The 144,179-nt window shown below is 42.2% G+C and overlaps 1 protein-coding gene across 1 annotated transcript; it reads left to right on the top strand.

The window, feature by feature from the left end:
- The first annotated feature begins 29,581 nt into the window (after nucleotides 1-29,581).
- On the top strand, nucleotides 29,582-86,177 carry MAN2A1 (mannosidase alpha class 2A member 1). The gene is made up of 22 exons (XM_053407623.1): nucleotides 29,582-29,719; nucleotides 39,819-40,079; nucleotides 43,010-43,154; nucleotides 44,673-44,844; nucleotides 48,715-48,842; nucleotides 50,164-50,337; nucleotides 53,580-53,766; nucleotides 57,341-57,518; nucleotides 58,198-58,400; nucleotides 59,462-59,647; nucleotides 59,879-59,993; nucleotides 61,603-61,670; nucleotides 73,288-73,453; nucleotides 74,806-75,039; nucleotides 75,150-75,272; nucleotides 76,534-76,648; nucleotides 77,846-77,979; nucleotides 79,095-79,236; nucleotides 79,616-79,749; nucleotides 81,367-81,561; nucleotides 83,378-83,488; nucleotides 84,067-86,177. Exons 1-22 carry the CDS (start codon nucleotides 29,585-29,587, stop codon nucleotides 84,217-84,219), a joined length of 3,459 nt encoding a protein of 1,152 aa, XP_053263598.1. The 5' UTR covers nucleotides 29,582-29,584; the 3' UTR covers nucleotides 84,220-86,177.
- The last annotated feature ends 58,002 nt before the right edge of the window (nucleotides 86,178-144,179 follow it).

The raw sequence follows: 144,179 nt of genomic DNA on the forward strand, positions 1-144,179 counted from the left end.
GTTTTGTTCCATAAAAAGGAATTTCATGGGAAACAGTCGCTCCAAAAGAAGATATTGGAGCACTCCAAATCATTTGCCCAGGTATGGGTACAGAAAATAGTAGATTGAGCTGAAAGGCAACACATGCATTGATCATTGCAATGCATTGTTATTGTATAATTATAGGATCATTGTATACTTGTAGAAAGTTATGGATGTGACTATCATGAAGGGACCCTGCACTTCTGAATTTGCCACCACACTATTTCTGTTAGAAGTTGGTTCATCTGCCCAGGTTACAGGGTGGGGTTGCAAAGCTCTTAAAGGATCAGGTTTGCCGTTTGGGGGTATTGATTGATCCCGTTTCATCAACAGAGGCTCAAATGGGCTCAGAGCACCTTTTATCAGATCCCAATGATACACCCTCTCTGCAATATCACCTGGATGCACAGTGCCTTATTTCAGTCACCCACGCTCCTGGATTGCTGCAATGTATTGTGTGTGGGAGCTGCTTTTGAAAATGGTGCAGGAGCTTCAGAAAGGGGCTACAAGTGTCTAAACAGGGACTGGTTAATTTGACCATATTATGCCAGTGTTCTGTCATCTGCTCTGGCTCCTAGCCTGTGTCCAGGCACAACTAAAAATGCTGGCTTTGACCCTTGAAGCCCCTAACAACTTGGTACCAGGTTACCTGAATGATTGTTTCCTCACAGATGCAGCCACCTGGACCCCAAGCCTTCTCCATAGCTGTCAACCGTCCCTTATTTGGCGGGAAACTCCCTTATCCCAGCGCCGTGTCCCGTTGCTGTCCCTTATTGATGATGTCCCTTAAATTTCCTGGGTTTCATGCTTGCCCGGCTCGGGAGGGAAGCAGCGGCTCGGGGTCCTCCGCCGTGAGAGAGAGCGCACGCTGGTGCCGTCGTCCTGGCGCGAGGAGTTCCATCGGCCCTTCCCCGCCCGAGGGGGGGGAGGGAGAGAGACTCTCGCCCACACCACCCGTGAGCCCGGAGGCGGCAGTGGTGGTGGCAGCTGAGGAGGCGGCCTGAGGGAGGAGGAAGAGGAGGGGATGGGGAGGGATGCAGAAGGGCGACACTTCAGTGGTTGCCACTGCGCCGCAACTACCTCATGCCGGATTGACAGCATCTGTCAATCCTACCAATGTATGTAACTCTTTACAATAGCAAAATCCCTTATTTTGGCTGCCGATCCCTTATTTTCGAGGCTGCTGATCCCTTATTTTCAAATCTGTAAGTTGACAGCTATGCTTCTCTAGATGCTCCTGCCACATGAGGTGGAACAGGTGGATATTGGGGAAAGGGTATTTTTAGTGATGGCACCTCAGTTAGAGGTTTGCCTAATGCCATCCATATTTTCTTTTTTCAACACTCCTTATTGTCCCAGGATTTTTGTATCTGTGCACTTTTAACCCACTGAAGTTTTGGTGATCTGCTTTTAGTGACGCTGTGTATCTTAGCATTCTATTTTACTTGCTGCCTTTAATGCTTTTTTATAGCTTGACCTTTGGAGGAGGGCAAAATCCTAACTCTGACAGTGGATTCTTGGCTGCTCCTTTTCCCCTCCTCCCTGCCCCTCCCCACCTCCAAAATGCCTGGTGTCTCTGCTGGCAGAGTCTGGCACAGCCAGGCAGGTCTGGGCAGAGGGACACCTCCACCTCATCCACACTGGATATCCGTGTTAATTATTATTTTTAATGTTTTATTGTAAGCACCCAGGGGACACTGTTATTAGGTAGCATAAAATTATAATAAATGCACACGCAATAGGCATGCACTTTGATGCTAAAGTACCACATAGCACGGTCCGCCATTTCACATGCCGCAGCTGCTGAAATCCATTTTGAAGGATTGATATACCATATTGGAAGACAACCATGTTTTTTCTAATCCCTTTAACTGGAGAAAAAGCATTGTCTGCTTTTAAATAAACGTAAGGCAAGCTGTGGCTGAGTAAAGTAGGTGAAGCAGAGTCTTCAGTAATGTATAGCAGGCAGGATGGAAGATCTCAAGCATGCAAACAGGAACCAGGAACACTACATGCATGTTTCTCTTTTCATCTGTCCAGAGGGAAGGTACATATAACTATATTTCTATATGGCAATAAACATTAGATCTACGTGAATTACACTGCACACACTGGAACATTTGCGGTGTGAAAAGTTATAGGATTGCAGCAGGAACTTACAGGATGTGCACCAGTTGAAAAGGAAACCGTATGCCTGCCCCAAAACCTTTGTAGGATCATAACTTATGGAATATGCAGAAATGGCGAAACTTACCAGAAGAATAAGAAATCAAGATAACAAACTCTTTATAAAAGAATGGAAATTGTTTATTGAATATTTACAGTATACCTGAAGGAGCGTCTCCACCCCCATCATTCAACCCGGACACTGAGGTACAGCTCCGAGGGCCTTCTGGCAGTTCCCTCACTGTGAGAAGTGAAGCTACAGGGAACCAGGCAGAGGGCCTTCTCGGTAGTGTCACCTGCCCCGTGGAACGCCCTCCCATCAGATGTCAAAGAAACAAACAACTATCTGATGTTTAGAAGACATCTGAAGGCAACACTGTTTAGGGAAGTTTTTAATGACTGATGTTTTAATGTAGTTTTAATCTTTTGTTGGAAGCCACCCAGAGTGGCAGGGGAAATTTAATATATTATTATTATTATTATTACAGATAAATTGTAAACAGATTAAAACATTAGCAGGGTTATTGTAATAACCTGCAGTTTTATAAGAATATATATTTACAGTAGATAATTAAAAGAGTACATTATATGAATTTGGCTATGCAGTAGATATGAAAAAATAAATTTAAGGAACCGGAGAAAAAGGGGGAAGGAAGCCAAATATTGAAATGTTAAATGGAATGTAAAATTAAGGAAAAGTATAAAACTGAAAAGTATAAATAGGGACAAAACAATAAAAAAAAACTTTTGTAGGATCATGTAGGATTGATTTGATTTGTTGTATATGCTGGCCACATGACCCGGAAGCTGTACGCCGGCTCCCTCGGCCAATAAAGCGAGATGAACGCTGCAACCCCAGAGTCGGTCACGACTGGACCTAATGGTCAGGGGTCCCTTTACCTTATGCTGCGGATTGAGCAGAGGAGACCAATAGTGGGCCTAATGGTTAAGAAGGTGGTTTCTGCACATGCTGTTGAGAGAAGTGAGGGGCAGATGGGGCTCATCAACCTGGGAAGGTAGCCCATCTAGCCGAAAGAAAACTCTTATCCTAAACCTCCACTGCCTTGGGAGATATCTTTGGGAGAAGAAAAGGCTAAGGAGTAAAACCACTGCACAAATCCAGAGTGAAGTCTCTAAATCCTGCAAGGATGGAGCCTTGTACGCCTCCTTCTGGCAACTCCTGCAGCCAAGCTGTTGCCAGACATATTGCTTTCCTTTGGACCGAGAAAGGGGTCTTGTTGTCTGGTCAGCTCAGAACTTCGAAACACGCTGCTTATGCTCACACCTTGGGGGTGGGGGTCACTTCAGTGCTGCTGCTGAAGCCCCCAGAGGCGCATTCCATTGTCTCTCAAGACAGATGCCAACAACAACAACGACGCTCCTTTTCATTCAAATGAATCTCCAAGTGGCTTACAAGCAATGAATTGCAATAACATAATAGAACATCACAAATGCAGCATAAACTATATAATCAACAAATCATCAACAAAACCGTTACAACCTATATAATAGTATTAATGAAACAGCAACTGAAAAAAAACAGCTTACAATTACAAGAAAAGTCAGATTATCTGATTAACAAATCAATATGGCATTTATAATCTATGAAACGATATTAACAACATTAACAAAATTATAACAAACAGGGTGACAGACAGTTCACTGCCTTGATAGCATCATAAACACAAAGCATCATGAATACACAATAAAAAGCGTGTCTGGAGGGGCCCATAGTTTGGTTTCTGAGTATAGAGAATCACTCAGCCAGAGACAACCGCTAAGTATTCCTGTGAAAAAATTGCATGTGGTCTGAAACATGGCATGGCTACCCCTGCTTCTTAGTATCTTCTGCAGTAATGTCAAGGATAACAATCACAGATCCTAAAATGAAGATCATGCAAGCTTTAAATGTCTGGATTTGGATATACAGTAGTTTTAAGTCACACAGGCCATAGTTGGGATCGGTCTATGAAAGCACAGAACCACATTACAAGCAACTCTGCTTGCTTTTTTCCATTATGGTGCAAAGAGTTCAGAAAGGGCTGGCCTTCTTCCCATACATTGTTGTAGCTGTCCAACCAGTTACTCCACAGCTACTGTATGTAATCTCTCTGTTCCTGCATTTTGGCGCTCCTTGTGATTCCTTCCTTGCGATTTTGCAACATCCCTGGTTTCTGTGTCTAGTCCTGTATATAAACTTGCTCAATCCCCTGACTAACATTCAAAACCTGATTTAGCCTCAGGCTTGATCTTCTGAGCTGGGCATTAAGCCAAATGATCATTTAGTACTCACTCCAGGTGTGATTTTCTTTAGGAGTCCAATATGATCTGACACCAGAAGCTACCTTATACTGAGACTGCTGGTGCATGCAGCTTAATATTGTCTACCTGGAAATACCAGAGATTGAACCCAAGGCCTTTGGTGCACAAAACATGTGTTTTACCACTGAGCTATGATCCTTTCCCACTGATCTTGCTAAGTGTGCTCAGGTTCTGTGCTATTAAGGGCAAAGAGAAGCAAGCTGAATTTAGAGGCAGGTGCAATTTGTTCTAAACACAGGTGGTCTATTGCCTAAGAATGCCAGATGGTAGTTATAAATTAAGCAATTGATATGTTAAATGGCTTTTTGAGTCTCTGCTGGAATATACCATAAAATGTTACTTCTCTATGTTGAGAGAGAGAACAGTTTTTTTTAAAAAAAAACCACACACAAGTAAAATAAATATTGCTGCTCAAGTTCATCATTTGGAAAGGCAGCATGGATGGTCAGGAATAAATTCATCAAATCCTAGTTCTCAAACACCTCCGCAGGAACATTGCCAGTTGAAACAAGTGGGATTTAATGGCTGTGGACGAAGGCTATGTTTTGAGGCTAGAGTTGTACATTAATTCTGTTCAATTGCAAACATCTGGAGGGTACATTTTGCCAGAATTATGAAAAGGTTTTAGCATTTTAAAGTAGTTGTCTGAAAATTATTGAACTTTAAAACAGTGGGGTTTTTTATGTATCTGTTGCATTTGTATCCTACAGCAAGGTTTTCTTTCTCTCTCCTGAATCGGGGATCATTCACTGAAGCTTCCTGTAGCAGAGTTTGAGGTTCCTTGATTTAAAGTGAAATCCTAACCTCCTAACCTGGTTTAGGCTTCAGCAGAAGTGCTCCTTCTGTGCACCCTCCACCAGTCTATTCTGGCAAGTGAGCATACTCCACCACGGAGGACTCAAGGAACCCACCATAAGCATCAGCAGGGACGAAGCTACAGCCAGAGATGTTCCTATAAATGGTAGCCAGCAGAGGTCTCCAAATGAGGAAGTAATGGTATGTCAGTGACCCAGTGGATCTTGAGATGGACTGTTTCCCAGAGAGGGGCCTGGGAAGGGGCCTTTTATTGGGACAGCTTGGATCTGTCCACATCCCTAGCCAGCAGGAGGATTGCTCTGCCTGTCAGATGTAGTTTCATCATCAAGTAGCTAAAGCCTGAATTCATTATCGTGTCATCTAATACATCTAATACAGCCACAGCTGCCCTGGCTAGGGGTGATGGGAGTTGTAGTCCATAACATCTGGAGAGCAGCAGCCTGGGGAAGGCTATAATGGAACAGCATCTTCCAGTTTGATTTCCCGCCACAACCGCCTCTCCGTTAAAATAAAAAGAGCGCTGGCACAAACAAATCAGTCTTCTCAATTACCAAAGTGTTACTGGCATGCTAAAAAGTTTATGGATTAATATTCTGAGATAGAAAACAATCTAAAAGGAGGAGCATGTGGCTTTTCCTATGCAGCAACGGGACTGAGCTCACACCCCAGGTCCAGCCCTTACTCCATGGCAGGTTCTTCACCCCTGTTGGACACCCATGAGTCATGTCCTTGTTTTCTATGACGTCATCTCAAGCCCTGCCTTTATATGGACAGGATTTAGAAAATGCAAACTAAGATATAGGACATTGCACATTAAAACGGCAGTATGGTTCCCAAATTATCCACAGTGTACACATTGACGTCACAATCTTCGTTTGAATGAAACATCAAAGAGTCTTGTGGCACCTGAAAGGTTAATGACTTATTTGCTTGTTTGGGTGTTAGATGGATGAAGTGGGTCCTCAAGAGTTTCGTGGTGCCACACAATGATTTCTTACGTGTTTCCTGCTTCCAACTGGTTTTTGCAGCATCTTTACAACGTTGTCCTCAGCAAAATGCTAGTCCATATTTTTCCCCATTTAGCCTTTCATGGGAAATTTTGACCTTAAAAACAAAACACCTGTCGTCAATGACCTGCTTGTGATGTTTCAACAATCCACTTACCAGAATCATAGATATCCTAAGTGCAACATGTGTGGTACCCCTGCTGCAAAAAGCTAACTATACATCATGGACTTGATTCTTATACAGTGATACCTCGGGTTAAGTACTTAATTTGTTCCGGAGGTCTGTTCTTAACCTGAAACTGTTCTTAACCTGAAGCACCACTTTAGTTAATGGGGCCTCCTGCTGCTGCCGCGCCACCAGAGCACAATTTCTGTTTTCATCCTGAAGCAAAGTTCTTAACCTGAAGCACTATTTATGGGTTAGTGGAGTCTGTAACCTGAAGCGTATGTAACCTGAAGTGTATGTAACCTGAGGTACCACTGTAAAGCCAAAATTAGTAAATGCTAAGAAAACCAACAATCCTATCTTAAGCTTTCCTGGTAATACGAAAACATTGTTTTGCTGTGTGGATTCTTTTGAGATATAGCAATGCCCATTGTCAGGAAAATATGTGGCATGCTGTTCTTTAAGCAGCAGATGAGTATTGTGACAGCAGCTGCCCAAAACTAAGAAAGACAGGTAAATGCTGGTTCTTATTTAAGAATAGTGTTAGACAGCAACAGATAATATGACTGGTCTATGCAATCAACAGTCTCAAGAGTTTCTCTATTTAAAATAATGAATAGATCCTGGTTTGATTTTATTTGAACTCTTTGCTGAATTTAAAGCTTTATACTTTTTGCAGTTTAATGAATGTCTGATCTTTAAATGTATTGTAATAGCTTGCTGGGGAATTATTTGGATCTTTATTTTTAAAAAATCCCTTAAATATTACAAAAGTTTCTAAATTTCAATATTTTTCAGTATTCGACACCTTTGGATTTTTGAGGGAGTGCTATGAACAACTCTTGCAAAATGGCTGCCACAAGGTGAGGCCTATGACAAAATGGTGGCCATGGGGAAAGTGGTGTAACACAAGGTGCAAGATACAGCTATACAGTGGCAACTATAATGTCCGAACTAAAAGTGCAACTGACACATATGTTTAAAGTATATTTTGTGTATGCAGGCAAAAGAATAACACAAAGAGAAAGAAAGCATTATTCTGAATAAAAATTAATTCGGTGACAAGGTCTTCGTAGATTGTAGCAATACAGGCTCAAAAACCCTCTAAACTAAATTTCAAAAGACCTAGTAAGTCATCGTAATCTTACAAACAAATTCGATAACTTAGGATATTGCCTCCAAAGCACAGACAGCACCAAATGGGTTTCTATTTATAAAGGTACTTAGTTACAGGGTCCTTCTGATCAAAGGATAAAGACAAAACAGTTGGCTAAGATAAATATAAGTTATTAGGCAAGGGAGAGAAAGCACACACAAAAGGACCACAGGTCAATGCACTATGATAATACATTATTTATTGTGCAATAAAGAAGGATATCTAGGTTACATCCAAAAATCGACTTACAAGATAGCTCTGTTCTCGTTGACCTTTTGCAGAACAGCAAGCGAGTAGGTATATAAATGTTTTGCAACATGCAGTTTGGTATAAAACCTTTCAAAATGCACATGGCTAAGTGTCAATATTTCCCAACTGTATTTTTATGTACATTGGTGTCTGAGTGAGGAAAATAGGTGCATACTTATTAGAATATCCCAATACGCATAACAGGAACGTTTTGTCCAATCTACAGCTCAAACACATCTCAACAGCAGCACCGTGTGATGTTTGTGCTGGGGTTGAATATTTGGACCAGCATTTTTGCCACAGGGAGCTATGGAGTTTGGGGAGTGAGAACTCTCTCTGACGATTACATTGAATATAAATCTGGGTTTTGTTTCTGCAAGTTTGGGTGGCAAGGGTTTGTTTCATCCCTTCTCCTTTTAAAAACTATTCATTTATTTACATACCACTTATAAGCAGTTTACAGGTGCAAAAGCCATTAAAACCCATCATTAAAATATACAATAAAACAATCCCATTAAACACTTAAATATTAACACCCACACTTGAAAATATGCAATAAAACAATCCTGTTGAAATAACGCCACAATTTAAACTGGAGACTCAGGCAGAGAGATCGAGGGAAGGCCGGTATAAACAGAAGCATCATCTTTGAAAGCTGGTAAAATACCACCACACATTGCGCCCTTATATTTCAGCAGGGGATGCATTCTATGATACTGGTGCCATCAAAGGAAAAACCCACCACCACATCAATAACCATTAAGCCACGGCAAGACGAAGCAGATTCCATTGGTTCAACTTAATGCGTTGACCAGGCAATGGAGAGTTCCAAGTAGAAAAGCTAAGCTGTCAGTCCCATGAGCATCCAGATTCCATTTTGAGTGTTTGGAGCAGGGACTTAGTTATTATTTTCTCTTTTAAGTTTATTTTTTAAATAAATAAATAAATAAATAAATAATAAACCAGCCTCATTGTTCTGCTGTCACTAGGTTTTTCATTTACCAGGGTGTTTGCCAGTGGCATAAGTAAAAAAAAATGTGTCCTGGGCTTGTCTGAGTAAACAAGCATTCATGTTAGACAGGGGTGGTTCTACTATGAAACTAATTAAGCCTAAACCTCAGGGCCCCTAATTCTAGAGGGGCCCCAGAAGTAACTTTAGTGCACATTGCTTAAAATTTTGGATCTAGTAGATCTAATTCAAGTCACACAGCTCAATTTGATGATGATGATTAGTATATATAGTAACAATCCCAAAGTTTGAGAGTCAGTAGCACAGAAGTTGGAAAGGTGTGGTGATCTGTCGTGGAACAACTCCACTGAAGAAAATTGTTAAGTTGTGGGTGAACATATCAGACGACACAGCGATTCTTCAAGCAGCTCTTGTTTATTCACAGGCCAGAAGAGAACTGAACTGAAGGGTTCAGCCAGCCTGCTTATATAGAGCTCCACTAGAACGCAACAGTAACCATTTTCTGTAACTATCCAATCACTGAACGTCACTTTCGATCCCTTATTTGCATATGTGGACCTGAACTATCTACAGTATCCCCCTGCTGGCCCAGGGTGAGAACTTCAGTACATAACAAAAATAACAGTGGTTACCCAGATCTTATTGCTGGTTGCGAAGGGGCCCCCATAACAGTTCAAGCTTCAGGGCCCCCAAAATGAAGGTCTGCCATTGATATTCAAGGCCAAACTCACCCATGTTGCAGATGACCCACCCTCAGTTTCAGTTAAGGATCCCAGCTCCAAACTCATAAATTGAGCCTGTTCAGGGCTTGGTGTAATGCTGGGACTTTCATGTCATCCTCTGATGAAGAATCTCCTGGCTGAGATATTACACTCAACGCCTTCATGGAATTGCAACAACTCTTCCCCACTCCAAAGCCCTGTGACTCTGGCCCAACTGACAACAGTCACAAATATTCACCTCCCTCAGTGCACACGACGTACCGTATTTTTCGCTCTATAAGACGCACCAGACCACAAGACACACCTAGTTTTTGGAGGAGGAAAACAAGAAAAAAAAATATTCTGAATCTCAGAAGCCAGAACAGCAAGAGGGATCACTGTGCAGTGAAAGCAGCAATCCCTCTTGCTGTTCTGGCTTCTGGGATAGCTGCGCAGCCTGCATTCGCTCCATAAGATGCACACACATTTCCCCTTACGTTTTAGGAGGGAAAAGGTGAGTCTTATAGAGCAAAAAATACGGTACATAAGGGAAGAACAGACCCATGAAAATTGGGGAGTGGGAGTGGTATCTTTGCTTTGGTAAATAGCAGAGGTTATGCCTCCCATTAACATCAGTCTCGTTAAAGTTTTGTCATTTTGAATTCCAGTTTTGCAGGCGAAAGGCACACCAAGTAATCTTTCCGTATGGTGGCTTTAGGCATGCAAAACTGGTTTGGTTTGCTTTTCCTGGAGAATAATAGCATCAAGGTCATTCAAGCCCATAAGCAGCTCAGATCTGCTGGATAGCACAGAATACTGGCGCCTTCAAATTACATCAGCATTGTAAAAAAGAACATCATGTATTGGTTATTCAAATGTTCCAAAAGACGGCCAAATATGAAGCCCTGGTTGATTGTCCTTTCTGTACAGAGTATGTGTGTGGATTTTCTCTTTCCAGTTACTTGGACGTACTCTACTAACTGATAAAAACATTCATGGTGGGAAAGACCATAGTTTAGATTCTGTCTACAAGGTTTTAGGGGTGCTGGTAAAATTTACTGGGTGCTGCTAAAGCCGATTGTAATTTTTAAAATCTCTGATCAAGAGGGAGCAATGACGAGAAGAAAAGAGGAAGGGTTTAAAGACTGGTGGAAGTAAAACTTTCCCCATCTTTCCAGAAAATTGATAATAGGTTGTTACCTCATAACATATTTGCTTGCAATTCAAGCCCATGTTCCTGAATGTTTGAACACTTTGGATGGTTTTTTCCAGATTTTCAAACACAATGTACTGTGAAACACTGCAATGAAAGAATGACAATTTTTGGCTTCCCCCAATACTTAATGCTTAACACCTCCATTAATGAATGGCCAAGTAAGCTAATTGATTAATTCTGCACTATGAAATAAACCCAAAGCCTGAAAGCAATATTTTTATTTCATGTATTAAATATTTATTTCAGCCTGACCTTTGTCAAACGATCTCAGAGTGGAGTTAAGTGTAACTGAAAAAGCAGCAGATACTTGTGAGAACACAGCTAGGGTGTGACTTTTCTTGCATGTTAGTGAAGGGCCCATTAGAAGAATGGGATGCTTTCAAAAGGCAGGCTCTGTCTGAGGCCATCTCCGCATCTCGGGACTGTTTGGCAAGCCCTTTATTATTAGCAAAAGGCATGGAGCAAGCATTGGTGGAGACAACTGCGTTTGTCACTGCAAGAGGTTTCCACTATCTGTTTGGGGACTCAGCTACATTAGTCAAAAAAACGTTTGGAATGCGTTATAAGCATGCAACACCAGATGCATCTCTACAGATGGCACTGTAGAGCAGAAAAAATTTCCTATGTGATTTTACATAGTGGTTTCCCCCCTTTTTGTTATAACAATTTAACTTCTGACTTTTTGATAGTGTGTCCGTCCCATCCCCCTGTGATGGCCTGGGAATCCGATTCAGAGGCTGAACCGGAGGAATCCCAGCCTGCACAGGCGTCCCTGCCTCCAGGGCCAGCTGAGCTGGGGCAGGGCCTTGATTCTGAAGCGCCTGCACCTGTGCTGGATCCTCAGGAGCAGGCACCAGGTGAATCCACTCTGGCTCCGGAGGCGATTGAGGACACATTGCCTACAGGTGCGCCTCTCCCAGCCCTGTCAGGGGAAAGTGAGTCTCCCCCTGGGTCCAGTAACCCACCGGCCTCTCCTGAGCTGCAGAGGCTCAGGGCAGAGAGGCGGAGGGAACTGGTTTCTCCCAGGAGGAGTGCTCGCCTTAAGGCCAGGAGAGGCGGGTCACCTGGGGGCCGGGACCGCCCCTGGCCTCAGAGAAGATAAAGGCCAGTCAGCCCAGTCCCAGGTTGCGGGAGCAACGTCATTGAAGAGCTGTTTCGGCCAGCACCCAGTTCTGTTCCCCCAGAGTTCCTGTCCTTGCCCGGCTCCTCGCTGTGGACCCCGCTTTGCCCGTGGAGGACTGTCTGCCGACCCTCGACTCAGGTCCTGGACCTCGCCCCACGGTAACCTCCCCCCGGGACCAGCACACCCCCGGTGTGTAGATCCACCCTGGTTCTTCTTACAGTACAGGGTGACCAGGAGGCTCTGCTGGATAAGTGGTCAGGAGGAAGCAAAGGTAATTGCTTCTACCAGGCATTTGTTTATGTAGCTCTGCTTATCTAGGTTTCCTCCATACACAAAAAGACATGAAGAATGGCCCCATTTCACTTCCAATCTGATGGGCGCTAAACCACCTTAGAAGAAACATTGCATAATGGCGTGCGGAGGGCTGGGCATGCAGGATAATCCCTGCATGTGCTGGCTCCACTTTAAAACCAGATGGCTTTAAAAGAAGATTAGACACCTTTGTGGAGGGCAAGGCTATCAATGACTACTAGCCATGATGACTATGCTCTGCCTCCACCATCTGCGTGTCAGTTGCTGGAAACTGCAGGAGGACAGAGTGCCGCTCCACTCAAGGTCCACCTTGTCTGCTTCCCACAGGCGTCTGGTCGGCCACTGTGAAAACAGGGTGCTGGAAGAGATGGGCCATTGGGCAAATCCAGCAGGCTCTTCTTGCAGGTGAATTTTAGCTTCCCTTCCCGGAGGGCAATAGTAACGAGGTAAGAATAAGGGAGGGACACGGGTGGCGCTGTGGGTTGAACAACAGAGCCTAGGGCTTGCCAATCAGAAGGTCGGTGGTTCGAATCCCCGCGATGGGGTGAGCTCTCGTTGCTCGGTCCCTGCACCTGCCAACCTAGCAGTTCGAAAGCACATCAAAGTGCAAGTAGATAAATAGGTACCACTCCGGCGGGAAGGTAAACGGTGTTTCCGTGCGCTGCTCTGGCTTGCCAGAAGCGTTTTAGTCATGCTGGCCACATGACCCGGAAGCTGTACGCCAGCTCCCTCGGCCAATAAAGCAAGATGCGCGCCCAAACCCCAGAGTCGGCCACGACTGGACCTAATGGTCAGGGGCCCCTTTACCTTTACCTATGAATAAGGAAAGATTTATTGCACGTGAAACCCCAATGAAGAAGTCATTACAAAGGATTCAAATGCCTTGCAAGCATAGGTACATCAACATCAAACCCACCCTGTCGTTGCCTTAGTTCAACACAATCTTAAAGCATCATTTCAGCGACAGGAACCAATAAGCAGTTTACACCTTTTGACGTGGCACTGTTCGTTCCCTTTGTTGCTACCCTATTTTACACCGTCAGCTATGCATAACTGCTCAATCTGCAATTCTCTTTGAAGCTCCTACAGCGTGATTTGTTGCGTTCTCCATCTCCTGACGTCTCCAAATGTTTTGATACCTGTAACATAGCTTGCTTACTCCCCTTTCGATCCAGTCAAATATCACCTTGTTTTCATTCCACCTAGCAGTTTCTCTTTGTGACAAATTAACTGTTTCAGTCCCTGCATCCCTTGCTCCTGATATTCTGTTGGGTATCACCTTATGATGCTAATCTCACTCCTAACTTTTTTACCCCTCTTTTCTCTTCTACCCATCCATCCATCCCCCCCTTCCCATCTATCTTAACCATATGCAGTGCCGGATTTACATATAAGCTAAACAAGCTATAGCTTAGGGCCCCAAATCAATATCCTTACCCATTCCCCTGCTGTTATCTGGAATATATGGTAAGTTTTGTAAGTTTTATGGTAAGTGCTGCAATTGGATTTCTTATGGACAGTGCCAATCCTGAATGTATTGGATTTGTGACCATTTGTGCTCCTTTGCCTTCAGCCGCAGTAAAAGCTCTGCTGGATGAAGTACAATTGTCTCTGGTCTATTTAAGTTTTTTCCTGCTCCCTATTCATGGGTGTCAATTGGTGCCTCTGCTCTGCAGGTACCCTTCCAAATTTGTTCTGGGGATTCCCCCAGCCCTTGCATGCAAGTGATGAAACCACATGGGTGAGGTTGATGCTTTCTGTGGAAATGGGCACCATTACAATCACAAATAAAGTTCCATTACTTGAATTCAAATTTTCTACATTGCTAAAAGTAATCTTATCAGATTCTCTTACTATTTCTTCATGTTCAGAACAGAACTCCTTACGGCAATCCCAGCACTGCTGCCCTAACACCTGGAATGTTATTTCAGACATTCAGCTCCTTCATGTAAAATTCCCAATATTACAGGAATTCACTGAAAGGCAGGAGAAGAAAGAGAAAAGTTTCCGAAACATGTTGGAGGCAAAGTATCACATTCAACCACAAAAGCAACTCTTTGAGCCCTGAGGATTTGCTTGCATTTAATTTGCAACTCATCTTCGTTTTATTTTTATTTCTTAAGATGCAGATAGCTTTCAAATCTCCACGGCACACGATGATCCAACATGAAAACAGATAGGATACCAGAAAGGTCACAGAGACAGAAAATTCAATAGAATATTATTTTTGGGAGGGAGGGATCCATATTTTTCAACTGATGGGAGAAAACTCTTTCCCAGGGGAAGGAAAGACACCTTCCAAGCCTTGGCAGCATCCCAGGCCCAGAAGAGTTACCTAGGATGATTATTCTAAAGCTCCTGTGCTTTCTTAGATAAGCAGAGTTGTTTGCGGCATGCCAGGAGAACAGTTAGGATCACCTGGAAGAATTTTTCTGCTTTCATGTCCCCAACCACAACAGCAAAGAGACAGTGTTTTAAAGAATTGCTGCCTATAGAGATAAGGGAATGATTATAACATTTCAAAGTAATGGACGAGCCTTACCCATTAAGCAGAGTGAGATGTCTGTGTCAAGCAACAGAGGCTGGTGGGATTGGGGTGGGGGGGTACAATGACAAAGTATTGGAGAACAAAGCAGTTTATGTCATGCCATCTGCCCTGCTGTCCTCAGATGCAGCAGGTGACAAACCAATGTTGCTCAATTGCCGGTCGTATGGGAATATTGTATACAGAACTGGGAGTTTGGAGGGCATCTCAGCAAAGGCCCATGGGCTGGACATGACTGGCTTTTTTCATTATGTCAATAAGAATTATTTGCAGTGAAAATACGAACTTTATATGCTTCGTTGACAAAAGTTTATTCCCTCCACCACCCCCTTTTTCTGTTGAAATGCTTGTTTGCCCTTTATTTTGGCCTTTTAGAAGTTTGAGAAGCTGCTTATAATTAGGAACGGGGAGAATTTGGGTTCAGTTCTCATTTCTATGTGAACCTATGCAATTTGCACTTTCTGAAATAATACAGAAACTGAAATGCAGCTAACCTTTTGAAATTCACACTTCTCTGAATTCTGCTTTGCTGTACCTATACCTGGTTTGGTACAACTACAGGTGGCCCTAAAACTGTTTTAAGTCAAGTGCTGACGGGCTTTTCTGTACCCTATCTATAATATCCATGGTGGATTTACAAAATATTTTATTTCTTCAGAGCCTCGGGACATTTGGATGGCAGGCCTTTGAAAGGAGCTTTTTAAGACAGAGACCTGCCAAGCTCTCAGCCTAAGTGTACGTTGGAATTGCATGAATGTTTCCTTGCAGTAAAGTTAAGGGATCAGCTGGGAACCTGAAACACCCTCCAGAACCAGAGAAGGCCTCACGGGAGTTCGGGTACACAGGAATTCCAAAGAAAGCTGCTCAAACCAGCAGAGTGATCAGGTCTAACGATTTATTAAAGAAGGGTACAGACTTACAACAAAAGTCCAACATTTCCCTCCTTGCCCCGGCTCACAGCATTCTGTGGGACAGATTCCAAAGCAAGGGGATGCCTCATCCACACCCAAATGAAGATACACACAATCTTTATAGGCTCAGGTAGGCAACGTCACATAGGAACACAAGGGGCTGTTATTAACCATTTCCTACCCGTCTAACAACGCCTGGGGCCTGTGGATACATCAGAGTGTGTGAAACACGTATAAGCTCACTGCTACAGCTGCTACCAATTAGGTAGGAGGTCATCTGGATCATCAATATGCTACAAGCAGGGCTTCCAGACAAGCTTGCATTTTCAGGTCAACTCAGGACCAGATTTCTTTGGCTGCTTCTGTTCTCCTATCCAATGGCGTACAAATTATGTCCATTGCTGGGACTGGGAGGGCCAAGCTACGATGTGGGAGGGTGCCGCAGATAAGAATTGTAAATATTATGCAAGTGAAACCTCTACATGTGTCTGCCACTCCTTCTGCTTCGAAAAGAAAGAGACAGGAATGTATGATTGTTCAAAGTAACAGCAATCATACTTTGAGCTGTAATAGAAAATGTAACCATGAATGGAAAGGAAGACTATTGGCCCAGTGAAAACTGCGAAGGGAAGGTTTTGAAATGCGGTTTACCCACTTATGGAAGAAGTTGCTTTTATGCGTGAACAGAAGGCGTACCTTTGGTTGCTCAAGAATGGGAATTGAAGGTGTTACTAATGCCTGCATTTTGTATACGTCCCCATCTTGGAGAAAGAGTATGAAATAAGAGAGAAATGGCCTTGTCTAAGCACAAAATAAGCCTCCCTTTTAGTAATGATGTGTCAGGTACGTTTTGGTTCAGCCTTCCTTTGGTATGAGGCAGCAAGGGCAATGAGAATGGCTGAATGCCCTCAGTCAGGCATTAAAAACATTAATGTTTCAATTAATGCTTGGGGAGGGAATCAATGGTGAACAGTATAACATATGCTTAGTTTCCTTGCAAGATAGAATGGCGCTGGATTACATTTCGCCAAAGGAGTGTGCGCCCTGGCGAGGAACGAAAACAGGCTTCCTCAACCTCGGCCCTCCAGATGTTTTGAGACTACAGTTCCCACCATCCCTGACCAGTGGTCCTGCTAGATAGGGATCATGGGAGTTGTAGGCCAAAAACATCTGGAGGGCCGAGGTTGAGGAAGCCTGGTCTAAAACTTGATACTACAGCATGCAGAAACAGAACACTAGAACAAAGGAGACAGAAAAGAGAAAGCAAGTGAGACCTCCTGGTCTTACTATTATAGTCAGCACAACCTTGGCAGAAAGATAACAGAACCAGTTTAAACCAGCTGTAGTCAGCTTCCCAGAGAAATAACCCAAACAGAAACCTTCTTTCACACAGAGAACCTTCTTGAACCTTATTTTATTAAACAGAATAGGAAGGATCTCTACACATCAGATCCATACTTTCTGTACTAAGAAATGACAACCTACAACTTCTCGAAAACATTGCAGGGGCCCAAGACAATGTCCTGACATCATGTATGTGATGTCGCACAGAGCCAGGGGGTGGAGCCAAGCGTGATGGCAGCATGGCTACAGCAACAGGTGGCCCCCATCCTCCCCACCCCCCTGCAGCACCAGGGAAAGGGGGGGAGCTGCCCCCACTGTGCCTCCAGATTCTACTCCAGAGAGCCAGTGTGGTGTAGTGGTTAAGAGCGTTGGACTCGTAATCTGGTGAACCGGGTTTGCTTCCCCGCTCCTCCACATGCAGCTGCTGGGTGACCTTGGGCTAGTCACACTTCTTTGAAGTCTCTCAGCCTCACTCACCTCACAGAGTGTTTGTTGTGGGGGAGGAAGGGAAAGGAGAACGCTAGCCGCTTTGAGGCACCTTAAGGTAGTGATAATGCGGGATATCAAATCCAAACTCTTTTCTTCTTCTTCTTCTTCTTCTTCTTCTTCTTCTTCTTCTTCTTCTTCTTCTTCTGGCTGGTTCAAGTCCCCCTGTCTGGTGACGTTCTGCGCTCCACAGGAGGGGCAAGGGAGAGATCTGCCATATCTGGTTCCTCCTCTCTGACTTTTAGTTACAAAGAGATGCCCTCCCTGCTTCACCCCTGGGTGCCCACCTTCCAGTCCCTCATCTGCTCCTCCTGTTGCATTTCAGGCTGCCAAATCATGCCAGATCCTGACAAAGCTGAGGGGGCCATGGTAGAACAGGAGATATGGGTCCCAGCACAAAGGACCTGGGCCTCTGGCCTCCTGTGCCTTCCCCTAAATATACCTATAAAATCAACTACCTGAAAGCTTTTCTCCTTTAAGTTTATGCTTTAATTATGGGGCAAATGTCCAAGGCTGTGTTATGAAAAGACTCATGGCATAATCACATTTACTGAGACATAAATCCCACTGAATTTAATGGGATTTACTCCCAAGTAAGTAAGTACAGTGGTACCTTGGGTTAAGAACATGATTCGTTCTGGAGGCCCATTCTTAACCTGAAACTGTTCTTAACCTGAGGTACCACTTTACCTAATGGAGCCTCCCACTGCTGCCATGCGATTTCTGTTCTCATCCTGAAGCAAAGTTCTTAACCCGAGGTACTATTTCTTGGTTAGCGGAGTCTGTAACCTGAAGTGTCTGGAACCCAGTGGCGTAGCATGGGGGGTGCAGGGGGGGCCGGCCGCACCGGGCGCAACATCTGGGGGGGTGCGCTCGCACTCGCAGCTCTCTGCCCCCTGCTAAAATCCATGGGTTAGGGGGCGCAAATTACTTGCCTTGCCCCGGGTGCTGACAACCCACGCTACGCCACTGCTGGAACCTGAAGAGTCTGTAACCCGAGGTACCACTGTATAAGATTACAGCCATAGCTTGCTTATCTTTGTCTCTAAAAACACTCCTGCTGCTATCTTTTCCTTTTCTGGTTACATTCTCAGGAGAAGCCAACATGTTGCCCTCCGAATGTTGTTGAATCACAACTCCGATCATCTCTAACCATTGGCCATGCCATCTGGAGATGGCAAGATCTGGGAGTTAACAATATCTGGGAGATATTTCCCCCCCCTTCCTCTTTCAGCATGTTGCTGGAAAAGGACAGGAGCGGCAGTTGAACAATTTTGGAGCCCAGCCCGCAGTGTAACATAACCGCTGTGGTATATATAATAAACAAGATTCAAATAGCACTTTTTGCTTAGTGTGAAATTAATAAGGCCTCCTCTTGGGAATTGCGGCATGTATAGCGTGGCTATTTCTTTTATTACTGCTATAGTACGGGGAAAAAATGCTATGCCAGAGTTTCCTCGGTATATTTATAACAGTGCTGTGCCGAATGCTGTTCTCCTATTTCCGAAAATATTCATTCCTTTGAGAAAGAGGCTTCCATTTGGCTTTGTCATTCTCATAGCTGTCAACTTACAGATTTGAAAATAAGGGACCAGCAGCCTTGAAAATAAGGGACCAGCAGCCAAAATAAGGGACCTGCAGCCTCACCTGTTCCAGGCACTCCAGTCTTCCTGTCCTCCTGCAGTCTGGTCAAACTCATGCTGGGTAGCTTCGAGAACACTGTCCAACCAACTTTGTAACCAGAGGTTCAACTGAATAGAATCTGAATCACATGTACCACAAGGCCTATGCAACCTCAACTTAAGATGCCTCCCCGGTCTGGCTTTGCACTGCAAAGTTTGCAGCAGCACGTGCAACAAAATGGCATCCAGCATTCAAAAAACCCCTCAGCTTGCATTAACTAGCCACACACAAGGCATGCAAGCTCCACCCCCCAGTCGTTCTTAGACTTCTTATTGGGTGAGCAACACAGTTGGAGCCTTCCTCCTCCCTGGCTAGCAGGGAGGGAGGGAGAGGAGCTGCTTCCTTTGAAATTTAAGGGACATCATTTAAGGGACATTTAAGGGACATCCATCAATAAGGGACAGCAGCGGGACATGGCGCTGGAATAAGGGACTGTCCCCTCAAATAAGGGACACTTGACAGCTATGCATTCTCGGCGAGCTTTTAAACTTCTTTCAACATTGCAAGGTGGTTTGAACTCTGCAGCCTCCCCAGCTGCCTGCACTTCCTGATCTGAATGAGACCTATGGGAAGAGTCCTCTCAGAAGGTCTTCTCTGAGCTTTAAGTGACACACACAAAGGTGGGAGCCCTGGCTACCGAGGGCCTGAGATGGGCATATGTGCTGGTTTTATTTTATTTTTTAGGGAAGGTCTTCCCATTAAAAAAGCTTTGTGCACAATTCTTTAAAATAAATTAATTCAGGCATAAGCAGACTTGGCCCTCCAGATGTTTTGGGACTACAACTCCCATCATCCCTGACCACTGGCCCTGTTAGCTAGGGATGATGGGAGTTGTAGTCCCAAAACATCTGCAGGGCTGAGTTTGCCTATGCCTGAATTAATTAATCAAAAGACTTTGCTTAAAAGAAGAACAAGGACATCATGAGGTTCTTAGGGAATATGGGTACCCAGGAAAGCTGCAGAATGCGGACCACTAGAGATTTGATGTGTAGCATGAAGGAAAGAAGCACCCCTAGGCCATTTTAAAAGTGCAGCAAAAACCGTGTGCCCCACCCTTGAGAATTTATCTGAAATTTTCTCTGCCCTTTGATAATTTTTGAATGCTAGTTAGTTCTTTTCTCATTAACTGATGGAGAACAGTTAAAAAATGGGGGGGGGGTGTGAGACAGAAATCCAGCACAGCACTAATTTATACTAACTTAAAATGGAACTCTTAGGCAAACTGTCACCAAATGGTGATGAAAACATAACTCAGAGGCAGGTGACTCCTTGGTCCCCAGGGCTAACTTTCATTTTTTCCTCTTTTCACATATTTCATGGGGTTCTCCACAAGCCTCCCATTTTCTGCTTGTGCTCATTTTCATTAACCAACTTTTCCTTGTGCCTCACAACATCTGCCCTGAGTATTTAATCCATCTATTGTTCACTATCATTAGCCCAGATCTCACACCTGGCATGTGCCTTACCTAATAATTTCCCTGCAAAATTTCCAGGTATATGTAATTGGGTTATCTTTTTAGTGCCGTCGTAAATTCCTTCTCTGAATATCCGTGATGTAAGGCACATGGTTCTTCAAGTGCTACAGAACTGGGCAAAGGCCACAGTATATATGAATAGATTAGTCTGAGGTGAGAGCGCCCATCCAGTTGCTAGGCAACCTTATGAATTAGCGGCACGGAAAGTGCAATAGTTTCTCGTCAGTGTTGGTGGGTGGGGGGTTGCAATTATGCAAATAGGTGTGAGAAGAGGGAGAACGTACATCTCAATGGCACAGAAGCCTACAAACGTGAGCAACCTTGCTATGGTTAATTTTCTGTAGCTTTTATGGAGGATTTTTTTTTTTGGGGGGGGAGGAGGATTTCTTAGAGATTAAAAGTCAAAAGTGGATTAAACATAGCCTGTTAACCCCTTCTTCTTCTGAGCATCCAAGTTACAATGCTGCCTCAGCCAGTGAAGCAGTCTGTAGGAAGGGAGAGGACAAGCAAAGTCATATGATTAGGGCTAAAGCACATGCGATGAAGCTGGTCCGTGATCAGATTTTCGGATGCCTCCTACCCCCCCTGCGCCTCCCATCTACTGCCAAGCAGCCACAGGAAGCTAGTTATTTGAATGGGGGAGTAGAGTTGTGGGTTCAAACCACAACACTGTAGAACACGGGTGTCAAACACAAGGCCCGCGGGCCGAATCCGGCCCGCCAGAGCTTGTCATGTGGCCCGGCCGCCAGCCTTCACCTTTTATTCTCGCTTTTTTTTTTTGACACAAGAAAGCCGCCTCTTCAGCGCATGCGCGGCAGCCTACAAGCCAGAGAACGTCTGCCCTCTAGCGGCGCAGGCCGTTCTACACAGGAAACCTCCACTTTACATGCATTCAGGAAACTTCCACTTGTTTTTATATTGAGCGCATGCCATCCTGTGATGTGACAGATCCAACGGCTGCCTGAACAACCGGCCCTTTGAGGGTGACCAAACTGCTGATGCGGCCCCCCGATGAATTTGAGTTTGACACCCCTGCTGTAGAAGGAGCACGAGAGAGGCGGGGCCTGAATTTTTTTGCTTCTCCACTGAAATTTGAGAACCCAAAGTCTGCCACGGCCCAGACCAAGCTCCTTCTGCAAGCTACACCCCTAACCTGACCCTCCGTGAGTGCTTTTGCTAAGCTAGAATGTGTCCTTGTTCATCATAATGGCCTTTTCTTACTCGGATGAAGAGGGGTGTCTATGGTGATGTGCCCTCTGACTTTTGAATGGCTGGAATGTATCCTGCTGCACAAAGCTTAGACATCATACTGCTTGCCTGGCCCATCTATGCCCCCCCCCTTTGCTTCTGACCTTGCCTGCCTCTCACATGTGGCCCCCAGAAAGTTGCCTGTAAGGGATTGTGGCCCTCAGGCTGAAAAGCTTTCTCCATCTTTGGTGTTTAAAGCCCACAGTGCAGAATGATTTCATGAGCTAATGTAGTGTTGCAGCTGAGAAGCTGACCTACAATTTAAGACGTCTCCAGTTGGAATCTTCTTCCTTTTGCTGTGGGAGCTTTCTTAGGTAAGCTACTCTCTGCCTCAGTGTACAATATGGGATGATGATAATAATTATACCGAACTACCTGGCAGGGTTATCAAGAAGAATGTAATAAAATGCAAATGCAAATCATTAGCTTTGATCTTTGGATTTTCTTCCTGGTTGTGCTATTTGTGTCTGTATTTAGGAATAACTGCACTGATTTGGCATGCGCTTTCATAGAATCATAGCGCTGGAAGATACGCTGAGAATTATCTCGCCCAACTGCCTGCAGTGCAAGAATATGCAGCTGCCCCATATGGGGATCAAACCTGTGACTTTGGCGTTATTAGCACCATGCTCTAACCAGCTGGGGACGCGGGTGGCTACAGCAGAGCCTAGGACTTGCTGATCAGGAGGTTGGCGGTTCAAATCCCCGTGACGGGGTGAGCTCCCATTGCTCCTGCCAACCTAGCAGTTCGAAAGCACGTCCAAGTGCAAATAGATAAATAGGTACCGCTCCGGCGGGAAGGTAAACGGTGTTTCCATGCACTGCTCTGGTTCACCAGAAGCGGCTTAGTCATATTAATGAATGATAGAATGATGTTGGATAGCAATTAAGGGGTTTCCAGCTGTAATGCTCTAAGAGAATATGAAAAAAGGGTTATAAATGGGTTAAAATTTAATGGTAAGGATTTGCTGAACCAATAAATTGAAGCGGAATACAAAAAAGGGAGGTATGAAGAGGTCCGGGAAATAAGTTAAAGGAAAATAAGTAACAGAAAATATGTGTGTTTTTAACTGTTTTTATTTTGTATTTTTCTATTTTCTTTTTCATTTTTACTGTATTATTCTTAAAAAGCTTAATAAACATTTCATTAAAAAAAAAGAAGAAGCGGCTTAGTCATGCTGGCCACATGACCTGGAAGCTGTCTGCGGACAAACGCCGGCTCCCTCGGCCCATAGAGCGAGATGAGCGCCGCAACCCTAGAGTCGGTCACGACTAGACCTAATGGTCAGGGGTACCTTTACCTAACCAGCTGAGCTATCCAGTGTTCCAGTTGTCAGCTAACATTCCACAACACCTTTTGATTTACTTTCCAAGTCTACAGTAAGTTACTGGAGTTCCTCCTCTGGAACGGAGCAGAGCGGCCTATACAGTGCCTTACATATGGCCCCGAAGCCCCATACCCATTGTTTACCTTTTTCACTTTCTCCTCTCTGCACTTATATAAGTCAATAATAATAAAGCAGTTTTATTTTAAATGTAAGTAGGGAGAAGGATGACTCAGCAAACAAAGCTCTTTCCACCCCTTGCGCTACATTCAAGGAATAAATGTTTCCAGAAAGCCTGCTTTAAACTCTTAATATCCTCCCTATAGTGTGTACAATTCAACTTCCCCGAAATCTGACAGAAGTAATAAAGTAATTTTTAAAAACCCACTTTGTATTTCAGTAAGTGCTAAGTAACAATCAGCACAAATTATGCAAATTGTGTTCCATATTGTCAAAATTATTCCAGGGACTGCAAATTCTGAGACATATGTGATGATTTAATTAGTTTGTGTACCATACGTTAAAACATCTGACACACACTCAGGAATGTTTGCATTCTGAAGTTATTATAGTGACTACTTTTTCTCTTTTTTTTTTAAGAGAAGGATTCAAACAAACCACCAAAAGAGGAATAAATAGTTAGGTACAGTTGATGTTATTTGCAACCATGGAAGCATATTCACAGAGGGGGAAAGAAAGCTCTTGAGTCATTCCAAACAACAATTTTGTTCCAAACTGTGATGATTATACAGTACAGATGTCTCTTTACCATTTGGCTTAGTGCTTACGTTGCATGGCCACAAAATACCTAGCCGTCAACATCCCGGAAGGCTTTGGGTTCAAGTGTTGCTTGTCTTTACATGAGCGACTGCCATGCAGAAGTTGGGAAATGATCCTTGGGATAAAGGGCTAGTAAGAACATTCCAGCTCCTCTAACACAAATAAGCCCATCTAACAAAAATATGGACGTGGGTGGCGCTGTGGGTAAAAGCCTCAGCGCCTAGGACTTGTCGATCGCATGGTCGGCGACTCGAATCCCCGCGGCGGGGTGCGCTCCCGTCGTTTGGTCCCAGCGCCTGCCAACCTAGCAGTTCGAAAGCACCCTCGGGTGCAAGTAGATAAATAGGGACCGCTTACCAGCGGGAAGGTAAACGGCGTTCCGTGTGCTGCGCTGGCTCGCCAGATGCAGCTTGTCACGCTGGCCACGCGACCCGGAAGTGTCCACGGACAGCGCTGGCCCCCGGCCTCTTAAGTGAGATGGGCGCATAACCCCAGAGTCTGTCAAGACTGGCCCGTATGGGCAGGGGTACCTTTACCTTTTAACAAAAATATGTCCTGCTAAGGATGCTGAGAATCAACTTTGCATCATTGGCTGTAGTCCTAAGCAAACCTGAACAGGTAAATAAACCTGCTTCTATTTAGGAATGCAAGGTTCCATTTTCACTAGGAAGTGTCCTCAAAGAGGAATTTCCTGTCTCAGGACTAGCAATTAAGCGTTCCCATGTGACGGGGTAGGGCGAAAAAACAGCAGCCAACACTAATTACAAGTATCCAGAGATTTCGGAGAGAACAATGCAAAGGCTGGGACAAAAGCGAGCTTCCATGAATCAGCCTTTCAGTTCTCTTCTACTTTTCTCAGACTGGTGTCCTAAGAGAATCCTGTTGGGCAGTGTTTAATTGTACACTATGCAACTTTATCACAAATGCAACATGTACTCAAGGCAAGGCAGAGTCTAATTTATACTCTCGCGGTTTTCAGAGCCAGTTGTATTTGTGGCAACAGAGAGAAGGAACATTTTCGAGATAAGCAAACTTTATTATTTCATAAGCTTTAATGAACTACAGTCCAGTCCAGTTTATCAGATGTGTTAGCTGGCAGGAGTGTGTGTGTGTACAGGTCTATCTACACACACACACACACACACACACACACAGGGAGGGATATATATGTTTGTGTAGGAATGTTAATGGATGAGTTCAGAAGGAAATAATGTTGCTTCCTGATACCAAATATTTGAGGTCGAGTCTGGACAGTACTGAACGATTCCTCCAGCTGCTTCAGGTCAATTCTTTAGTATTGCTTTGGCAATAAACTGTAGGCAGAACCTAAAGGTCTTTCCTCAGCTTTAGCAAAAGGTATCAGATGAACTCTGACCAATACAGATTCATTTATTTGCTTTTCCAAGTTCCTATCTCTGCTTGGAATGTGGCTATACCCGACTGGCCTCTGTGCACACTTTCTGGTGCCACTTTCTGGTTTGAGTTTTAACCATGCAATCCTAAACATGTTTACGCAGAACTCCCCCCACCCCCGCTTACTCTGTAGTGTGCCTTGGATTTCAGCCTAAAATGCCTTTTGCTTCTTTAACACAACTTCACCATTTTTCTATTCCAGGATCCAAACCAGGGATGTAGGCTGCAAAGCAGATTTCCCTGGGGCCAGCAATGCGTGTGCTCAAATCTGTGGACAATCGTTTAATTAAGGGTATTTTACTAATGAAGCATCATGCAGTCCTTGAAGCCTGACCAGTCAAATCTGCCTTGCCACATTTCTCCTCCAGGCTTTTAAAATTCTCTTGCCCCCATATGTCACACTGGTTCAATTATGGGAGGTACTGAATATGGCCCCACTTAAGCTCTGGGACACCATTCTAACGTGTTTATACTTCTTTTCATTGTGGTGAGGTTTGATGATAAAAGATTTCACAGGACTTCAGTGAGGCCTATTTTTTTTTAAAAAAATTTAAAGATGCATATTTAAGCAGAAGTCTTTTTGAGTCTTGAACCAAAGTAGTAACCTCTTCACATTGTGGTTATGGATGGCTTCCACTCACATATTTTGAGTGCAGTTTACAAAGATGTCCTCACATTGAGCAATAGGGGGGATTAGCACCTACTCTTCCATGAGCAATAAAATTTGTACAGTGGTACCTCTGGTTACGTACTTAATTCATTCCAGAGGTCCATTCTTAATCTGAAGCACCACTTTAACTAATGGGGCCTCCTGCTGCTGCCATGCCGCCAGAGCACAAATTCTGTTCTCATCCTGAAGCAAAGTTCTTAACCCGAGGTACTATTTCTGGGTTAGGGGAGTCTGTAACCTGAAGCGTCTGTAACCTGAAGCGTATGTAACCAGAGGTACCACTGTACTATGATTACTTTTTACCCCTTTGGTAAGGATGTGAACTGGTTGTGGGGGAAAATTAAAAATATTTGCTCATATTTCACGAAGTAACGCAGAACTTTCTTTTTTTAGAATAAGATTTTATGATGTTGCAAACATGCATTTTTTAAAAAAACTATTGGTAACAGCAGTTTTATATAAACAACTTTGATAACTTGGTTTGCAGTTTTATGAAAATTATTATTAATAGTATAAAGTGGACTGGTATGCAGTATAATTTATCCAGGTATGAACAGACTGACCAATGCTGAAATTTACTCAGTGACTTGTAACTGTTCTCTATTTAAGTAACAAGTGAATGAAGTGGAAGCATCATGCTGAACAGATGAAAATGCATGATGGCTGAAGATGGTGGCAGAAGGCTGCTCTAAATTTATTTTTCCTCCATTCTGACCAGTGAACTTTCTGGGCAGCTGAAAGCAAACTTTCTAGCAAATGCCACCACGCCTGTGCTGAAAAGGGCACATAAGATGATACAAGTACAATTTAACAAAATAGCTGTAGTACAGTCCTACTCACAAGTAAGCCTTATGAATTTGACTGAATTATTCAAAGATAGCCTTAGACATGAGCACACAAATATTTTGCTGCCTCCCATCTACAACAAGGGTTATAGGAGGAATTCCCACAATATATGAATTCTGCATTGCCAATATTATATGTGCCTGCTTGCAAGTTAGTCCAACTGAGCTCAGCGAGACTTACTCCTATCCAAGTATGTATGTAAAGGCCTGCAGCTTTAAGTAACATTAGTCTAGGGGAAACATGAACCTAAATACCCAGGCTGTCAATGGGGTTACTCTGAGGAAAGTGTGAAGGACATCCTTTTTGCACAATTTTTTGGGAATAAACTCTTCCACTGAACTCCAGAAGCTTGGAATGGTACGTATGCAAGATACCATGCAGAAGTTACTACAGAAGACTAGGCCGTTTGTTCAATATACCACAAGGTTGAAATCGTACACACATTCACCTGGGCATTAGTCTCCTTGAATTAAATGGCATTTGCTTATGTGTAGTCAAAGGATTAAAGGCACAAACCCAGAAGTAAGTCCTGGTCATAAAGGTTAGGATTGCAGCCATAGTTATTTATACTTTCGCCATAAGGTCCCAAGGCTTTCTATAACACAATACTACAATATTAAAATAAGTTTAAACAATTTACAACAGAATATTAAATATTACTAAGTTTTAATATTTAACATAAAAAAGAAGAGTAGGTCCTAAAATATATATTCCAGTTGTCATAGAGCAGGCAAGGAAAGCCATACATTGGGGAGGAAATTCTACAAGTTTTGGGGCTGACACACAAACCGCCCTCTGGCGGACCACATAATAATTATAGTATTAATTTATTATTTATACCCCACCCATCTGGCTGGGTTTCCCCAGCCACTCTGGGCAGCTCCCAACAGAATATTAAAGCACAATAAAACATCAAACATTGAAAGCTTCCCTAAACAGGGGAATTATATTATTATTATTATGTATTATTATTATGTACTATTATTAATAATACCCCATTTATTTGGCTGGGTTGTCCCAGCCATTCTGGGTGGCTTGCAACACATATAAAAACATATTAAAACGTCATTTTTTGGGGGGGGGCGCCAACTCCCAAGTGTGGGGGAATTCCCTAGAGGCTCGCCCTGAGATCTCCAGCCCCACGCGGGAAGGATGCGGTTTTTCAGCTATTTCCGATCCCATCTCCCCTCGCTTCTTAGCGTGACTAAAGACTTCCGAGCAAGCACGCGATGCCAAGGGGCTGCAAGCTTAAGCAGGCGCGCGCTCTTCCGGCCTCCATTGCCGAGCCCTGCAATTACCCCCCGACGTACGTGGGAGCGACCCGCACCTTCCGCTCCGCCCCCGACAAGAGCGGGACAACTTTCTAACTCGTGCCGGGGAGGGAGGCCGCCCCACCCAGGCGGGCATCGAGGGCCCTCGCCCCGTCTCTCTCGCGGAAGAGGAGCGCCAGGCAAGTGCCTGTGTCCCGCCTCGCACCTGCCTGCCGTCTCTAAGGCAGCAACAGCTGGAAGCCTCCGAAGGCTCCAGGGAAACGGGCGCAGCAGCTGCTGCTCCGCTCCCCGCGCCGCAAAACACAAAAGGCGCATTCTCCCGCCGGCCGGGCATGCCAAGCTCGCTTCCTCCCATTGACGCGCAGCTGCGATCCTATGCAAGCCCTCTTAGAGCAGCCTCGGCTTGAAGGGGTGGGAATCCCTTCCTAGGGCTCTGGGTTTGTGCAAGCGTCTTTTTTTGGGGGGGGAGGGGAACTGATCTCTGCGCCGAGATCCCCCAAGTGCCGCCTTTCTGCGGGAAGCGCGATCGCTACGGCGCAAGCGGAACTACCGGGGCGCGCAGAACAGCCGCGAGCCGCCTCGCAAACGTAATAACGGCGGCAGAACGAGGCGCGATCGCCGAACGCCTCGCCGCCCGCCCGCCCGCCTCCCAGCGTGGTCGTGGCGCTGTGTGGCTGGTGGTGGGCCAGGCTCCGCCTCGCCTCGCCTCTCCTCCCCGGTGCGTGTCTGGGGGCGGAGCGCGTCGCTCTCCGGCGGCGGCAGCAGGCGCTGTTGCTGCTGGACTGGCGGGCCAGGCGGCCGCGGCTCCTCCCCGCTTCCTTATCAGCCGCGCCGAGCGTGGGAGCGCCGAGCCCTCCTCGCCCGCCGCCGCCGGTTCCAAGTCCCGCTTCTGGCAGAGGCGATCAGGAAGCAGCGCATCCGGAGCTCCGGCTGCGTCGAGGCTCCCGGGCGGCTGGCTGCCCTTCGCTGGCCCCGCGCGGCTTCCTCGTTCCCCTTCGCGCCGGAGGAGCTCGAGCGGGGGAGCCTTCTCGCCTTTCCCCGAAACTCCCGGGCGTATCTTGGTGGATTTGTCGAGGGGCCCCGACGGGAGGGGAGAACTTGCCCCGAGGGACTCGGAGAAGCGGCTGGAGGCTTGGCTTCGCCCCGGCCCCGCTGGCTGGCGTCCGCTCGGGCCCGGGAGGGAACTTTTGTCCTTCCTGCCGAGCTCTCCGGCCCTGCGGCGGGGCCGGGATTGTTGGAGATCGCGCTCAGAAGTTTAGTTGGAGCCGGAGCCGCTACTGGGCGGGGTAGGGCGCGGGGCGCATTTGGGTAGCTGCGCTCGGGGCTCTTTTTTGTGCTTCTCCGCCTTTGCTCGGCGCGGCGATGAAGCTGAGCCGGCAGTTCACGGTGTTTGGCAGCGCGATCTTCTGCGTGGTGATCTTCTCGCTCTACTTGATGCTGGATCGGGGCCACCTGGACCACCCCAAGAACCACCGCCGCGAAGGCTCCTTCCCCCAGGTGAGTTGGTGCGGGGTTAAGGGGCAGATGGATCGCGGGTGCGCGTGTTTGTTGTGTGTATTTGTGTGTCATACAGGCTTGTATCGCAACTGTGAGCAGTTACCAGGAGAGAAGGAAATGCAGAAAGCTCGTTTGAGCGACCATAAACCGATTCCGGATCAGTGCCCTTGCCCGTAGATAGGATCTGAGTCAAGTAGGGTTTGGGGTTGGGGTGTCTCCGGAAAGGAAAGGGGAAGTTGCTCATACTTCCCCCTTGTTCGATGGAGAGTGGGGAGCACTAGGAGACTCCTATCTGCCCCCTTTCTGCGCCCACTTATCAGTCTGATTCGATAGGACGAATTCCCGGGTGGAAACTGCACGTGGGATTGTAGCCTTCCCCTGGGGAAAAGTCGCATCCTGACCGACTTCGAATGGGAGCTCAGCGCCTTAGTGCCCTACTTTCTATGTTGGGTAGGCTTAATTCGAGCCGCAGGCCAGTCCCGGAGCCAGATTTGAATGTCACGCTCGGCACAGCCTTGGAGTACGTACTGTAGTAATAAAAAGTGCCTGCTTCTTTCTGTCCTTTACTTACTCCAGAGGAGTCATAGCCAGAGAGTAGGGTGCAAGGCTTCAGACAGGTGGCGTGGCTCTCAGAAAAGGACTACAATACTCTGCTGCCCTAAAGTAGACCTGGGAAACGAAGGGGATGGTGGCTGTTAACGGCTTGATAGGAGCTGCGTGAATGTGGGAGGGAAACTCATTTGGAGAAAAGCAAGTTTTTCCTGTGTGCCTGTTAAATGGGTGCTGTACTAGTCCCAAGGCACAACTGTTTTTTATTTGCAAAGTCTTATTTTTCTCACTCTCTATATTCCTCCTTATTCCCCAAAGAATGCAAGGCAAAATACATGGGAGCTGCCCTGTGTTTTTTTCCTTAAAAAAAATTATTTGGCATACTTTAGGCCCTGTGTGCGAGGCTGGACTGAGGCTGCCAAGTTAGCATTGAGCTAGGTTTCCATGTTTGAAATCCATTGTAGTTACATTACATTATCAAGTTACTTGCTTGTTGCTAGAAAGTTAATACAGTGTGAAGGCATAGGGCTTATTTTCTACACATAAAGACACCTTGTTTTATGATTTGTACTTTTCCTGATCTTATATGACAAGTACAAATCAAGTAATCTGATGTTCCTGGCTAGGATCAAGTCACCCAAAAGAGTTATGTCAGGCTGAATAATTTTCCTGGGATATATAAGAGGGTGTGTTTGCTTCTGAGACAGGTAACTTTGGCACAGAAAGGTGTGCATTTGAATTGGGTAAATGAGGCTTTTCAACTGCTTAACAGGTTAGAATGCACCGCTGGAAAAGAATTGAAATTAGTATCTTATATCAGTAGGAAAGAGCTTATTTTATTTAAACCAGCTTTTCCTGCAGATCTTGGCCTAATGCTCAGAACTGTAAAACTTAATGTGGGTTGTGTAACAAAGTAAGTGTATTTCAACATTTAGTACAGGGCTTGGGGGGGGGAATCTTGCTCTTTTCCACCTCTGTGGTTCTAAAACTTCCAAATTCCTATGCTATTAAGTAAAGTATAGTTACCAAAGACTGCTAATAAATCTATCATCTCTTGCGTAACCCGTGCTTTAATATACACATTCTAGAAAGTGGTATCCTTGCCTTTATGGAGCACAGATATTATGGAAATGATAGGTTTCTAAAGTGTTTAGTGCTTTGATTTTTTTTTTTAAAAAAGCTGCTTAGAAAGTTTTCCTGTGCAACAGTACGTCAGCATGCTAGGTTGCATAGGAAGAAGGCCTTTGGAAGCTGTTGGAAAGAGTTGTGACATTCCTGGTTTTGTGTTTGAGAGAGCCTTAGCTCAGGAGCGGCTTGAAAATAGAGGGTTTTCTAGTTACTCCTAGTAACTTTTGTGGTGTGATTATCTCACCACAAAACACACTCAAATCAATAGTTGCTGCCACTTACTGAGGGAGCAGTATGGATTCTTACTACTTCAGTTAAAAGATCCGGTTAGGGTACTGAGTTGCAAGTATTCCACCTTTGGACCCTCTCAGCAGCCATCTTCCCTCCCTAAAGGGATAATGATCAGTCTTTGCTGAACAGATAAAGCACTCATGTGAGGTGACAAGAGCCTAGTTTAGAAATCTGTTCAGATCAAGTTTCCTTAACCAAGAAGATCACTTTATTGTTTAAAACAAAACATTAAAAATGCACTTTCAGAAATAAAGGTAAAATGCAATTTCTAGTTTAAAATGTGCCTCTCGATAAATATGTTAGACAGATGTTTATGCTTGCCTGGTTACAGATCCAGAGGAAAAGGCAGTAATTCTTACTCAAATTCAGGAACTTTCTACTTGGCAGAAGGGTACAATGTAGTATTCATTAGTTCACCATTAAGCCTCCTACAATATTCCTGGTTGTACACTTGGCTGTGAACTAGCCCCAGGGCACGATCTGATCTTGAATGGCAGACCAGGGCAAGTTCCAGCTTGTCTTCACAGACAGTGTGGCATCTGGGGTGTTCTGATACTGTCTAGAGTGTCAGCTTAAGAAACACACACACAGTTCGCCCTTTGGAAAATAGGCAGGCTAGCCTCAGCAGATGCAGACTCAAAGCGATCATATTTATCTCAGATGGCGTCATATATTCCTAACACTACAGATAACTTAATTGCCTTGAGCACTTGTTTCTTCAGTATCCCAAAGTTTTTTTGTGAAGGGAGGAAATGTGTGATAAGGCATGTGAAGTAGTTCCTTCTTACCATTTGCATGCGTAGTGTCAAACAAAAGGACATTGTTTAGTGCATTTATATCTAGCCTTGCTTCCGTCATGAAACTCAACATCTGTACAAGGTGGTGTACTTTGGGTTCCCAGGTGGTCTCCCACCCAGGCACTGTCCAGACCAAAATAGACTAGATAACAAGTATAGCTTTGGTTCTAGTCTATGTAGATTCTGGACATTTTAATTGGAAGTTAAATTCAGTGTGTTGACATGTGGTTCTCCAATACATGTTGGTTGAAATCTAAATAATAGGATTTACGCAGTGCTGTTTTTCTAGAAAAAGAGGTGCCAGAACTCAACATGAACTTCTCCCTCATTCTCTTAGAATGGCCATGGTGCCCACCTGAGAGATGCTGGAACGGAGTTCCGGAGAGTTCCGGAAGAAAAAAAAAGCGCCCTGGATTTATGGCCTGTTAGTATGCAGAGTCAGGCATATTTTAAAATATTCAGTGAGACCAGTGGATTTAAGTAAACCTAATTCTTCATAGGATTGGGCTGTTAATATGCAAGTGCTGAAAGGAACACAGTCCTGGTAGCTGTGCAGTTTTCTGACTGGAATGAGTTTGTCTCTTGCTACATCAGTTTGTCACTTCTTTCAGACTAGGGATTAAAGCCTTCCCAACCCAAAGGGACTTAGACACATCATTTCCATTCACAGCCTATTGTGTGTGATCTTGTGCCCACAATACACAAATATCCAGAGACTGAGGGTCATGAGTCAGACGGCACATATGTCATAGACATAGGAGACTTCCTGGTATACCCATGGAAGACTCTAGTGGTGCTTTGCTGTGGCACTTTCCCCTAAAGAAAGGAAACTAATGTTTAAGAAACTAATTCTAAAGGTCCTGAAGTTTTTAAGTGTGGACAAAATGAAATAAGAACCCAAAATAGCAGAAGTCCTGCTACAGGTTTACAACATAATACTGTACACAATTCAGAAGGGGAGAGGGTGAGGACATTGGGGGAGGGGATAAGCAAGTTCAGGCACCAGTCATTACACAATACTTGATTTTTTTAAAGTGGGAAACTTGACTTAAAGTCACTTCAGTTTAAAAATCAATATGTACTTTGGCTTTGGGGGTAGAGTTCAGTGAAGTGCTCCTCAGCAAACTGAATCTGTGGAGATGGCAAGGCAGCGCCACACATTACAGAGTAAGATTGGTCCTTGTTTCTCACTGCCATGGGTAAACACCAACATTTTGGCATGATTGAAGGACACTTGAACACACAATCCATACGAGGCAAGGCAGATCAAATGCACTTTTCCTGTAACATCTGAAGAGAATTTAGCATAGGGGCCTGGTTTGCACATTTACAGTAAACCATAGTTAGTGGGTTTAATTTGAACACATATTTGTGGTCTGTCTTGCTCCCTCCCTGCTAGCACTGGCTCTGCGTTGCATCTGTAGTGTCGCTGTCAACGAAACAAACAAAACTGACAAAATTGGTCTGGTGTTCAGTGATGCAGAGCTCTTTATTGTAGCTCAGGTTCTTAAAATAAAACAGCAGCACCTAGTTCCTCAAAGCTAAGTACCTCAAAATCAGCCTGCAGCACAACATTGTTTTTTATTCTCTTGGTATCTGTGTCGAACATTTGTTTTGAGCCTTCCAAAGTTGGACGTAACAGTAATCCAGGGGTCAAGGTTTGCTTCATCTGCACATAAGCAGGAAGAAGCAAAAAAGCCCTTTTAAACTTTCCTCCCTGTGTTATCAGTGTTCTACTACCTGTCTCAAATGTGCAAATGTTTTGCAAACTTTACAGAACAGACACAATTGACCCAGTGTGGTAATGCACAGACTTGTTCTGTCACATGCAGAGCAGATCTCTCTCTCTCTCTCTTTATATAGTTGAAATATCAAAGAATAAGACTATCTGGGTGTTCAGTGGTTTCCTAGTTGAGCAAAGTTATTCCAAAGGGTAAGACTCCTTTGCCGTACATTTTTTAATTAACCCATCCAAGCATGCAGCTGAAAGTTGTTAGAAGAACAATGAAAAGTACGACTTGTGTTTGCAAAAGGAGTCAGCTCTGACTTTCTATACCAAAACAAGAGATTACCGATTCATTTACGGGCTGCAAGCTGAATCTTGCTAGATCTGTTAGTGGGAAAACAGATCAATGTTTCTATAACACAGGACTCGCTAACAGCTCAAAAGATAACCTCAAGGCATTTTGGCCTTAAAGTGTACATGGCACAAAATGCCCAGCTCTGTTTGAATATGATCCTCCCTGGAAAGTTTTGTGCCCTTTTTAGATTTATTGAACTATGTGACACTTGGCATGAATGCCATGAAATAATCAGTTAAGTGTGCCTTTCCTTAAATCTAAACTTCTTCATTTAAACAAAGTGACTCTTTGGTTTTCTAAAGCAGCATCTGAGTGAAGCTGAAGTTTAAAAAATATAAACAGGCTTGTCATTACTGTCCGAATGGAAACTTTCAAGTCAGGCTTCCTCAACCTTGGCTCTCCAGATGTTTTGAGACTACAATTCCCATCATCCCTGACCACTGATCCTGCTAGCTAGGGATCATGGGAGTTGTAGGCCAATACATTTCCCATCATTCCTGACCACTGATCCTGCTAGCTAGGGTTCATGGGAGTTGTAGGCCAAAAACATCTGGAGGGACGAGGTTGAGGAAGCCTGTTCCAAGTAGTCCAAAATTCAACTGCTAATTACTGGCTGGGGTTCCCTTCAGAATGCATATAATGCCTGTTTTAAAACAGCTGCATTGATTACCAGTCTGGGCCCAATTCAAGGTGCTCACATTAGTGTTTGAAACCCTAAATGACTTGGGCGCCAAATATCTGAAAAACCACTTCCTTCTCTACAGACCCTATTTAGTATTAAGACCAGCAGTGGGAGCCCTCTTGGTAGTTCCACCTTCCTCAGATGTTGGGCGGAAAAAGGTATTATGTGTGGCAGATGTGTCTGGCGTCTTCATTATGCAGCTTTTATCATATGATAAAGACACACCTCTTTGCCCTGACCTTTGATACTTGAGATAATGTGTTTTCAGGACCTACCCTATTCCTATGGCTGTCCTTTGTTCAAACAGCTTTTAATGTTGATTTTTAGATTGTTGTGACCCATCTTGTGACTTCCTGGTGAAGTTCAGGCTGTAAATATTAATAACAATGTAGTAACAACACAATCTGTTGTAGTGTTCCTATGATCCTAGAATTGTAGAGTTAGATGGGACCATAAGGATCATCTAGTCCAACTCTTTTGAATCTTTTGCCCAACGTGGCAAAATCTCCCAAAGGACAGTGTAACCATCTCCTAACCTTAGTTGGAGCTTAGGAGCGTGTTGTGAGGTCTCACTCCTCCTTTTGTCTGATCTGTCATTTCCCTTGCAAACTTCCCCTTCCCTAGAGGGGAAGACTTGGAAGATCTGAATTTATATGTCTGCCAGTGTTAGATACTCACATATATGAGCTAATTGCCAAACGGCACCTAAAACCTAGGTTACAGCCCCCACAATGGAATGTCTAGACCAGGCACCCCCAACCTGCGGCCCTCCAGATGTTTTGGCCTACAACTCCCATGATCCATAGCTAACAGGACCAGTGGTCAGGGATGATGGGAATTGTAGTCCAAAACATCTGGAGGGCCAAAGGTTGGGGATGCCTGATCTAGACACCTTTTTTAAAAAAACAATGAAATTTATGGTGATGATGATTCATTTCATTTCTATACCTTTCTATATTTTAAAGAAAAAATATAGCTGTTTACAACACGTTAAATAAAAGAATTCGGTATAAAACAAATATAAGCTTCAATAAAAATATTTCAGATCCTTCCCTAAGTGACATTTTGCTTTCCCCATATTTACCTACTTAATTTATATAGCTGCCCCAAAGCAGAAGTACTCTAGGAAGCCAGTATAGTGTAGTGGTTAGTGTTGGCCTGGGAGATCAGAGTTCAAATCCCTACTCAGTCATGAAGAGGGGTTACTTTGGGCCAGCTGCTGTAGGGATTAACTGAGGAGGGGAGTACTCCTTGGAGTAAAAGATGGGATATAAATGCAACAAATAAGCTCTTCTGCTTAACATCTTAAGAAAGCTGGAGGGGCCAGCCAGATGGAGATGTCAGTCGCCAGCTTGGCATCCAGTGATCTCCGCGTGTTTGCAGTTGGACCTGCGCAAGTCGCATAATACGCCTAGTGCCTGGGGAATTTTTAACATTGAATTGTCTGCTCAGCCATTAAGCTCGCTTGGTAAGGTAAAGGTAAAGGTACCCCTGTCCGTACGGGCCAGTCTTGCCAGACTCTGGGGTTGTGCACCCATCTCACTTAAGAGGCCGGGGGCCAGCGCTGTCCAGAGACACTTCTGGGTCACGTGGCCAGTGTGACGAAGCTGCTCTGGCGAGCCAGCACCAGCACAGCACACGGAAACGCCGTTTACCTTCCCGTTATAAAGCAGTACCTATTTATCTACTTGCACTTAGGGGTGCTTTTGAACTGCTAGGTGGGCAGGAGCTGGGACCGAAAGATGGGAGCTCACCCCACTGCGGGGATTCGAACCGCCGACCATGCGATCGGCAAGTCCTGGGCACTGAGGTTTTACCCACAGCGCCACCCGCGTCCCTAAGCTCGCTTGGTAGTATTGTGCAAATCACTTTTATCAGCTAAATTGACTCTGATGACTGAGTTTTGGATACCCAGAACTCTGCATTGCTTCAGTGCTCCACAAGGCTAGGAGGGGGCAGGAAGCCCATGAGTAAAGTATAATTATGAACGAAGCAGTTCCTCATCTAAAGCTAATTTTTATCTGTTGCAGCAAAAACAACACTTTTGCATCACAAAGCCAAAGCTTTTTATTATGGCATAAGATTTCAAGGAAGTGGACTGTAGTCCATGAAAGGTTACATTCGCCAAAATAAGTGTATTATCATTAGGTGCTGTAAGAGTCTTTCATTTTTCTTCTAAAGCTGTTATATTCTTAAAGTATTTTTGATATTCCAGAATGCTACTAAAGAATGAAAGCCTTCAGTCCTGTGAGAATCCATAATTGCGAATACAAAGAATTCAAGTTTTGTATTGTTCGAGATGCAACGGTGAATTAATTGAGGTTGTGAGGTTTCAAAAAATACTAAGTAAATTTTAAACCTGATGCTCCTGCTTGAAGAAAAGCAGGAACCAACTCGCATGTGGTTGCAAAACATTACTTCTGTAGCCAAATATCATATCTGTGTTCCCTGGAATCATTAGTTCAGGTGTTCCAAAATTATGGTAATAAGGTAATAGATTTGAAATGCACACCGCTCGCTCATTGTCTTAACTGGAAGTGATTTTGTTGTTGTATAATTCGCAAGGACTGCTAAGATTAGAATGTTTCAGATAATTTTGGCCTTAGACATTTGGTTAATGTACCACCAGGGGGCATGAAGTAACACTTCAGTGCTTTAGCTCTTTTTTTAAAAAAACTTTCTCAGTGCTGCCATAATATTTATAAATTGCTTTCAGATGCTCAGCTTTGCAGATGCCAGAAAGAATACTGCGAACCTTTGTATCCCCCCCCCAAAAAATCTGTCACATCAAAGGAATGATCTAATCAGCAACTAGTGTGGCTTGTAAACCTGATAAAAACTGTAACATTTGAATGGAAAGGTATTAATGAGCATTCCTTTTAGAAAGCAGCTCATTCAGACAGAAGCTTAAAAAAATGCAACTGTGTATTAAGACAGAAAATAAAGGAGCTAGCTGCAAAGGATCTAGACTGGGGGAAAGACAACCCCCAGGATTCCTGCAGAAATACTAATAAGAAACAGAAATGCCCCGAAGGAGAATTTACATGCTGTTGAATGGATTAGCGTTACTGTACCTGGTGTAAAACAGGATGTATTGCCTTTCAGTAGATAGAATTTCAGTTTTAGCTGGTTCAACGTGTGTTCCTGTGCATTTTCTCTTGTGGACTTTGGGCAGATCACTGTCTTTAAACTTTATTTTTTAAAAAAATAATTTTTGTTGGTTTTTACACATGTTTTCCAAACAAAACACAACATCCCATCTCATACAGTATAACAAACCTTTGGCTACCACAGTGTAGGACTTCCGTCAACCTTGACTAATGGTTTTCTAGCTTTCTTTCTGATTTTGCATTTTATTTTAATAGTTATTGCTCTAAAATCCAGATCCTAAATAAACTCCTCCTTAGTCCTTTTTTGCAATAATTCATATAGTTCTCCTTACAAAACTTCTCGCAACCCTACAAGCGATGTCAGTTGATTACAGTTGTCTTTCAAATATATCATAAATTTCTTCCAATCTTTCAGGAAAGTCTGGTCTTGCTGCTTCCGAATTTTCCCAGTTAATTTCGCCAACTCGGCATAGTCCATCAGTTTGATCTGCCACTCTTCTTTTGTTGGCACTGTCTTTAAACTTTCGGTCATCAGTGGATTAAAAGTTGCTGTTTTAGATTGTTGTGGCAATGTTAAAACTGGCATATAAACGATTGTTTTACATTTACATAAAATAGGTAGCTAGCACCTGTCATGGCTCTGCATTTTTCCTCAAGTGCATTTGGTAGTTGGTTAAATGATCCTAGTCTAGACCAGTTTGTAACCAATATGTTGGTGGCAATACACTTGACAGCAGCTGTTGGACATTGAACAACAGTTGCCATTAGCAAGGAATGCACTGGAGAAGTTACACTTCTCTGCACAGATTAGTGCCTTTTTGTGCCTAGGAAAGGCAGCTTACATGACACAAGCAATAGCACAAGGGAAGATGTGTGGAAAAACTCCCAATAAACCAGGGAGGAAATAACACCTGCTTCCCAGAACATTGATGGTGTGGACAAGCTTCAGCTTTTCCTCTCCTGAAACTTTTTCTAGTTCCTCTTGAAAACCGGTTATTAAAATCATATGTCATAAAGGAAATGTCTGCATATTAATGAAAATATTAGACCATCTTTTATTACCTTTTGCAGCAGGTTACAAAACCTTTCAGTCAGGTCTTGCCTTAATAGGAAGACAAGTTCTCAGATGTGCTTTTAGTTGAAAACATGGCTGGAAAGAATTGAAAAGTTAAAATTTGAAAATGTCTGTCTCTTCACTTGCTTTGTAATGGATTTGTGCAATGTGCTTTCATACTGTTATTTTTTTATTAAGACTTTTGATTACTGAAGAAAACAGTCTTCATTATTTTAATCTTTTTCTGAGAAAGTTTTCTTTGGTCATCAGGGGCTTTTCTTTTCCATTTCTTTTCCTTTGGACTCTGAAGGCCTGTTTAGTAGAGTTGTGAGTTTCGTTCAGTACAAGTGGGATGTGAAATACAGTAGCTTGCACATTTGAAGGACTAATGTTGTGCCTCTCCACAGGGTCAGCTTTCAATACTGCAAGAGAAAATAGACCACCTGGAGCGCTTATTGGCAGAAAATAATGAAATAATTTCAAACATAAGAGATTCTGTGATCAATTTGAGTGAATCTGTCAAAGATGGACAACGTACTCCAGAGGCTATAAACTTCAGTCAAGGAAACTTCTCTGAGCTGTCACCTCTTGCCACTATGTACCTCTCAGTTGACCCTGAAGATTGTCAGTTTGCATCAAAAAGTGGAAGCCAAGCCTCAGATGTACAGGTAAGAATATAGTGAATTTATTGCGAGGGATGAGCTGTGTATTTAATTCCATTCCTTTCAGTCTCACTGGGTGCTCAGTCGTAGCTTAATCCTGTTTGTGCAGGTTTTTCTTTTTCTTCTTTAAGAATGCACAGAAAGTCCACATTTAAACTACAATTCTTGTATATACGTTTTACATAAAATACACCCATCCATAAAATATGCATTTTGTGCAGATCTTTTGCATACCAAAACGAAGTGTGCAATGCAGGGGTCAGCAAACTTTTTCAGCAGGGGGCCGGTTCACTGTCCCTCAGACCTTGTGGGCTGGACTGTATTTTGAAGAAAAAAATAATGAATGAATTCCTATGCCCCACAAATAACCCAGAGATGCATTTTAAATAAAAGGACACATTCTACTCATGTAAAACACGCTGATTCCCAGACTGTCCGCGGGCTGGATTTAGAAGACGATTGGGCCAGATCCGGCCCCCAGGCCTTAGTTTGCCTACCCATGGTATAATGCAACTGGAAACCTTTTTTTCCAATCCTCAGCCAAAGTCAGGAAAACAGACTAGACTACTTCCTCTCCTAACCACTACTAAGCTTTTTAAAGTGGGTCCTTAAGTGAGTTTCCCAAACAACTTAGTTGACTTGCAGGTTAATCAAACAAAACTTGACTGTAAGTTATACTTAAGTCAGTGGGACTTACAAGAAAAGGTGGTTGAGTTGCAGCCTGAGGGATGTTTTTTGTTCAGTTCTTTGGTTTTAAGGAATTGCCGCATTCTTTCCAGGTGGAATTTGAGTGGATAACTGGTGGGTACTCTTGGCTCATCTAAGAAATGAGAGGTCCTGCATGGTGTCGCATTATATAGTTGCAGCATTCTCGTTGTGCTTTGGAATGATTGTGCCCACAGAGAGTGTTTTTCTATTGGCATGTTAAAAGATACATGTTTATGATGCAAGTTACCTTTAAAAACTAAACTTAAATCTGAAAAGCTATAACATGGATGTTAAAATGTTTCAAGATATGAAGATACTGAATAATGGGAGCTCTGCAAGCTCAAAAGATTGAGCCAGGTTGCTGGTAGGGAATTAGCCTTGTTTTGTGTTATAAGGCTTTTGCTTGAGTCCAACAGCCAGAGATTTGACTGTTTTCCCCAGGTCATTATGTAAATGTCGGCTTTTGTTGGCATTTTAGCTCTTGGTCATGTGAATGCGCCTGCTATTCTTTCTCAGCTTTTCTTTCTCTGACCTCTTTTTTTCCCTTTTCTGGACAGTTTTCTTTCCCATCCATCATATTCAACACTCCTTCCCCCCTTTTTACTGTAGTCCATTAACTGCCCAGGTATCTGCTGCTGCTTTTCCTGGGCCACAGCATCTTATTAGGTTTCCTTGTTTAGACCCTTTCTGTCTCCAGCCAGTGACAGCCAAGTGACTTTTCTAACCCCTTCCAACATTAAGAAAGTTAACGGAGGCATCTGTGTCATAAATACAAAAATATTACTGCATTACTGTGTAGATGACAGCCACTGTGGTAAGATCATCGTCATACAAATCCCCCAAAGGAGACGATAATTCTAGTTGCATTGAATGGAATTCATTGATACCTTGTCAGCATCTCAGCAGTTGCAGTTAATATCAGTTATGCAAACCCTGTTTTTGATCCGAAAGACTTTATTCTGCAACAGAATACTGACACGCAACTTCGTGCTTTGCAAGGTTTAGATAGGATTTTAGTTTGTCGGACTGAAGATTGATGCCCATGTTGCAGCATCTTTATTAAAAAGAGTGTAGAATGCATCGTGCCCCTTTGTTCACTTACTGTAAGGTGTAATAGTTGCTTGGTTACCTTTGAGCAGGTTTTGTGGGAAAGGTAAGCCGTAATTGCAGAATCAAATGTGTCATGGAGAGTAGTCACGCTCAAGCTTCCCTGTTTATGTCTTGTACTTTGAACAAATCAAGAAAAAAGCACACACATATCAGCTCACTGTGTTAATACTTGATTTAATGCTGATTCCATCAGCCTTGTGCTTGTAATTATAGTGGGTTATTAAGACTCATGTGATGGCACACTTGAAAAACAAATCCCAGCATAAAGACAGCAGGCTACTATTGCTAGAATACTTTCTTTCATGGGACAAAGGGAGCTCAAGGAAACGACAGCAACTAAACATGTCTTTAAGACAGAAAATATTTATACTCCTTGTTAGAGATGGGGGGTGGGTGGGACTTCCATGCTGCAACTCACCCTGAAAGTGTTTTCAAGAAGTCTTCGATAAATATTAGACATATAAAAGATTTTTTTGAGCGTAATTGGGAACTGCTGGTGTGCGCTGGTGTCTGTTGTATTGTTGGCTTTTCTCATACATTTGTACCTTGGAAGTCGAACGGAATCCGTTCCGGAAGTCCGTTCGACTTCCAAAATGTTTGGAAACCAAAGCGCAGCTTCCGACTGGCTGCAGGAAGCTCCTGCAGCCAATCAGAAGCTGCGGAAGCCCCATTGGACATTCAGGTTCCAAAAGAACATTTGCAAACCGGAACACTCACTTTTGGGTTTCTGGCGTTCAGGAGCCAAAACGTCTGAGTTCCAGGGCGTTTGGGAGCCAAGGTACGACTGTAGTCGTATTTGATGCCTTGTTCTTGTTCAGAAAGGAGTTAACACTCTAGGCATGCAGAAAGTGGGGTTGTGGTGATTATTGATCACATTCAGTAGGTGCAAAGTTTCATTTAAATAACTTAATCAGATACTTTGCTCAAAGTATTCCATGTAAATTCTCATTTGAATAAAGAACATAGACAAATTTTCAGTGTGAGTTTTTCCCCTTACTATTTTTTTTAAAATAATAATAATTTGCAACTGACTACAGCCTTGCCTTTGTAAGTGCAGAACTGTGTACTTCAGCCACTTAATGTGTTCTCATGTAACCTTTTTTCTTCATCCATTTTAGATGCTAGATGTCTATGACATTCTTCCTTTTGATAATCCAGATGGTGGAGTTTGGAAACAAGGATTTGATATCACCTATGATGAACACGAGTGGGACAGTGAGCCTCTTCAAGTTTTTGTTGTGCCTCATTCGCATAATGATCCAGGTAATACAAAATTCTAAAAGGATTTGGAGATTTATTTTTGCATAGCAGTTGCCATCTCTATCTGCTGGGCCTCAAATGTGGCTGAAATGTGGTCCTTGACATTCTTTCTGTGTAGGGCAGGTTTTATCCCTTGTAGGGCAGTAGTACAAGGCAAGTAAGAGTCTTAATACTCTAAAATCCGGAGCCATTTGATTCTTTGGATAAGACCAGTAAGCTTATTTAAGGAACAGACAGATTGAGAAATGCTGAGAGCCCAAAGCTTGCATGGGAAACATGCCATTATTATTTTTTTTTACATAAAACAGAAAAGGGCTAAAGCTAATAACATATTCCAATGGATAACTGTAAAGTTCTGCATTTGCCTTGGAACAGAAGATGCAGAAATACAGGATAGGTGATGCTTGGTTTGGCAGCAGCATATATGAAAAGGAGGTAGAAGTATTAATGGCACATAGGCTAAATAGGTCTGCAGCTTGATGCGAGATTGAAAAAGGCTGATGCAGTTCTAGGCTGCATCAATAGAAATATATGGCCATTTCACAAGAAGTAATCATACTGCTCTATTCTGCTTTGGTCAGATATCACCTGGAGTACTGTGGTGAGTTCTGGCCATTGCAGTTTAAGACAGATATTGACAACCTGGAATTTGTTCAGAGAGGAGGGATACAAAGATGGTGAGTGGCCTGGAGAACAAGTCCTTTGAGGAGAGATTGAAGGACTTGGATATACTTAGCTTGGAGAAGAGATGATTAAAAAGGCAATACGATAGACGTATTCAAATATTTGAAGGGCTGCCACATAGGTGATAGACAAAATGTATTTTTTGTTACTCCAGAGGGTAGGACCTGAACAAATGGGTTCAAGTTATAGGACAAAGGATTCAGAGGACATGTTAGGGAGAACTTCCTAACCCAATGTGTTTGCTGCTCATGGTATTTCTTTACAAAGGGATGACCATGCAGCTGAGCTGACTTCTGTTGGTTCACTTTTTATTATTTCGAAACATGTGCCGTTCCCCATGAGTAGCTAATTTGGTGACCTCCAGAGGCTGCTCCCATCAGCCTCTGCCTTCATAGTCAATGGTGGGAGTTGTAGATGGTTACACCATTGTTTAGCACAGGCAAACTCGGCTCTCCAAATGTTTTGGGACTACAACACCCACCATCCCTAGCTAGCAGGACCAGAGGTCAGGGATGATGGGAATTGTAGTCTCAGAAACATCTGGAGGGCCGAGTTTGCCTGTGCCTGGTTTAGCATCATGTTGTTTACCCCTGTCTTACAGCATTAGATGCTCAGATCATTCACCAAGATGCAGTATTACCACCATAACTTTTGTTTTTGAAGTGCTAAAAAGCAACAAGATATAGATGAACTTAATTTTTATGTGTGTGTGTCACTGCCAGTCTGCAAACTGCTTCCAGTGTAACCTTAGTCAGGTAAATGACTCCTGACTATTGTTTCTGGTAAATCCTTTATTCTACTTATTTAGTCACTGTGTGATCTTTTTATGTTTAAAAGGCTGGCTGAAGACATTTGATGACTACTTTAGAGATCAGACGCAGCATATTCTCAATAACATGGTTCTAAAGCTGCAAGAAGACAAAGGGAGGAAATTTATATGGTCTGAAATCTCTTATTTTTCCAAGTGGTGGGATGGAATAGATAGTCAGAAGAAGGATGCTGTGAAAAGGTCTGTATATTTTATTTATTTATTGTATATATATGTATATGCCTCCCATTCTGTCAGAGGCCCTAAAGGCAGTTTAGTATTAAACTACATCAATATTAACTATAGTTGTTTTCGTTATTCACAGGTTCATAAATTGTAGTCTTCTAACGTGTTGCTGTATCTGGGATTCCCCCCCCCCCCCCCCAATATACAATTTAGTGGAATTCCTTAACAGTTAAATTACCAAGCGCTATAAGATGAACACTTCGGAGCAGAAATCTTAAGTGGTGGCGCAAGCAATTCTTTAGTGAAAACAGTGTCATGGGTTACCACTTAAACAACCCCCCCCAAAACCTGCAATAAGGTGGTTATTTGGCTAGCGTTTAAGGTACAGAAATGCCAGTATTCAGCTACTCTAGAAAGTTGTTGAATTAGGCATTTTTCTCCCAACGGTTTTACCATTTCTTTGCTGTTCTCCTTCATGTGGTTGTCACTCATTTGTTGTAGCTTCTGTTGAATTTTCTGTTTCTGAAACCGGAAGCATTAACAATGCTGTAGCGAATGTGGCAAGTTGTTGGCATGAGCCTTCCCAATAAGTATTCAAGTGCTTGCCACGGACCAAAGGGCAGGGCAGCGTAGCTTTATTAGCACTGCGTACAAGTCAAGTGGGGACAGTTCTCGAGGCTGATTGACGAGTGTGACTAAATCACAGGACTGGAAAGTGAAAATAGAATGACAAGTGAAAATGAAATTACTGCATCAGATCTGGTGCTCTTAACTCCACAGAGAGATGCAAATTAACTTTGTGTTGCTGACACAAAGCATACGGATCAACATTCATTTTTCTTGAAACCCATTGAAAGAGATTTTGCTTGCAGCATTCATTGCTATGGTATTGTCCCAAATAGTGTTGTCATGATGCATAATTTTTCAATAGTGAGCATTATGGCTTAGTATATTTTGCATGCAAAACAAGCATATTGGTATTCTGAGTATTCATTACACCCTGCTTGATAACACCTCTAGGTTGATATCCAGAAGCAATGTAGTTCAAGTCACTGAGAGCCTTTCCAATTAGTGCTTTAAAAAGTTGATGCTGGAGAGAGAGTGTATTATTTTTTTAAATGCTCAGCATTTTTTTCCATACGAACTGCCTGTCTAGTCCAGCGTTCTGTTTCAGATAGTTGCCCGTCACAGGCAGGGTGATGGCGGTGATCATTATCCTTTGTTGTTTGGCTCCCCAACACTTGGTGGTACAGTGGTACCTCAGGTTAAGTACTTAATTCGTTCTGGAGGTCCGTTCTTAACCTGAAACTGTTCTTAACCTGAAGCACCACTTTAGCTAATGGGGCCTCCTGCTGCTGCCGTGCCGCCAGAGCACAATTTCTGTTCTCATCCTGAAGCAAAGTTCTTAACCCGAGGTACTATTTCTGGGTTAGCGGAGTCTGTAACCTGAAGCGTATGTAACCTGAAGCATATGTAACCCGAGGTACCACTGTACTCAGATGCTGAATTTGTGATACAGCAACAGGCAGGGAGATTCATTTAGCTATCACGGCAAATTGTGGTGTGCCTTGTTCTTGCCGCAAACTTGACTCCTCTTCTCTGTGTTTGCCATTTTGTGTCAAGGAATCATAGAATTAAAGAGTTGCAAGGGAGCATGAGAGCCATCTAGTCCAACCCCTTGCAACGCAGGGATCCTTTTCCCAACGTGGGACTTGAACACACAACCCTGAGATTAAGAGTCTCATGCTCTACCAACTTGAGCTAGGAGCACAGTACCTTCCACCAAAATCCAGCAGAAACAGTAAAGAAGGGAAATGCTCACAGGGACAAGCTAAGATGCTTGATCTGTGCTGAGGAAGAGACGCCTTAGATTGGAAGAAGGACCTGGGTACTGTATATGGCAATGTAAATTCTATTACTGGGGTGTCTCTGGATCTCCTTAATGTCCGGGACACTCAGCCTGCCTGCTCCAAAAGTATTGTGCAGCAATGAAAGAACCTCTTGGTCTGCTGAGCTAGAACATAATTTGGGGGATCCTCACATTCTGTTAAAAATCCTGTTGCTCTCAATTTAAAAAGAAGAAGAGGTACTAATCAACAAATTATTTATTGATTGTAAGAAAGTCCTCTTTGATACTGCTGCTAATTTATAATGACTTGGTAATTGGCAATTAGACACTTTTGACTTGCATTAAGACACAGAAGCTAGATCAAAGTGAATTTTCGTGCGTGGATTTCACGCTTTAGAACTAACAGTGTAAATATATATACTTTCAATTTTCGCTGCCACACAAATTGGAATGTTCAACATTTGTTTCAGATTTGTCTGCGTATACGTTATTAGGGCAGAAGTTGATAAAATCTGCAGTGTGTTCCCCTTGGAGCCCAATTTTGGATACACCTTTCCATTGGCTTTTCGTCTACAAATTCTGCTGTCCACACTATGCGAGCTACTTTTAGTGGTCATCCTCTTTGAGGAACGAGTATTGAAGGGAATGATGAGGAGGCTTGAGCAAAGAGTTAGCAAGAGCCATCTCATGAATAAAAACCAGAACTGCCTATGGGTTTGAGGGAGAAGGAAGTGGAAAAGGGCCCAAAGGAAATTATTTTCTTCTCAATCCTCTTGTTTTTCTTAATTTAGTCAAAGGGATATGGCTTTTAAAATCTGGACATGGGCAGAGGCATGGGTATTCCAGGTGAATTGCCTGTGTTATATAAATAGCTGCTTTCTAGAGATAGATTACCTGTCAACCTTTTCTAAACAAACGAGGGTAAACTATTGCTAACTCAGGTTAGTACAGCAACTTGAGAGTGAAACATCTTTTTATATGGGGTGGGGTGGGGAGGACAGACAACCCACCTATGTTTAAAATATAGGCACAGTCTGTCAACAGTTGCACTTTATTGAACCCACTGATTTAAGTTACACTGTCTTAATCCCACTGAACATGCCAGCTACACGACGGAAATACGTTAGGAGTCAAAAAGTGCTTAAGTTTGATTTAAGATACTGCCTGTGGCCATTCTTATTTCGAGACAGTGCTGTTCAGAGCAGTCAGAGCTGAAGCTTTTAGAGCATTTTGGTTTCTGTAGAATTGAGTAAAGCAGGTTTTTGACAAGGGGTGAAGAATGTTTCACAGGCCAGTCACCCCAAACCACAGCCACCTGTCCACACCCAGCTGATGTCACTGGGTGATGTCAGTTGATGGGCTGAGGGGGCCTGGTTCAATGCTGCTGAGTTTCGGACCAGTCACCTTGAAAATGATTTTATTGTTAGAAGATGTTCCATACCAAGAAAGATGGTTAATTGTGTATATAATTCCTAATAGAATGTGCTTCTTAACTTTTTACAGAGGCCTAAGAGTGGTCTTGTTGAATGGTGAAAGTATTGTTGTTTGTATATAATTTTTATTAAATTTTTTCTTATTTAAAATACTCTTTTTTACATCCTTAAGATATAAATGACTTCTCTTTCCACGGTTCATGTTATATATCATAAACCCCTGCATATTTTACAAAAACTATACCATTCAGTATTCCATTATTGCATCCATCAAAGCTTATTAACACTGTTGAGTTTATCTTAATGCTGTCAGCGTTTTCAGCTGTACACAATTATTTCTCATATATTCAATCAATGTTTTCCAATCTTCTCTAAACGTATGTTCTCATTGTTCTCTTATTCTATATGGTAAGTCTGCAAGCTGCGCATATTCTGTCAACTTAAGTTGCCATTCTTCTTTCACCACAGCGTCTATGGCATGGTGAAAGTATTGTTAATATTTAAGTATCATTGCTGCCAACATTGTATGTTGCTACTCCAGATAACATATTGATTGGAAATAGTTACATGCATGAATAAAAGTTCAGTAAATATGTTTTTCAGGTTAATTGAAGATGGACAGTTTGAAATTGTAACAGGGGGATGGGTCATGCCTGACGAAGCATCTGCTCATTATTTTGCTATAATTGACCAGCTGATAGAAGGGCATCAATGGCTCGAGAAGGCCCTAGGTGGGTTCATGTAACTTTTGCCTTGTGATTTCATTGTGACAAGGTATTTTATTTCATTAACAGTATTTTAGAAAAACTGTTTCCCGTTAATTAAATGATTGCGTTTTCAACATTGACAACCACAGTACAGTGGTACCTTGGTATACAAACTTAATCCATTCCGGAAGTCCGTTTTTAAACCAAGGCATGCTTTCCCATAGCAGCGGGGGACTCAGTGGGACTCAGTTTACAAATGGAACACATTCAACAGGAAGCGAAACATGTTCTTATTCCAAGGCAAAGTTCACACACCAAAACACCTACTTCTGGGTTTGCAGCGTTCTTAATCCAAGTTGTTCATAAACTAAGCTGTTCTGAAACCGAGGTACCAATGTACATTAGTTGCAGGAAAGTTATAAATAACAGTTGTTAGTTTATGTAATAGTGTACCTTTGAGTTTTATATGGCGAAACTCACTTTACCCAGAGTTATAGAGGAAGCAGATGTCATTGTGAAAACATGTAAGAGAACTCAGTTAAGCCTAAAACTGTTAATGTGGCAGATTTCTTACCACCTACAGATCAGAATAAACAATTCAGTTACTTACTGCTATTGATTATTTTTATCCATAGACTGCAGTGGTTTGCCATAGTAATCATTTTTAAATGCTTTCCTGGTCATAATCTATTGTGGTGTAATCCTAATCACGGCTAGCTTCAAAGTGCCCTGCTTTGAAGAAAAAAAACATGATTGAGCTACTAATGGTTAAAATTGGTGCCCCCATAATTCTGCACAGTGGTTAGTTTCTTTTAAAAAAGGAGGGTGACTTTACATGTGGGAGGATGAGCATGCTAGTTTCTTAATAATTATTAAGAGATTGCAGTCTTGACATTCCCAATGTGTAATTTGAAACTTAAGCCATTAAAAATTGCGTAGAAAGAATCCTTAAAATAAATGCCACTTGAAAAACAACAACTTCAATTAGTAAAGTATAATTGCAGTCCTGTAGACAAGTGGAATGTCATTTTTAGCCATACTGTTTTGTTTTCATTCTTGCATAATTGGTTAGGGGTGCGAGCCAGACATTTTTGATATGAGAAAAAAAATATTTATTTTCCGTGAATCCGCAGGTGCATAAACAAACACTAGCCGAATTATAAAAGCTCTTCCCTGATAAGTAAATTAAATTTCTGGGTCGTCCCCCCCTTCTCTTAACGTAGTTAAGTGGTAAGGATTTGAGTTTCTATAGGATGAGATCTTAACTGTGCAAGACTAGGTGCACTTTCATTTTTATTCCACTATGGCGTGCATTTTCAACGTGTATTCTTTTTTTTTTTATTAGGAGTGAAACCAAAATCTGGTTGGGCAGTTGATCCCTTTGGACATTCACCAACCATGGCTTATCTTTTGAAACGCACTGGATTTTCCAATATGCTTATACAGAGAGTTCATTATTCAATTAAAAAGTATCATGCAGCCCAGAAGACTCTAGAATTTTTTTGGAGACAGAATTGGGGTATGTATTCCTTTTTTGCATGACCTTATGCCAAGAACTGTCATAGCAACAAATACTTTGAAACTGAAAGGTCTTGCTTTGACCCGGAACATTTAATAGATAATACAGTTTTCTATGTTGCTATCTTCAGAACTAATTTGTAACTTCAAAATGATTTATAGAACTACATGCAATACACTATTCATCCGATGCACTAGACTTTAGTCTAACGAAAGCTCATACTATAATAAATTTCAGTTTGTAAGGTGCTGCAGGAGTCGGTTTTGCTCGGTTTTGCTGAAACACAAAAATATAGCTATTCAGAAATGAGAAGATAATGGGCTGGTTTGCACATAATGCTAAACCATGGTTTAGGGCTATGTGATGGAGCCTAAGTAAATCATTGGCTCACGTTCTTTTTCTTCTCTTGCAGTCAGGAGGAGACCTTCTGTCATGTTTGCTTTCAGTTTCAAATAACCTTGACTTAGTTTTATGGATAAGTCAGGAATTCTGACTTACAACAGTGGTTGGTTAATGTTTAGCACGGGGTAGATGGAAATGTGTGAACCTGCTTCTCTAAGGCATGCTGAGGTGCCGCCATTTAGAATTAAACCATGGTTTAGTACAGCGTTCATACTTGCCCAGCGTTAATCTTGCACTGGAATTGTCAAAACAGGTCTTCACAACAGATTTTTTTTCTTGAAAACTGTGGTGGGTAGTAGGTTAAAATATGCAATAATTGTAATCAGGTTGGTCAGTGTTCACTGAAGCCATGTCATGGGGAAGGGATCAGCAGTGGAAAATAGGATTATTTTTGGCATTTCTTTATACTTTATACTCCTTTTAGCTATTTCCAGATTGCAGGTCACAAGGATGTTAAGGTGTTAAATGAGTGTTACTTTTACAGAACTCTGAAAATGCTCAGTGACCTTCAAGAAATTGCATGTGGAGCTCACCTATGTCATATCACATAAAGTACTGAAAGCAGCACCTTAAAGTTTGGAAAGCCGGGAGTGACTATGTAATATAGCTATTTAAAGCTCATGCTGGCAAACAAAGAGATTCTTTCTTTGTCCTTAGTGATTGAGGAATAATTGGAGTTTGCTTTGGAAAACTGAAGATAGAAAGTGTTTCAGGCAATTCTTTCTATTTGAGACAGAGGCAAAGGTTATACTTAGAGAGGGAAACAAATATTGGGAAGTGCCTGGGCTAAAGTTGACATATTTCAAAAAGTAAAAAATCAGGGCACCCTGAAAGTTGACTTGTCTAAGATCCAGGACAAAGCGCTGTTTTCGAAAATTCCCCGTGGACATCACTTCCACCTTTGAAAATCCCTGTAATATCCAGGAAAATCCGGACGTATGGCAGACCTAGCCTGGAAACTATTTGGCACCAGAAAACTTCCTTATTAAACTTAATCCTCCATTGCTGTAGGAAGTTGTCTCAACTATATTTGGCATGTTAAGTTTATGCAAGGAAATGTAGTGTCCCGAATTCTTTGTACAGCACACTTGCCAATTTCAAAGTTTGGCATACACAACAAGAACTAATAAGCAAAGCACACAACATATTGTTAAGCAATACTACAAAGAACTCCAAGGCCAATGTACAATATATAATTAAGGGATTTAAAATTATGCAACAAGTCAGATTATGATTGTATCTGTAGCTCAAAAAAGTGTGGTTATGGCTCTAAACAGATTTATTTGCCAGTATTCTTGTTTTGTTCAGCAGGCAGATTTTTTGACATTGCTTTGAAAAAAATCCATTGAGTAAAACTGGGTGGTGGAATTGATCAAAATTTCGTTTACCCTATTTTGGGGGCTGCTTGGTTTCTCTTCCTTCTTTGCCTCTGCAGAGTAGACAGTGCTAACAAAGATAATAAAGGAACTTTATAAAATAAAAATTGAGGAAAGCTTGGAGTAGATGGGTTGGGTCTAAGGATTGGAACCATTTTCCCTCCTGACTTCAGTGGGTTAGCTTAAATGCACTGATGAAGATGATCAACTTTCAAAGTCTCCTTTTTAGAAACACAATGTTTGTAAGTCTCTAATGATAGATTGCTTTATTAAGATGGCGTTTCTATGTTTTTGAGCAGGGGCTTAGACCTGTTGCTTCTGAAGCTGTTTCAATCTCTTCCGTATTGAATTTGGCATTTCAGGGTAGCCTGGCATTGTATTTCATTGGGTTTCTCTGCACTATTCTTTACTTAACACTGTTATATTTATCTTTAAGACACTGAGTTATTGAAGTATTTGTGAGCAATCAATCTGGTTTACCTCATGTTAACTCGAATAACAGAAGCTTACTGGATTGAATATACAGTGAATTATTTTTACTGTGTGGCGAATTATTGGCAGTTTGGGTATCATTGCCAGGTTTGCAAAGCTTACCAGGCCCACAGGTATGGGAAGTAGCTTATGTCATAAGACCATTTATAGCTGCAAAACTTGTTACTGTTGGCTGTGATCCAACAGACTTCCAAAGGCCTTCCAACTGCAATTTCAGATTATAGAATGGGAAATTATTAAAGTACTAATTCTGTCAGCTGATAAGATGGAATGACAGTTTCTTGGCTCATGATGGGTCCTTCTAAATGGGCGCACTAAATAACAGACTTAGGGCGACACGGCCTAAAGTGACATAGATACCACACATGGACTTCCGTATTACATTAGTAGACTTGTCAAAAAAAGTACAGGCCAGAGGGCATACCTGGAGCTAATTACTGGTGGAAATGGGACGCAGGTGGTGCTGTGGTCTAAACCACTGAACCTCTTGAGCTTGCCGATCAGAAGGTCGGTGGTTCGAATCCCTGCGGCAGGGTGAGCTCCCGTTGCTCTGTCCTAGCTCCTGCCAATCTAGCAGTTTGAAAGCATGCCAGTGCAAGTAGATAAATAGGTACCGCTGTGGTGGGAAGGTATACGGCATTTCTGTGCACTCTGGTTTGCATCACGGTGTTCTGTTGCACCAGAAGCGGTTTAGTCATGCTGGCCACATGACCCGGAAAGCTGTCTGTGGACAAACACTGGCTCCCTCGGCCTGAAAGGGAGATAAGCGCCGCAACCCCATAGTCGCCTTTGACTGGACTTAACCATCCAGGGGTCCTTTACCTTTACCATGTTTTACTGGTGTAAATAAAAATTCTCTGAAATTTTGTTCTCGTTAGAGAAAAGGCATGTCATGTAATGGGCATGAATGAGATATGAATGAGAAAGGACAGAGTATTCCTTTTATCTTTATCTTGCCTATTTTAATTCTAGATTTGGGATCTAATACGGATATTCTCTGCCACATGATGCCTTTTTATAGCTATGATATTCCTCACACTTGCGGACCAGATCCTAAAATTTGCTGCCAATTTGATTTTAAGCGCCTTCCTGGAGGAAGAGTCAGTTGTCCCTGGAGAGTTCCTCCTGAAGCCATTCATTCTGGAAACGTTCAGCACAGGTAAGTACACAGTGCTGCCTATTAATTTCACGGCCAGTCATATCTTGGAACAAATTCAACCATCTAAATTCAAAGTATGTAGGATGTGGAAATTAAATAATTTTAATATGAATAAAAGTTGGCTTTGTCAAGAGGTATGGGTGATCTTACTGACCCTGCAGGTGGCTTGTCTCATATTTTCAGACGGCGACAATGGCCCTGAATCCCTTGGGATGAAGTCTCACTTTGTGCAGGGAGCTGCACCTTGTCTTTGAACAATCATTAATTTGGAATAGGCTTTACAATACAGTCGTACCTTGCAAGTCGAACGGATTACGTTCCAGAAGACTATTCGACTTCCAAAAGATTCAGAAACCAAAGCACAGCTTCTGATTGGCTGCAGGAAGCAGCAGAAGCCCCGTTGGATGTTTGGGTTCCAAAGAACGTTTGCAAACCGCAACACTCACTTCTGGGTTTGGGAGCCAAAACGTTTGACTCGCAAGGCGTTCAGGATCCAAGGTACAACTGTACAGTGGTACCTCAGTCTACGAACAGCGCTATTTAAGAACTATTCAGTTTATGAACTCCACAAAACCGGAAGTAGTGTCCTGGTTTGCTAACTTTACCTCGGTCTAAGAACGGAAGAGTGGAAGGGCACCGGCAGTGGGAGGCCTCATTAGGGAAAGCGTGCCTTGGTTTAATAACGCTTTGGTTTAAGAATGGACCTCCAGAAGTTTGTAAACCTCGATTGCTTTTGATGTCTCTTGATCCTTATTGTTTTCTACTGAAGTGTTTTGTATCTTGTGGCAGTTCTGAAGAATTTGGACGTATATACAAAACTAGGAAATGATAATAAACTGAGTTGAGAATTCTTTACTAGCTAAATATTTATAAGGACCATTAATGCCCCACATGAGCCTGGATGTATACCGTATTTTTCGCTCTATAACACGCTCCTGACCATAACACGCACGTAGTTTTTAGAGGAGGAAAACAAGAAAAAATATTCTAAAAGAAACAGTGGATGTATGATTTTTGTGGTTCATGCTGTGGCCACAGACGTGATCTGACAGTGAGTTTGGGGTAGCCCAATGCAAAAATCCTGAGGATCCATGTGGATCCATGCTTTGTAACCATGTTTTTGCACCATTGCAGCCCCATGAAACAGTGGGTGCGTGTGTGTTTTTTGGTGCAGGCTGTAGCCATGGATATGCTATGTGATCTGATGGTGAACTTGGGGTGACCCAGTGCAAAAATCCTGAGGATCCATCTGGATCCGTGCTTTGTAACCACGTTTTAAGTGGGGAGGGAAGGAAAAGCATTCAAGGGATGAGCACACGTGGGGTGTGTGGAGAAGGATGCTGCTAATAATGCAGGAGAGGGGTTTAAGGGGAGAAGGAACACGCGTGGGGTGGGTGGAGAAGGATGCTGCTAATAATGCAGGAGAGGGGTTTAAGGGGAGAAGGAACACGCGTGGGGTGGGTGGAGAAGGATGCTGCTAATGATGCAGGAGAGGGGTTTAAGGGGAGAAGGTGCTCGCGTGGGGTGTGTGGAAAAGGAGCTTTTCGGCTAGCTGAGCGGGGAGGGGGGAGGGAAAGAGCACTGTTGCTTTAAAGGCGCCAACTGGACAGCAGCCACTTACAGCAGTGTAAGCAGCTCCTTTCCTCTCCCGCTTTGCTCCTTCTCTCCCTCTTTGCTGCTTTACGCAGCTAATGGCGAATCCCCTGCAACCCAAGTCCTGCTCAGCGGATCAGCTGAGACGCTGGGAGAATCGTAATTTCCCCCTCTCCCTCATCCCGTGCCCTCCTGTCCCCAGCAGCCTTTCAAAAAACTTTTTTACTGGTTTTCACTGCGCTCGTGGCTCAGAGCCCTCCTGTGCCCTGCCGTCCCTCTGCAGCCTCATTGCTCCATTTAGAGAGCACACGGACCTTTGCTAGCTGAGGCTGCAGCAGCTGTTGCTGGCTACGGGGCGCTTTTTCCGGCTCGCTATGGCTCCCGTCTGTCCCTCCTCGCGTGTAAGCGGCTGCTGCCCGCTTTGCTGCCATGGCTCTCCTTCCCTCCCTCCTCCTCGGCTCCTCCCCCTCCTCCTGGCTGTAAAGCAAGCAAAGCTAGAGCCGCGCAAAGCGGGACAGAAGCCCTGCAAGCGGCTCCCACTTTGCTTGACTGACGGCAGCCATGGCTCCGGTCGAGTGCATTCGCTCCGTAACACGCACAGGCATTTTCCCTTACTTTCTAGGAGCAAAAAAGTGCGTGTTTTGGAGCGAAAATTACGGTACTAATGTCATCAGAGGTCTCTTCCCTCCTCCTATTCTGAAGGGAGGCAAGTGATAACAGGAGAGAATGTCCTGCATTGACAACCCCACCCCATCGGTCTTATCTGGCACTCAATTTAATTTCTTTTCCAAGCTGGGTAAATTATCTTTTTGCTTATACAGATCTCCCTGTGGGCAAACTAAGCTTGTTTTAACTTTACAGTTTTTACCCTATGTTTTTGACTAAGTTTGTTTTATGATTGTTGCAACTGTCCTGGGATTTTCTTAAACTAAAACTCTTGGAAGAATTCCTTGAGCAGAATATCCTTTCTGTTGTATGACAGAAGCTCTCAATATCTTGAAAGGGTGTTCTCGGTGGATTGGGATGTAGACAGTTTTTATAGTACAGACAGACACCTAAGTCTGCTGTCATCCATCATTGTTTTAAAAAACGAATCCTTTAAAAAAAGAATCTGTTGATTTTAGTGGATGTGGGGGGAAATATATTACAGTGGTACTTCGGGTTAAGAACTTAATTCGTTCCGGAGGTTCATTCTTAACCTGAAACTGTTCTTAACCTGAGGTACCACTAATGGGGCCTCCCGCTGCTGCTGCGCGATTTCTGTTCTCATCCTGAAGCAAAGTTCTTAACCCGAGGTACTATTTCTGGGTTAGTGGAGTCCGTAACCTGAAGCGTCTGTAACCTGAGGTACCTCTGTACTTATGGACCATGAACTGCAAAGATTAGATGTACTTGAGAACAGAGGAAATTACATGGAATTAAATTCCATGTGATTTGCATGGAATTTAAACTAAAAAACCTAAATAGGTTGAAAAACAATATTAAATGTTGAAATTTCATTGATATGTGTTTTGTAGATGCATTGATTCTTTTATAATTAAGTTACTCTTAGAAGCATTGTAGTATTTGTGCTCCTTGTACTGACTGAACACAAATCATCTAAGGCTACAGCCTTATATATACTTTGGAATATTGTCACATTGAACTTGGTGGGACTTCGTTTTCTATAAGCATGCATAGGACTGGGTTGCACCAGTTTATTTATTTATTTTGAAGAGTTGTGCCCCAACTTGCAATCATTATAAAAAAAAAAAATAGTCCAGCTGCTCTTCCTCCTCACTTCTGCTGTCAGAACTGTAGGTCAGAACTATTGGAATTAAATCAATTTGGCTGCCATAACTCTTTTAGAAAACTTTAATTCACCCCAGTCAGGTGAAATTTTGCAGACTTAGTAAGAATGAGTATTGTTGCAAAATATCTGTTCATGTTGGTTTATCCACTTATTCTATCTTTCCCCCTCAAATTTTATTTTTTTCCCAAGGGCATGGATGATTTTAGATCAGTACAGAAAGAAATCGAAGCTTTTCCGCACCAAAGTTTTGTTGGCTCCACTGGGAGATGATTTCCGCTACACTGAGAGTTCAGAATGGGATCAGCAGTATCAAAATTATCAGAAGCTTTTTGATTACATGAATTCTCACCCAGAGTTCCATGTTAAGGTAAGGTACAGTCCTACTAAGTCAGTTGTTAAATGGATTTTGTTGCCTTCACGGTTCATTTAAACTTCAGTTTTGCTTTTTTGCTGGTTGGTTATGCATTCTCAGTGATAGAAAGAACTCCAGAATGAATCCAGGTGCAGTAAGCCACCTTGAACACAGATGAATATACTTCATAGTAAACATATTCCTACACATGTTTTAAGAAAATGTGGGTGATATACAACTAAGTCGTATTCAGGTGACTTTACATGCTTGGCGTTTAAAACGGGGGGGGGGGGGCAGGTGTGTGTGTTGAGGGGAGAGTATTTGGCAGTCCCACCCGCCATGGCACTCAGCATGTTTTGACTATATACAGTTTTCACTTCCGGCGTGAACCCTGGGATGTAACTCCCATGTAACTTGCTGGCTTACTGTATGCATGAACACTGAATGTAATTCTTAGACTCTCTCTATAAATTCTCAAACTTGAAGATTCATGATTTATATCTACAGAGAAGGTGGGGTGGGGTGGAGAAAGGATGAGGGTAGGTTCCATTCCAGAGCTAATGGAAGCAACGTGAGCTTCAGTACTGAAACGGAACAGCAGATGCCTGCCAAAAACGTCGGTCTCCAAGAACAAAATGTGCTTCGACTGAACGCAGTGTAAAGAACTTATATACCATATTTTAATTTGCTTCAGGCTCAGTTTGGGACTTTGTCAGATTATTTTGAGGCTCTCCGTAAAGCTAGTAATTTGGATGAAAAGAACAGTAATTCAGTGTTTCCTGTTCTGAGTGGCGATTTCTTCACATATGCAGACAGAGATAATCATTACTGGAGTGGATATTTTACTTCACGCCCCTTCTACAAACGCCTAGATAGGATTCTAGAGTCATATTTAAGGTAAGTAGGGTCACCTGCTTTTTTTGGGCAGGGGATCCCCCTGTGGGGTTTTTCCTTAAGGTTGAGTTAGTTTGCACCACTTCAAATGTGGGGTTACTTCCAGTCGTACTGATCTTGTGCCTGTTTCCCTGAATAATATAGTGTGGGACTAGGAGTGCTGGGTTGTCCTCTAGCTAAAGGGCCAGATTGACTGGCATGATTGGTCTTGCAACCCTTCTTTTGAAAGGAAGTGCTAGGGTGGTTGGAAAGAAGGGTTGGTGCTTCCATTTGCCTGTGTTTTGTGTTGGGGGAGTTACACATCTCCTGTTCTTTTCCTCCCATATTTCAGCAAATGTGTTTGATATGTTTTTAGTTTGGAGTTTTCTAGCATTTCCTGTATTTTGAGTTCTTACTGGGAAAGGAAATGTAGGTGGAGTGGGAAAATGACACACCACACCAAAGTGGGTTCTTTCAAATAGTTAAAAGCAACTTGTATGAATACTTAGCTCTGTAGTCAACGGTGCACCCTGTTGTGCAAAGATAAATTGATGTCAGAAGCTAGTTAGGTTGCTAAAACATTGTCTTGCTTTACCCCCAAGAGCTAGCTAGGGATTTGTTAGTTTGCATGACATACTGCTGGTGAAGACGGTATTGAACGGTCAGGTGTGTGTCTTTGTACATACCGTTGGGTCCAGTTTAATTCCTTTCCCAAAACGGTCTGCTCTAATGGCTTTGCGTATAGCAGAAAGTAGCTTAAGAGAAAGTTAGTGAAGACTTGATCACTTGACAACATATCAAATGTGCTTGAGGAAAACAGGAACCAGAACTTGCAATAGATGCTAGGTGTATTTTAAGTAGTTCTAAACATGAACAAGTTTTAATACTAAAGCTTTGTTAGCCTTGTGTTTCAGACCCTTGAAAGAAAGTAGCTTCTCATTGACCCAATGCTGAAGTGAATAATAGGATGTTGTAAGTCTTCTTCAGTTGTATTATGGAAACCTCTTGGGGAACCTTTATGTTGAAAGGTTGGTATACAAATATTGTAAACATTTTTTTTTAAAAAAAATCTTTTTTTGTTTCAGGGCTGCTGAAATTCTTTACTCCTTGGCTCTGGTACAGTCTAAAAAAACCAATAAAATGAAAGTATTTCCTTCGGTGGACCACTACAAATTACTAACAGAGGCTAGAAGAAACTTGGGACTTTTTCAACATCATGATGCTATCACAGGAACAGCTAAAGACTGGGTTGTTGTGGATTATGGCACTAGGTAAGTGTCATGCATTTCATTCTGCCTCTGGTGTGTTTCTAGGCTTGAGGGGAGATCTGATTATTTGGTCTCCTATTTTAGACAAACTTCTCTTGATTTTTATATTTAAGTAAACTTATTAATAGCTTTGTGTTAGTCAACACTTAGTAATTGCTGCTTTTTTGTAGCCCTTTAACATAAAGAATGCTTGAATCCAACCTCCCACAGCTGCAATATTTATTTTGTTCACAGGCTATTCCATTCGTTAATAAACGTGAAGAAAATTATCACTGATTCTGCTCACGTTCTTATTCTAAAGGACCAAGAAACGTATCATTACAACCCATCAACCCCATTTCTTACAATGGTGAGTTTGTGGTAATAATCCTTATAATCATGAAGAAATTCTTTCCAGGAGGCCACAATTGTGTTGGTGAATAGGCCAGTCTTGTTTTAGGTTCTTAGCATGAGATGGTTGGATGCGTTATGCACCTCACCTGGCACCTAATGCAGCCTGGACAACATTTTTTTGTAATCATACCATAAAAAAAACGGTTTGGGAGAAGGAATGTGCTAAATTTTGCTGGTGAACTTATTAGCCATTTACTTCATGTGGTGTTCAACTGTGTCCTCTTGATGAAAAGAATGTCAATGGCATGAGGGGAAGGGAGATAATTTTCAGTCTTCCTTTCAAACCCCCTGTGCAGATTTAGGGGAGTTGCAGGGGGAGGGAAAATTGCTGAAAATGGCATCCCTCCCCATCCTGTTTCATTGACAAATTCATTCTTTGAGTGAACGGACACTGTTAGATGCCTACATTGTTTACAAGGTACTGTATAATACAATTATACTGGGTGACCAAGTTAAGTTGTAGCACAGTGAATGTTACACCTAAACTAACTGCTTGCAACAGGGTAGGTACTGTGACTAGTTATAACCATTTCCAGTTGGCTTCTCAAATAGTTAAATAGTGAACAAAAATGAAAAACTCCCCCCCCCGTAATGTTATTTCATTGTTTATTTCTTATTTGAGTTTAAAATAGCTTGACTGTATGAAACCGTAGCATGAAAGCATGACAAATCACATCTTGTATAATTTGCATGATTAAAGAGTTCCAAATTCCCAGACTGGGGAGCTGAGTTGCCTAGAGCAGTCATTTACTTCAACTTGAACTATTTGTGCACTGATACCTACTTCAGGTCCCTTCTTCCAGGTGTCTTCGTCATCTGAGGTTGAGGCAGATAGTGATGGGGAGAGGCGCTCTCAGTGGTGTGTGGCTTGCTACCTGTTAATTCTTGCTGAGATCACTTCAGTGCTTCCTTTTATCTGCTTTATCTTGTGGTGGTGGCTTAAACATTTTTCCCGCACCCTTAGAATTTGAGGGCAGTGGACCATCAGTCATGGTAATACAAAAACGAAAGCATAAAGTGCAGTGCATACAATTAATTTGCAATGGATTTGAAACATCTGGGTCAGTCAACAACGATTTTACATGGCACCAGAAGATTTGCAATATTGGGGAGGATGTTCCAAAGGCCCAGGACGTTGCCACTGAAGTAGCCTTCCCTCTTGACTGATGACTTCTGAAATAAGGAGGTCCCTGAAGGTCTCAAAGCATAGGAAAATTAGTATGGAGAGAGGCACTCATTCATAAATTTGGATCCCAAGCCATTTTATTGGTGGATTTGATTTTATTACTAAATTTTATATGCCACCCTCAAAACATTTAAAATTAAAGAGGGATCAGTATACTTCCTTAAAAATAAAGTGAATGGGATTCGAATGACCTCATGCGTTCTGTGGCATGGTAGGCTCAACTCTGTTCAGCAGCACAGTCCTATCCACTGAGTTCAGTGAGACTTGCTGCCAGATAAGTGGGTACAGGATTGCAGCATTGGTGAATTTTCAAACAGACTTTTCTTCTTATGCTCTGTGTTGTATCTGCAAGTAACCTCAACATTTTTCCCATTGGAAGGATGATGCGCAGTCTTCACAAGACTCTTTGCCACACAAGACTGTCATAGAACTGAGTAAACAGCCAAGGTAAATGCTTTCTTTCTTAATACATGAGAATACACAGAATGTTAAAAGTTCTACTTTTGTTTTGATTTTTTAAAAAAATAAACTATTCCGTTTCAAGGAGATATTACGGGACTTGCTAAAATTACAAAATCAAGGTGGTATAGTTGCAGTATATTAATTTTTAGTTAATGTTTTATCCTTTTTTGTAAATAGAGATGAGATTTCCTTATTTACAGTGTATACATTTTATGAAATAAAAATAAAGCAAATTTAACTCATAAAAATAGATAGTTCATGAATTATGAAGAAATTAGAATAGGAAGCTTGGGTGGGAGGAAGAAAAGTTATAGATAACCCCCAAAGCAGTGACATTTCATTTATGTTTGCATTTTTTTATATGCCAAGTCTAAAGCCATAGTTTGTTTTTTTTAAAAGAAATACATTTGAGGATTTAGTAGTGGGGTGACATTGAGAAAACAAAGTACCATCTATATCTCATCTCAAAGCTTATGCTTTGCTTGAAAAACTGCTCTAATAACCAGACACTTAAATACATATTTATTTATAGGATTACTTACGTAGCCCTCACCATAACGTCTCATGGCGAGTTACAACAATATAGTCATACAATTTAATATCAGACAAAATCATTAAAATAATGAACCAACACAGTTTAAATAAATAAATAAAGGATGTCAAAGACCAAAGTAAAGAGGTGTGTCTTCAGCATCTGCTGAAAGCTCTACAATGAAGGTGATAGATACACCTCTAGCTAAGAAAGGTAACCATGACAATGCCTTTTTAATCTGCTGTGAAATAGTCACAGAAGCACTGAGCAGTAGGGTTAAGTAAAACATAATTTATTCGCTCTTTTTTAAAAAAAAAAACTAACGCTGCTTATGGTTGAAAATGTCTTAGTATTGCATGGTATCTGTTTACTATACTGTACTGTGTACTATACTATTGCATAGTATATGTGTAGCATAATGTCTTGATATACTTCAGTATTTCTCAATCTTGAACAACAATATTGGTAGCAAATAAACTAGGTGAAAGAATTGATTACTGTAGTGTTTCAGAATTTGCAGTTTGGTGCTTTTTTGGGCTTGAACTGTAGCTCATTTCAAGAATAAACACTAGGAATACCTCTTTATTAATATTATAGGTATCTTATCTAGTTCAGAAATGTGGTGTTTGAAATTAGTATGTTGTGTGCAAGTTTGTACAGAAGTGAATAACACTGAAACTTTGTAATTGCCTAGTTGTCTGTGGTAATAGTTACAGCAGATATCTCCATTGCTGTCACAAGGGCCACTAATACTGGGATTGCAGCCATAGCGGTAGCCCTCATAGTACTGCCCTGCGTTCAGTCATGAACCCTTTCTCTTTTCTAACCTGAGGAATTGGAAGGAAATGGAATTGGAAGTGGTGTTTGTGCAGCTTCTAATAATAATGCCAATAGTTTGCAAACAGTGCCATGGAGACTCTGAATTCCTCTTTTCTAGACCATGGAAGTTCTTCACATGCTTTGTTTTGCCATGAGATCAGCACTTTTGATAGTCTCATTCGGCATGGCAACCGTAACCAATAATATTTGAGTTGGGGAGAAGAGGCAATGAGTGGTCTAGCCCAAGTACTGCTTAAGTATTTATTGCTCAGCAGTAAATACTTTGAGGCTCAGCAAAGATTGTACAGCCGCCTTATTTTCTGCTTACGAACTTGTGAAGTAATTTTTGATAGGTCTCAAGAGGGTTGCATGCCAACTTGATGCACTCCAGATGTTTGAAGCACAATCCCTATTGATCCTAAATAGGATGGCTGGAGCCGAAGGGAGTTGTATCCAAACCATCAAGAGGGCACCAGGCTGAGGCTGATGTACAGTATTTCAGAGGGTTATGGATTGTCACCATAGAATGTCTGGTTAGTTTGCAAATGTTGCAATTTAGGTGTTGCCTGTGTTACAGATTTGTTTGTATAAACATCAGAACTGTCTTCTTGGATACAATGTTGATGAGGAGGCTATGGGTGGTGTTATAAATGCATGTACAGTGGTACCTCTGGATATGAACAGGATCTGTTCTGGAGCCCCGTTCGCATCCTGAAGTAAACGCAACCCGTGTGTGCGCGGGTTGTGATTCGCCACTTTCGCGCATGCGCGTGACATCATTTGAACCACCTGCGTATGCGCGAGCGGTGAAACCAGGAAGTAACGTGTTCCATTACGTCTGGCTTGCCGCGGAGAGCAACCCGAAAGCACTCAACCTGAAGAAACTTTAACCTGAGGTATGACTGTAAACCTAATTTTGGAACAGACAATGTGGTTACAGTGGTACCTCGGGTTAAGTACTTAATTCGTTCCGGAGGTCCGTTCTTAACCTGAAACTGTTCTTAACTTGAAGCACCACTTTAGCTAATGGGGCGTCCTGCTGTCGCCGCGCCGCCAGAGCACGATTTCTGTTCTCATCCTGAAGCAAAGTTCTTAACCTGAAGCACTATTTCTGGGTTAGCGGAGTCTGTAACCTGAAGCGTATGTAACCTTAAGCGTATGTAACCCGAGGTACCACTGTATATCTCTCTTTGCATATCTGTGCTAGATAAAAACCCATGGTCTGATTACCTGGTGTAGGTACTAGGTGATTATCCAGTGCCGCAAGTGAATGCAGCAGGGTTTTCTTTCCCTGCAGCCATGGGTCTTTCAACTCAACCTTCGGAACTGTCATGTGCCACAGCCAGGACAAGGGTAGGCATGGCATGATCTGTCAGAGGACGAGAGCCTCAATTGGGGGTGGGCAAGTTTCCAGTAATGATGGTGAAGAGGGTCTTGTGGCACTGCTGCTGACTTCTGTAAGGGAGCAGGAGTCTGCTGGGTCAGTTCCTATACAGTCTCCTGAGCACAAAGTTCCCAGGGTAGCTAAAGAGGCAGGTAGCCATTTGGCCAAGCCAGCTGAGTTAGAGGTAGGGGCTTGGATTCTGTACCCATCACAAAAGACATGCCACCATCTGAACAGACCCAGCAGCTCCCCTTGTAGGAGTACTCCCTTGCAAGGTTTTTGCTGCGGATGAGAACCACATAACCGAGTGGTCCTGTGATGGTGCTTGCTTATGCCTAGCCATGATCCTAGAACTCTCATGAACAATGTATTCTGTACTTAGAGCTGATACTGAGACTGTGTGCTGATTTATCAATAAATCCTTTGGGACTTCCTGAGCTGAGAGTCCTCTGAGTCTCTTGTCTGAGAGTGGGAGCCAGGGCAAGACCAAATTTTGGGGCTGCAGGGGAAAGAAGTCCCATTAGGTGAGTGGATATTAATTTGAATGTCACCTATTGATTCTTTTACCACAATTGTAATATTTGCAGAAATCATTGATACATTTGAAGAAAAGTGCTTAGGACATTTTTTAAAAATGTTGGAAAATATTATATTAGGTTTTGGGATTCTGTAAAAGTTTGTAAAGGTATGGCTTAAAATTTGGTACATGTTTCTGACTTCTTAAGAGGGTAAAATATACTGCAGTGTACTATATAAATATAAAAGTTAACTTTTACTCAGAGTACGCCCATTGAAATTAATGACCATGACTAATTTAGGTCCATTAATTTCAGTGGGTGTACACTGGATTGCATTCAACTAACTTTTATTCAGTGTGCTGAAGGTACTTCCAATATCATTTTTCACCATTTCTTACAATGGTCTTTTAAGCTTGCACAACTTTATTATTCCGTACTAAAAACTTGAGCTTGAAATCAAGAACCTTCATTTCATAATTTATGCTCTTGGCCACTGTACTACAATAAATAAATGCAGCAAAGGTCCAAAAGTCTAGGAATTGTCATAACTCGTCAGGAGAGAGCAGGCAGAGGTCTGTGCTATCTTTAATTTTAATCAGATTTCTTCTAGTGCCTCTCTTTGCTTTACCCCTTCCAGACTTGTGTGTAGTCAGATATTGTTTGTAGGCTTTTTGTTGTGATTTTTCAGGAAATATTTTTACTGTTGAATTCAGCTGATAAATAAATCTTTTTCAGGCTCATGCTTGTTTATTTAGCTGATATTTATACATGGTGGTTGTGGTAGATGACATACAGCTTGTGACATACTCAGTTTCTTACAGGTTACCTATAGATCTTGCCATTTTGGGGTGTGTGTTCTGCCTCTTCAGGTTGCAAGAGAGTCCTTATATAACTTTGAAAATCAACCGGACTTTAATGTATTGCCATTTGCTGCCATTAGTAGTTTTTTTTCCATAGGTTATCACCCAAGCTGTGATATGTTATCTAACCTACGTACTTTGTGTAGTCACATAGAAATCGGTATAGTTAAGTGAACTGATTTCATTGGGTTTGCTCGGAGTCCTCACCTTGTGTTTTATGGCATTAGGTCAGCAGCAAGACAATATACTAGTTTAACAGAACCACCTGTGCTATGAAAAATACTATGCTTTATTTTATACTGCCTAATAAGGAAAATAGGTGAAAGAATAGGGACAGCAGCATATGTTCACCAACCATGAGTGTTTGTGCAGTATTAGAAGTAGAGATATGAAAGCTAGGAGCTAAATGGCTCCTTAAATCTAGGTTATGGGTGCAACAACAGAATGTCCAGGTGCACTTTTTTTTAATAACAAGAATACAAAGCTGAAAATGAATGAATTGCTGCTAAAATATTACAATCATTTTTCACATGGTCTAGTCCTTCCCCTGCCCACACCTCTAATATTCTTAAGAGGGTCTCTTCCCCAGTCTTCAGAGAGCAGCTGGAAGTGGGGAGGCAGAAAAAGGCCCTCCTTTCCTTCCACACTACAATTTTAATCTGAAATCTTAGTCGCAGTACTGCACCCAGAACTCGAAAACTGCTCACCCTAATGAAGTTCCCTGTTGCAAAATGCGCCTAGAACAATGGGAGTTTTGAACACGTACGTGTGTGTGTGTGTGTGTGTGTACCTGAGAGAAGTGAGTGATGTAGTCAATTCAGGAACATGTTGAGAGTCTGGGGGTTAGCACTCAAGTTCTGTAATCATTTTGTGGCTGCGTAGAGGAAAACAAAAATCTAGTGACTTCAGAATTTAGGGATCTGATCAGAACAGAGTTGCTCTTAAGATTGTTAGCAGGGAGGGGAGGATGTTTGAGAGAGATGAGAGGAACAAAGGAAAAGGTGAATTTAACAGGATTGGGGTCTAGAGCACTGGCGCCACGGACTCATAATTGCTTGTTCTGGCTCTGTCTCAGAGACTCAGTTGGTAGTTGAAAGATTAAATTGAGCTGAAAGTATTTATTGCTTGTGAGTGTAGTGGTAAGCTTGGACACCAGATCTTATTTAGAGTAGCTATGAACAGTAAATACAAACAGATGTAAAAAAAATAAAGGTAACCTTTGCCTAATTAAAATTTGTTTGAAGAAACAAACTTAAATAAAACTATTGAAGTGTACCTATGCTGTGCAATATTGTCACCTTTAAATGGATGCTTTCATTTAAATAATTATTGTGATTGCTTCATATAACGGAGCGGCATTTTTAGTGCTGCTTCATTTTCCCTTGTAAAATCCACCAGAGCATGTAGCATTGTGGTAGAGATTTTCTGTGGAGTTAAAAAAATTGGCAGATTTGCATGCACTTTTGTCATCAATGGATCATGGATCTTGAAGTATTTGTGGAACTGGCAGAGATGCAGGATGGCTTTTGGAGTAAATTATGAAGTAGATGAGAATTTAGAGTTTTGAGTGCAAAGTGCTTCTGCTTCTACTGGGATTATAGAAAATGGTTAGCCATAAAGGATTAAATGGAGAATGTTTTTTTAAATATAAAAGTATATACTGCTATCTCATAAAACATGAAGATGGTATGCACAGGAATATAACGTGATTGATGAGATATATGAGATATTTGAATCGTTTGTTTTGGCAATTTAGCCCACTGTTTATTAAAATAATCCCAAAGTAGGGCACAATGTATAAAAACAAATGCAAAATATCGAAAATTAATAACATAAACCAGGCATAGGCAAACTCGGCCCTCCAGATGTTTTGAAACTACAATTCCCATCATTCCTGCCCACTGGTCCTGTTAGCTAGGGGTGATGGGAGTTGTAGTCCCAAAACATCTGGAGGGCCGAGTTTGTCTATGCCTGACATAAACCCATAATCACATATCACATACCAGTGATTCCAGCAGGGACAAGCTGCCTACCCCCACAACCAGTTCTGCCTGAGTAGATAAAAATGGTTTTTAACTGGCACCAAAAACCCATCAGGGTTGATGCCTGTCAGATCTGTGAGGAGAGAACATTCCCCAAAAAGGTGCTGAGAACACACACTCACACTTAGTTCATAATGCAAATTTAGCACCATTAAGAGGGCATGACCACCTGATTGTCATGTTCAGGAAATCTTATGTGGGAGCAGGCAAAGGTAAAGGAATCCCTGACCGTTAGGTCCAGTCGCAGACGACTCTGGGGTTGCGGCGCTCATTTCGCTTTACTGGCCGAGGGAGCCGACATTTGTCTGCAGACAGTTTTTCCAGATCATGTGGCCAGCATGACTAAAGCCGCTTCTGGCGAACCAGAGCAGCGCACGGAAACACTGTTTACCTTCCTGCCGGAGCGGTACCTATTTATCTACTTGCACTTTGACGTGCTTTTGAACTGCTAGGCTGGCAGGAGCAGGGACCAAGCAACAGGAGCTCACCCCATCGCAGGGATTTGAACCACCGACCTTCTGATCAGCAAGCCCTAGGCTCTGTGGTTTAACCCACAGCGCCACCCGCGTCCCTTATATGGGAGCAGACAACCCATCAAATATTTAGATCCTAAGCCATTTAGGACTTAAATTCATATATTACATGAATGTAAGTAGTATATGAATATTGGTTATAATATTGCTGTCAATGCTCAAAAGCCCAATCTCATCCCCTGAATTGTGTATCATATTTGTAGTGTGATTGGGCAAAATAGTGTGGGGTGTGCATATGAAAGCCTTTAGGCTCAGCTCAGTTCCATGAAGGAGTGTTGTCATGGCGGTTCTTTTTTTGGCCATTAGTCTCTTGTTTTGCATACATGTTGATGTAAGGAAATACATGTAGTAGAACAGATTTTGTAATGCTTCTTCGTTTTCCCTTGTACAATTTGCTTGAGAAACCTGCTCAAGTTTGGACTTTATTATTATTTCTTTCTCTGTAGACATCGTTTTCGAGTTTAAATACATTAGCTCTTATTCAGGTTCCCCCCCCTACTTTTGGCAGAGATATTAAAAACATTCATATTGATGGCTTTTTACTTATATGCTAAGGCTTTGAGAGATGAGATTTTGGGTGTGAGGTTGCATATTACCTTACATTAATATTCATAGTCACCTAACAGTAAAGCATCTTCGCTTTCTCAGAAGCAGACATTTGCCTTTTTATCAAACTTGCACTTTATTTCTATATCTTGTGACCACTGAAGAAATAATAATAATAATAATAATAATAATAATAATAATAATTACTACTATTATAATCATCATCACAATAAACTATTTGGCTGTTGCATAATCATAATCTTGAGAGTCCCATGGACTGCAAGAAGATCAAACGCATCCATTCTTAAGGAAATCAGCCCTGAGTGCTCACTGGAAGGACAGATCCTGAAGCTGAGGCTCCAATACTTTGGCCACCTCATGAGAAGAGAAGACTCCCTGGAAAAGACCCTGATGTTGGGAAAGATTGAGGGCACAAGGAGAAGGGGACGACAGAGGACGAGATGGTTGGACAGTGTTCTCAAAGCTACGAACATGAGTTTGACTAAACTGCGGGAGGCAGTGGAAGACAGGAGTGCCTGGCGTGCTCTGGTCCATGGGGTCAAGAAGAGTCGGACACGACTAAACAACAACAACAACAACAACAAAATAATCAAAACGCTGGAAGATATAGTACTATATCATTGAAGGAGTTTCATTAAATTTTCCTGCTTCAGAGCAGATTTGATGAAATTTAATCCTAGTTGCAATTTATATGATGCCATGTCCGGCATATGTTTATGTATGAATTCTGCTTGAAAGTATCTCTGGCACTATAGAGGTAAGTGTTTTTCTTGAAAAAGGTTAAGAGCAGCAGGTGGTGGCGTCTGTCTCTGGAAAATGTTCTTTGGTAATCTTATTGAGAACGTCTGTTCTGTTACTATTGTGTGTGGGCAACCAGATCTTTATGACCTCATTTGCTTGTACTGCTAATGCCCCTAAGACTTCATAAGGGGCACTTTTTTGTTCGTGAAAACTCTTAATGGTGGCCACCACCAGTTTTAGTGCATGAGCCCAAAGCTCAGGTACCTTCCAGAATAGAGTTATTTTCGTGGAATGTGGCAGTTAAGAGTCAGAGAAAACTTAGTGGTGTGAGGAGTCATTGGCATTTTGGAGAGCACTTTAATGATGGACTAGGCCGAGCCTCACTACTGAATCTGGGGTAAAATGTTCTGACTGGAAATTTTTTTCTTCAGGGTCTTTCTGGCTGATGGAAACAGGAGAGCAATTTTAAATTTTTGAAGGAAGAAATCAATTCCAGCAATAGACCCTGAGGCAGTGCCACAAAGAAGTGCTCTGAATGGTGAGAGCAGCACAGCTGCCTATTGCCTCTGAAACAGAGGTAGATGTTCAATTTCTCCGAGTTCTTGTCTTAAGTCCAGTTTTAACAGGACCTTTTTAGATGGTACGAAAAGCCTCCTTCAGTAAACCTGCCTCCATGCTTGGTTGGTTTTTTTTTGTGGGTGGGTTACATCTAGCATTTGTCTTTCCACATGGGTGGATGTTGTGCTGTGCCGCATAGTATGAGTGAAGTAGAGTCTTTTGTGAGTGTGGTGTCTTGATTTTTATTGTAGATCTCTATCTTGTTACAGGTGACATGATGTTTTAAGTGATGGGACTGATGCAAAGCTTTAAAAATAGTATCGCAGAGCTGTATTAGTCATAAATGTAAAACACACAATTGTGTACCTGAAATTGACAAGGACGTGCCCTGTTGTTTGCATGGTGTTTACATTTCCCAAATTGCGGGCTTAATTCTTGGCTAAAATCACAATATAAGTTTCCTCTTCTTATTGGACTCCTAATTTCCTATTTCACCTTCCCTTCTGTTTGTTCCCCAGTTACATTTTAATACATGGTTGAGTTTGGTTGACCTCAACTTTTGGGGGTTCTAGGTACATTTATCATTAAATTATTCTCTGACCTTCCCCCACCAGAGAGTGGCTTTGGATAATATTTCTGCATTGCAGCTTCCTGTTCATGTGCATCTTTGTTTTTAATCTGACATAGGACTTCCACATCTGTACTGCTTGGAGATTCAAGGACAATTTCAGGCAGCAGTTATTTTTAAATTGCTGTTCAGATGATGTGGAAACAAGAACAACTTGTCACTTGGTTTTCCTTTTGTATCAATATCTCTTAAAGGCACTATGCTGAAGGAGAGAGAGAGAGAGAGAGAGAGAGAGAGAGAGAGAGAGAGAGAATTAAGTTCTTATATGGCCTGAATTTCTGTTGTGAAATTCTTCTCGGTAGTGGCACCTTCCCTTCAGATGTCAAGGAAATAAACAACTATCTGACTTTTAGAAGACATCTGAAGGCAGCCCTGTATAGGGAGGTTTTTAAGGATTGATGTTTTTATTATGTTTTAGATATGTTGTAAGATGCCTAGAAACCAGCCAGAAGGGTGAGGTAAAAATAAAATTATTATTATTATTATTATTATTATTATTATTCACAGACGTTAAAATTCAGAGAGATTAGAGGCAACTTTGAGGTGGGGATCTGTTCTCCCATTCCGTGGAAAGTACCATGTACATAGATGACACCACATAATTAATAATAATATATCTCAGAATCAAGCATCTACATAGTCTATGCAAGCCTAGGCTGGCTATGTCTATGAAGGACATTGAATTTACACTACATAAAAATAATATGCAAAAAACCCCAACACATTTCCTGCCATTTTTTTCCCATAGAAAAATTTATGTCATCATTTTTAATATTTGTGTCTTAGATTGAACTGTTGAAGTGCAAGCGGTGTGTCTCATAATTTGTTGCAGCTCATGTAAAGTTAGAGACAACTGTAGTTCTACATTTGAATGAATAGGATATGTTCTCTTGTACAGAGAACAGAATAAAACTTGAGAAGGTCAAGACTTAAGGCATGCTGGTACTTCCTAGTGGTGAGATGAAAAACTGGGTGGTGCATATATACAACCACGTCGCCGTGATAAGTTTCACTAGTACAGGCATCTCCCCACTTATGTAGGGGTTACATTGCAGGCCCGTGTGTGCATAAGTGAAGTTGTGTGAAGTTTAAATGTCATCTCTGCCACTCTCTCCTCAATCCATACCAAAAAAAAAAAAAATGCTTTCTTCAAAAATATCCACAACTAGAATTGAAGCTGTGGAGCTGGCAGGAGGCTGGAGGGATGTGTGGGAAAGTGGTGGCAGTGGCGGCTGCACTACCCCACACATCAGCTGTTAGCTGGGGAGGCTGAGCAGCATAAACAAAGCCGAGTCTCTTCAGGGCTTTCTCCACCTTCACTGATACCCTCTTCCGGCTCTGGGGTTGGTCTTTTCGTGAGCCACAAGAACTCCTTCCTGGTTTGAATGAAATTATTTATTTCCCGTCACTGCATGTATGCGCGGTCACACGTGAGTTGATCATGTGCAAGTGGGTGACGCTTGCACGTCTCTTAGATGCCAGTGAACATGGGGAGTAACTCAAACAAGGGGTATCTGAATGTTTAGCAATATAAATACTCTTCTTTGCCATTGTTCTCAGGTTAATTTTGGATGAATTTTATTGGGAAAGGGTCATTCAGTTGCTTTTAACTCTTTGGATTCTTTAAATATCAACCTTTTAAATAGAGGTCATGTCATTATATTCACATTGACCAGTGCAGCTTACAAATATGCTCCCGCAAGAAATCACCTAGGAAGTTAAGTAACTGAGACAAAGTAGTGTGATAGAAAGTGTAAGAACAGAAATTGATAAAATGTATACCAGTGTTTTCATTATATTCCAACAGTTTTTCTCTCTCTTTAATTTATGTGAATGCATATTTTAAGATATAGCTGCATCATTTCTTTCTATACTAATTGCTTGTGGTTTGGGCTAAGAAATAGCAACTGTCCAGATGTTCTTTGATTCAGCTACAATACTTGGCTTCGTTTGTTGGGTGATATTCAGTGTTTTGCAGATAGATCTCAAAAGCACCTTTCTGAAGGAGGAAAATGTTTCCTCCAACAGAGGAAGCTCATTTGAACCCAACCCAATGATATAAAGTAATTTCAATAAGTTATATATGCTTTTAAGAGAATATACACACCATATTAAACTGTGTTTTGAGGCTCCAGACATGAAACACTTCAGGTGACTGGTAAATGAATAGATTTATCTGAAAAAGATTTGCCAAGAACTTTTCAAATTTTTTTTCCCTTCAAAAGTGTTCTTAAAAGAAAAACTCTTAATAACTAGCTAGCATATTAGATGCATTGTGCAACTAGATGCTTTGTGCCCATGTATTCTTTTTGTTTTAATGTTTTCTTGGTATAACTTCCTATCTTGGTAATTCAGGTGAAAAAAGAAGTCTTTGATCAAATAACTTTGTTTTTGTAAAGATCTGGCAACATTTCTTGCAGGTACCTTTTGATTTATAATCCTACAGAACAAGAACGCTCATCAGTGGTTTCAGTCTACGTGAATACACCTCGAGTTAAAGTATTGTCTCCTTCTGGAAAACCAGTTGTGGTCCAGCTTACTGCAGTATGGGATGGAGCTGCTAAAATAACATACGATGCATACCAGGCAAGCTATTTGTAATACATCTATGAACGTGTATTGAACAAGCATGTGAATATTTTGTATGTGGGAAGCAGTAGTACAAATGACAAACAAAAAAGGAATTCAGTCATCTACAACTGTTGCTAGATAATGTATTTGGGAAATTTTTAAAAGCATACAAGTAATAATTTTAATTTTGGGATTTGATTATTGTCTCCCCCTTTATAAATAGTAATGAGATGCCTATGCATTTGAGACTTGGAAGGTGCATAAAATTACTACAACATGTGTGTTTACTTGGAAGTAAGCTCACTTTAATTTCTTGGAGGTTGCTCCTAAGAAATTGGGTATAGGATTGTAGTCCTACTAAAGCTTTCTTTTAATCCAGGTTATAGTTCCAAAGTGACAAAGAAAATATAATTTTTCATTTCAAATATTTAGTTTAATTATGTTTTTCCTGGTGGTGAGAAGTCAGAGCAGAATGTGTAAGTTTGAAGTTAACAATTCTCTGGACATAAAGTAAGTTATTTTGTTTGTCTCTCTGGAAAAGGAGAATCCAGGTTACGTTTCCTTTCAAATTCTCTTGGCTCCCCAATTTCATAAAACTCTGTGGAATTTCCATCAACATTTTTTTCTGCTATAAGCCTTATGCTTTTTGTAACAGTTTTCCTAAAAGTTCAAAATGAAAACATTTCCCCCCCTGCAACTGCTGAAGTACAAGCAACCTGCTGAGGGAATGCAGCTGTAGTGTTTGAGCATGCAGAAAATGACGGTTCTTGATTTCCCTTTCTGTCTCTTGCTTGAAATATAAGTAAGCGTCTTTACTTGTGTGAAACAGCTTTAAAGAAAAGCATTGCAGTGCTTTTAATATTCTTTATATATTCAAGTAGGAGTACATGCAACGATTAAAACAAGGATGGTTTGTTGCTCCAAAATATTTTTTTGTTGATTCATTGCTCCTCAAGTTTCTCAAACGTAGAAGAATTTGATTGCATCATTACCTTTGAATTTCTTAGAATAGAAGAAAATGAGGATAAATTGATGTAGTGGAATCTTTGACTGAACGCAGTTTATTTGAAAGGCAGCTATTGTAGCTAATATTGTGTCCTAGGTTCTGCTTTATTGTGGGGAAAGCATGGATTTAATAAACTGAAAAGAATCCTGCTAAATGAGATCTAGCTCTCTTGAGTACCATTATTTTCACATGTCTGTTCATAACAAGGATGTTGGCTTTGATTAGAAAATAGTTCCTAGCACAGTTGTGAGTTTAAGATCTTGGTATAAGTCATCCTTTGGGGACCAAATAATTTTGTTTACACTTGGATGTCTGCTCTTGATATTGGAAAAAATAACCTTTCTTTGCCTTCACTTAACAGATTTCTTTCTTGGTTCGTATACCACCCTTGGGTTTTGGAGTTTACCAGCTGCTGGAGGGTCTGAGTTCTGAAGCTGCATTGGCGGACTATAATCTCTATCATAACGACAAAGCTAAGCTAGTCAAGCCCTATAGAGTTTTCAACGTTAAAGAGATACAGAATGCTCTGGATGAGATCATGCTAGAGAACTCTTACATGAAAGTCTGGTTCTCTGGGAATTCTGGGCTTCTTGAGGTATGTATATTTAACTATTTGAAAATATTTTGAGATTGAAATAATGTGGAATAACATTATTATTATTATTATTATTATTATTATTATTATTATTATTATTATTCCTTTAGAAAGTAAATACGAAAGAAAACAATAAAAATCACCGTGTCAAGATGGAATTTGTTTGGTATGGGACTACAAGTAACCGAGATAAGAGTGGGGCTTATCTCTTCTTACCGGATGGAGACGCCAAGGTAATAATAATAGGCTTGTGTTTGGACTATATTGAGGAAAGCAGGGAAGAGTGTATATACTGACTTTGATCCAGAGGTACCCTTCTGCTAGTGGAAAACTTCCCCCACTTTTGAAATAGATGTTGTGACCTCCCAGAAGAGCACTGGATTGAGAAAAGTGAGCCATGACTGACTGGGAAGAAAGAAGGATGATTCTTTTGAGAGTCAGTGCTCATTTAGCTATCCATTAGTGGTAAACTGGGATCTGATCAAGAACATTTTTATCACTTGTCGTGTTATATAGGTATCACTAAAAAAAAATATGGACTTAATCCAGATATGCTCTTATTGGAAGAAACAGAGGTAGGGCGATTTTTGCTGATTATGCCTTCCTGCTGCGGCCCCTTTGTGTTTCTTGAAAACATACTCTTAAAGATTGGGAGAACTAGGTTGTAAGAGATGAGGTGAGGAAATCAGGGGGAATTGTCTTGTACTCCACAGCTTCTTCCATCAATGGAAGGAAGCTTTCCGTTTGTGGAAGGGCAACTGCACAGCCAACCTAAAATATTGAAGTAGATAGTGAAATGGGCCTTCATTTTTAACTGAAGATAAACTGCAGATACAAAACATTTTGGAAACGGGGATCTACAACAGGATTGAGGAGCATCCAACCCACAGACCCAATTAGGTCTGGGAGGGGTCACTGCTTGACTCATGAAGCTGTAACCCACCCACCCCCAAAACCACAATCACCTGTCCCAGGCCTCCATCAGATGAGGGGCAGGTGGAGATGTGGCAGCCAATGAATGATCAGGACCTTTGAAATGTTCTCCTGGTTGTGCATTTATAAGGGGAGGGGGCTTGCTGTCACTGTCCATGACTCAGAAGGCCATCTCCCAGTTTTCTTGGGATTTCCATAAATAAATATTCCAATTTTATGAAAAGCTGTGCCAGAAAGGGGGAAGCTATTTAATTAGCGATCAGATGTTGTTGAATAACAATTGTCCTTTGTATATAGCTCTTGGTTGAAGCTTGAGGGATCTTTGACAAGATAAATGTGGCCCAAAATCCATCTCTCTCATACAAAGTATGATTTTAACTTGGAGCTCTTTCAAGGTGTTCCACAGATGTGGTGAAAGAGGATGTTTGAGGGACATGCTTCTTCCTACTTTTTGGAGTTCCTCTGAAGGGTCGCAACAACAGTGCCCCCTGCCCTTAAGCAAGACAATGAAATGTGAAAATTCAAAGTACTAACATAATTTTGCTTTTGTCTTTTTTGCAGCCCTATGTTTTCTCTGATCCACCTATCATACGAGTTACACATGGGAGGATCTTTTCTGAAGTTACTACTTTTTTCCATCATTTGACACACACAATACGACTTTACAAAGTTCATGGTAATGTATTGTTAGCAAATCTAGCTGTGCAATTACGTTCCAGTTCTTTTAGGGTTTAATATTGTCTTGTTTCGGTGCATGTGAATACAGTTGACTTTCCTACAGTTTCCCATTTTAGAAACTTGTTAACAGCAGTGAGAGTTGTTCAGAAATGAACTCTTTGATCTCATACATTTATTGAGCCTACTTTAGATTAATGTAATCCATTATTTGTGGTGGTGCCTTTGAAAAGTGTTTGGGAACGTCAACTGGTTTCAACTAACAGTCTTATATATCTATAGATATAGACAACAACCTCTGCCAGGGACCCTCACTCAAGTATAAGCCATGGGGGGCTTTTTCAGCATAAAAAAATTGCTGAAAAAGTCGGCTTATACTCAAGTATATACGGTAAACATTATACAACCTTTAAAATATCCAGTGGCTTCCCTTCTTCTCCTTCCATAGTTCATATTACAAATCATACTTTCCTGCATATTTTACTATAACCATTCAAGTCAATTTTCCACTTTTACATCAATCAAATATTGTTTACTCTGTTGAATTTATCTTAATGCTGCCAGTGTTTTCAGCTGTGTACAATTATTCTCCATATATTCAATAAATATTTTCCATTCTTCTTTAAATATACGTTCTTCTTGCTCTCTTATTCTGTGGGTTAAACCTGCAAGTTTTTCTTCATATTCTAACATCTAAAGTTGCCAGTGCTCTTTACAAGGGACCTTTGCTCACTTTCCATTTGGGGGCTAACATGTTGCATACATAAACAAAACTTTTCTGGCACCTGGGAATTTCTGTCTGGGTTATTCCCAACAAAAAGGGCTCTGGTTTTTTGGTGGAAGGTAGATCTAAACATCCCCCCCCAACTCATCATAAATAATTTCCCAACTCATTCTTTAATTCACACTACTTTTGAAAATCAAAGGAGAGCAACAAAGGTGAAATCAGTTGAATTAATAAATATATCATGTGCAAAAGGTGGCGTCTTCTGACATCTTTCCTTTGGTTCCAGTCCTCTTCTAAAGCAGGATATGCAGCTCTAGAGATTTAACCGATAGAAGCATCTACGAAACCCCTCTTTACGTGGCTCCAATTGAGCTGCAAATATATGTTGCACTTGACTGGTTCCTTACTGCTTAGGATCATGGGTTTGACAGACTAGTATTTGGAAATTACTGAATCTCATTTTATATTTAGGGCTTGAAGGTCAGTCCCTTGAGGTATCCAATATTGTGGACATTAGAGGAGAATACAATCGTGAGATTGCAATGCGGATTTCATCTGACATAGAAAGCCATAACAGATTTTACACTGACCTCAATGGATACCAGGTAACCGCCATATGTTAATTTAAACACGGGGGTTATGTTCTACGTTTTAGATTAGCCTTTTTGTTAACATTTACTCTCATCTTTTATTGGAGTGGTGTTTTTTAAAAAATTAGTAACAATTAAAAAAAAATTCTATAAACTGGATGAAAATCTTACAATACTTATGTTATCTTCCCATCCTCCTCATCCCCCCCTTTTTTTAATTCCACTCAATTTTATCAGACATTAATGAAGAAATGCCACCTTTTATCTCCCACTAATGATACCATGTCTGTCCCCATGTTTTGTCTCTCTCACTTACCTGGATTCCCAAGTCAGGACAGCAGAGAGGTGCTTCCATTCCCTTTAAAAGGGAGTTATCAACTAGCATAACCTGAGGTTGGTGCAATCAGTATGTTTGCTGATGAACCCACAGCCATGGTGGAATGCAGCAGACCTCACACAGGCAAGCTCCCTGTATTTTCAGCAACATGTATGCAGGCTCTTGCACATGGTAAATTAGAAGATAAGGAGGCACACAGAAAGCAAGTGAATCTCAAAAAGGATGATGAGAAATAAAAACCCAGTTGTTAACCTTCTCTTATACCAGTTCACCCTTTCACTGAGATTATAATCTGTGACTTTCCTCTGGGAGCTCCCACAGATTTAGCTGTGTTGCATACAGATGTTTGTTTGTTAAAATATTAGTTAGAAAGATAACTTGTTTATAGGCTGTCATCAATAACTTGGTTTTAGGGAGAGAAACAGAAATTGGGCAAGCCTGAAAGTATAGTAGAGTCATTCCTTGGCTCCCTAACACCTTGGGAGTTGAACATTTCAGCTCCCAGACGATCGAAAACCGGAAGTGAGTGTTCCGGTTTTCAAATGTTCTTTCGGAAGCTGAATGTCCGATGGGGCTTCTGCAGCTTCCAGTTGGCTGCAGGATGCTCCTGCAGCCAATCATAAGCCACGCATTGGAAGTCAAATGTTTTGGAAGTCGAACGGACTTCCGGAACAGATTCTATTCAACTTCCAAGGTACGACTGTATTCAATTACCATTTAGCAAAAGGTTTTTTTCTATTTGTCTTATGTAAATTATCAATGAAATTTACTGAAGTCACATTTGATAATTTAGATTCAGCCTAGACAGACAATGAGCAAATTGCCTCTTCAAGCAAATATTTACCCAATGGCAACAATGGCTTATGTCCAGGATAGCAAGATACGCTTGTCTCTTCTTTCTGCTCAGTCTCTTGGCGTTGCAAGTTTAAAAAGTGGTAAGTAACACTAGAAGGTTTTAAAGACTGACTATGCTGGAAAGTAAACAATGTTGTGGTCATAACATAGCTCAAAGGCCCTGCAAGTTCCATGGAATTCTCCAAGGCTAATCTATGAATAGTTGATAAGATATGTAGGTGCTTGCTAAAACATTAGAGGAAAAACTAATATAAATAGAGCAATGTTTATGAATATTTTGGACAAAAGATCTTGGATTAGGAGAGTTTTAAGACACCCAATTTTGTATACCTGTTAATAATTCTATCCTTCTATATGTAGAATAATGGGTAGTCTGTCTTTTCGTAGCAGTATGATTTTTAGATACTTTAACAGAGTGCTGAGTGGTGGATCCAAAATAAGACGAATGTTTGTTTTTAGGCCAATTAGAGGTCATCATGGATCGCCGACTTATGCAGGACGACAATCGAGGTTTAGGACAAGGCGTACAAGATAACAAAATCACAGCTAATCTATTCCGAATTCTGTTGGAGAAAAGAAATGGAGTAGATATGGTAGGAGAAGTGTTACAAATAACTTGATTTCGGTTTCTTAAATATATGTACATGTATATGTATCATAAGAACATTTTACCCAGGGATTCTCTATATCTCTAATTAGTACATTAATCTTTCAGTTTTCCAAATATGGATTCACTTATGTTATTGAACCTGACCATGGTGTGTCATAAAGTTTTTCTGTTCTTCCCTGTTTTAGGGAGTTCATATGAAAGAATATGTTGCTATAATGCCACTCGCCAAGTCCAAATAAATTCTGGTGGAAGGGGGTTGGCTGAAAGGTGATTCTTCCATCTGTAGAACTGTAGACATCAGGCATCACTGTAAGACTCCTGTGATTTGCAGGGGAGCACATGGGGCCGTCTACATGCAGAAGGAGGGAAAAGGGATAGGAAAAGAAACCGTGATTGTGGTGGTAAAAGCAATGGGGACCAACAGTAGGCTCATTCTTGGGAGAGGGAAAGCAGTGACAATAGTTGAATATTTGGTCCTCTACACTATTAAGATGAAATATTTCAGCATCATGCTTTGCGTCATATGACTTTATCTACTATAGAGTGAAGTCATACAGATGCACAACTTAGCAAATTTTCACAGGGGTGCATAAAGAACACCCTGAGAGCACAAGTCAACCTGCTTTAAATTAAATGTATTTATTTATCACAGTCTTAAGTGGTACAGATTTGACAAAGATCAACACCGTTCCAGTCTATGGTGTAGTCACAGATCATTATACTGGGGCCCCAGGGAAGTCTGAGGTTGTAGCAGTTAAATTTAAAATCTTTATTAATGCTGCCTGAAAAACCATAAATAGTGCTACAAATGTTGGATACAGGCAGAGTATAGCAGGTTACCTAGTTAAATGAGACACACAGAGAAACAGCCCAGTAAACCAAGAAAAGGCTACCTCTGTTTCCTTCAGGACTAAAATAACACACTGTTCAGTCATTGGTCAGGAACCAGCATGACAGAAGGATGCAAAAGACCCCCGCAGAGAGTATGAATGATGAAGAACCAGTTCCTTTGGGATATGCATATAAACCCCCAATAGATCAGCTAAGCACTCCCAAATGCTGCGTAATCACTTCTATATGAGAGAAATAGAAACTACACAATTCACATACAGTGGTACCTCGGATTAAGTACTTAATTCGTTCCGGAGGTCCTTTCTTAACCTGAAACTGTTCTTAACCTGAAGCACCACTTTCGCTAATGGGGCCGCCGCGCCACCGGAGCACGATTTCTGTTCTCATCCTGAAGCAAAGTTCTTAACCTGAGGTACTATTTCTGGGTTAGCGGAGTGTGTAACCTGAAATGTATGTAACCTGAAGCGTATGTAACCTGAAGCGTATGTAGCCCGAGGTACCACTGTACTGTGCCATAGGTTAAAGTATGTGCCCTAACTCTGCTGTGGCTTCTTTCGGCCTCTAGAGTGTATGTCTGTTTATGGTAATCTTTTGGGGGCACTGTTGACTTTAAAACACTGTTGGCTACCTGTGTCCCAAATGCCATTTAGTTTTATTCATGGGTTCATTTATCAGCTTAAATGAATGCATATATGTTCAATGTACCACAACTGAAAATAGCTTACTACTATCTTCTTCTTTTTAATAGAAAGAAGAAAAATCGACAGTCAGCTTTCCTTCTCTCCTTAGTCATATAACATCATCTTTCATAAATCATCCTTTGATTCCAATGATTACCTATGCAGACATCGGCATCCCATCGCTGTTGAATAGCTTTTCTCCATTAATGTCATCCATGCCCTGTGATATGAATATAGTTAACTTAAGAACCATACAATCAAAGGTAAGCTTGAAATAAGTTTGAAATAGTTGTTTCAGTATACTCAAAACTATAGCTTTCTAGAAAGCCCCTTTACAAGACTTCTGAAATGGGTCTCCGAAGAAATTAGTACAGTCTTAGCATCTTTTACTCCTAAACACTATAAAATGTGCCTGACATTATTGACACTGTTAATGATACTCTCTGGTGTCAAAGAGCAGTGCAGAAGAAATAAGTTTGAGAAGTGAGCAAGGGCTTGAGTCTGATTACTAGGATGATTTACTTGAGATGCACAGCTCCTTACTTACTTATAACAATGCTTTGCAACCTAGCTTGTGTCATGTACTTCCATGAATGTAGATTTACAGATGCAGTCACTTCTTTTCTACACCACAAACAGAATTAATTTCTATGGGCAATAACTCTGTGTATGCTACGTATGGGCTTTCATTATGTGAGTCTACTGAAGTAGAGAGTGATAAATGTCTGCTTCCTTAAGACCACAAACCATCATTTTTGTACAAGGAACAATAAAATTGTAGATTTCTCTGCCTAATGATGCATATTATTGGAATGCTAAACGTCAACATATTTAAGACAATGTGAAATTACGTAATGTTGCAATCTTTCATTAGTAGCATTAAAATACTCAGATTTAAACCAGACAGCGAATAAGATGAATTTTGGTAATCAAGAAGAACCAAAAGACTTTTCCAGATAACGTTTGCCTCCGTTCTCTCTCTCTTGGCAGTAGCATCCCCCCACCCCCCCCTGCAAAAATAGGGAAGGTGTGATGAAGCCTTGTCATAAAATAGCCATGCTCCTGTTCACATTGTTAAATAAATAAAGGGAGAAGTGTTCTTACACACTGGGTACATAGTGGGCAGCCTTTAGAATACAAATATTTTCAAGCAAAAGCCTAACAAAAAAGCAGACAATCTTGCTTAATGGGTAACAGGTAGGCATGCTGAAATTCGCTGCCGTATTTTGTTTTGCTATCATTAAAGGGATAGATGATATGCCTGAAATGTACTTCAGTGCAGGGCACAACATACTATTGCCATAAGATATGGCGGTGGCCACTAGTTTTAATTGGCTTTAATTAGACAGCTTCACGGAGGATACGTCTGTCAATGGCTACTAGTAATGGATGGCTCTTTGTGTAAATTTCTCTAATGGTGTTTTCAGTGTCATTTAGTAGCTGATAGCATGAGTTTTGAGAGTTCCGCTTCAAAAAAATGTACATATTTTGCACACCTATCATGTATTCCCATCTTCTGCCTTTTAGAAGAGCTATTGTATGTGCCTGCTAACATTGTAGGCTCCTGAATCCTTAAAAAAACCAAAAACTAAAAAAGCTTAGACACTTCCTTTTTGTACAATTGTATGCACTGTTTTAGTTATGTGGGAGGTTATTTTGCCTGAATTTCTGGCTTAGTTTTTAGTGCCACTGCCAAGTGAATCTAATGGTATATAAAGTAACAGATGCTTTGTTCATCTTACTGAGCTGTTTATTAGCCCATAACCTGCTTCAGATAACATCTGTATTCCTGCACACATGCATTTGGGGATATAACTGCTATGTATGCCAAAATCTTCTAAGTTTTAATATAGCAATTAAAATTATGTATGTGACTTGAACCTGTTATGGCCATATAACTGAGGTCTAAAATCATAGCAATAATCAGTGAAGTTAGGCAATGTTGGGCTCCAGAGTAACTTGTCAATTTCCTAGCAGTTTCAGTCACGATTCAAAAGTTTGTGCCTCTGCCCAGACGCTACAGTTCTTTCCTCCTTTCCCCACCCCCTTTTGCCCACAATTTCTCCTTTTGTTTTGCAGGCAGATTCTGGGCCATCTGAGGAAGCAGCCCTGATTGTTCACAGGAAGGGATTCGATTGTAGGTTCACAAGCACAGACCTGGGCCTCCTCTGCTCTACAACTCAGGGAAAGGTATTCTACAATATTTTAGATTTATTCATACGGTAGTAGAGAAACAAATGGGCAGAGATTGAGTCAGCTGCTTTTGATAATGGTTTGGACCTGCATAATTGGATTTTCTACCTTCTTTCCTTGGAATAGCAGGCTCTTATACTATGTCACAAACCAGTCCTGAAAGTTTAAGAGACGTCTCCCATGTTGCATGACGAGGGACTGCTGCTTGAGAAACACAATCAAACACTTAAGTGAGCAGAATTGTAGTGCCCTGTTCACCTCTGCATAGTTCCATGCTTATTTCAGACATCATGGTATATTGTGATGTTTTGCTGGTGATATATCACGATTTTGAAAGCCAGATATTGCCCAGCCCTCACACACATTGTGATTTGTGATATATTGCCAGGTTATAAATATTACAAAAAGGTTTTCCCGATGTGAACTTAGCCGGTTTTGGACGATATATCCATATTTTGCCCAGCCCTAGTTAGAATCTACTTACGAGGAACTTAGTTGGAAAATCATTAAAGAGTGAAGTTAAAATTCATGTCCAATTCTGTGTTGTAAATAATGATCTTTTTTTACTTCTCCAGCTAAAGGTGCACAGACTCTTTAACAAGTTCCATGTGGGAAGTCTTATACCTACATCCTTATCTTTGATGCATTCACCTCCAGATGCCAGAAACATTAGTGAAATCAGTATGAGTCCTATGGAGATAAACACATACAGAATTCAGCTGAGATGAAACTTGACCTTTTAGAACTCAAATGCTAAAGAAGAATCTGCAACTTTTCTCAAAGATTGGTGTGCAATAAGAAGCACATTTCTATTCCAGCTTCTTGGATACTGTGACAGTACATTCACTCTAGAATTTATTTGATCTCCAGCACAGTAAAAAGCCATGATGCAAGCAAGCAACTTTACCATTAACAAAATGCCAACATCAGTATAAGAAGTGGAAGAAAAACAAAGGATATTTTCATCGACATAGTGAATCTCAGGTTAAATGTTAGTTTATGGCTTCTAAGTTTATGATTTTGTGTTTGAAAGGTTGGGACTGTTGATTTTTAAATGGTTTTCTGATCTGTAATTGGGTCTTAAATAATTACATATTGTTGAAATACCAGATACTACAGTCTGGAATTAAAACCCTGAATATGCTCTGGCAAAGCTATTGTCCAAATACTTGTAAAGACTTCTATAAGCGACAGTTACAATTTTGTTCCACATGGAGTCTGCATTTATCCCACTCTAGCCGTAGAGTGAAATCCAAGAGCCTTTGAGAAGTGTGGAAAATTATAATCACTTGTCCTACCATTTTGAAGTGGCAGAAGTTAAAATTCCGGAATTTTAGATTCATCTTTCTGGGAAATGTCAAACAAAACTTCTGTTTCATTACTTGACACATTGGGATATGTGCAATTACTCCATTATGAAGAGTAAGGAAAGTTAAGTCTATAATTTCATGAATACAAGATTTTTTTACAGAACATTTGGATACTAATTCTCTCTGAAAGCCTTTTTCTATTTCAATATTTCAATATCAAAATAAATGTGCCTTATTTTTTGATACATCTTGTTACTCTTTTGGTGTCCATGTAGTGTTTTTTGGGGGGGAAGGGGGAAGGAATTAAAACACATATTTTTTATTTGACAGTGGTGGTTACATTCCGTTCTCCTGCACCAAATTTGTTCTGGTGGTGGTGGTGGTCTGAATGCTCTAATTGAATGTAGAAAATGATGTAATGAATTAAAACAATGGAAGAAAATAATACTGTAAAATTCATCTATCAGTTAAACTGCAACATACACATAGATTTAAAGGTGTGCAAAAGCTGCCTTGCCATGTATATTGTAGCAAACAGTGCATTGAGAATCATGTGCCTATATTTTTAAAATGTCACTGTACAAACTTAAATGTCCATGCTTATTTTGCTAATGTTTGTTACATATTTCTGAAGATGCTATTCCTCAGTATTTCTGCCTCCAGTATTTTACACTGAGTTCTTGAAGCCATGGGGATTTAAAAGTTCCACTTCCCTAAATAAAGTTACTGTTTACTATTGGCAACCAGTAAAGGCTGCAATCCTATAAACACCTAGGGGCATGTTCCATTGAACCCAATGGGACTTGCTCCTGTGTAGACATATGTAGGAATGCACTGTAAATTGCAATTCTGTATGATTCCAATTCCTTTAACCTTCACCTTTTTAAAAGTTTTGCTGATACATAATTTCCTCTGAAACTAATATTTTAATGGGGGAATGGCTTTTATAGTCGCACATTTTTGTACTGTAGTAATCTGATCTATGCCATGTTGATATCCAGGCACATTTCCCATCTTAATGACATTAAATTCTTTTATAATTTTCATGTTTCGATGGCATTCTTCAGAGGACACTATATAGATTCCCTATTTCATTTTTTGTATTCACACAATTTCATGTGGACTGTTGGGAAAAAATAGTACAGTGGAAGAGTATTAAGAAGCTATAAATGAATCATTTTATGCAATAAACATAAAAAATGAATACTTTTTCTTTAGCTGAAATCCTTAAATGCCAGCAGAACATTCCTGCAACTACTTTTTCAGTTTTATGATGTCCATAAGTGGGAAATATTTACTGGAAGCCTCTAATTGTTCTTAAGGGAGTAAAAATTATTCAAAAGGTTAAAATTCAGAAAAATTAAAAGATGCAATGATTTGTAGTCTGTTTACTTGTAAAACACGCTTCCAAAGAATGTTTCATGTGACTAGACCTACAGCCCAATCTTACGACATGTTCCCTCAGAAATCCTATTGCGTAAGTCTACATTAAAATGCATGTCTACTTGGAAGTTGCGTTGAATGGGACTTACTTCCTGGTAAGTGTGTTCAGGATTGCAGCCTAAACTTCTTAGTTAGCAAGCATAGGATTGCAGCCTATTTTTTTACTCATTTATTTTTCATTGGCTGTACAATCATGCCTGAATGTTCCTTAACCAGCAGACGTTTGTATTAAGTCAAAATAATTCTTGTCTGAAAGCTAATGCCTTCTAAGGCAGTGGCAATTAATTCAATACAAAATATAAAGTTGTCAAAATTGCAGTCCAGTTCATACTAATCTAAGGAAAGGAAAAAAAAATAACGATTTACTGTTTTTATTCCTTGCATTTCCTGTGAACGTTTTTCAAACTTGTACACATTTTTAATGTCAGTTTTGATGCCCATATATGTTAAGAACAATTTATCATACGTTCATTTTTTTTTTTTAATGGAAGAAATCAGTGCATTTAAAGCAATCATGTAAAGCTGAATCTAAATTTCTTGTTGCAGGAGTTCCACCATGCTAAGGATTTTTAACATTCCTTTACGTTGTGTCTCATTTTTTTCATACTGTCCCTTGAAGCCAGCTGATTTAATTGGAAGGTTTTCATATATATATATATATATATTTCCCTAGGAAGATTTTATATCTTTGGGGGCGGGGTGTGTGATGCAAGATTGCTAATAAAAAAAAATGTGATAACTTTTTTGTCGAGCTGCTTTGATCACTATTTTAGAGATAAAATATTCAGCTCTGGCCTTCTCTGTTGCAATAGTATTCAATATAATCCAAAGATTTCTCTGTTGCCAAAGCATCAGTTTGTGTTGCTCTTCTGTCTGTGCCAATAAGAGTGTAACATCAGGGCTTACCGTTAGGAAGACATGATCCTTAGGTTACAGACTATGTACAAGATCTTCGCAGTAACCAGAGAACCTGGAATACCTCATCTAATTCTCTTTGCTGTATAGACTCCTGATGAGTGAAAGCATGAGGAAAATAACTTACAAAACCATATACATCCTAACTGTTGGACACCATTTATGGCCAGGGGGGCAGGGGCTGTATCAACTTAAAGGCTTAGTTGGAAGTATAGTTGGTTGATTTCAAAACTACTGCAGATCATTTAGATACAGGCAATGGCCATTTTGCACGTGAGCAAAGCATTTGTGGGAGGAAAAGGGCGTAATGGGTTTATCCAAGCTTTGCTGTTGCACAACCCCTGTGCAAGTAGTGCAAGTAAAGTGATGTGCCAATCTAGTCTTAATACAAAAGCTATCAGTGTACCTTAGATTTCAGAATGTTAACCTAAATTCCTTGTGTGGAGTAGCAGGAATTCCATGCGGGCGACAACAGAAAATAGGCATAGGTAAAATATTGGACTCATAACAGAAGAGAGAACAAATCAAATCAATACATCTTAAAAGTTACTATATTTTAAAGTTAATAATAAAAGGATATTTTCTTCAAAATGGCATTACAAATAAATCAGTATTCTGGGCTTAAAGTAAATAAAAGGATATTGCCTACCCTGTTGCAGCAGCCCCTCCCCAGGGAGCCAGGCCACCATGGGCGAATGAAAGGATGCAACAACATTTTGGGATTGAAAAATGGCCACAACTTTGTTTTCAATTGTAGGTAAACCTTGGCATAAGCATTGGACGTGTATCCCTCTCAACTCCCAGCCGGGGGTCTGAGGCATGACAGGGTCAGTTGGGGGGAAATGGGACCACGGCAAAATGTGTGTTTACACAAATGGTCGGTGTTATATACTGAAGTTCTCACCCTTGGCCAGCAGGGGGATACTGTAGTTTTCAATCAGGTCCACATATGCAAATAAGGGATTGAAAGTGACGTTCAGTGATTGGATAGTTACAGAAAATGGTTACTGTTGCGTTCTAGTGGAGCTCTATATAAGCAGGCTGGCTGAACCCTTCAGTTCAGTTCTGTTCTGGCCTGTGAGTGAACACGAGCTGTTGAAGAATCACTGTATCGTCTGATATGTTCACCCACAACTTAACAATCCCCCTCCCCAGGTGCTGAGGGAATCTTTTACAGCCCTCCAGCCACACGCTTCTGGCTTTATGGACAGAGACTTCCCTCAGTACCCCTCTAACCGGGTACCTTGTTATCGCCAACTGCCAAAGTTGTTGCTACGAGGAAGATGAAAACCTGATAAGCAGGGGAAATTCCTTCCTGGCTCTGCAAAACACCGAAACCATTAAAAAAACCATAGCAAGGCTGCTGACCTGGAAAGAAAAAGGTTGCAAAAGAGGCATGATTAGAGGGTGAGTTGGGTTGGGTGGGTGATGTGCTGGGCCAACTGTGCTGTTGAGAGCAGCACCGGCCTGTTTAAATGCCCCGGAGCGGAGAATTGACCCCCATAATTGTGGGATACATAGAGTATGAAGTGGCTCAGGTCTGCTTGAAAAGTTTTTACAATTTTCAAACAGCAACATCATAGAAGGAATTTTCTCCCTGATGCAAATTGAAGACCTAGCTGCTTACCTGGGCTTTTGAGGCATGAACGCCAATTGGAATTTCAGCAGCTGCTGTTGTTTTTTCTTCCATATTTGGTAAGAGCTTTATTTTAAGATGTTTTTAATTTTCTGATTGTAATTTTTGTGTTCAGCACCACAGGTTCCCACTAGGAGAAGAGCAGTATAGAAATAAAGTAAGAACAGCAGCAGTTGTTTGCTGAAAAATTCTCGCCTGAATTTTCTGCTGGCCTTGTATGCTCTTATTGTTTCCTGAACATAATTGCATAGAACGAGTTGTTATTACAGTATTACAGCCACATTTTATAGAAACGTTGCAACAAATCTTAATACTGTCCCACTGAAAGGAATTTCACTCACCCGCCAACAATTTGTATCGGATAGCAGTTGCCATGACGATGGGCCTGGTCTTCCCTGCTCGGCATTTGTTCTGGCTCTCAGCATACTATGCTTAGCTTGTGTTTTCTGCTCCAAATTTTCTTACAAAAGGAGTAGATAAGATAAAGCTAATAGAAGATTAACAGCAAACATGATAAGAAAAACATGTCGGATGGTAAATTGTCTTCAAATAAAAAGGATGTTGTGTACTCTGAATACAAAATGCCTTGAAATCTGGATTGCGTGGGCAACCAAGCAGCCATTTTCTACAAGAGTACCCTTAGTGGGATTTTGGGTTCAACTCCACCGGGCTCCCTTTTGCCAGACGAGGGAGGTACCACTCCAGAAAAGATTGTGGTGGTTGCATGACAATGCTCCAGCTGCCTCCCATGACATTCCCAGGTCACTCAAATGAAAACACAGGTGAGCCAAGAAGGGCAGCTGGATGGAAGCAGCTTAGAGCATTAAGCAGACATGCAGGGCAGCTGCATAAAAGGGAATGTTGGAGAATGAGGATCTAAGACATTGATGAGTGAAAGAAGCAGGTGTTGGAAGAGGGACAAGGGCAAGACAAGCAAGGGAGGAAGAAACCTGGACTGGTTAGAGCCAGAAAGGTAGGAGATTAAGTCGGGGGGTAACCCCCAGTGGCAAGCCAGAATAGCATGGGCAGGTGAATGGAATCACTACATTAGACATTTAGGGGTATAGGTAGGAAAGTCCTACACCTTGGAAATAAAAACAGAAAGGGGGTCTTGTGATGAGAAAGAAATTGCCAGGCCATTGAGGGAAAGGGTCCCATTCAGCATTCTCTGAGGCTAAGGGGTCACCTGGAGTTTGCAGGATCCTAGGGACCGAAAGATTCTGACACTTTTGTATAACACACACACACACACACACACACACGTGTGTGTGAGTTTCTTCACCTTGTAAGTTGGATTGTCAGAGAGGTTTCTAGCCGAGTTTCTATGTCAAGCCAGTTTTCCACATGGGTAGGTTCTTCTTTTTTATTTTTAATGAGGAACATTCAGTCATATTAAGCCCCACCGGAAACTGTACACTCCTGACACCAGTTTACAAGTTGAGGATTAAATTCTAAACACAGCAGGAGCAGCACTTTGAACACACAAGTGTTTACAACTCACTCAGAAGTATGTTTTGTATTGGTTCATTTTAAGCCTGCTTTCAGCAAAAGCAGAGCAGCAGCCATAATGACTTCTAAAATGGCACCTCTTGATAAATGTGAGCCATAAGTACCGTGGCTTCCACAGAATGAGCAGTAACTTTCCCCATCAGCAAGGAAGTGCAAGTTTTGAGATTAGTTATGCATTAAACAATCAATTTAGGGACACTAATTGGAAAAAGGAAGACCTTGAAATAGAAGTCAATTTTTAAAAAGAAACTTGATTAGACTAGCTTTTCTACCACATTTGTCATTCATTTTATCAAAGTTGGTAGGTAGACTGTTCGTTAACCATACAAAAAAAGAAAGATCGGCAAAGGAGGCCTTCTTGGAAAGCTTTCAGTATAAAAGTGTACAGATAGGAACACAAGAGTTAGAATCTATAATATTACACAACTCCATTTGTATTCGTATGAAAGATCATACAAACTTTAGCCTATCAAGTTACAAAATGCAGCACTGAATTGGAACAAGTGTTCAAACTATGGCTCATTGGATATGGCTCATTTTCCAGAATACTCCATTCCTTAACCTCCACCCCATAGTTTTCTGTTTTTCCTGCTCCAATAATCTGCATTCCATGATTACAGAGTGTGTTCAGTCTTCATTGTGGTATTTTGGACAGATCTCTCCCTTTCAGGGTCCTCGCTCCAAAGATTTTTCTCTGTACTTTGACAGTCCTTGGGGTTCCCCTAACCCCACTGATACATAAGGAAGCCTTAGTAATATAGCAGAGGTGAGGACATGTTCAGCCCAAGGACCATATTACCTTATCAGCAACCATCCATGGGCTACATGCCACTGATGGGTGGAGCAATGGATGTCACTGTGCAGTAGGCTATATTCCAGCCACACACAGGCCAAGGTTTATTCTCTCCTCCCCTCCCCCTTCCCCTCCCTCTCCATCGCACACCCATATTCCCCCTCCATCCAAGCAAAAACAGACATCTCTTTCATAGGTATATATATAAAAAAGAGAGAAACTAGAGGGCCGGTCTAAATTAAACTATGGTAGTACCTGGATTAAACTAGGATCTGGTGCTTCTAAAATTTAAAAAAGGAAGAAGAATGTGTAACAAAGGCAGTAGCTTTCCAGTGTTACTGTGCAAGTTACTAGACAAAGATTGGTGACCATTTATTGCAGATGGAAGTTTATAATGCCTGATTTACTTATGGATGTAAATCAACGGATTCATAGTTTTTTAGTTGTATCCACAAATATAAAAGGTCTGTTTCAGGTATTTGATCTGTGATGGCTGTTACACTAATGGAAATCATCACTTGATGATGCATCAGTCATGGGGGGCGGAGAATCATACATGGGTGTCCATTGTCCAATCTGTTGATTGCATAATCTCACAACTTCTATTAAAATCGCAGCACTGTGTTAAAAATGGCATCTGGTTAAATGGTTGTGCATCACTGGGGGGGGGGCATCACTGATTTTTCCCACTTTATTGTTTTAATAGCAAAAGTTTATATTTGTAATTAAAGTAAAATACATTCTTGGTCAAGGGCCGAGGACACGTTATTACAAGAAAGCTGTATGTTCTATGTGAAGGCCCAAAGCTGACAAATTATGAAACTATCTGAAAGGTTACTAAAATATCTAACATACCATACTGTTTCTAAATGTGCATTTCTTTCAGACATAATTTAAATAATAGCTCCACGGAGATAAGGTATCGCTCCAGCCTTTGGAAGTCTTCCCTGCACAAATCTGCTGGGCATTCACTTTGCTGTCTTTGAGATGCTACCTCATTCTATACTTTTCAACTGATGATCTTTTAAGAGCAAGTGTCTGATACTGTTTCTTATAAGTAGTTATACTGTTGTTTGTATTGTTTATGCTTTAATTTCATTATGTCACATTCTCATTGGTGATGAAACCCATGTTGAAGGGTTCTGGTTTTTTTTTAGTGGAAAGACTGGGTAATTGAAAATATATTTTACAGAAACGAATTAGGAATTCAAAGTTAAGGCCAGGGGAAGCATTTACTAGCCAAAGGGTGCGTGTTTTCTTTTAGAAATTCTTAAATTTCAGACGTGTGTCCAATATACTTCTCTCACTGCAATGAATGGTCCTCAGTTTTGCATGTGTGCGGATTTGTAACCTTTGGAATAAGTCCAGCTTTCCAAATACAGCATGTATGTCCAACAATCCATTTCTGCTCTCCCGTGTTCCTTTATATGTGTGTTCACATCACCTTTGCTGCAAAGTAGAAGTTGCTCTGGTCATCTTTATACAGAGGCAACAAACAATGCAAAAGAGCAGCACAGTACAGTGGTACCTCGGGTTACATACGCTTCAGGTTACATACGCTTCAGGTTACGGACTCCGCTAACCCAGAAATATTACCTCAGGTTAAGAACTTTGCTTCAGGATGAGAACAGAAATCGTGTGGCAGCAGTGCAGCAGCAGCGAGAGGCCCCATTAGCTAAAGTGGTGCTTCAGGTTAAGAACAGTTTCAGGTTAAGAAAAGACCTCCGGAACTAGAGCTACCACTGTATCTTAGCAATAGTTTCCAAACTCAGGAGGAGGGTTGGTTAGATTATTTATTCAAAATGTAGATGACATCTTTTGCTTTTTTAAAATGAAACTTAGTATTTTTCCTCACTGTTATAGCATGTTGGTTCTAGCATCAGGGTCATTAACTGATGGGCCAATGTGTGCAGGGCTAATGGACTAGAAATCCTTTTAAATTATGTTATAAGAAAAAACTGCTCCTTTCCCCTTATGGGGTATTCAAAAGCCTGTATAGAGTCCTTAAGTGGGCTCCCTATTGGTAGGAGAAAATAACAGAGGCCAAACAGAGAATTTTGAGAAGTAAAGCAGCAATAATAATAATAATAATAATAATAATAATAATAATAATAATAATTTATTTATATCCTGAGTTTCCCCAGCCACTCTGGGCAGCTCCCAATTGAGTGTTAAAAACAAAAACAAAACAGCATTAAATATTAAAAACTTCCCTAAACAGGGCTGCCTTCAGATGTCTTTTAAAGATAGGATAGCTGCTTATTTCCTTCACGTCTGAAGGGAGGGTGTTCCACAGGGTGTGCGCCACTACCAAGAAGGCCCTCTGTCTGATTCCCTGTAACCTCACTTTCCGCAATGAGGGAAGCGCCAGAAGGCTCTCAGCGCTGGATCTCAGTGTCCGGGCTGAACGATGGGGGTGGAGACACTCCTTCAGGTATACAGGTAAGCATGGACTTTATTAAACTATTGCAACAGGGTCCTCATTCACCACACGTGGGAGAGAGGAGGAACCCCGAACAATGGTGTGCAAGCCCTTATATAGAATTTTGAAATTGCCCACCCTGTAGCTCAAGACTACCCCTCAAAACATCATACATACATCACAGAAGGAGGTGGGTCTACAGCAGAAATATATCACAGGAGGCCGTCTACAGAAGAAATCCGGTTTGCCAGGATATCTGTTAATGGTCACTGGTTGCTTTACCTGGGCAGCCTGGCCACTCTTTTGTAATGGTAAACACTTTTAGTTCCTGAAACCAGGTCACAGGCTCACCCTATTCGTACACAAATACAACCTTAAGACAGGTAAGCAAAAGACAATGGAGAGGCTTTCCCATTTCCTCCCTCCTTGCAGAGAAATATTTGAGGTCAATTTGGGAGAGTCAAAATGATTTGGGAGAGTCAAAATGGCTTCAGGATTGCTCTCCTGTCCTATTTCAGACACATGGTTTATATACTTATATGTGTGTTTGCTTTGTACATTTATGAACGTTTATTTTATATTTGGGACCTTAGAATTCTTATAACAATTAGGACTGTGCATTTGATTTTGGATGAAGTCGGTTCAAGTCAAAGTGACCTGCTCTCAACATATTTGGACTTGTAATGACCTGGGTCCAAAGCAGGCAAGTCCTAAAGCTTCAGAACAACTTCTCCGCCTTAGAAAACACGTGCTGTTTCTCTGGCCCATTTGACACAGTTGTGAAACTTTCCCCAAGGGAGAGGAAAGGGAGACACAGGAATGGGATGTGAGTCTGTGACAGACAGTTCTAAATTTCCATCTGGGAATGACTTTACCAGAGTACTCCTTTTACTTGCACCAACTGAGGATGTTTTTTCTTTTAAGAGATGCAGAAGGGATGCAAATGGAACACACAGAAATTGAATGAGTTATTTTTTCTGCTCCTTGCTGAGTTTTTAGAGGTGGCTGGTGTGGTTGTGTGACTTACGTTTCTTTCAGTTCCTTCCTTATTCCAGACCAGCTTTGTCCTAAAATCCAACCCCTTTCACCCTACATCTTTTTCTCTGCTTTTCCTATTTTATATTTATTTCTGACTTGACTCTTAAGTCTACAGTGGCATCTCGGGTTAAGTACTTAATTCGTTCCGGAGGTCCGTACTTAACCTGAAACTGTTCTTAACCTGAAGCACCACTTTAGCTAATGGGGCCTCCTGCTGCCGCTGCGCCGCTGCTGCACGATTTCTGTTCTCACCCTGAAGCAAAGTTCTTAACCTGAGGTAATATTTCTGGGTTAGCGGAGTCTGTAACCTGAAGCATATGTAACCTGAAGCGTATGTAACCCAAGGTACCACTGTACTCTGTGGTAAAGTTTCTTCCCTTTCCTCACACGGCCCTAATAGCATTTCCTGTTGCCCTAAACATGCTTGCAATGTCCTCTATGTGGTCACAGCAGCTGACCAATGGCAGATAACAAAAGAACCATGAGCTGCATCAGCTCCATTGATGTCACTACAGCTCTTGCAAGTCTAGAGTAAGGCAGCTGTCTAAACATCCAAGAACAACAAAAGCTTCTGTGACATCACAACAGATCGGCCAATTGCAGCAAGAGAAGTGAGGTTAGGAAGAAAGTTTGACCATGCTTATGGCCGATAAAAACCAACAGGCTATTCACTACTAACGTATAAAACAGAGGAATGAAAAGGGGAAGTGAGACAGGGTGAATATCTCAGAGTACACTTCATACAATGACAGTATTCTGCAAGGCTCAACGATTCATTTTAAACTTGCTTGCAAAAGTGTCTGCTTAAATGCTCCTGTTAACTCATCTGAATGGTTGTTAATCGGAAAAACTTTGAAAAACAATATTTCTCTGTATAGCTCATATTCATCCTCACCCATTAGATGCTCAATTAGCTGAAACAAAGCTTAAATCATATGCCAGAGGCTTAATTTAATTTGCCCAGCCTAAGCAGCTAACCATAGCAGTTAAGCCTGCATTTTAAAGAAATTACTATGGGGTAGTCAAGCAAAAAAACTATTAAGCACTAGAAGGCTATAGGCAAGTTAAAACTGAGCTTCTTATAAGTTCTAGAGCAACAGGCACTTGACGTGAGAATATTTGTGCACTCGGCATAATCTATTAGGAACTTCTGCAAAACTCCTATCGAATTAAACTGCAAGTGCATAGACCGCATAGTAGCAATCTACTTTAAATAATGTAAATATATTCAACATTCCCCCCATCCATGTGCCCTTAAGATACTATCATAAAGGAATATTTTTACAGCATAATATTCACATAGATAAAGCAGATGAGTTAATCAGCAAAAGTCAGCATCTTAATGGCGGCTTCAGTCCAAGACTCTTCCAGTCCTATGGAAAACCCTCTTGCATTAATAATTTATATTAAAGCATCAGTTTCCTGCTTCCATCTGTTGGTCACACTGAACTTTCAATGAGCATATCCAGTATTTAATATATCATTTAATCATAGCTTCTTGGACAGATTCTTCCTTGCAGGAAATCTCTCCCTACATCGCATTCAGTGCTAGAGTAGTTCATCTAATCTGAAACAAAAGCAGAAAACCTTTTTTACAATAAAGGTCTGTAATCTCAGGAAGGGCCACCCCACTGCCACCCCTTTTCTCTTGCCGTCCTTCTCCGCACAGTGGGCTGCCAGGGGAGGGGCAGGTCATTTTTGCCAGAGGTCTGAAGCCATCGCTGGAGTGGTACCTATTTGTCTACTTGCACTTTTTGGCGTGCTTTTGAACTGCTAGTTTGGCAGGAGCTGGGGCCAAGCAACAGGAGCTCACCCCGTCACGGAGATTTGAACTACCAACCTTCAGAGTGGCAAGCCCAAGAGGCCTAGTGAAGAGCAAATCTGTCAACATGACAAAAGAGGTTGATGGGCCATCTGAGAGGAATCCTTTGGCCTGGGGAGACAGATGTTGCCAAGGTGATACATTGTGTGTTTGAAGTGACAAGAAAAGAGAGTTTTGAGCAAGGTGTTCTGGGAAGAAGAATGGAGAAGAAAGTTGGGATCCATCTTGGGTAGGCTGGCTAAAGGTTGGCAGGGAGAGATAATAATAATAATTTATTATTTATATCCCACCCATCTGGCTGGGTTCCCCAGCCATTCTGGGCGGCTTCCAGCAGAATATTAAAATACAATGATTCATCAAATATTAAAAGCTTCCCTAAACAGGGCTGCCTTCATATGTCTTCTAAAAGTCAGAGAGTTGTTTATTTCCTTGACATCTGATGGGAGGGCGTTCCACAGGGCGGACGCCACTACCGAGAAGGCCCTCTGCCTGGTTCCCTTCCCCTCACTTCTCACAGAGAGGGAACAGCCAGAAGGCCCTCGGAGCTGGACCTCAGTGTCCGGGCAGCACGATGGGGATAGAGATACTCCTTCAGGTATACTGGGCCGAGGCTGTTTAGGGCTTTAAAGGTCAGCACCAACACTTTGAACTGTGCCCAGAAACATACTGGGAGCCAATGTAGGTCTTTCAGGACCGGTGTTATGTGGTCTTGGCGGTCATTTCCAGTCACCAGTCTAGCTGCCGCATTCTGGATTAGTTGTAGTTTCCAGGTCACCTTCAAAGGTAGCGTGCATTGCAGTGGTCCAAGCAGGAGATAACCAGAGCAGCTGCACAGCTGTGGGGGACAAGCCCCTCTTGAAGTGACCATGCTGTAAGACCTGGACTCCCCCCATGCAGAGTGAAGGTGTAAATAGGTAAATAAACCATATTTCTTAAAGCTGTGACAGTCTCTGCCATGTCTGAATTCTCCAAAGGAACACAGACCCTGAGTGAGTGCATGGAACCCCCAGGAATCTTGCAGAGAGTGGGCGTAGCACCCAACCTTCGTGACACCGCCCTACTCTTTCCTATTAACATTTGATAGCCACATTGCTTGTTGATGATAAATGCACTTGGCTCGCTGAAAAGATTCATGAAAATGTACAATTCTACAATTGACTTCCTACCTCCTGCAGCTGCAGAGAGGCAAATGTGAAATATTTTTCGAGTCAGTCACTGCAAGAGTAATTCTTTTGTGTCAAAAAACAAATACACACTTACATGCAACACAAAAGCAGGTTGCCTTCAAAGTCTCCAAAAGCTATTCTGAGAAATCATTCTTTGCTAACACTCAAATTACCCTGTGGGGAAAAGGCACAGAATGTTTAGCTAGTTCCATTATTGTCAACGAAGTCATACAGGAGGCTGGGGAAGAGCCCGGGGGGGACACTGTACAATGAAATGTGTAAACACATCAGCAGGCATTGAAAAGCTGTGATTACAAACCGGAAAACATGCTACACACAGCAGAACAGATCACCTGCGAGCACAAAATGGCATGTGCAAACTAGCCTTGTCCGTCATATCTGGGCCTTTGCTGGTGTTGATATCCCGTCTTAATCATTGCTTAAGTTAAGCCATTGATTTCAGGGTGTCTCTGTGTTCTTTAAACCAGTCCTGTGATTTTAATAAACAGATTGCCATGTACTCGACCCCCAACACAACAGGTCCATAGTAACAAATTAGAGGAGGAGGAGGATGATACATTAACAGTCACCAGAGATATCAGATTTGTGTAAAATAGAAGAATACCAAATAACTAAATAGATGTATTTAATGAAGTGGGAAAGTGGCAGTTACTAGCGAAAGATCTTGTCTCAAAGCCATAAATCATTGTCATCATTAAAGACTGTTGTGAAGCCTTTCACAAAGACTCCTGACTATGCAACAGTCAATGTGGTCATGGGTGATGGGAGTTATAACCCAACATCAGGAAGGGGACAGGTTCCCTATCTCTGTTTTTAGGGATGATGAGCATGAGATAATGCCTTTCTTGTTGCAATAGACATTCAAAGCAAATTGTGGAGTGTGACATGGAATTCAAGTACAGTGGTACCTCTGGTTACGAACTTAATGCGTTCCAGAGGTCCGTTCTTAACCTGAAACCATTCTTAACCTGAGGTACCATTTAGCTAATAGGGCCTCCTGCTGCCACCGTGCAATTTCTGTTCTCATCCTGGGGCAAAGTTCTTAACCCGAGGTACTACTTCTGGGTTAGCAGAGTCTGTAACCCTAAGTGTTTGTAACCCAAGGTGTTTGTAACCCGAGGTACCACTGTACTCTGATCTTTGTGGGCAACCTTTGGCAAGCTTTCAAGAAGTGGCTTGAAATGGAGAGGATGAGAGAGAAAGTACTATGGAGTCTTCCTTCCTCCCCCCAGGTGGCCCCCAGCCAGAAGGACCAATGATCAGGGATGTCAGGTGAGTCAGGCCCCATTTCCATGTGCATCAAACACTGTGGTTCTAACTGTATGTGAATAAAGCAGTGAGGTGACCATCACATAGATCTTTAATACCCAATTGTTTCATTCAGATATTGGTGTACCATGGGGCAGTGTCAGGGACTGTCAAGGGCAGAGGGCCAGGGGATTGACCCAGGAGAGGGGACCAGTGATTTATGGGGTTTGGCACCACCTGCATGGCAGGAGTCACGGCAGGGAGGAGTAAGAAGAAGGGTCAGAGCCATCTGAGATGGAGGGAAGAACTAAGGATGTCTCAGTGGCAGAGGAAGAGGTGAGGGATTCACCAGTTGACTCCCTAGCATCCCCTTCTACCCTGTCTCCTAGCCTGAAGAGGGAAGAGCAGTGATGACGTCTGTGTAGGAGAAGCCCTCAGGTTGACTGTGTGCACCTCATCAGATGAGGGTACATAAGCTGGCGGGTTGGGGGGGAGCGTGGTTTCCTGTTGCTGCAACTCCTCTGTAGAACAACAACAAACCTCTGGTTACGTGAAACGTATTCAATAAACACACAAGACGCAACCGGCTGTACGTTTGAATAACTAAGGTATACTATTCATTGTATTAAATTGTAGATTTCAACAGAAGTAGCTCATAAAGTTCAACGGAAAAAGCAGAAGACCCAGTGGATCAGTTCATTCTCTAATCAGTTCATGCATAGGGTTCATATATGTGTAAGTGTCTATTCCACCTGTCTGTTCATAGATTCCAACAATCCGCACGAAAGGTTGTTACAGTTCCACAGAATCTTTTCACAGCGTCTAAGACAAGGATTTCGGAATATTAGCCTTGTTTCGCCGTCCTGGGCTTCATCAGTAGTACAAACTCTAGGTAAGGCAAATAAATACAATATTGTAATCTCACACATTTTTACAGCAAAAATAATATAAAAACCATCCACAACTCCTCTGCAGAGCACAGATCTGGGTACAGCTGCCTAGAGGCTAGAAGTTGTATGCGTGTATCTGGAGAACCATGGAAGTTGCTGTAAGTACATACTTTGGTCAATAAAGAAACTATCATATGTGCACCCATGGGCATAGCCAGGATTTTTGTTGGGAGGGGGGCAGGACTCACATGATTGGTCAGTTAGTTATTTCTACTGGTTTACTTGATCGGGGGTGTGTGTGCTGCCCTCAGCCCCCCTTTGGCCATGCCCATGTGTGTACCTTTCTTGGCTGGGATGCCTAGGACAGGAAGTGACTTCCACATCAATATAAGATAGGGAAATAATTAGTGCTGAGCAATAATGGGCGGGGGGATTATTTATTTATTTTTTTGGCAAATGTTTCCACCTCTGTAAAATATGCCCCCATTTCTTCTGAATGTTGTAGCCTTTTTTAAAGGGTTGTGCAAATTGGAAAGGACGAGAGAAATGGGTTCCTGGCGCCAAGGCAATCAGATCAATGATCCTTCACTCCGATCCAGCACACATACCAGACCGGCTGCAGCAGAATATAGATGAGTTTGCACATCACACTGAAAGCAGTGGAATTTATTGCTGTCCACAATGCCTAATGCACACCCCATTGAAAGTAATGCAGCATATTAATTAAGGTTCAGATTCGGTTGTGGATCAGATATGTTTTTTGTACCGATATATCACATTATTTTATATTGGATGTATACGGTGATGACAATGTAAATACACAGCATTATTTTCAGTGGGATCTTCATTCCCATCAGATACAGTGCACTATGTTCAATCAGATGCCAATCTGCATTCATGATCTGCCCAAATCATGTATAAATACATGCGTGGCTGGGACAAAAGTCATGCCACGTAGCACTGATGGACAATAAGCCCAAACAGTTTGAAAACAGAGAGTGTGTTGGTCAGTTGGTGTGGCAACAGGGATGCATTCCCTTTAGATGCCAAAAACGACAGCAGCACACAGGGTTTCCAAAAACAGGTTCAAAAATTATCTACTCCTTCTCCCTTCCTTGTACAGAGTGCGGAGGGTTGCACAAAAGGTTTCTTTGCTATCAGTGATGACATCACATAACCATATCTGATTGGGAATATAGTACTGTAATATTCTTTACATAATCTCAAATTGGCTGAGGAAATATTTGATGGAGCCTTTCAAATTTGTGTGTTTGTGTTTTTTGTTTTGTTTTGTTGTTTTGTTTATAAAAGCTGCCAAAGCATCAGATTAAAGGACTAAAGGGTACAACAGACATGAAAAAATACATAAAAGAGTAGAAGGCAGGGGTTGTGGGGAGTGAATGCCTCCATCCTTCCTCTTTTTTTGTCTTGAACTTCAAGCAACAAGGTAATTCAGTGCAGTGCTAAGTAGAATAGGAATGAGTGAGGTGTAAGTAGCTGCACAGAGTTCTGGCTTCAAAGGGACTAGTTCAGTCATCTCAGGTTTGTGCTTTGTAGTTATGAGAACAGGAAACTATTTTGCCAGGAATTCTGAGGAGCCACAACGACATGCTCCATTGTTAATATAGTCCCAGTAATGGCTGCGAATTAAACATCTTCAGTACAGATTTAGCTTTAGATACAACTTCTACGTTAAGAAACTTAGCTATTAATGTAGCTTCCAAGCATCTCAAGTCCTCATTTTGGAATATAAGTATGCATGTGACTCCTTATTGCATGGTAACATTTACCCAGTTAAAAATAGCTCCTTCCTAGCAAATGAAGTGCTCTTTGTCAATATTACTGGATGAACTCTTAACTCGGTGAATTGATGCAGGAAAAATATGACAGCTTTTATCTGATTTGTAAGGGCTGTGTTGTTTATGTGATCTTTGGCAGTTCAATTGGCATTTGGCCTTTAGGAAATCTGGAATTCCTGCAGATGGGAGAGTTTGGAAATTCAGAGCAAGCAGGGATTTTTATTAACCCCTTTGCCTTTCAGCTTCAACTGATTCCCAACCGAAAATTCAAAAATTAGCTGAATGACAGTATTATTTGTGACTATTCAAGAATGGTGCTCAATAACTCATATTTCAACATACACATCTGCCTTTTCACATTTGGAGGCGACTCCATTTTCATCCAACCAGCGCATTTTTGGGGGGTGGTACTTTGGTTAAATGGATATAATTTAGTTTTGCTTGGTAAATAACTACATAAAAATATTGACTATTTTACATTTTTTTAATCTAATAATTTTAAACTTGTCGTACTGATTTTTTGTGTGAAAAATGAGTGTAGAAATGAAAGTAGACTGGTTCTATTGGGCCACATCAAACTGGCTTGCCAGGTCTCCCTCAGCATAACAGGAAAGTCAAAAAGTGTAACTGGCAAAAAGACGAGAGAGGAAGGCTTGCTGGATATAAGCAGAGAAGTAAGCAGGATGCTTCAATCAATATGAAGATGGAAATGATGGAAGTTATGAACTCACATTAGGAAAACCAAGTATGCCTTCGACTTCTGATAAAAAAGACAGAGTACAACACATTAGAAATATATAATGTTGCTATGCAGAGCATCAGATATGGTGTTGGCCTGCAAGCCACAGCTGCCATCATCATTGCCGCTTTTATGAATGCTGGCTTGATCACTGAAGAAGACGGGAGAGGTGAGAATGGGACCCGATGAGCCCCCTGCCTGAGCCCCCTAACAACAACAACAACAACAACAACAACAACAACAACAACAACAACAACTGTACCCTGCCCATCTGACTGGGTTGCCCCAGCCACTCTGGGCAGCTTCCAGCATATACAAAAAAAATAAAACACTAAACATTAATAAGCTTCCCTATGCAGGGCTACCTTCAGAGGTCTTCTAAAGATTTTATTGTTACTCATCTCCTTGACATCTGGTGGGAGGGCGCTCCAAAGGGAGGGCACCACTGCCTAGAAGGCCCTCTGCCTGGCTCCCTGTAGTTTCACTTCTTGCGGTGAGGGAACCACCAGAAGGACCTCAGAGATGGATTTCAGGGTTTGGCCTGGATGATGCGGGTGTAGACACTCCTTCAGGTATACTGGGCCAAGGCCATTTAGGGCTTTAAAGGTCAGCACCAACACTTTGAATTATGCCCAGAAACATAAATATGGAGTTGGTCCTGACTACAGTGCAGCAGCTCCTGACTGCAAACTGGTTGCATGGAAAGGAAAGGCCAAGCTGGGTGCCATTTTGAAGAGGTATATTAAAGAGGTACCAGCTTGTGAAGCTAAAGCGGTAAAGGTGGCCCTTAGAATGCAACACTACCATGACATTAAGCAGATCACTTCAACCTTGGGCAGTTTGAAAGCAAACCCTTTGAAGTTATGGCTAAAGAACATAAATGGGACAGAGAAACATCGGTTCAAGTTACTTCCTTTCAGCTTGACACTGAAGGTCAGGAAAAGGACAGATGCTCAAAAGCAAGTTAAGAACAAATATTTCTCCTTTTCACTCCATTTAATACATACTCTGAATCTTCACAGTGCATTTTGAAGAGAGAGAGAGAGAGAAAAAGAACAAAATCAGACCTATACATGCAAATTGCCCCTTCTCTCTTGAGAGAGCTTTGAAAGGCAGCATATGAAACTGTTCTGATTTAATATTTCACAGGACTATAATCTCTGTGGTATTCTGCATATTCCCAGTGTCTATATCCTTTTTCCTAAGAGTGAATATTAACACTAGCCTGGGCTCCAAGGACACGCGGCTTCTTTTGCTGGATCTGAACTTTCGGTAATGATGGATATAAATGTAGGACACAATGTTATCTAGTTAGTTAATTAACAGTGCAATCCTATTCACGTCTACTCAGAAGTAGGTCCCACTAGGATCAATGGAGCTTATTCCTAGGTAAATGTGTATAGGATTTCAGCTTAAATATTTAAAACTAAAACCTGCAATAGCATAGAATGTGTGAGGCTGAAACAGCCTTCCCAGAAACTCTCTGTCATTCAGGCTTGCACTGGGCTACTTACATGATGTGTGTTTACTGCATATCCTGCTTACATCCTGTTCCCTAAACACCAGACGATAAAAGCAGCTTAGGACCTGTCCTTGACAACCATTGCAATATTATCAGTTCAGGAGTAAGAACAAAAAAGTCACTGTGACTATTATGCATGATGCTCAGGGCAGGAGAGAACTTGCAATGAAACAGATATAAAGAAATGCCTCCAAAAGTATGCACTTAGCTGGAATATACAGGCAACCCCCTCTTTCTGTGTGGGGTGGGGTTGTGGTCCTGGCCCCTGCTCCACCCTGTTCCGCTGCATTTAGGGTGCACTGTGGTGATCACACAGGGTCCCCAGACGTTTCATCGTCTATTGATCCCTGTGCCACCACTTTATTTCTCTCTGCCACCACCCAGGCCCTACCTGGTACAATACTGAGTCCAGTCAGGGTTAAATTGGAACATAAACTTCTGTTTATTTATGGCAGTTTAACAAGCGTGTGGTTTCATAAACGGTATCGGTCCATTACAATCATAGGGTGCCTATCCAGACCTATAACTTCCGCTACTTGCTCTCACTCACTAAACCACCTCTCAGATATTTCCTTGTCTTCCTAGTTCCTAACTGTTCCTGACTCAGCCTATTTCGCTACACTAACTCAACCTACTCACAGACTCTATCCCAATTCACTCCTACTCCAACCAACCAGTGGTGTAGCGTGGGTTATCAGCACCCAGGGCAAGGCAAGTAATTTGCGCCCCCTAACCCGTGGATTTGCGCCCCCTAACCCTAACCCCCAGATGTTGCGCCCGGTGCGGCCGGCCCCCCGTGCACCCCCCACACTACGCCACTGCAACCAACCACCCAACTCCCAACGAACTCCCCTTTGCCCCTCCCAGAGCTGGTTTTATAGTCCCTCTGACTCCACTCTGACTATCCTGCTTACATCCTGTCGGTAAAAAGCAGCTTAAGACCTCTCCTTGACAACCATTGCAATATTATCAGTTCAGGAGTAAGAACAAAAAAGTCACTGTAACTATTATGCATGATGCTCAGGGCAGGAGAGAACTTGCAATGAAACAGATATAAAGCTATGCCTTCCATAAGTATGCACTTAGCTGGAATATACAGGCAACCCCCTCTTTCTGTGTGGGGTTGGGTTGTGGTCCTGGCCCCTGTTCCGCTGCATTTAGGGGGCACTTCCAGGCCAGCGGCATGTGTGTGGTTGCACGTCCATCAAACACATGTAAAATGGTCGCTGCAAAATAAATAAATAAAATGCAAAAATGTCTTGCATACTCCATTACAACAAAGGCCTATCTCAACCCGGACAGGGGATCTGATTCGGCACTCCGCGTATCTAAAAAGGACGGAGACTTTTAATATCAAGGTCATGGGTTCAAGCCCCACATGGGGCAAAAGATTCCTGCAGTGCAGAGGGTTGGGCTGGGTGACCATTGTGATCCCTTCCAACTCTACGATTCTGTTATCGTTTTCTGTGAAACGTTAGCTCTTAATATCTAGCCAAGTCCCAAAGAAGAGGTGAAAAAGGTTAAAAGGAGAACACTGAAGACAACGATCTGTCTCCAGTCACCAGAGACTTTCTGGCGGCCAAGACTGAGGAGCAAAAATGCAAGGCTTTCTGCCAACTCTTTAGGCAGAACACGAAGTTGGAGTGGCTTTATCGGAGAAATTAGTCCATGATTAGAGCTTTAAACGAGAATCTGGAATTTTGACTCATTTAAAGCTACCAGAATAAAATGCCGCAAGCCTCTAAGAAAGCCTACTTATCCTCCTGTTAAGTGTGGGATTGGAGCTCTTGAGCATCAACTGCGTTTGGAGACCCAGCGCCGCTAACAGCCAATTGAGGCCTGTTACAGAAATAGCAGCTTTGCTTAATGGTTGAGTAGGAACGTGAACTTTTGCATCAACATCCCCATTGCTCCTTTCAAGTTTGAGTTATTCTTTAAAGTCAAGGCAGTTTGAATTGGAGGGGAAAAAAGGGAGAATAAATAATTCGTTATCACAGGACCACAAATAAGAGTTAACAGCTATTTCATCTCTATTTAAATTCTGGCTGACTCTGACCTACTTCTTTGCTTGTGTATTTTAATTGGATTATTAATTGATTAAATGCAAAAACACACAATAAATATCTAAGAACCTTCCATGGATCCTTAGAATGGATTAGTAGCCCACTCAACCCAATACACAGTCTGCCACATCAGCCAGATCTGGACACTTCAAAGGAAGTGAATCCAGCGTCAACCACTCAGAAAGTATTCCAGCCAATTTCTACAGCTTCTAGGCTCTGTCATTCTAACACGCTCTTTGAATTGATAATTCATGAACTGACTGCAAATTCCTGGACACTTGGAACCGATTTGTAGTTTAAAGAGCTAAGCTTCCTTTGACATTTAGCTTGCTTAAATATAATTTCGAAATCGTGCCTGTCTTTCAGTTTCGTTGCACAGGGTGACTCTTTTCTTCTTTCCTGTCTGAACCTGTGACTTGTCCAAGCCTAGCCAGGCTTCCTTCACACATCTTCTTTTTCTTGGTTTCTCTGCAGAGGCACACTAGACAAACCTTGTCGTCGTGGGATTTTCTTCTCTTTCGCACCTGTCACTGTGGGCCAATTTAAACGTTACAGCTTTATGCAGAACATGTTGAAAGGTGCTTCTAGATAGTTGTGAAACTCTGTTAGTTGACCAAAGCATGTGCAATGTCTCCATGCCAGAGCTGTACAGCTGGGCAGCAAGCGGTATTGGTATAGACATACCCAGTGCCGGTAGTCTCCATTAAGTTGTTACAGTAAGTGCCATACTTTTACCTACGGGACCGCCTCTCCTGGTATGCCCTGCGGAGGACCTTAAGGTCCACAAAGGACAACATTTTGGGGGTCCCAAGTCGCAAGGTGGTTAGATTGGTCTCAACTAGGGCCAGGGCCTTTTCAGTACTGGCCCCGACTTGGTGGAATGCTCTGTCACAAGAAACTAGGGCCCTGCGGGACTTGACATTTTTCCGCAGGGCCTGCAAGACAGAGCTGTTCCGCCTGGCCTTTGGTTTGGACTCAGTCTGACCCTTATGTTTCCCTCCCCTTATGGTTTTGATCCATGGGCTACTTTTAAAATTAGGCTGCATTTTAAATTGTATTTTAATCTGTATTTTAAATCCCCCCCCCCTATTATGTTTTTATTGTAATTTTACTGGTGTTAGCCGCCCTGAGCCTGGCTCTGGCTGGGGAGGGGAAGGTATAAATAAAGCTGCCTCTTCTTCTTCTTCTTCTTCTTCTTCTTCTTCTTCTTCTTCTTCTTCTTCTTCTTCCCAGTGCTTTTCTTCTAGCAAAATGGCACTGTCACTACATACCTTTGAGTACCCCCAGAAAAAAGTACTGGGCATACCGCATGCCAGGGTGTGCAAGATTCCCTTATTTTTTCATTATTAACACCTAATCAATTTCATAATTCCTTAAATTCACATATATATTTTTCCGCTGGAAGACTGAACTGTTTTTCTGCTGCTTGCAACGTCCAACACAGGCATTACACAATTCAGCATTTTAAGTAACAAAATTATGCTTTACACAAATAGAGAAAGGTTTTTCTCCCTTTCTCATAATATTCAGGGATGTTTAATAAACACCAGGAAAGACAAAAGTCAGTACTTCTTCAGACATACACGTCAACATTTCTCCAACGAAAATAGGGGCGTCCAAAAGGAAAAGTGGGACGTTTCAGGATCAAATCAGAAACCAGGACAGCTTCTGTAAATCCAGGACTGTCCTTGGAAAACAGGGACACTTGGAGGGTCTATATTAATCCTGCTGCTACGGTTTATATTGTAGTTGTAACTCTGCAATTTTACCTCTCCTTATATATTTAAAGTGGGTGGATTATTGTTGTTTAAACCATTTGTAACCCACCCTGAGGTCTGTGGGTGATGGGGCAGGCTAAAAAGAATGCCTAAAATAAATATATAAATGACCCATGGGTTAAGAGATATAATTGGTGTACTTACACTGAATTAATATTGCAGTGTTTTAAATTATTGATTTTGCCATGCCATCCTCTCGGAGAAAAAGCTGAAACATTGTGGTAGACCTAGACTTTAAAGTTATTTTTTAATATGCAGTGGACAAAGTTGCTAATAGGCTGGGGTGCTGCTGTTCCATAATTCTTCCTTCATCAGGAGCCAAGCAGGATTTAGCGCTGGCAATTTTTGAGGGACAAGCTTTTAGGCACGGAAGTGGGCATGCATATAAAATTAAATTGTTGTTTCTGCTTCATTGTTAATGAAAGAAAAATGATCCATGTACTCTACTGGGATAACCAAGTTCGGAATATATTTATCTCATGATTTAGAAGCTCTGCGAATTGTCAACAAATCATTCAACAACCATTAATGAGCTTTCATTCATACCTTGTGAATTTATTAACTGCCCTGCTACGTACATTTCTATGTGGCGCATGCGAGACAAACTCTAGAACTTCGGCAAAAAAAACCAAAACCCCAAATTAAACAAGAATGATTCTTATCAAGTGCAAGAGAAAGTATAATTAGATACAGGAAGCGTCCTTTGTATTTATAAACACCTGTTTAAAACTGCATAGGTGTCAGGAATTGGCAGAGTGTGTGTCTGGCGGCTGACCCAGGAGAGGCGGCCAGCGATTTTGGGGGTTTGGTGCCACCTGCGAGGCAAAAGCCAAGGCAGGAGGAAGGGGAGGAAGAGGCAGGGGAGGGGAGCAAGACGTGTCAGAAGTAGAGGGAGAAGTGGGTTGGCGGAATCCTTGCTGTCCCCTGCCCCACTGTCTTCTAGAACCAGGAGGTGTCTGAAGAGGGAAGCACAGCAGCAACTTCCATGCAGCTGAAGTTGTGTGCACATACTTGCTCAGCTGAGGGTACAGAAACTCAGTGGACAGGTGTGGTCCCACTGTTGCTTCAACTGCTCCACTGGGCATGAACCTGAGAAAGTTAATGCCAGCTAATAATAATAATAATAATTTTATTGTTTTATACCCCATCCATCTGGCTGGGTTTCCCCTACATAGTCACTAGAAGTGTGTGTGTGTGTGTGTGTGTGTTTGATGCACCTTATGAATTGGTAAGTGCATGCTTTTGTCAATAAAGAAGTAGCTATCATCACTTTGTCCTCCTTGGTGTTTCTGACACGTCTTGCTTCTCTCCCCTCCCCCTTCCTCCTGCCTTGGCACCAAACCCCCAAATACCCCCAATAGGCAGCTTAGTTGTTACCTCTTTTTATGCCAAGTACATTTGCATATCAGCCAACTTCCTTTTGTCTTTACAGCTAATTTAGAGACCCTTTTTGAGTGGCGCATGGAAGAGAATGCAGACTTGGTGAGTTGTCCCCAAACAGTGGAACCGATCATGTTTTTACTGGCAACGTTTCAGAACCTTTTGCTAACTTGCACAAGAGAAGGCAAATGTATTTTGTGTTTGAGTTTGCTAGAGTTCTTTATTATCAGGCAGATTTCTATTTCCCTATGTGCAACACAAAATAAAATTGTAGAATGGATCAGGCACTCCCACCCAGGTACATTACCCTATGCTCAAAGCTTCTCATATGCCTACCCATCTATTTCCCTCTTAACTTTCAAAGACGGGAAACTCCCTATGGTTGTAATATACATGGTTCTGGAGGGAGAGAAGGGAACAGACTTCTCGTTTCTTAGCATAAGCAACCAACTATTTCCTTTGTCATTTGGGGATGCCAAAGAGGTCACAAGAGTTGTATTGGAGGGACGGACACTGCAGTTTGCTGTACAAGAAATAATTCCCAATCCTTGCGAGTCCTCTTGAAAAACAACAACCTTACAGCATAAATGTGAATGACAGCTAGGCAATCCTCCATAGAACTGTTGTTACTCATTCACATGCACTTGCCAACCCACTCCGGGTGCTGTGGGTGGAAGATGAATGATAAAGCTACAGTTTGGAAAGACTAGAAACTCTGAAACTGTTCCTTCCCAAACAAGCACATCCCTATCCCTTGCAAATTAAAATATGCCACTGGGCAATTGATCAGCAAGCTCTCTCCCCCCTTTTCTTTTTTAATGAGTTAGAATTGCATCAAAATGTACCTTCTGTTCTGCTAATTGTGCCCATGTTTCCATGTTTGTGTGTGTGTATTTTACTGTTGCAGTTGCAGTCGTATCCCATTCATCATTTGCCATGGAGCATCATAATCAATTGACTGTGCAGTAAACTTGCTATAAATATAACAAGGTATTTCACTGTCTTAATAATTAGTGCAGGGCTGTCGGTAGGCTAGCTCTCACAAGAGACTTAGATGTTATGTCTTCAGCTTCTAAAAAGAAACTGTTGACCATCAAAAGATTTGCCCTCTTCATTCCGCCCCCATTGGTAGGAGAAATAGTTTGAGCAAAGGGGGGAAAAAGAGGCATCAGTCCTTCATGATGAGATAAAACATTCTGGTAGGTGTCAAATAAGGGAGGACGAAGTTTATGAGGCCTCCGCAAATTGGGGAAGAGCAAATTAATAAGGAAGATGTGGATGATGTAAAGCTTCTTCAGCCTCAAGAGTATCGAGAAAGGTCAACAATTCCACCCTCTACAATTTCAGAGTCTAGGTGCCTTTATGCATATTCATTTGTACTGTTCTTCCTGCTTCAATCTATCATTGCTTGCAGTGCTTTTCCTGGAGAACAGTTGGTGCATTTCAGGAGACAAAATGTCTAGAAGGAACAGTACAATATGGCTAATTCTCCAGGCAGAGTCTGCTTGGCGAACAACACGGGTGGTGCTGGTGCTGGGGAATCACTGCTGTGAGTAAAATCCAGGGGTCATTATAGATGCCTCGTAGGAATGTTTAGTTATTTTCCTCCTCCAACAATATGTTTTCCCCCAAAATTCATGACTGATCTGCTGTGTGTCACACACCCCTACTGTCAGGAGTGTATGCAGGAGCCAGGCCCTTTGACCAGTAGGGCTGCCAGGACTGGGGCTTTCCTAAGTTTGTTCTGAAGAGGCAAGGTGCGGCCGCACAGGTGAGGCCGATTGGTAACTCACAGCACCTGGTGGCAAGAGCTGGGAAGGGATATATGGTCAGCATTTCCCTTTGGCTCTTTGCCACAGCAACACGCTTCCCTTGTTGCATTTGGCTTCTTGACTCCTTGCTTCCTGATCCTCAGACCTTGGCTTCTGGATTCCTTGCTTCCTGATCCTTGGACCCTTGACTCCTGGTTTCCTGACCCTTGGACCCTTGGCTTCTTGACTCCCGGCTTCCGGACTCCCGTTCCTGCTCCCACCCCACCGTCTTGTCGGCATGCAGAGGGCTGGGAGGCCAGCTGGCTAGTCCCGGCTGGGCTGTCTCCTTCCAGCCCTCCCTCTGTGGAGACCATCGCCTCTGTTCCGATGTAAATCAGTGACCCGGGCTTCTGAGCCAGCACACACTATCAGCAGATCGAACTGCGCACACAGAATAGGTGTGAGGCTTGTGGAAGCATACTACAACTACAGATTTATTAATCATAAATCAGGACAAAGAAACATGTCGTCTCTCTCTCGCGTCATCTCAGAGAGAACAGGAAAAGCAAAAGCTATACACAACGGAAGTTCCCAGCAAGCTGTGCTGGAATGTAAACAGACATGTGACATGCAACAATTCCACATGTCTGCTCCTTAAGGTGGAATGGAAATGTCAACACGTCTTGCCCCTGGTCCCAACGTCCTCCACCAGGACTTTGACTGTCCATAAACTAGACCGTGACACCTACTTCCCCATGAGAACCAGCCAAGATCCAAAACAGGGCAAAACCTCCTTATTGGAGAAGAACACCGCCAGCCTCAGCAGATACAGAGGAGGCAACAGACCCCAACATCCCAAAGGTGCCATCTGGTGAGGCGTCCCATAATTTACAGCAGGGTTTCCCAACCTAGGTCTTCAGCTGTTTTTGGAATACATTTCCCCTCACCCCTGACCACTGGTCCTGCTAGCTAGGGATGATAGGAGTTGTAGGCCAAAAACAGACCCAAGTTTGGGAAACCCTGGTTTACAGAGTTAAATCAATTGCTTCAGGTTCTTCATTATGAGCCCTAGCTTCAGGCTCCATCACTGAGCTGGAGAAAACTCCTGCCTGAAACCCCGAACAGCCAATCAGTGTTGACAGCACCGGACTGGATGGAACAATGGTATAAGTCAATCTCCTATGTTGCTAGAAACTGAAACCCAGACCAGAAGACGCAGTAAGCATCTGGGAGAAAGAGGCCTTCTATCTCTGAGCCACGCTTAGGAGAAGAACCATAAACCAAGAAGTTCTGTGGGCCATCGGTTCTCTAGAAAGGAATGGCACAACAAGTCCAGCTCTGAAACCCTTTGCTTGCTGCCTAGCTGTTGCTGTGGCAACTCCGCATTGTGTTCAGTTCCTAGCTCTGTGGGGTAGTTTGGAATCTTTAGCTGGACAGCTTCCCCAGCATTGCCACAGACCTGCTCCTTGCCCTTCCGGACAGTTTTCTGGCACTGCCAACAATAACATTCAAGCCACACAGCAATGGTGTGAATAAGACAATATGTTGCACAGTGGGGAGATCACTGTTTAAGAAACTAACTGTTGCTGCAGCAAGATTTTCTGAACTGTTGCCCATGCATGCAGTGCAACATCGTATAATTAACTTTTGGGGTTAGACGAAGAATGATGTGATTATACTTGTTTATTACTATGTTTATTAAAGGCAGCTGCCTCAACTTTTCTTGGCTGCCAGCTGACATCAACCCAGTGCTGGGGTTGGTGGAGAGATTTTAAACCTCCCCACCCAGCCCAGTGCCCAAAGTGAAACTGTAAATGGGACCCTCCCCAGTCACCATTTGATGAGTGCAGTGGGCATAACCCCTCCCTCTCAGATAGTTTGCATAGATCAGCTGATGGTGGGCTATGTGCATTTATGCATTTGTGGCCAGAGTGTGTGCCTGTGGGATGGCCACACTGACCGCTAGGCATGTAGCTTGTGGAGGCTGGCTAAGGGAAAATGTGGCTGCAAAGCAAAAAGAAGGTGGTTTGCCATCCCTGGTGTAAATAGACAGATGGCAGGATTTGATACAGAGAGAAGGAACAAAGATTCCTGTCTACAATCTGATTTCGCCTGGCTTCCTTCATTTGCATAGGGGAGGTTAAAGAGGCAAAGGCCCTTGAGTTGGGCTGAGATACGCTGGATGTAATAAGAATTCCAAGCAGGTTAAAAAGGGAGCTGTTGCTATGTTATGGCAGCCCACTTGCTGGCCCCTGAGGTCTATTCTAATTCCATAATACTGCGTTTTTAATCAATTAATTGATTGCTTAATTGAGTTAAGCAGGATCATTAATAAACCAAAACGCTATAATCAGTTGACAGTCCCACTTTATTGTGCATACATTAGTTATTAGCCCAAGTCTTATAAATGGCTTATACATTGTCTCCTTATGCTAATAGAGGAGGAAAAGGAAGGAAGATTCTGCTTATATGAGCCATCCTTGCGGATGGCTCTTCTGGAAACAGCAACGGAGTCCAACACACACACACACACACACACACACACAGAGAGAGAGAGAGAGAGAGAGAGAGAGAGAGAGAGTTATTGCAGATCTCTTTTGCAATACCTCCCTGGGATTTTGCTGCTGTGGTGGATAACAACCATTTGGGTTGTAAAAGGGACTCTTCCTGCCTCTCTCCCTTTGGAGGTTGGTGCCAACTGCAGAGGATCTGCTCAACCTAGAAAAGACCGTCTTGTGTTTGTGTAAAGGCTAGTTAGCGCACATGTGAAGTGTTCTGCATTAGCTTGGATCCTAAGAACTTACAGAAGTTCAAGGAATAGATGTTTTCCCGTTCCTCCCTTCCACCCAAAGCCACCTGTGACCCTGGATGTCCTATTCTAGAACAACCCAGAACTATGTAGGTGGGGAAGGGGCAATAAGGGCTTTGCAGAGGAAGGGAAATTGGGACCTAAGGTATTCTTCATGGAAGAAAAGTTCCCCCATCCCATTCTTCTTACATCAACTAAGGTAAACGGCGTTTCCGTGTGCTCTGGCACTCATCACAGTGTACCGTTGTGCCAGAAGTGGTTTAGTCATGCTGGCCACATGACCTGGAAAGCTGTCTGTGGACAAACGCTGGCTCCCTTGGCCTGAAAAGCGAGATGAGCGCTGCACCCCATAGTTGCCTTTGACTGGACTTAACTGTCAAGGTTCCTTATACCAGCTCCCTAAGTTTCAGCCCAGCCCATATTGTTCAGGAGGGCACTCAATCCTTTCAACCCTGGAGAGAGACTTTTCAGGGGTCACAAATGACTGTTGGGGGGAATGATAGGAAACTTTGTTTCCATTCACTTTGGAATGAAAGTGCAATCCTCTGGGTTAGCTTATTTTAGAATCCGAGTTAGCCACCCCAACCTGGTGCCCTCAGAAGTTGCTATATTTCTCTTCACCTCTGGCTGTTGGAGATGTTGGCTGAAGATGATGGGGACTGTAGTGAAGGGACCACATTAGCTACCCTTGCTTTAAACAAACAAACCTGGCTTCAGAAAGCCCCAAACATTTTGCTGCCTGAAGAAAAGGCTGAGATCTCACACCTCCCAATTCCACATGCAGAAGCTGACTGGACAGGCATTTGAACCTGACCTCAACACTGCTGATGAGATAGTATCCTTCACGCACTGGAGGCTGAGGCAGCAGGTCACATTATGAGGGCCAGGAGATGCCACATGGCAACAGACGGAAACAGATGCAGGCTGTGGAGGAATAGCCAGGGGCTGCTTGCTGTTGCACCTGAACACCTGCCACCTGAGGCAGTTGCCTCATTCTGCCTAATGGTGGAACTGGCTCTGTTTGACTTGCACAACACAGAGTTGTCTGCTTCAGCTTTGATGCTACAGGTGTTTGAAAAGCAGCAATGCAATTCAAAGGACCTCATCATCTGTTGTTTTGACCTGGTGCCCCTTTCTTCTGCAAGATACTCACCTGACCAATTTTTGTAAGAGGAGCAGTTGTCTCCAGTGTTTTCTTTCTTGCAAAAATGATATTGCGTACCCTTGATTACCCCTAGAAAAAAACAACACTGTGCTGTTCTTCCCCTTTATGAAATAAATGCTAGAATGAATATGACCCGTTAAATCTTTATAAATCTTACAGTATCTGCTACTTTTGCATGTGGAAGAGTATTTTTCATGCAAGAGCAATAAATATTGGTGCAAAACAAAGGGCCCAAGCAGGAGCTACTAAATTCAACACAAGGCTTTCCCTTAAGTTCAGCATGCTGTTGACCAGGCAAAAAGATAAGAGGGGCTTTATTATTAATCTTAGGGCAGTCTGATGAATCATCAGAAAAATGCACTCCAGGGCCTCAGCTCTATGATTCAAAGGAAGGAGTGGGTTAAGTTTTATTGCTAGCCATAATGATTTGTTTCTGCTGTCTGAAGAGGATGTGAATATGATATACTTGAGCTGTGGTCTTACAGATCAACATAACAGGGCAGACAGACATTACCATTTACTGGTCAAGCTTTGCCTTCTGAGAACTGGAGGCGAGATAGTGCACAGTATTGCACAGAAGGCTTTTGCAGGTTTTGGTATTCCAGCATTAGGATCCCCCCACCCGCCTCTGAACCTAGCCAAGTTCAGGATATGATCTGATGGGTGACCATGTGGAATAATAATAATAATAATAATAATAATAATAATAATAATAATTTGGATTTGATATCCCGCTTTATCACCAGTGGCATAGCGTGGGTTGTCAGCACCCAGGGCAAGGCAAGTAATTTGGCCCCCTAACCTGTGGATTTGCGCCCCCTAACCCTAACCCCCAGATGTTGCGCCCGGTGCGGCTGGCACCCCCTGCACCACCCACGCTACGCCACTGTTTATCACTACCCTAAGGAGTCTCAAAGCGGCTAACAATCTCCTTTCCCTTCCTCCCCCACAACAAACACTCTGTGAGGTGAGTGGGGCTGAGAGACTTCAGAGAAGTGTGACTAGCTCAAGGTCACCCAGCAGCTGCATGTGGAGGAGCAGGGAAGCGAACCCGGTTCACCAGATTATGAGTCCACCACTCTGAACCACTACACCACACTGGGTCACTGAAGCGGAGAGTGCCTGGGTCTGGTTGCTATCTGGATAGGTGACTCCCTTGGGAACCACATGCACATCACTGCCTTGGTTTTCATGGTGGAAGAAAGGTAGTTCTGCATATGAAGGTAAGAAAAAAAATGAAAAAAATTCTTAACATTCTGCATGGCTCATAAGGATGCACACAAAGCTCGTGTGGGGAGAATGGGTGCCCATCTGATTATGCATACTGACCCACAACATGTGTGGAAGTGAATTGGGAGAGAGTTGGCTCAACTGGGAGAATTCACCCAATTCATCAGTAGTAGTAGTAGTAGTAGTAGTAGTAGTAGTAGTAGTAGTAATATTTGTACCCTGCCCATATGACTGGGTTGCCCCAGCCGCCCTAGGTGGCTTCCAGCATATACAGAAACATAATAAAACATCAAACATTAAAAAATTCCCCATACAGGGCTGCCTTCAGATGTCTTCTAAAGATTGTATAGTTACTTATCTCCTTGACATCTGACGGGAGGGCGTTCCACAGGGTGGGCGCCACTACTGAGAAGGCCCTCTGCAGCTCCCATTTTTCTCTAACACTAATTTATTTATATAAACAGTTTTGAACCCCTTCAAAAAACAAACCATATGGGAGACACGCCCCAAAATGTTAATGAAATCTCCCCATTTACCGGCACCCCTTTTTATCTCATCAGTAATAAAATGCCGGGAATAATTTGTAACCTTGCACCAGGGATGTGGGGAACCTGGGCCCTCCAGATGTAGCTGGATGTCAGCTCCCATCAGATCAGGGATAACTGGAGCTGTAGTTCAACAACATCTGGAGGGCCACAGGTCTACTGCCATCTTGTGAGGATGAATGAGATAAAGAGGGTAAACAAGATGCCAACAAAATGTCTGCCAACAAAAACTGTCTCTTTCCAACGATCTTTAGAAATGTTGAGTTTTTAGACTCCCAAACCATGCATTCATGGATTGTGGGATCATGCCTGCTAGCTGCCACTCACTGTAACCCTAGTGATGTTACGTGTACACACACTCATCCTCAAAAGTGTGAGCCTTTTGTGGCGCTTCTTTCACACATGCATGCCGCCAAACCTACAGTCACTGGTGGGGAGCTGGATGGCACGGAGATGGCAAGAAGGCTGTCACCAGCAGGCACAATCCTGGCCCCTTGGCCACATTTTCACTCAAATGCGTTGGGTGAGGGGCAGAGTCAAAGAAAGCTAAAGTCAAGAGCAACTTGCAGGTGACCCTATTCTCCATTAGAATTGTGTTGGGTTCACGAAATCATATTTTATTCACTTGTTAGTATTATTTTATTGAATTTACATCTCATCCTTTTTCTCCAACGAGCTCCAGGTGTGGCATACGTGGTTCTCCCCTTCCTCATTTAATCCTCACAACAAACCTGTGAGGTAAAGTTAAGCTGAGAGGCAGTGACTGGCCCAAGGTCACCTCCATCGACAAACATTTTCTTCTTGTGGATATAGCTTGACCCTGAACAGCAGTGCCTTTGAACACGTTTGCCTTTTGAATTCTGTCCAGAATATTTCTGCTCAAAAATCGGACAGTTCTTAAACCAATCGCATCTGCTTTCCCTCTTCTGTGAGGCAACTGCAAAGCTGAACTTGTGGAGGGGGAAACCCCCACAACCCAAGTCTGAGACCACCTTTATAAAGAAAGAATGGCAGGAAAACAGACACCAGCTTTTCTCCGTTTTCTATTTCCAAAGTGCAGACGCAGCTGATAATAAGCATTTGCTCCTGTGCAGGTTTGAAACCAGTCCAACTTCAGTGTGCGTTCCTGCGGTCTCTGTGTGTGTGTGTGTGTGTGTGTAGCCAGGCCGCACTCGCAGCTAAATCTCCCTGCACCGAAGTGGATACTTTCCAAATGTCACACAGGCCTCTCAGGTCTAAATCTACTGCAGACTCACTCCATTTAAAGAGATTGGTTTTTGGATCTTACTTGAAAGTTGTGGGTACTTAATCATGACGCGCATATGAATGAGCTGAATGAATTCATTACTGAAAAGCTAAATTAAGTTCTGCAGCTGTTCTGCCCTGAGACTTTGTTCCGAGTGTGGCCAGAGCAGCTGAGAGAGAGGGAAAGAAAAAGAGAAAGAGAGAGAGAGAGAGAATGTTTCTCTCTCTCTCTCTTTTGAGAGACTGCATTTTAGGAGGCAGTCTAAGGTAGGAAGTAGCATTAAAAATGCTTGATGGGAAGAGAATTGAACATGACATGCCTGCTTATAGGGCCTGAGTTCTGTGGAGCTGCTGAGCAGCAGGTAAATTGTAATAGAAATATGAGGCATTGCATCCCAGCTGCCTGACCTTGAGCGTGCTAATTTCTGCCTTTAGCGCAGCTGTGGCAGTCACAGCAAGCATTCACATCCAGCATGTCAAAGGAGCTTTACAAATTGCAAATCAAACGCAGGATGTTAGTAACAATAACGGAAACCCAAGGGGAGCAGGTGTGCGGGCAGGTGTGCGCATGAGCTCACACGCGAAAGCGGAATTCCCTATTGCTCACTTTCAACTGCTCTCTCCTGGTCATATTTTGATTATCTTCTCTATAGGACCTTGTTCTCCTCTTCCTTCATGTGGAATTGTGTGCCAGAAAGCAGATAAGCAGTGACCACTTTACAAGCAAGCGGAGTTTGGGGAGGGGGGAGTTTTCTCAGCAACTGCTTTATTTCAGTCGACTGGGAGTAGCTGCAAATGTGACCTGGATGCAGAGGGAACAGGAAGTAGAGGGGAAGGACCGTAGTGCATTGGCAGAGGATTTTGCCTTGGCTGCGGAAGGTCCCAGGTTCATTCCTTGTTGTCTCCCAGTAAGGCTGGAAGAGACCACTGTCTGGAACCTTAGAGAGCTGCTGTCCCTCTCATCCAAAATATAATTGTGGTTCCCCCCCTTTTAAGGAAATGTGGTCTAGGGCTGCCATATGACTGGATTTTCCTGGACATTACCAGGATTTCAAAGATAGAAGTCATGTCCTGGGTGGGGGGGAGGTCTGGAAGGTGGCGGTTTGGCCTGGATCCAAGGCAAATCAATTGAAAAATCATGGTTTTGGGGTGTTTTTGGAAGAAAAAAGTGTAGGTGGCTTCCTATGAGGCAAGGCACAGTGATAACAGCAAGAACCTTTATTGAAATAACAGAACTGGACAACAGCGGCAAAGCAACTGCTTATATACATTTCTGAAGGCCTGGGCTACTCCCAACGTGATTGGCTGTCTAAACTCAGACTCAGTCTAAACTCATGACTCAGAGTTTAAGGGCCAGTGGCAGAGGCCCAGATCCGGAAATGTTCTGTGATTGGATGTATCGAATCAGAGAACAGGGGCTCAGAATCTTTAGTCCAGACTCAAGCTCGGGCAAACACAGACCACTGAATACAGAACGTCCTGGTTCTTACTTTTTGAAATATGGCAACCCTAAAAATATTAACTATTTTTAAAAAAACAAGATTCCCCATCTAAAGAGCATGCTTTGCTTCGTCCTTTCTTAGGAGGGAGAGGTACACAATTTCTAATTTAAATAAGACACAAAGTGAAACTAGTCATGACACCATTCATGCCATTAGCCATCAATGCCAATGAGACCTTTCCTCCAGAAGGACAGGTGTAATGGTCCAATTCAGGCTTGGTCCCATTCAGATCAAGAGAGGTCAAATAACTGACCCCTCCCTACAAGAGATTAAATCTGGATCAGGGGCCCCTCGTCTGCTGAGCATTCTAATAATAATAATAATAATAATAATAATAATAATATTGTTTACATAAAAGGTAAAGGTAAAGGACAGTTAAGTCCAGTCAAAGGCGACTATGGGGTTGCAGCACTCATCTTGCCTTCAGGCCAAGGGAGCCGGTGTTTGTCCACAGACAGCTTTCCGGGTCATGTGGCCAGCATGACTAAACTCTTCTGGCACAATGGAACACCGTGATGAAAACCAGAGTGCACAAAAATGCTGTTTACCCTCCCACCGCAGTACTGGTGTGCTGGATGGGTTGCCTCAGCCACTCTGGGCTGGACAAATTTTTAATTTATTTCATCAGCACTGCCTGTTATTCTGGTGGCAGAAGTAAAGTACCACATGGGGGTCAGTTAAAATTAAATATAGGATACTCTTTAACATGTATTTGATTATGTTCCTAAGTTCAACACACACAACCCCCACTGATAGCACTTGGCGCACTGGAGACAGCATTCATGAAAGATCATGGGCTTATAAAAGGGGTTTCTTGCATTTCCAGTGCACCCTGCTCAGAGATTTACCCACAAGGCCTTTCATGACCATCCTTCTCTTCTGACACCACACTGCATGTGCAAAAGACTGTTTGCATGAATGGCTAAGTGTGGAAGTTAGAATCAATTGACATTATATGAGCTGCCTTTGGCTCCCTTATGTGGCTGGTTCATCACTTCCATGGTAGTGTTCTCTGCGGAGCTTGGCATGCCCATTTCTGCCATCTTCCATCCTTCAGTGAAGTTTTAAGCTCAACGTCAGACATCCTGTGACTTGGCTTCTCACGCAAGTGTAGATAGTGATGCAACCTATTTACATTTCACGCCCCCTTTTAGCACCATCCTCATCTGGCGCCAATGGCAGCTTCTCTCCCAGACTAAACAACAGCTTTGAGAAATGGGGAATTAAACTGGGGCTCTGTCCTCCTACAAAGCTGCCAGTTCAAGCTTTTAAAAAGCGAGAAGCAGCCATCACCATTCACTTAAAATATGCGCTTAAAATAACATGTAGTTTGATCCTTAAGAGGTCCATTGTATAAATGGCATGGAATCAGAACTAAGGTGCAGGGCTCAATGTAGGATGCCTTCCCCTATACATTTTCCTATGCATGTGCTTTGTGGGTTCATTTCACAAACCACAATAAGCAAAAGTAATTCATTTTGTGATAAATGTGACTTTAAGTGCAGCAGTAGAGATAATTGATGATTCTGGACTGTGTTTGTGTACGGGTAATGGCATATTCCCCAATGTGCTATTCATTCATGTGAAACAATCTCGACTGAGGAGGCATACTTGTACTCTAAGAAACACACAGCTAGTGTCTTAAAAAATATCAGCTATCTACACATCACAGCTGCCACTGTGACCAAGGAATGCAGAGAGGGCATCAAACAACACCCTTGTAAAAATAAATGAAGCAGACCCACCACTGGCAGAGCAAGTATCAGGATGTGACATATAGTTTAATCTGAAATTAAACTGGAACACCGCACGATCATTTCAGATGCATCACCTCTCTAGTTTTTAGCCTAAAAAAATATAAATGCTCCAGAGTGTGTGATTTTGAAAGCACTGTGACAAAAGTGACACTTGAGAAGCAAACAATATTTTAAAACCCAACAGAAGCAATGCTTTGCATACAATATTTTTAGGTATCTATACTCAAAGCCCTCCCCACACCCTTTTGAGTCATTCTCTGTGGTTGATTTTAAATCAGTTATAAAACAGAGTATTTGAGTTGCAAGAGATCTACGCCTGTAATTCTAACTTTAAGCTTGGATTGTGCACAGGATATCTTATAACAAAAAACTGATGAGTTCCCAGTATATTTTATATTGGTCATAGTTTGTGGGGTTGGCTGTTTCAGGGAAATGTCACAAGTAATATGCACCTAATGAGGTATTAGGAGAGGCTTTTTGGTTTTCCTGCAGTACTTAATACTCTTTAATTTGTTTAAATCCAGTTGCTGTTCATCAAAATAGTTTTGCAATCAAATACATATAAATATATACTAAAAAAAGAAGCAACAAGGAAATTGATAGGATGTTTCCCTGGATATTGCTGGCATAACTTTTGGCCTTCATGGCTGATTAAACCTAGTTAGTGGGGGGAAGATGACTGAGTGCGTTCAGGGTATGGTGCAGACCACCTTGAAGGAGATGATAGCTCAGCCCTGAAAAAGCCCATCGCGGACCCTTTGGGGGCAAGGTACTTGACAGGATCATACCAGTGCATCTGCAGGCGTTCCTGGAAGAAACTGGTTATAGACCAGTCTGGGTTCAGCCACAGGTTTGGGGCTGAATCTGCCTTTACCCTGATGAATGGCCTCTATCAGGGGAGGGATGAGAGTAAGGGGACCCTGTTGCTCTTATTAGGTCTCTCAAGGGCTACCATAATATCCTCCTGAACCATCTTATGGGAGATGGATATCAGGACACAATGGTTCATATGTTAAATCCAGGGATAGTTCCAGAAGATAGCATTGGATGAGTGCCTCCTGGCCCCTAGTCTCTTGAGCTGTGAGGTGCTGTAAACTCCAGATTATCTCCCATGCTATTTAACATCTACATGATGCCCACCAGCCCCATCCTGCACAGCTAATTTTATTTATTTATTACATTTATATCCCACATTTCCTCCAAGACACTCAAGGTGATGTACAGTACATACAGTACAAGGTGATGTACAGTACAATGCCTCCCCATTTCATTCTCACAACCCTGTGAGATTGGCTAGGCTAAGAGATAGCAACTGGCCCAAGGTCACCCAGTGAGCTTCATGGCTGAGTGGGCATTTAAACCCTGATCTCCTAGGTCCTATTCCAACACTCTAACCACTACACTACACTGGCTCCCAGTGCATCTGGAAGCTCGATAGGTTCTCCACCCTGATTTATTCCAACATCCTGTTTTCAGTAGTGGTGGTTCATGGATGGCCTTGGCCCAGTATACCTGAAGGAACACCTCCACCCCCATCTTTCAGCCCGGATACTGAGGTCCAGCTCCAAGGGCCTTCTGGCGGTTCCCTCACTGTGAGAAGTGAGGTTACAGGGAACCAGGCAGAGGGCCTTCTTGGTAGTGGCGCCCGCCCTGTGGAACGCCCTCCCTTCAGATGTCAAGGAAATAAACAACTATCTGACTTTTAGAAGACATCTGGAGGCAGCCCTGATTAGGGAAGTTTTTAATGTTTGATGTTTTATTGTATTTTTAATATTTTGTTGGAAGCAGCCCAGAGTGGCTGGGGAAACCCAGCCAGATGGCTGGGGTATAAATAACAAATTATTATTATTATTATTATTATTATTATTATTATTATTATTCTCTATTTTTTTTATCCCAAACATGTGGTATGTAGAGGCATAGTGTCTCTAGCTATCCTAGCCACCCATAGACCAATCTCCGTGACTTCTCTAAGCTTTCATAAAAACAGTCCATCTCAGGAAGTAGCCATCATCACACCCTGAGGCAGTGAATTCCATATATACAAAGTAGCCCACAACTTCCATCATCCCTGACCTGTTGGCCATGTTGGCCATGTTGACTGTGGCCGATGGTCCTGGAGAGCATAATGTTGGCTACCTAGCACAGGAAATAATTACGTCACTTCTCAGATAACATGCGTATGTGCTTTGAATAGGATAGTCAAGAGAACACACTATTTCTAGGAAAAAATAATTAGAAGAGAATTTGCCCCAAGGCTCTGAACATCAAGACAAAGGCATCCACCAGTGCTGATGCACAGAACTGCACATCCCTTATCTGAGGGCAGGAGATTAAAAAGCATCAGACTTCCTGAAACTTGTAACCCAAGGTGTTGATCAAGGATTGTGGACGTGTTTTCATCTGTTTTATTTTGTTGCTGTTGCTCCAAAGGGGTTATACTCATTTTCTGTAACTCATGCACCTATTTCATTTAAACTCTGTTTCTCTATTTTAGTAAACTTTTGAAATCATTACAAAAACTTGGCAAGGTCTCTCTTATTTTAACACCCTCATGCCTGGAAGGTCATATTACTTAAGAAGGCTTCATGGAGACCCCAGGAATTATTTAGGATAATTGATAACGGGGCAGCCTTGATTTATTTTTAACAACCCTTCCTTTTTCGGGTGGCAAAAAATTGTTTAAGGGGGAAAGGTGGACTGAGAAGTGGGGTGAGAAGTGGCCAGATCTCTCAAACGGAGATCTGGGATTTGGCCTTCACAGTAACCATCTTCATTTATCCAGTATGTGAATCACCATTATTATAAACTGCTGCCGTTTCACACAACTCTGTGGCCCGACAGTGGTAAGAAATACAGTTTTCAGAACATCATTAGTATTTTTCAGATGACATATCCAATAAATATGTAGAAGGGGAAAAGGATTGTGTCTGGTGACCTTGTCCTGATCTCTGGGTGGGCAGCTGAATCTGTGAACAGAATTTTCCCTAAAAGTTTGATAATTTGGTGAGCTTTCAGGTGAATTTGTTTCCTTCTGGAATAAGGCAGACCATATCTGAAGCTACAAAGAAGGGCAAAAGAAGGGGCGGGGGAGCCTGCATTTGTTTTCCCCCTCATGGATTTTTAAAATGGAAACAGACCTCTTCCCTCAGACAATTCCCATTAAGACTCTTATATCAAAATGAAATAGGTACAGCTTGAATAACTGAGATTTTCAACACACAAAACCCTTCAGATGCCCCTTTCATCTTCTTGCTTTGAGAAAGAGAAGTTGACAGCCTTTTCAGAAATCTGTGTTATATATGCACCTGAGAGACATTTTAATTGACTTCAGTCATTCACAGGCAAGGGAGAGAAGAATTAATTAGGGTTCCTGCCTTTTTGGCAGTTCAAGTGTGGCTCTTTTAAAGGGGCAGCACAGTTAATTCCTCTTCCCAAGCAAGTGATTATTTGATCAAATGTTTAAGGTCACCTTCTTTGTTATTGTTTATTTGCAGCACAGCATTGCCTAGAGGCCCCATGACTTGGAGGAGCACAGAGCGCCATTATTTGGCTGAGTAGCTAAAATATGGAGCATTGGAGGTTGATTTTTGCATTTGGATGAGAAATCACTGACAGAGCCCATATATTCTTCCATGTATTTATTACAAAGAGTCTACAAGGTTATAAGACAGTACCCATTATTCAATGTAGCTAGATTAATTAGGGGTGAAACCAAGGAGCTTTCCCCCAATTTGTGAACAATGTGTAAATATAGTCCATTTGATTGATGAACATTTCTTCTAATTTTTATTTTTGCTCACTGAGATATCCTTGGCTCATCAGCCCATCTAAAGTTCTATTTCTGCTTCACTTACTACTGTCAGATGCTTTATACACCTCAACCAAATACTCAATAAGAACAAGGTGGCCTCGGAGGTTTTGCCGCCTGAGGCAAAGGACAATTCCATGTGCAGGAACCGACAAGACCAGCACTTGAAATCTGTGTGTTCCCTTCACCAGAGGCTCTAGTAGGGCAGGTTGTGCAGCAAACATAGTTCTGAACTCCTTGTCACCCCCTGTCCTGTGCTCCCCCAACTTATGCTGTCTGAGGACAACCCACCCCACCAAATCTGAATCTAATTTCACATCCACACCTTATATTTTAATCACTATTATTGTACTTTAACATTCATCGTTTGCTTCCAAGTATCCCGAAATGGTAATTTGTTAAGGCATGCTGAGAGTTTCTGTTGTTGTTTAGTCATTTAGTCATGTCCAACTCTTCGTGACCCCATGGACCAGAGCACGCCAGGCCCTCCTGTCTTCCACTGCCTCCCACAGTTTGGTCAAACTCATGTTAGTAGCTTCGAGAGCACTGTCCAACCACCTCGTCCTCTGTCATCTCCTTCTCCTTGGGCCCTCAATCTTTCCCAATGTCAGGGTCTTTTCCCGGGCGTCTTCTCTTCTCATGAGGTGGCCAAAGTATTGAGGCCTCAGCTTCAGGATCTGTTCTTCCAGTGAGCAGATCAGGGCTGATTTCCTTAAGAATGGATGGGTTTGATCTTCTTGCAGTCCATGGGACTCTCAAGAGTCTCCTTCAGCACCATAATTCAAAAGCATCAATTCTTCAGCGATCAGCCTTCTTTATGGTCCAGCTCTCACTTCCATACATAACTACTGGGAAAACCATAGCTTTAACTATATGGACCTTTGTCGGCAAGGTGATGTCTCTGCTTTTTAAGATGCTGTCTAGGTTTGTCATCGCTTTTTCTCCCAAGAATCAGGCATCTTTTAATTTTGTGACTGCTGTCACCATTTGCAATGATCATGGAGCCCAAGAAAGTAAAATCTCTTACTGCCTCCATTTCTTCCCCTTCTTTTTTTTAATATAATTTTTATTAACAGGCCAATCAAATCACATTATTTCCAAATCACATTAGTTCGAAATTATACAGCCAAATTTTTAAATTTTTGTTGGGGGTACCCATACATCAAGCTCCGAAAGGAGACTAAACATCACTCATATTGCTGCTTTAATTAAACAGTTCTATCCAGTTCGGTCCAGATAGTCTCTTTATTACTTTCCTCATCTTCTTGTTGTTATCATATATTCCTTTCTTTGCGATCTCTGATAATCTTCACAAGCGGGTTAAAAAACAAACATCCTCTGTGTGGGTTTTACAGCTCCAAAAATCATATCACATAAGGACAGCCGCCATTTCCACACCTCCGTAAAGAGACTTTTCCTCGGACTGTCCCTTGATTTTTCAAGGCTTGCCAAACATATCTCCGAGGGCTCTGCCAAGGTCTAAATCACATTCCTATAAGCATTCACATTCCAATGACCCTGGCCTCCTCCCCCGTCCTTCTTAGGCAAGCCTGTCTCGGCAAGACGCCATTTGAAACTGTGTCATAAAACTTCCCTCCGTTCTCCTCCATTCTCCGATGTTTACCAGTCCGCTCTTTGAGCGATAATTCACTCCACACAGTTCTTGAATTCCTGCTTGTGATTAATAAATTGCAACGATTCTTCTTTCTGGGGTGGAGGGTTATTGATACTCACATAAGGCAAAGAAAAAGAAAAGTTTTTTCCTCCACCCCCCTTTCTGTTTCGCACCAAACATACCAGTCTTTTAATGGTGATTCATCACTTGATTTATTTGTCCTGCCCGTCGCTCCGCTCCCAGAGATCCATTAATCAGCAGTCTTAACTCCCAATCTTCGCTTGATGTATGTGCTCTAGCTTCTTTCCAATTATATATTTCCAATTATATGTTTCGAGCTAAAACAACCAGTGCGCTGATTGGAGACAGCGTCCGGGAAGAGCCGACTTCACACAAGGGCTGGTGCCAAGTGTCCGCACCCCCTTCTTTCGAATCCGGGGGTGAATTATGGACACCGCTGGCAAGGCAGTCCCCCCCATCTCCTTGGGGGGGCAGGAAGACTGCATACTTCCCATAGCAGCCTCTTAATTACCACGTGTGGGTCGGAGAGATGTTACTGTCGGCCATCTTCCAATGCGCCCCCTGGTGGCCCTTCCATTTCTTCCCCTTCTATTTGCCAGGAGGTGATGGGACCAGTGGCCATGATCTTCGTTTTTTTGATGTTGATCTTCAGACCATATTTTGTGCTCTCCTCTTTCACCCTCATTAAGAGGTTCTTTAATTCCTCCTCACTTTCTGCCATCAAAGTTGTGTCATCTGCATGTCTGAGGTTGTTGAGATTTCTTCCAGCAATCTTAATTCTGGCTTGGGATTCATCCAGTCCAGCCTCTAGGGAACCCCAATTCCCCGCACAGAGCTACAGTCAGAGGTTTTTTTTTGAGTCAGAACTCGCTGGGACTCAGTTTTGGCACCTATCAGGTGGGCGCCATTTCTATTATAAGAGAACAAAGAAGGTGTTCATGGTGAGTTCCAGCACCTCTTTTTCTGGAAAAATAGCTCTGGCTACAGTTCAAAGAGTAGTTTAATAATCAAGCCTTCTTCCTATCGAATTCTGGTAATTGCAGCTCTCTTATGGGAATGGTGGTCTCCTAACAATTCTTAGTAACCTCAAGAAACTTCAGTTCCCAGGGTTCTTTGAGGGAAGCTCATGGAGTGGTATAATAGCACTTTAAATGTATGGCATGAGCATCACCCAGCTTCTTTTTCACATTTGAAAATTTGATTTGAAAAGGACCCAAGAAGGTTGAAGTAAATCAAGAGAGCATGAGAATTTTGAGATTATAAACTCAAATTGAAATGCTATGATCTGAGTCCTCTCCATTTTAAAACAAACTTGATCAATATTTTGCTAAGAATTACAAAGGTGAGGTGCTCCTTAATTTTAATTCTTGTATTTCTTATGTACAATGATTTAAAATGATCTCCCTTCTGCTTTCTATACTGTATCAGCTATGGAAATTACACATCTCAGACTTGAAGGTGTTTGTGTTATCACTTGTGGCAACATTTTTCCCGTTTGCCCATATACGTGTTTTCCCCATGGCTGGCTTAACACTATATTCACGCATGTAAGAAGAAGGACCTAGAAGAGCAGTTTTGCAGCATTCTCACTTTTAGAATAGGCCATGGAGGCTAATATTGCAAGTCTCTGGCCTGCTATTCAAATTAGCAGACATCAGCGCTGGGATCATGTTGCTGCAGGTGTCAAAAGAGCTGAATTTGCAAGCATAGCACCTCCTAAAGATGACATCAGCTCCTCAGACTAACAAAAAATGTGCTTCGTTGCGACTGTTTTCAAAGATATCTGTGTCACCTTGACGGCCTGCAGTCCCACTGCCTCATGGCACTTAAGTATGGGCCATAAAAAGCTTTGTCAATACTTAACTTCAGAGACTGGTAAAGTTAGTATACCACCTTTCAGAATCAGGCAGTTGCTGGAGCTGAAAAAAATGATGGGTAGGCTGAAGAAGATGCCCATTTTAATGCTCAATAAAAACATAGGTTCAGTGTAAAATTATAATATTTCTAAAGGACAGTTTTTTTTAAAAAAAGGCTACGGACGCTGATTTATATTTAACATATCCAACTAGCTTTGTTTGCTAATTAGCTGCTTAATTTACAAGTATCTTATAATTTTATTCTTTCAATTCACTTTTTACAGATGTTCAAATAACTCTTAAAATTATGAAGATATTTTTTTGAAAAACAACAACAAAACAAATTGAGAGACTGGGTTGCTTTTGGCTATAAAGTACCCACACTTTCCCAATTCCGTTGGGAGGTTAGATTTAGTCCAGAGGCCTGATTCAAGAACACATCCCCCCCAGCATCTAGAACCTCATGAGGAATCCTATTATTGTGGGGCAGGGGGAGACCTTTAACCACAACTTCTTGGTTGGCGGGCCTAGCCAATGATGTTTATACAGTGGTGCCTCGCAAGACGAAATTAATTCGTTCCGCAAGTTTTTTCTTTTTGCGAGTTTTTCGTCTTGCGAAGCACCGTTTCCCATAGGAATGCATTGAAAATCAATCAATGCGTTCCTATGGAAACTGCCTTCAGACCAGGTCCGGGGACAGTCTGTCCCCCGACCTCTTCTGAAGGCTGGGGGGGGGGACAAGGGCTTTTCTTCCCACCGCCAGCCTTCAGAAGGCTGTTCTGAAGGCTGGCGGTGGGAAGAAAAGCCCTTCTCCCCACCTCCCACCCCGCAAGCTCCGGGGACAGGAGGGCTTTCCTCCCGACTGCCAGCATTTTTAAAGCCCCCAGGACAGCGGAGAAGTCTCTGCTGTCCCGGGGGCTTTTAAAATGCTGGCGGGCGGCAGCGAAGCGTTCGCTGCCGCCCGCCAGCATTTTCAGATCGCCCCGGGACAGCGGAGAAGTCTCCGCTATCCCGACGGCTTTTGAAGGCAGGGGGGGGGAGCAAAGACTTTTTCTGAAGGCCGGCGGGGGGCAAAAGTCTTTGCTCCCCCCGCCTGCCTTCCCGGGACAGCGGAGACTTCTCCGCTGTCCCGGGGCGATCTGAAAATGCTGGCGGGCGGCAGCGAACGCTTCGCTGCCGCCCGCCAGCATTTTCAGATCGCAGCCATCCGACGGCTGCCGGTGGGGCGGAGAGACCTCCTCCCGCCGCCAGCCTTCGGAGCAGCCTTCCGAAGGCTGGCGGCGGGAGGAGGTCTCTCCGCCCCCCGCCTGCCTTCGGAGCAGCTTTCCGAAGGCTGGCGGCGGGAGGAGGTCTCTCCGCCCCCCGCCTGCCTTCGGAGCAGCCTTCCGAAGGCTGGCGGCGGGAGGAGGTCTCTCCGCCCCGCCGCCAGCCTTCGGAGGAGGTCCGAGGACAGTGGGGAAGACGCGCTGCGCTTCCCCGCTGTCCCGGAGATTTCCCTATGGGCTTTCGTCTTGCGAAGGAAGCCCATAGGGAAATTCGTTTTGCGAAGCGCCTCCAAAACGGAAAACCCTTTCGTCTAGCGGGTTTTTCGTCTTGCGAGGCGTTCGTCTTGCGGGGCACCACTGTATACCCAATGGAGGGTGGGATTCTGAGGTACCAACTTGAGCAGAAGATGGGCGGAATGATGTGCACATTACGTGTGCATGATGCCGGGATGGTGTGAGTAGCCAGGGGGAAGAGCTGAATGTGCAGCAGCTGTGCAGCTTCATGGCTGATGGCTCCTCCTCTCTGGCGCTCAGTCTCCTAATTCTCCTCCTCCTCCTCCTCACACTACCACCCTCCTTCCTGTCCACAGCAGGAGAAGGAGAAGGAGCCGCCAGCCACTGAAGCTACACCATGCCACGCTTGGCTCTGCAATCAGCCTCCTCCATGATCTATTGTTCTCAATATTGGCTGCCCCAAATATTTTATGAAGGGGCCTGGGCCCCTTAGAGTTGGCACCTATGGTTGGCTTGCTCTCTGTTTCCCTCCTGGAACCACATCCCTCAGTTCTTTCTATTTCTTTTGGGTCTTCCATCCAATTTGAGTACCCCTGCACAGAGCATGGTCCATCTCTCTCCACATCAGTGCCTGCACCTCCTCCCCTCCTGTTTTTTTTTAAATTTTTTATTTGATTTTGCAAATGTAAATTAATCACAATACCAAATACATAGCCATAAAATGAGCTATCTCTGAATCTTGAGACTCCCCGCCCCCCCATTCCCTCCATGGATCCTATTGTCAACATTTCCAACTGCATATTATTTCATAGTCAATGTTTTGTATCTATCCATATTGTCCATAGTATTTGTACATTACAAGTGAGATTAAAATCCTGCTAATGTTTTAAACTGCTTACAGTGGTCTCCTAAATAAATTATAAACTTTTCCCATTCTTTCTTGAATTTCTTGTCTTCTTGGTCTTTGAGTTTTCCAATCAGTTTTGCCATTTCAGCGTATTCTAACAGCTTAGTTTGCCATTGCCAGTAGGGACTCTTTCTTCTTTCCATCTCTGGGCTGGTGCCTGCACCTCCTTCATTCCACTCTCTTAGGCTTCAGTCAACTTCCTTTCCATTCTGGTTCTGTTTCATTCTCTCCATCTCAAATCTGCCTCATTTGCCACCTCCATCCATCAGGCCATGTGTTTTTTTCCACTCCCACATCATAAGTTCCTCAACTGCTTATTCTGTGTGTCGTGTTGTTTTTTTGCTACAGTTCTTTATTATCAGTGGTTGCCATTTTGTGTGTTTCTGCATGGAATAACTGAAACAGCCAGTGTGGTGTAGTGGTTAAGAGCCGTAGTCTTGTAATCTGGTGAACCGGGTTCGCTTCCCCGTTCCTCCACATGGAGCTGCTGGGTAACCTTGGGCTAGTCACACTTGTCTGAAGTCTCTCAGCCTCACTCACCTCACAAAGTGTTTGTTGTGGGGGAGGAAGGGAAAGGAGATTGTTAGCTGCTTTGAGACTCCTTAGGGTAGTGATAAAGCGGGCTATTAAATCCAAACTACTCTTCTTCTTCTTCTTCTTCTTCTTCTTCTTCTTCTTCTTCGTTTTTTTCTGGGGAGTGGGGCAGGAGGAGGAACCACCAAAATGTTTAGTGACAAAACTATGGCATGCCGTGATATAATAGGGGGCAGAAACAACAATGCCAGCCTTTATGACCTGGTGCCTATGATTGCACTTTAACAGAAAAAAATGGCTGGTTTGTGGACTTGTACGTTTTTGCCCACGTAAAGAAGGTACGTTGCTAAAATACAGGTGGAACAGCTGCAGTTAGAGTCTCCTCTTCTCTCTTATAGGTAAAGAAATGTGTGTAGACCAGCTGTAATAAGAAGTTAAGTTGAGAAGCTGATGGTGAATTGCCAGCTTTATGGCAGAAAAGTTGAAAAAAGAACCCACAATAGTGAAATAAGAGTGTATAAAAGCAATAAATTAGAGTCGTTTTATGCCTGCAAAGAACACTTTTGTGGCTCCCCCAATACAAAATAGTGCCTACTAAATCATAGCAATATTCAGTATAAAATGAAATTGATATTAGAACAACTTTATCACCTGATAGATCAAATGTGCACATGTCATAGTTAATATAACATTTACTGAAACAAATATACCGGGAAATGAACTGAATTAATTGCCAAATGAGCCTACTTGCTAGTGAAAGACAAATCTCCTATTCCATATATTCACCAAAATTTAGCAAGGGAGTATTCTATGCAAAACTGGATGTGAGAGAACAGCTGTTCTGCTTTGATATGAACAAAGAACTGAGATCCTTAATAATAACACTTTAGTACTATTAGGGCTGCCATATTTCAAACAGTGATAATCTGGACAGAAAAGTTGTTGAGCTCTTTTTAGTTTTGCACAAAGTTTTTGAACTATTTTTATGGTAGAACAGCAAAAACGGCACTGCCACCATGGGCTCTCATATGTCCAAATTTTCCTGGACATTTACCCATTTCCTGAAGGGTATTTTTGGGATGGGGGTGGGGAGAGGAAGAGGACCTTAAAGCAAATTACCTTGGAGCATTGCTATGTTCTATTTTACTCTTCTTGATTAAACCATCATCCAAGAAAATTGCTGTTATTGATATCATAGAATCATAGAGTCATAGAATTGGAAGAGACCACAAGGGCCATCGAGTCCAACCCCCTGCCAAGCAGGAAACACCATCAGAGCACTCCTGACATATGGTTGTCAAGCCTCTGCTTAAAGACCTCCAAAGAAGGAGACTTCACCACACTCCTTGGCAGCAAATTCCACTGTCGAACAGCTCTTACTGTCGGGAAGTTCTTCCTAATGTTTAGGTGGAATCTTCTTTCTTGTAGTTTGGAACCATTGCTCCGTGTCCGCTTCTCTGGAGCAGCAGAAAACAACCTTTCTCCCTCCTCTATGTGACACCCTTTTATATATTTGAACATGGATATCATATCACCCCTTAACCTCCTCTTCTCCAGGCTAAACATGCCCAGCTCCCTTAGCCGTTCCTCATAAGGCATCGTTTCCAGGCCTTTGACCATTTTGGTTGCCCTCCTCTGGACACGTTCCAGTTTGTCAGTGTCCTTCTTGAACTGTGGTGCCCAGAACTGGACACAGTACTCCAGGTGAGGTCTGACCAGAGCAGAATACAGAATACAGAGCAGAATTTCGGTGTATCCTAACTCAGCCTATTCTTCTCCCACCTCTGCCATGAGGAACTGGAAAGTAATAATGATGTAGAAAGTACTTTCCATTTGAAAAGAGAAAGCTTTGTCACAACATTTCACTATTGATTGTGTAGCTTCTGTATTGATTGTTTCAGTTAAGTGTCAATTGTATTTTATTGATTTTAATACGTTAACCACCCAGAAGATATCATTAAGCAGGCTGTGTAGAAATACTATAAAAAATTAATTTCACATACAAAAATGGGGACACATTTATAATACCTCAATTCTCATCCCAAGGAGATGTTCCCCATCGCAGGCACACTTCATTTTCTCTGCAATTACCCCTCTTCCTCTTTCATTGAATTAAAAAACCAAGAGGCTCTTTGTTCTTTTGGTTAAAAGTGCAGTAGAATACCTAATTGTTATTTAATATACTGTATTGACAACAGTGCAAGGCTATACATTTTTCAACTGCAGTGTGTGGGAAATGGCAGAATGCACATTGCATGGTGCAGTGGTGTTCATGTGCCTGCATATATGTGCAGAAGAGATCGATGCTCAAAAATTGACTGTCTAGACTAGAGACTCTGGGGTGGGAACTGAACGATGACAATGCTAGCATCTTACACTAACAAAAAATTAACAAGGCATTCAGATTATTGGAAAGGGACTAATCCAATAGACTGGGGTAGCCAACAGGGTCACCTCCAGATGTTCTTGGGACTACAATGTCCATCAGTTCCAGCTGATGTAGCCAGTAGTCAGGAATGATGGGAGTCATAGTTCAATAGCTGTGGGCATCGCATTGGCTACTTCTACAGCAGAATAGTGTATAGGAAAGGGGGCAGCGGCAGACTTCATACACAACCTATGTGTGTTCCATTATTTCTACATCTGAAATGATGCTACATGCATATATTTGTATGAGCATAGGCATCTCTCTCTGAAGTCTTCAGGGTTTGTCCAAACAGCATACCCTCCAACATTTCTCTGATGAAAATAGGGATACCCTGTTTAATAAATAAATAAATAAATAAATAAATAAATAAATAAATAAATAAATATATATAATACAGTGGTACCTCGGGTTACATACGCTTCAGGTTACATATGCTTTAGTTTACAGACTCCGCTAACCCAGAAATAGTGCTTCAGGTTAAGAACTTTGCTTCAGGATAAGTACAGAAATCAGGCTCCAGCCGCGTGGCAGCAACAGGAGGCCCCATTAGCTAAAATGATGCTTCAGGTTAAGAACAGTTTCAGGTTAAGAACGGACCTCCGGAACGAATTAAGTACTTAACCCAAAGTACCACTGTAATAATAATAATGTTGTTATTTATACATCGCTCATCTGACTGGGTTTGCCCAGACACTCTAGGTGGCTTCCAACACATATATGAACATAATAAAACTATACAGGACTGCCGTCAAATGTCTTCTAAAGCTTGGATCTCCTTGGCTCAGGGTTGGGTGGCACTGTGGTCTAAACCATTGAACCTCTTGGGCTGGCCGATCAGAAGGTTGGCGGTTCGAATCCCCGTGACAGGGTGAGTTCCCGTTGCTCTGTCCCAGCTCCTGCCAGCCTAGCAGTTCGAAAGCATGCCAGTGCAAGCGAGATGAGCGTCATAACCCCATAGTAGTCTTTGACTGGACTTAACCGTCCAGGGGTCCTTTACCTTTACCTTTTACTATATAACTCCATACCATCCAACATTCTCTGATGAAAATAAGGATGTCCTAAGGAAAGGGGGATGTTCCAAGATCAAATCAGAAACCAGGAGAGCTTCTGTAAATCCACGACTGTCCCTGGAAAATAGGGACACTTGGAGAGTCTGAAACAGGTCTTAATAGCTTGCAACAAATTGGTCATTATATCAGTCTGATTCAGCAAGCATTTCCTTGCTTGCATCTCCTCTCAAACTCCCCTCCTCTACACACACACACACACACACACACACACACACACACACACAGATATAGATATTTATATACTAAATTTCATTTCATTTCAAGAGTCAGATGCTTGTTTTCAGCTTATTTTTCTTTCGAAAAAGAATCACAAACTTGCTTGGACTTGAAATAAATAATTTAGCATCTGGATCTTACAGGTGCTGAATTGTACACTCAAACGCATTCCTCCAAATGAAATTGTTCAGAAAATATACAGAAACCTAACCATGTTATTTTTGTATTGTTTATGATGTGGAGCATATGGGCTGTGATCCTTGTGTATTTATAATATATATGAGCATAAAAAATGCATGAGGAAGAAATTTGGGCCCGCGTGCCATCCTGGGTGATTGATCTCAAACCTACTTTCACGCTTTCTCACTATATTGCCCTTTATTACTGTTTGCTCCAAAATTGCTTAGTGTTGCAGCTTAAAATCCAATTACAGGGAACCTTTTCTTGCAGCCTTTTTGTTTGAAAAGTTCTGCCTCATTTCTTGGCTCAATATTTCTGTCTTAATTCTACAATTATGATCCTGGTTTGCCAGAACCCTTTTATCAACATTAGCACATCAGAATTCTTTTTCTTTCTTTTTTTAAAAAAGCCTTTTTATTAAATCATATAAATGGTGCTTCAGATCTAAAAGATTCCGCAGCCGCTTCTCAGAATATTAACCATTAGATCACAGTGTTACTGCTCTAGTGGCTTCAAGGTCTGTCAGTTTGCACCATCATAAAACGACAGATAGGTTCTCACAGATTTCTTGATCAGTGCATTTAGTATGCGCATTACATCTTTTGATGAGAAATAATTCCCTCGCTTACACCACATTTATTTTTCTTGGGGAACACTGAGAAACTTAGTATTCCTGAAAAACAAGGTTTCGATTTGTTGCAGCCAGTGTGATGGGACATCATTGCAGCTTACCTACATAGGTGAGCAGAGCTGTATTAGCCATTAAGCAAAATAAGCATGTTCCTAGGGCATCAATGGGACGCGGGTGGCACTGTGGCCTAAACCACTGAGCCTCTTGGACTTGCCGATCGGAAGGTCGGAGGTTTGAATCCCCATGACGGGGTGAGCTCCCATTGTTTGGTCCCAGCTCCTGTCAACCTAGCAGTTTGAAAGCATGCAGTGCAAGTAGATAAATAGGTACCATTCTGGCGGGAAGGTAAGCGGCGTTTCCGTGCACTGCTCTGGTTCGCCAGAAGCAGCTTAGTCATGCTGGCCACATGACCCGGGAAAACTGTCTGCGGACAAACACCGGCTCCCTTGGCTTGTAAAGCAAGATGAATGCCACAACCCCAGAGTCGTCTTCGACGACTTAACTGTCAGGGGTCCTTTACCTTTACCTTTAGGACATCAAGGGAAGGGGGGCACCACGAAAATTTTCCATTGCCAAATTTTTAACATTAGTGGTCAAAAATTGCTCAGCGGAGCATTCATTTTCTCAGTTGAAGTATATTAAAAAATCCCAACAGAACAACTATGCAACAAGGCAGGCTGGATGCCTTATCTCTACTAAGTATAGAATAATAATAATAATAATAATAATAATAATAATAATAATAATAATAATTTATACCCTGCCCATCTGATTGGGTTTCCCCAGCCACTCTGGGCAGCTGCCAACAAAAGATTAAACACCAGTCATTAAAAACTTCCCTAAACAGGGCTGCCTTCAGATGTCTTCTAAAAGTCCGATAGTTGTTTATTTCCTTGACATCTGATAGGAAGGCGTAACACAGGGCGGGTGCCACTACTGAGAAGGCCCTCTGCCTGGTTTCCTGTAACTTCGTTTCTTGCAGCGAGGGAACTGCCAGAAGGCCCTCAGCGCTGGACCTCAGTGTCCGGGCTGAATGATGGGGTTGGAGATGCTCCTTCCGGTATACTGGGCCAAGGCCGTTTAGGGCTTTCAAGGTCAGCACCAACACTTTGAATTGTGCTTGGAAGCGTACTTGGAAAAGAATCAGATGTGTAACTAAAATATTAGTTTGACGATCTGATCAAAGACTTTTCAATTAGAAAAAGTAGGAGAATTTCCCCCCCCAAATATAAATAAAGTGGAAGTATACCAAAAGAAACATCTTACTGTAGATTTTGTTCCATTAAAAAACAACACAACTTGTTCCCAGTAATCTCATGAATTCTGTTCACGGAACAAAAACTAAGATCCAAACATATGTTTATATGTTTGCTATTTGTTTTGCTTTTTTAAAACAAAAAACAAAAATGGAAATGCATTACATATAATCAAGGCATATTATAATATTACGCTTCCACTTCTCTTTTGTAAAATAATATTTTAATTAAAAGGCAATTTCATTTATGCAACAGTGCATCTAGGAATAGGTGCAAATTGGCCCCCTATAATGGTCATTTGTGGCACTGTATTTTGTGCACTAATGGACAATGTCTCCAGGTGGTGCCTCTCAGGAGGGTGGTTCTGTGGCTCTGCCCCACCACACTAGCCACAAATGTTTGGATTACTTCCAGAGAAATACCGGTAGTTTTTACTGTGCCTGCTGCCTTTTCTCAACAGATGGGTTGAAAAATAAGTTACCAACATATGTTAGTAAACTCAATTTCCAAATGTTTGCACCTTTCCATTTAGGGGCTATACAACAAATTTTAAAGGTGGCAGGGCAGGGAGAAGGTTGGTTTTATCCAGTCCTTAGATAAAAATAGTCTAGGTTTCTCAAAGCTTATTAAACTTTAATATTTCAATTTACGAACAGACTTCCAGAAAATTTGTACTAATGTATAAACTAATGTACAAACTCTCCCTGGAGGGAAAAGATACTCTGTCTACATTAGGTCATTTTAAAGCACAAATGTGCACTTAATATTCTAAAGGTTTATTTGGAGATTTAATGATCTGAGCCAGGAAGATGAACCTCTTGACTCCATATCCACCTACTCACAAATAGTTTGATTGTTTTTGTGGGGCAGGGGCATGTTAATTGAATCCTAGAGTGAATGGCTACAGATTTCAGAAGAAACGTAGGTTCTGCTTCTGCCTTTCATGTTGGGTATTTCCTTGGCATAAAGAGATTATTCTTGTCTCAAAATGTGGGCTGTTCATGGGTGCTTCCTTCTTAGCTTCTGAGTTTGAGCTCCTTCCCACCTGGAATAGCCCAGTGCCCAGCACTGCTATAACATGAGCCCCACCCTTCTGGCGCAAAGAGTTAACAACAACAACAACAACAAATTTATACCCTGCACATCTGGCTGGGTTTCCGTAGCCACTCTGGGTGGCTCCCAACAGAATACACCTTGGGTTACAAACGCTTCAGGTTACAGACGCTTCAGGTTACAGACTCCGCTAACCCAGAAATAGTACCTCGGGTTAAGAACTTTGCTTCAGGATGAGAACAGAAATCACGCGGTGGCAGTGCAGCAGCAGTGGGAGGCCCCATTAGCTAAAGTGGTGCTTCAGGTTAAGAACAGTTTCAGGTTAAAAACGGACCTCCAGAACGAATTAAGTTCTTAACCCAAGGTAAAAAGGTAAAGGGACACCTGACCATTAGGTCCAGTCGTGGCCGACTCTGGGGTTGCAGCACTCATCTCGCTTTATTGGCCTAGGGAGCCGGCATACAGCTTCCAGGTCATGTGGCCAGCATGACTAAGCCGCTTCTGGCGAACCAGAGCAGCGCATGGAAACGCCGTTTACCTTCCTGCCAGAGCGGTACTTATTTATCTACTTGCACTTTGACGTGCTTTTGAACTACTAGGTGGGCAGGAGCTGGGACCGAGCAACGGGAGCTCACCCCGTCACGGGGATTCGAACCGCCGACCTTCTGATCGGCAAGTCCTAGGCTCTGTGGTTTAACTCACAGCGCCACCCACGTCCCTAACGCAAGGTACCACTGTATTAATAACACGGCAAAACATCAAACATCTACAACTTCCCTAAGCTGTTGGGACAACACTGTCTCCATGGAAATTGAGGCCAGGATTCTGAGGCCAGCAATGCTGGTCTTGCCACTCACCTTTGGCGCAGCTATCTGACAGATCCTGCCAGCAGGTGCAACACATCCTTTTTGTGTGTGTGGTCTGAGGCATAATAAGAAAGTGCTGCACCACTGCAGCGCCGCATCACTGAAAGCCTCCCTTACCTGGGTTGCATGGCAGCACCCGTGAAGTGACGATGCATTCTGGCGAGATCTCATGAGAACTTGTGTGCTCCATGCGATCTCATGGGATTTCGGCGATGTCTTGTGAGGCGGAAGTGGCAGGGCAGGCGGCGCCTCCTCCTGGGTTTCCGTCCCCCGAGGCAGCTGCCTCCAGAAGCATATGCTTGTCTCAAAGATTAAGCCCTGCATGGCTATGCACAGCCATGCATTACAATGCAACTGAAGATGGCTCATTAAATCAGTTATGGCGCCTTTGGTTGCTCTGTTACTTGGAAAACTCTGATAATCCTTATTCACGTCCGTGAAAGGTGCACTGAACCAATCATAGGTAAAAGAGACTTTTATTAGTTACGGTCACTAATAAAGAGCTGTTAATATGAATACTCAAAACTTTAAAGTACACTTTGTGCTTGAAGCACTCATAAATCTTAACTGCTGGTAATGGATGATAGGACACAGAATATTCCCGTTTTGTGTCCTCATGAAGTTCTTACATCAGTCTATTTGTTTAACTTTATTGCTATTAGCAAAGAATAACTTTTGCTGCACTTACCCAGAATGCTCACAGCAAAAAGTAATCAAGCACACACACAAAATACAAAGACAGTTAATCATTCCATTTAAGCGAAAAATGCACCAAACCCCAGAAATAAACTACAGTACAAACAAATTACCCCACATTTTATACAACTAACATACTGTTGAGTAATTTAAGTACCTAGTTTCACCTGTCATTAATTTTCATTCTTTCTTTTTTGTACAACAACAACAAAAAAACATTCAACTACGGACCTTGTTAGGTTGATCTGGGGTAAAATTCTAAGCATATTTCCTAGGGACTAAGCCCAACAGAAGAATACCAGCTGTCCTGCTTCAAAGTAAACATGCATTGGATTATCCTGTTTGTTAACTCATTTATTTTTTACCTAGATACTACTCTTGACTGAAAGCTTCCAGGGCAGATTACATACAACATCACAATTTAAAACAATATACAGTTCATTAAAACTATGAATTAAAACCACGATAAAGGCAGACAAAATCACTGGATTTCTGCAAGTCTTGAGGGGCTCATAAAACAAAACAGGATAAATGAACCCAGCTAACCCTAATTAAACTGTCTCTTACCCTAAGATTCTATTGGGCAAAAGTTTTAAGGGCAAAGTCCTTGAGCTCCTATATTAGGTAGCAGCTCCTCTGGCTAGTGAATCTTCATCTTTAATTCTTCCATCGGACCTCAGAAGACTTTCTATTGCTGGTAGTGGCCCAATTATACCCTTTAGCTACCTTTGATCATAATTAACAACCCACAAACAAACCAGCCCATCTATCGCCTTAATCCTATCTGCAGATTACTTTCTGTCCAGCCCAGTCTTTTCTCATTCATTTATAGGTAAAAAGGTAAAGGACCCCTGGATGGTTAAGTCCAGTCAAAGGCGACTATAGGATTGCAGGACACATCTTGCTTTCAGGCCAAGGGAGCCGGCTTTTGCCCACAGACAGCTTTCCAGGTCATGTGTCCAGCATGACTAAACCGCTTCTGGTGCAGCGGGACACCGTGACGGAAACCAGAGTGCACGGAAATGCCGCTTACCTTCCCGCCACAGCGGTAACTGTTTAGCTACTTGCAGAGGCGTCCTTTCGAACTGCTAGGTTGGCAGGAGCTGGGACAGAGCAACGGGAGCTCACCCCGTTGCGGGGATTCGAACCACTGACCTTCTGATCAGCAAGCCCAAGAGGCTCAGTGGTTTAGACTGCAGCGCCACCCACATTCATTTATAGCACCCACTGAAGTGTTTACCTGAGAGAAAGGGTTGGCTCCAGAAAGCAAATTAACCCCATCATTGCCAGGCCAAACCATATCCTAGATTTCCATTTCTATTTAAACAGCCCATTTATTTCACAGTCCCAGATTAGGCCATACTGACTGCAGGTGATGGGTGTTGGAGCCCAACAAGATCTGAAGAGCCACAGGTTTCCCACAACCTGCTTTGACACCAGCCAGTCGCTACAGCCTAGAACTGTGCCTATGTTGCTACAGCAGTCCATTAGACACTGGAGGGATATGATTCTAGAAAACCCATGCCATTCGGAACCTAAGTGTTATATCCATCAGCAACTGAATGCCAGCTTCTGGAAAGAAACTTACTGAGGAAGCAAAAGTCACTCAGATTTAGTTATCAAGAATTGTTTTTAAAGCTAAGCAAAAAATCCATCTCCATACATGAACAGCTGACTACTCTGACCATCACCTCTATGGTCATAAGACCTCTTATGAAGTTAATATATCAAGAATATCTCAAGTCGTGCTATCGAGTTTAGTTCCGGGTGTAATTGCTTTTATAAATGTTAGCAGCTGTACTGTATCAGTCTTTTAATTTACCAGGTGATATATCTATTCAAGCGTGCTCTGTACCTGACATTGACTTGATACTGATATGATTTAAAAGGTGATAACTTTGATTCAGTAACTAGGGCATATACAGTAATTCAGAAAAGGGTGACTGATTTGATATTTAGTGCTCACACTTTAAAAGTTCATCCTGTTTTGAAACCTTCTGCATCTTTAGAGCAAGTACCTAAATTAAAAGAGGGGGCAGGGAACGGCACAGAGCAGATGGGAGATGCCACACTCATCAGAAATAACAACAAGCTGAGGTGTTTCCGCCCCCCTCCCCCCGATACACGAAATGTCTGACATGATGAATATTCAGCTCTTAGTTCTATAAGAGGTGGAGAGCATAACATTTAATATGGCATCATGTTTTACGGGGACAGGATCTAGTTTATAATGTGAATTTTAAGTTGGTGGCACAAGGATTGTGTAGTAAAATTGCATACATAATTCATATATTGAAGTGTCGTTCTGAGCTGAAAAGTGACTGTAAAAATGTCACCGCGGGACTTCATGTTTGTGTTGTGGTAATGTCTAAACTGAAATTATATCTCTTTTCCCCCTACTGACAAGTCTGAACATTCATCTTGGTGTTGGAAATTGTGGATGGATTTCTTACCCATTATCACTAGCAATATACACATCTTACAGGGCAAATTATATTCGCAGCAGCTCATTGTCCACCAGGACTATGCTCAATGACATTCATGCAGACCCAGTGACACCTGTGGCCTTTTCTGGAGTGGGCATTTCAAAAGAGGAAACGCAGAATGGAATCAGATCCATTGTTCCAGTCTGTATGGAAGCTGGGATTTAAAAGTGCTGTTTTTAGGAAGCAGTAATTAACCTGTACTCTGGGGTGAAATCTATTGAGCGAGAAGGCATCGTTTATGTTTAGCCAGTCTCAGAGTTTTGACATTATGTGGAGAAAGTTACAGAAAGGGAAAATGAAATTTATTTCGCCCCACCAGGCCATCTATGTCTTTTCCCATTCCTCTGCTCATCCTTCCAGGCGACTTCCTTGTAATCTAAAGAATCAGGAAGATGGCCAACAATCTGGATTTTTATCTTAATGGTAATTTGAGAGATCATGCTGATGCTCTGTGTGATGTGGATTATCTCAAGCACAGTAATTTGATGGAGCTAAGACAAAGTGTTTCTTGGCACATGCAGGGAAATTCATAGGACTGCTTCTCTCTCCAAGGTGATTCCTACTATTCCCATAATCAGATCTTGTAAAAAAGTGAATTGTTTAAAGGATGCAACATGTGTTCCATCAGAAGACCACAGCTAGCAAATCCAATTTTTAAAGTACTCTGATATACACAGTGACTCAAAAGCCTAATAGTTGTAGGACATTTAGCTTCATCTAATTATTTGTAAATCAGATAATGAGATAAGTGAAAAATGCCATCTCATGGCGAATCCACTTTAGGAAGAATAATAATCCTGTTTTAGATCATTGTCCACCTCGTTTGGATTCCTCTGGCAGCCCATTGTAATGGTCAGAATTTGTTACTTCGCTTCAGATTATATCACTTGATATAATCACACTACTGACCAGAATATTTGCGTATCACGAAACTTGTTCTCATTCTGTTGAATGGCAGAAAAATGCACTGCACGCTAGGATCTAATTTTATGTCTATATTTTTTGTGTGTTTCCTTGATTTTCTTAGCCTTGCAGGGATTTCTTCCATGATCAAGCTCTCTCAGCCAAGTTAAAAAAATAAAAATCGATGTACCTTTTGTAAAAAAGAAAAGGGAAAAAAGCTTCGATCCACTGAAGACCAAAGACGCATTCTCTCTCTCCCTCTCTCTCTCTCTCTGCCAAAGAAATACAGCACAAATAGTAGCAATTTAAACCTTTGTAACACCTTGCTAAAGTGTTTCATTATGGACTGGATTGACAGTCTCTAGACATCAAACAGCATTTCAGCTAACTTGTGGCCTCCTCCCCAAGTTTCTATAGTAGTACGAAGGAGAGAAACGTTTTATCCCGTGTGTGTGTGTGTGTGTGTGTGTGAGAGAGAGAGAGAGAGAGAGAGATGGCTCTTAAGAATTTGTCTATAAAAATGCCAGCACGCCACAGGCAAGGCTTGGCTCTTAACAATTTTACCCCTGAAAAAGTAAAATCATTGCCTCTTCACTCTACCATGGAGCCCATTTCTTTAATGATGGATAGAGGCTGAAGGTGGGAAAATAATGTTCTCTCAGGAATAGGCTACTATCACTTTATGGGAAGGCAGGTATTTTCATACAGATAAATATAATTAATTGTAGTTGTTGCATGCTGGTTTAAACTAAAAAGAGAGAGACCCGCTTACACATGCATATTTCCATAGACATGGTTGCTGCTGCCCTTCCACATCCTTTCACACCCATCCAACTTTGTGAAAAGATTTCAACCCACATGGCTCTTCTTGATGGGATATTTACATAATGCTAATGGAGGAGTGAGGAACCTCAGGCCCTGGAGTCATGTGGTCCTCCAGACTTCTCTATCTGGCCCTTAGGACTCTCCCCAGGCCATGATCCTCTCTCCAGGTAACACCTCCACCAGCCCTGTTCCATGTGTTGAAAGTGAAAGGACCCCTGGACCATTAACTCCAGTCAAATTAGATTATGGGGTGCAGCTCTCATCTCTGCTTTCAGGCCAAGGGAGCTGGCGTTTGTCCGCAGACAGCTTTCTGGGTCATGTGGCCAGCATGACTAAA

This window comes from Podarcis raffonei, chromosome 11 (genome assembly GCF_027172205.1).
Source record: "Podarcis raffonei isolate rPodRaf1 chromosome 11, rPodRaf1.pri, whole genome shotgun sequence".
NCBI lineage: Eukaryota > Metazoa > Chordata > Lepidosauria > Squamata > Lacertidae > Podarcis > Podarcis raffonei.

What these genes read in the sequence shown, in the direction of transcription:
- MAN2A1 (XM_053407623.1), top strand. Translation starts at nt 29,585, where the DNA reads ATGAAGCTGAGCCGGCAGTTCACGGTGTTTGGCAGCGCGATCTTCTGC. An exon ending in GGAATTCTGGGCTTCTTGAG is followed by an intron (nt 75,040 to 75,149) that starts GTATGTATATTT and finishes TTATTCCTTTAG; the next exon opens with AAAGTAAATACGAAAGAAAA. An exon ending in GCTCTACAACTCAGGGAAAG is followed by an intron (nt 83,489 to 84,066) that starts GTATTCTACAAT and finishes TTACTTCTCCAG; the next exon opens with CTAAAGGTGCACAGACTCTT.